This window comes from Bacillus rossius, chromosome 1 (assembly GCF_032445375.1).
Source record: "Bacillus rossius redtenbacheri isolate Brsri chromosome 1, Brsri_v3, whole genome shotgun sequence".
Lineage (NCBI taxonomy): Eukaryota > Metazoa > Arthropoda > Insecta > Phasmatodea > Bacillidae > Bacillus > Bacillus rossius.
This window is the reverse complement of record NC_086330.1, coordinates 164,097,525-164,241,703: the sequence shown is the minus strand read 5'-3', so window position 1 is coordinate 164,241,703 and position 144,179 is coordinate 164,097,525. Positions and strand designations below refer to the sequence as shown.

At 36.3% G+C, this 144,179-nt stretch overlaps 3 protein-coding genes across 7 annotated transcripts; 1 reads left to right on the top strand and 2 right to left on the bottom strand.

Moving 5' to 3' along the window:
- Positions 1–21,274: 21,274 nt before the first annotated feature.
- LOC134527084 (uncharacterized) lies at positions 21,275–48,344 on the bottom strand. 3 transcript variants are annotated; one of them, XM_063359430.1, is made up of 7 exons: positions 48,109–48,344; positions 44,072–44,149; positions 40,889–41,026; positions 32,771–32,923; positions 32,221–32,298; positions 28,481–28,615; positions 21,275–26,464 (listed from the first exon to the last, which is right to left on the bottom strand). In XM_063359430.1, the coding sequence occupies exons 1-7, from the start codon at positions 48,121–48,123 to the stop codon at positions 22,460–22,462; spliced, it is 4,602 nt and encodes a 1,533-aa protein (XP_063215500.1). In that variant the 5' UTR covers positions 48,124–48,344; the 3' UTR covers positions 21,275–22,459. The 3 variants fall into 3 exon arrangements, with proteins under 3 accessions (XP_063215500.1, XP_063215501.1, XP_063215502.1); XM_063359431.1 differs by lacking the exon at positions 44,072–44,149; XM_063359432.1 differs by lacking the exons at positions 40,889–41,026; positions 44,072–44,149.
- A 10,600-nt stretch (positions 48,345–58,944) lies between these two features.
- LOC134538742 (LIM homeobox transcription factor 1-beta) lies at positions 58,945–100,997 on the top strand. Its single transcript, XM_063380253.1, has 8 exons — positions 58,945–58,957; positions 62,952–63,150; positions 78,457–78,677; positions 81,423–81,425; positions 83,486–83,619; positions 84,762–84,960; positions 99,249–99,347; positions 100,701–100,997. Exons 1-8 carry the CDS (start codon positions 58,945–58,947, stop codon positions 100,931–100,933), a joined length of 1,101 nt encoding a protein of 366 aa, XP_063236323.1. The 3' UTR covers positions 100,934–100,997.
- A 14,235-nt stretch (positions 100,998–115,232) lies between these two features.
- On the bottom strand, positions 115,233–134,552 carry LOC134527082 (U6 snRNA-associated Sm-like protein LSm2). 3 transcript variants are annotated; one of them, XM_063359427.1, is made up of 4 exons: positions 134,447–134,552; positions 133,787–133,854; positions 123,874–123,964; positions 115,233–115,576 (listed from the first exon to the last, which is right to left on the bottom strand). In XM_063359427.1, the coding sequence occupies exons 1-4, from the start codon at positions 134,447–134,449 to the stop codon at positions 115,451–115,453; spliced, it is 288 nt and encodes a 95-aa protein (XP_063215497.1). In that variant the 5' UTR covers positions 134,450–134,552; the 3' UTR covers positions 115,233–115,450. The 3 variants fall into 3 exon arrangements, with proteins under 3 accessions (XP_063215497.1, XP_063215499.1, XP_063215498.1); XM_063359429.1 differs by lacking the exons at positions 133,787–133,854; positions 134,447–134,552 and adding exons at positions 132,727–132,836; positions 133,496–133,512; XM_063359428.1 differs by lacking the exons at positions 133,787–133,854; positions 134,447–134,552 and adding exons at positions 132,727–132,836; positions 133,220–133,416.
- Positions 134,553–144,179: the final 9,627 nt, after the last annotated feature.

Below are 144,179 nucleotides of genomic sequence, written 5' to 3'. Positions count from 1 at the left end.
AGAGGTCGGAAACCTCATTTGATCGCAGCCAGCCCTCGTCAGCCCTCGATACCTCCTCCGCAGAGAGACGTTCTTCTCCAGATAAGGTATGTGTTCTGTCAGTTCTGACTGACAACACGAGATGGAGTACATTCGTTTCGTTAAAACACGTTCGCGCACTGTGTTTACAGTTCTTATTTAACAATATGTCCACTATTTTAAATAAATAAACATGTTAAAACGGTCGAATTAAGCAATAACTAAATCCATGTATTTATATTACTTAAATTGTGTATTATCACGGAAAAATAACTAAACTCTATTTTTTTTTTTGTTGCGATTATATCACTTTGAATATTATTCCTGTTTTCGCTTATTTATTAATGATTGAGAATCAACTTGTTTTCATAATTATTTTTACAACGGGATGCGTGTATTTAATATTTCTTTAATACATCTTTCATTCTGTTACTGAACGCTATGCGCGATTTATAAAAACAACAACCATTCGGAGCTCGTTCTTTGCTTGCAAACAGTTAAATAAATTTTGTCAAACTTTAAACAATATTAAGCGTGATATGAAGTTGATATACATTTGTTTTCAATACAGTATGTTCCATGTAAATAATAATTCTCTACATTCTCAGAATATACCGACATATAATTAATTTCTTGCACATTGTTTACATGTCTTAAACATTTTATATTTCTACATTATTTACAACTTGAAATACTTCACAAATAAATATTACAAGAAGTTTTCTCATGACATACAATTATTTCATATTTACACTTATTTTTTCAATACAAATTTTTACACATATTATGGAAAATAATAAGTGCTGATACAGCTGTTGGTTTCAGTATATTAGAGCAAGCATCTTTTATTTATTTTTCAGGTTCTAACTTGTTGAGCGTATCCTTCTTTATTTTTTTTAAATTCCTTTTATAATAATGTCTTCTCCATACTCTAATAAGCGTGCTAGATTTGAGGAAAGCGAGCCTTCGATGTCTGAGCTCGATGAATCATCTATTGATTCATTGATTTCATCTTCATCATCATTTGAGTCAGTGATTTTATCGTCGGCTGATGATTCATCCAACCTAGAGATCGAAGACACGCCACCTCCCTCTTTGCCTAGCCTGAAGCCCGTCGCTTTAGATTCCGCATTCCAGGGTCGACTTGTTGATTCCAGAATCGCGAATGATATTCCCCAGCCCGACCCCAACATTAATAGATTTCTCTCCAGGTGCAGGGAACCCTTTCTGGACGTAGTGGGTGGCGTTCTCCGCCCATTCAAAATTTATCTTACATTGGCCGCGGTATTTATTAAGGAGGATCCTGGGCAGGGGCCCATCAGTGAAAGCTTCCACTTCGCCTCCAAAAGTATCCCTGTTTTGTTAAGTGAGGACCTAGCAGAAATTTTCAGTTTCACATTAGTTTCTGTGCTTATGGAGCATGTAAGTGAGTTTGCTTTGCGCGGGTCTGGATGGATGTTGAGTCATGTAAAACATCTCGACATGCATGTCTCTGCATACCGACCATTCACGGTGGGGGCCGCGCATACAAAGTTGCCTGCATTTTTGTCTAACCGCAAAGCTTGTGTAAACATCGAGACTGACCGTGAGATGTGCTTTCTGTATGCCGTTATGGCAGGTGTGACGCCGGCGGCTGGGATGGTTACTCGTACTGGATCGTATCCTAATCCTCTCGAGGTTTTTGATACGACCGGTATGACGTTCCCCATGACACTGCATCAGGTTAAGATCTTTGAGAGTCTCAATAATATTTCCGTGAACATTTATTCTTGCGTGAGTGATCAGGGAACGATTATTGACGAGGATTTTAACAAACCCACTGATGCAAGTATCCAGCCGATTTGCATTACCTCTATGCGATGTGATCGCCATGTGAATATTTTGGCTATTCGTGCGTCTGGTGCTCCCGCTCATCTCCATTTCGTGACTATTAAGAATTTGTCCCGCTTGCTTTCTTCTCAACTCTCGCGTGATCAACATACAAAGTGGGTTTGCGACCGCTGTCTTCAGTATTTCCATACTGCGGACAAGTTGAACTCCCACACTGATTTGTGCAGCCAACACACGGCCGTTCGGTCAGTATTCCCGACTGAGGAGACCAAATGGCTCGAGTTCACAAATGTATCCAAGAAGGAACGTATGGGCTTTGTCGCTTATTGCGATACAGAGACCTACTTGAAACCGATGTCCACCTGTTTACCGGAGACCGATGCCTCCAGCACCACGACGGTGAACGAGCACGTGCCTTATGCATGTAGCATTTTATTAGTTTGTTCGTACGATGCTTCGCTTACCAGATATGCGCACTTTGAAGGGGAGAATTGTGTTGCCGACATGGTCTCTACCTTGATTGATATGACTAAGTGGGTGTGCGCGATTTATGCTAAGACCGTTCCCATGAAAGCCCAGACTCCTGCTGTTGCTGCGCGGTTGGCGAGTCAGACACATTGCCATATATGTAATAAGACACTAGGTGACAAGTCAGTGTTGGACCATGACCACCTGACCGGTGAGATTCGTGGCTATGCGCATTCTAAGTGTAATATTGCATTTAGACTGCAGAAGAACCAACTGGTGGCTATTTTCCACAATCTTCAGAATTATGATGCCCACTTTTTGATGAGACCATTAGTCTCACGTCATATTGCACAACCTGACGGTTCCTCCATTTTGGAGAACCCCGGGGAGGTCAGGGTTATAGGCACGTCTCTTGAAAGTTACAAGAGCATAACAAAGTACATACCGATTACCGGTAATGATGCGAGAGGAGGTACTCGAACAGTGCGTTTAAGATTCATTGACTCCCTTAACTTCCTAACTTCATCTCTGGATACTCTGGCAGGTAATCTCTCGCCTGCTCAGCTGAGCCTCACTCGTGTCCAGTTTCCAGAAGACGCACAGTTTGATCTAGCTCGTAGGAAAGGGGTGATCCCATACGATTTCGTCACTAGTATGGCAGAACTGCAGACGACCTCACTACCCCCTAGGGAAGCATTTCATAATGCTCTTAGTGGGACTGACGTGAGTGACGGGGACTATGCTCACGCTAGATCTGCGTGGAATGTTTTCCGCTGTAAGACTTTGAACGATTACGCGTTGCAGTATTTGAAGGTGGATACGTGTTTGTTGGCTGACGTGTTCGAGAATTTCCGTTCAGTTTGTTGCCAGTCCTATGGCTTAGATCCGGCGCACTACATTACGGCCCCATCACTTGCGTGGGACGGTTTGTTGAGCAAGTCTGAGGTGTGTCTGGAATTAGTCACCGATCCAGATATCTATCTTTTCTTGGAGAATGCTGTTCGGGGTGGGATCACCAACGTTAGTCGGCGCTATGCGAAGGCTAACAATGTTTACATGAGCGATTATGACTCCAGCCTGCCATCTTCCTACATCTGTTATTTCGATGTAAATTCTCTCTATGGTCATACGATGCTTGGTAAGCTTCCGGTGGGCAACTTCCAGTGGGTGCAGGAACTCGAATATGCAAACTGGAACTTTAGCACCATGGACACCGATGGTGACTGCTCATGTTTTATAGAGGTGGATCTATCCTTTCCGCGTGAATGTCATGACCGGCTATCAGACCTGCCGCTTGCACCCGTGAATGGCGTACCGGTGAACGGCAATATGTCAAAGCTCTTATTGACACTTGAACCGCGAAAGAACTATGTTTTACATGCAAAAACACTGCAGCACTACCTTACGTACGGGGCCGTTCTTGAAAATGTTCATCGTGTTTTGCGCTTTGAACAAAAATCCTGGATGGCGTCGTACGTACGGTACAATCTGAATTGCCGTGCTCAGGCAGCGAACCCCTTTGAGAAATCCTTCTATAAATTAATGAATAATTCCGTTTTTGGCAAATCTTTGCAGTCGCCGCATAGGGAGCGTGACATACGTGTGGTTTCGCGGTACGATACCATATATGGTGCGGCAGAGTTGATAGGTCGTCCGTCATTTAAGGCAAGGCGGATCGTCGATGAGAATCTGGTCCTCATTGAGTTAGCCAAAGGTTCGGTAACCTTCAACAAACCCCTTTACACTGGTGTGGCCATCTTAGATTTATCCAAATTGCATCTCTATGATTTCCACTATAACTATATGCAGGTTAAGTTTCCCTTTCCATCTCTGCACCTGCTTTACTCAGATACCGATTCTCTTCTGTACCACATCGAGTGTCGCGATGTGTATTCTTCGATTCTCCCCGATTTGGCTTCTCGATTCGACACTTCGAATTATGCTCCAGATAATGCTCAAAGTTTTCCATCAGTCAACCACAGCATGACTGGTGTCATGAAGGATGAAGCCGCTGGACGCATCATTACTGAGTATGTTGGTCTTCGCCCCAAACTTTATGCATACAAGATGGACGATGGTGCTTTTACGCTTAAAGCCAAGGGTGTGAAGGCCAGTGTACTCAGCTCGCTACTTTTTGAGCAATATCTGGATTGCTTGCAAACAAATTCACGGGTTTGGGGGACTCAATATCATTTTCGTTCACGAAATCACATTGTTTGTACTGAACGCGTGACTAAGGTGGCTTTGTCATCAGGTGACGACAAGCGGAGCATTTCCGATGATGGAATTAGCACGCTTCCATGGGGACATTACCGTCTAGATCCCTGAACCTGAGTTCCCCCACATAATAAGAGATTCTAACTTTTTTTTTTATTTTATAATTTTCCAGTTTATTTTTTTTTGTACTATCCTCATACCTTGGTACGCTCAATAAGCATTGCTGCTCCGAGTCGAGTTGTAGGAAAACAACAGCACTCCAAACTCCTCCTCCGCTCGGAGTGGTCAACTGGGTAGATGGCAACCAACTTCGATTCATTGCCTCCCCCTTCAGCCATAAAACATTAAGAATGTTGGACAGAACTCATGCACTACTGTACTGCGCATGTGGAGATAAAACTATCGGTATGTTTAACATGTAGAGATTGCACTCATCTTATTTACACAGTTCAGATGGTGAATCTGATAGTTTTCTTTAAATGCTAGTCTGTTTAATAATTTAAAGTAAATTTGAGTCTATCCTGATTTTAAATGCTAATGTGGTTAAACTTTGTTGCATGTCATCTTTCCGTCAAGACCAGGTCAACTATAGTCTTCATTCTGTCTCTGACAATTCCATAATGAACATGGCTGCTTTTGAGGAAATGCGCGATTGCATTGAATATGCGCTTCATGCTTGCATCGGCATGAATATAGATGCGATAGTACACCATCTAGAGGTCTCCGCGATCAATTTGTTCGCTGCATTTCCAGAGGAATACGAGTTTCTAACATACCTTTACAACGGTATTATAGCATGCTTTGAAGCTGTAATGGAGGCTCAAGAGCAAGTGGAGCCAGATGATGGAGTGGACAGCGGCTTCGGAGAGAGTGACGGTGAAGCATAATGCTTGCGCCCTTGTTAAACATGGAAAATAGGCCTCTCGGGGAAACTCGCCATGTATAAAAAAAAGGAGTTAACGCATCTAATGCTGTACCTCCTGAGACATAGTCTCTAAGGTGATGTGGAAAGCAGCATACCACTATAAATTCAAACACAAGTTTTTTTATTTTTTTTTTTTCAGCTTACACTCCAGAGAATCTTCCGCCACGTCGAGACGAAGAGAATGAGAATACACATCATAGTTATAAATTCACTATCACTAAATAATAATAATGAGCTTACACTATTATTAAATGCATTACAGGAAAGCTAACACTAAAGTGTGCCTATAAGAAAAAATTTCTTATGCCTGCTTCTGATGCATATAAAGGAACACATATCATGATCATTCAATATGGTGCACTCTGTGCATGTAAGGGAACAATCTTTTCGGTGCACTCTGTGCATGTATTGGAACGAGTCCTTGGGTGTATCATGTGCTTCCAAGATGGTGGGGCTGTTGAATCCAATATGGCGGAGAATTGTTTAAAGGTTGTAATATTTTTTTAAATTTAAATATCGCGCCCTCTGGTAGCAACACTTGTTACTAAATATATCGATTAGCATTCGACCTATCGAATGGTGCTGCGCCCTGGCAGCTGAAATATGAAATAAAAGTAAATATATCGATTAGCATTCGACCTATCGAATGGTGCTGCGCCCTGGCAGCTGAAATATTAAATAAAAGTAAATATATCGATTAGCATTCGATCTATCGAATGGTGCTGTGCCCTGGCAGCTGAAATATGAAATAAAGATGGCGATGGTGGCACACTCTGGTAGCCAACTTGAGAATCAAGATGGCGGCGCCTCTGGCAACTAATTTTTGAATTTGCCGCGCGATACTAGCGACATCTACCAGCCAACTTGAGAACCAAGATGGCGGCGCCTCTGACAACTAATTTTTGAATTTGGCGCGCGATACTAGCGACATCTACCAGCCAACTTGAGAACCAAGATGGCGGCGCCTCTGGCAACTAATTTTTGAATTTGGCGCCATCTGGTAGTCTGTGCTGGAATTAAAGATGGCGGCTGTATAATGATTTTTAATTTCAAATGTGGCACCTTAGGTATGCATTAAGGAAGGCAAAAATACCCTCCCCCCATTTATCATAAACTTGACATCAGTACATAGCATATATAGATTATTTATTCCACCATATTCCAATTAGTCTCGTGGTCTAGTGGTCAAGGCGTCCGCCTCGTAACCACGACATCCTGGACGTTTTCACGTCCCATGGATCGAATCCCAGCCTCGGCACTGAAAATATTTTAGTTAAAATAAAATAATACCTGCTGCTACCTGGTGGCGACCAACAGAACTATATGACGTCACACAAGATGGCGGCCTCCAGCAGCCGAAACAAGATGGCGACCAGGAAAAATCAAGATGGCGGCCTCCAGCAGACGAAACAAGATGGCGGCCAGAAGAAATCAAGATGGCGGCATCCAGCAGACGACACAGAATCATGACGTCACAATTCGAAGTTGGTGGAAATTTCTAGAAATACAAAATGGCGGATTTGCGGATTTGCGAATTTGCGATTTGCGGATTTGCGGATTTGCGAATTTGAGATTTGCGGATTTGCGAATTTGAGATTTGCGGGTTTGCGAATTTGCGGATTTGCGGATTAGCCACTGGATTAGCAGATTAGCCACTGGATTAGCGCATAAAAAACTGGATTTGCACATAAAAAACCATAAAAAATGCGTAAAAAACCATAAAAAATGGGGATAATCCCGGATTACCCCGCTCCCCCCTCGCCTATGTTCCAGAGTCGGCACGCTCTCCCTACTACCATGCCAATCAAAAGGTCCCAAAAATGTCATCCATCCACCCATCAAAATCTTCCAGAGCTTTGACTTACGACGGACGTACGGGTGATATTAAAACCTATAACACATATAAAATGTTAATGAGTTATTGCCGGCAACATTTACTACCTTAAAAGATATTTAACTCTGTTTATTTGTTTAATTGCTTCCACGTTTCAACACATTTTAAAGTGTTATGTTTGATAAAAAAAATTGAGCGATTACCACCTCTTCGGACACATTGAACAGTGTCTTGCGTCGTACAGCTTCGACGATGACAATGCGCTTCCTGATGCTGTTACAGATTGGCTTCCTTCTCAGACAGCAGATTTTTTTAAAAAGAAGGTTTTTCCAAACGTGTTAAAGTTTAAGAAAAGAAACTCAAATTGTGTGACTATTAAGTTGAAAAGTAAAGAACAGTTGTAGTTTTCTGTTGTTAACAGGTGTCGCATAACTCAATGTCAAACCTAGAACAGTTAATAAGACAATTAATAACGGTACTGAATAAAAAAACCAAAATTCAAAACGTCTCTTATTTTTTTTAGTTATAGGCATGTTTTCAAACCTTTTTAACTCCCCACCCTACACCAAATAATAGACATGAAAATTTTTTTATTATTTTAACAATTCAAAATAAAATGAAACATCGGGGGGGAAATTTATTTGCGTAACTGATGCAGCAACAGTTTTCAATAGAGTAACTTTGAATATTCACGCTGTAAAAAATTTACTTTGCTACCATATCAAGTTTATGGTTTTAATAAGTCGTTTTTTTTTTAATACTTGATAAGTTTGCAAGATATTTTTTTACAGAAGGACTAGTCAAATTTACCCGATTAAACTTTTTTTTACCTTATAACTCGTGCAAAGAATGTTTCCCCTTAAAAGTATTGAATTTTTTATTTTTTAGATTTTTTTTAATTGTAAAGGCTATTAGTGATTGCGTAGCAAAAGTTTTGAGTTGCACTATCTAATAATTTGATTCACGGTGGGGATTTAAAAACTGTCGAAAAAATTACTCTAACTCGAAAAATACGAAACGTTGCAAATTTTGATTTTTTAAATTCAGAACCGTAATTTACTGGCCTATAAACTGATTTTGGCTTTACTTTTAGTTATATGAAACTCCTTAATAAGATTTCTGTAAGTACGGGTGTTTGTCATTGATCACCAACAGAGTTTTTCTTCTTCGAATAAACCTCGTAATTGCAGAACATTAATTCATTTATTTTAAACGAAATTTATAAATGATTTCATATTCACTTGCCATTTATGTAGGGAAAGGCGTTCAATCTGCTTACTGGAGGCTGGTAGATGAGTAATTTAAGCTTCTTTTAGAACTTTCCACCATATTTATTGAAAATAATATTTTTTACAAAAAAATTCATATTTTTTTTTGCGTCGATCAAGTATCGAATCAAGGTCAGGAACTAATCGAATTAATCAGTACATTAATTGTAGATATTTTGATTTTTTTTTAATTCTTTCATAATTCTAGGTAAAAAATTAGATACTTATTGCCAAGATTGCTGCCAAATGTCAAGATGGCATGTGCCAAAGTAATCATTTGATGATAACTACAATTTAACGGGTAAAAATTGAACTAACGTGGTGGTAGCGCATTCTAGCAGGCGAAAACAAGATGTAGCCTCCAGCATACGTAAACAATATGGCGGACATGACATCATTCTAGCTGGTTTTATATATAAATACGTTGGAATTAGTGGTGGGAGGCCAGTCTGTCAGTGGCTTCTGTGGAAGAAGGATCGGTCGATATTTTTTTATTTCGCTCTCATCGGATTTGAACCGAAAAATCAATGTGTGTTTAAAAAAATTTTTTACAAATTTTAATTTAATTTATGAAATTTTTATATATTTTTAAAACTTTTCCCTTTAAAATTTGATAATAATTACGGGGTTTCAAGATAGTCACCATGTTGTCATAATCCTTGATGGCGAAGTGTTTTTTTTTAATGGTTTACTATATTTTTTATAATTTTTTAAATTTTTTCCCGAATTTCTATCATAAAAAAATGGGTGCGTGTAATTATGTACGCGCCTGAGAAGTTATAATTCTTTGGCATAATTAAAAAATAGTTTTTAATTACATGCAAATAATTAATTACAATCCTACTAATATTATAAACGCGAAAGTTTGTAAGTATGGATGGATGTTTGTTACTCTTTCACGTAAAAACTACTGAATGGATTTGAATGAAATTTGGCCTACAGCTATCTTATAACCTGGATTAACACATAGACCCCATATAAATATGAAATTCCATCCCTAAGGGAGTGAAAAAGTGATAGTTTCATTTTATAACAGAAAAATCATAGGTCATAGACATACAAATAGTGAGTGAGTGTCATTTCTCTATGTCTGACACACGATCATACAAATAGTAAGGTGTGACAAATTAATATTTTTCTCCTTGGTGAGACCAGTCCGCTTAGTGGAGCTCGCAGCGGCTAGCAAAATAAAGGCGCTAATAACAGTTTTGTTCTTAACTTCGTCAATAGATAGAGTTGCCTTGAATTTTAAACGCACCATCGTTTGATGCTTTTGTCATGTCTTTAATTTTCGTTTGTTTGTGCCGTATGCGTTCTTATAGTACCATTTATCCGATTGCGATGAAATTTTGGTGATTTGTTATGCGCATGCCCATGAAGGTTACTGAGACGGTATAACTATTTTTCAATAGTTGGAGCACGTATCGTGTCAAAAAATGTGTTTATTTCATTTTATATAGCGGCACTTCGTCTGTTTTTGTTGTATAAGTGCGCACGCATGACACAATTTATTTAAATATAAAAGAGACAGAGATAGAGTGATATATATATATATATATATATATATATATATATATAGTGAGATAGAGACGAAGAGATAAGTTGAGGTAGAGCGAGGTATTGAGAATAAAATGGGTTAGATAAAGAGATATACCTATAGATGTATAGAGCTATATAGAGACTTATATATTGAAGATATAGAGATAGTGGGAAGTTTATATGTAGATATAAAGAGATAAATAGAGATAGAGAGATACATAGATGTATATAGATGTAGATAGAGATAAATATATAGGTATAGAGAGGTGGATAGATGATTTGTGTATGTGGAACTACTTCAATCATATTACAAAACAAAACTCAATGAGGCATTGCAATGCAGGCCGAGCATTAGCTAAATAATGAAATCTTTTCAATATTAGTAATCTCTTTTTTTCAGCTTTTTTTTCTATATTGTTTTATAAAGTCTAAATTACATACAGACCAGGTAAATATCTTTAAACTGGCAGAACAACGTCTGTCGGGATCTGAAAGTGATATAAATTAATTTTCATACTTGACATTCAAATTAAAAAGACAATTACTAACTACATCTGATTTCGAAAAAGGTCCCCTTCACCCTGTGTTCAGCCCGGGCAACGCCGGGTATTGCAGCTAGTAAAATAATAAAAGGGCTGGAAAAAGATAGTCAACACAGTCAATAAACTTCAGTTTAAATTTGAAAAATTAAGTTAATAAAATTTAGAGAATAATGTAAATATGACATAATTTGTACTAATTATTATAATATTCTTGATTTTAAATATTTATTATTGATTATATAATATTTTAAAAGAAAATAAATAATAATATATTCACAAATTTAATATAAGTTTATTCATATTGAAATATTTATTTCCTTCATTTAATATTCACTTTTAATATTTATCAAAAAGTTTTCATTAAATTTTTTCATTTATTTTTATAAATATTTATTATTTATTCAATTCAATAATAAATATAAAAATTTATATTTTATTTTGATGTTCGTTTTTAATTTTTGTAACAAATAATTTATCAAATGTTTTATTAATTTTTTTCTGTATTTTGTAAATATGAAGTAACTAATTACAAATATTTAACATTAATAATTTAATAATATTTAGTATTAATTATATTAAATAATATTTTAATTTATATCAATAAATAATACATACGGATAGTTAACCTCAATTATATTGGAGCACTTGAAAAAGTATAAAGGCACAATTTTTTTTACAAATATTTACGAATAGTAAATAATATTAATCGAAATAATCAATTTAAATCACTACTTAATATAATTTATTAGCACATATATACTTCGCACTTGTATGAAACTAAAACTCGTGTTGTGAATGTAGAAACTAGAAACATGTGGAAAAATATTATAAATATGAAAACAGTGGTCAGAGACGACGAGCGTGCCAACATGCGCGACTAATAGAGGTTCTATTTCTATTTTGTTGGTAGCTTTTTTTCGAGACTTAATGAGCGGTTTAGCGGACAGCTTCAACCTGTTAATTTTGTGTTACAGTGATGCGCGCGCATCTTAACATTTCACTCTCATCATTTTTTTCAAAACGCGTTTAAAAAAGTATAAATTCAAAAATATGGAATTTCAAGATGGCGGCGGTTACGAAAATTGCAACATTAGGGAGTGGGGAATCCGATTCCTAAATGTCTGAAAGTTCTAGAAAACATAATGGCGGGAAGTTCTAGAAAACAAAATTGTATATTCATGATTGTGGATTCGAGATGGCGAATTTAAGATGGCCGTCAGTGTCAAGGTCAAGGTCAAAGTTCAAGTTTATCTAAAAGAGCCGTCGTGTCTTTACAAACCACGGCTCTTGACACCACAGCCTGAAGCCTGGCGCCGGATTCCCATTTATATGCTAATTGTGCACGTGACTTCGTATGTGGACTGTCTTTTACGTTTCACCACAAACATTGCCGTGATTTTCTCAGCACGGAGATTTATTATAATCTATGTATTTGATGGCCATAGTTTTATTTTTAGGATAAAAACGTAATATATAAATACGTGATCAGTTTTCACAAGAAGAAAGTAAAGCCATTGTATTTATTTCAGCCTACACACCATTGTCGTTATTTCATTAATGGTAATATTTTGAAGCATACACTGTTATAAATTTCCACCTTAAATAAACGAAACACAATGGTTAAAAAATGTTCAAGGAGCTTCGTAAATTTACGGATTACTTATGAAGTTTACTTTCTTTAAATTTGAACGCAGAAGAATCATCTTAGAGTTTTAACAAAACATTCAAAAGCGTTTTCCAGTAATCACCAAAATAAAAAAAATTAATGGCTTTCTTTCACGAGCATTTTTAGCTACATTGTTTACAACATAACGTTGAACACGTAAGACTTAGACTGTAAACATTGTTTGTACTTTTTCCAAGGAAAATTCTTGGAAACTTAGTTGCCAACTTTATCACTTGTAAAATTCCAAGGAAGAGTTTTGAAAAATTGCAAATGGTACAAAATTCTGCTTTGCAATATTATACAGGTGATAATGTTGGCAAATAAGTTTCCAAGGACAATCCTTGTAAAAAGACAAAAATATACAGTGTAATCTTGCGTAGTTACTACATAGAACATTACGTTTATGTGAAGTGTATTCTTAGTTTTAAAGTCTGTAAATTTACTGCAATTTATATTCTAGCGTGATGAAATTTGTTTTTAAAAAATATTATTTTTTGAGTATAAGGATAAGTGAAACATGGGTGTCAACTTAACTTCCTCCCGTATGCTAATAGCAGCCCTTATTTGCCAGGGACTGACTGTCTCATGTGGGGTCACAACCACGGGAAAACCGCGCTAGAAAAACAATGTGTGATCGACAGGCGGGTGATTGATTTCCGGCGCTTATCGTTTATCGAACTTTTTAGGAAAAAGGAGGGGGGCGAGCTCTTGTAGTTCCGAGTACGCCCGCTTCACGGAGATAGAGCTGAGCGTGCAGGTCAGCTGGAGAAGGAATAAATACGGTTATCGGTTCTAATGGTTTTATTTTTATGTTTTTACGTTAGTACGGTCACTAAAATAGGTGAAAAAATTTTAATTAAGTGACTACAAGGATATCTGCTGGCTGGCGTAATCGTCTGACACGTTTCCCAACTACGAAAATACGGGAAACAACCCCAGCTCGACTTCATTCACGTATTTCTCGCTAATGGCTTTCCTCTGGGTGATCCCGTTTCCCCACCCATCCATACAGTCACTGCTCCATACAAGATACCTGTCCGACTAAATGTATATGTTGTCGCTGTGCCTACCATGGAAAACTATTTTTTTTTTTCGATGCATGTAATACTTTCCTACCAGTTCATATACAATGCTATGCATATAGGCCGAGTGTTTTTGGACCACGAGGCAGTTCATGTACAATGTCAGGCGTATAGACCTTACATCTTCAAACCACGAAGCCAGATATGTCCTGAGTACAGACTTATTGATGCTCATTCTCGTGAGGTATCGGTGTCCGCCATCTTGGATAGTGACATCACAGCGGCCATCTTGTATGATCTTTAAAATTGACTTTGACCTTGGATCCACCATCTTGGTTCCGCCATATTTAAATCGAGTGCCCAGCTCACTAATGCGGCAAATTTCGTTATGCATGCCATCTTGGATGTGTATGACGTCATTGTTACACTTTACCTTATGGCTGCCATCTTAGATTATAGAATGTTGCAATTTTCGTTATGGTCGCCATATTCAATTCGAATAACATATCCACCATCTTGGATCTGATTACACATACATTATTTTTCTATTCTACAATCATGTCTGCCATTTCGTTTTCGTCTACTGGAGGCCACCATCTTGGATAACAGCGTCTTTGCTTCTGCTGTTTGTTCCTAGAAAGCGCCAGCGTCACTCAGTCTCATCACATAAGGTCGATGTTTCGTTACCTACCAGAGATGTTATGGTCATTATCAACGGATTAAATTATTTTTTTATACAAAATACATTGGAAGCGCCGTGATTCGATCCATCGCAGCACTGACCACCACGTTGGAAAACACACCTTTAACTACACATCCATTGAGACATTACCAAACTGAGAATTAAATAAGGTATATAAAAATAAGACACATATTCGGACTTGTAATATATTTTTTTTAATTCGAAGGAATAATAGCATCGTAAGTTCCAAAACAGAACCGCCATATTATTTTCAGTAATCGCTACCAGTAGCGCTAGTTGACACACATCGCCTGCTAGAAAACGTCGCCGTTGTCTTGTTTTCAATACTTGTTACTAGGAGCCCTAGTGTCACTTAGTACAAAACATCGGCCAGAGTGTGCTACCATCATGTTAGTTTATTTTTTACCCACACGAGTGCAGTAATAAATTATTATTAATTAGACGCCCACCATCTTGAGATTTTGATAACGTTTTGGAAATCCGTAATAATTAACCCAAAAATTCGAGAAAATAACCTAAATTCTTTAACAAATTCTGCAATTAAAATACTGATTGAATCGATCGATTCCTTACTTGGTTCTATACTTGATCGATGCAAAAAAAAAAACTAATTTTATGTATGTAAACATTTCTCTTATTCAATAAAATATGGTGAAAAGTCCTATAACCAGCTTAGTTTCCTAGCCAAACAGCCAGTAGTAAATCGATATGACTGCCTTCTTAAAAATTTTTATTTTTAGCTATAAATTCAGAAAATATCCCAAATTCATAAAAAATTACTTATTAAAATAATAATTGACGCGATAGATTTCCGTTTTTTGTTTAATTCTCGACCAGTGATAAGAAAAACTTAATATGAAAATAAATTTTAATTTATGTTTCCATTGGAGTTTATTAATCATTCACTCTACGAAAAACATCACTAGACAAGATAGGCCTACATGTCCGACTAAATAAATACGTTGTCATGCTGCCTAAGTTTAATTTTCGATACTTACATAGAATACCTTCCAAACCGTTCATGTACGAGCCTCTTCGGACCACGAGACCAGGTCATTAACAATGTCAAATGTATAGACCAGATGTCTCTGAACTACAAAAACTTCATCGTCGATAGCTAAAATAACATATTTCAAGTAGTCAAAACAAAGTCTTCGAACTGTCGGACTAAAGGTATCGTTAAAATCAATTAAAAGCATTTAGACCAACAGAACATGTTTTACGGTTACAAAAGGACCAAGAATCCCGGAAATATTGTTTTTTCAAGACCAAGACGTTTTGAACCAGTAAATATTCAGATTGGCTACAGATTTTACTATGCACACACAGATTATACACAGGACACGCAATGAACATATAGTACACACACGCAATGGGCGTAACTAAACTGCAACGATGATGTCACACACGCCCAAGATGGTGTGCATAACGAAACGTGCAACGTTTCCTAGAATCCAATATGGTGACAGTAACAAAATGTGCAACGGTGTTTTTTTTAATAATACTTTGTTCAAATTTGATTACTTGATTTATTCATAAATTTAAAAAAATTTCCCATATTTCTAGCATAAAAACTTCGGATTTTCAAAATGGCGGCCATAACGAAAATTGCAACATTAGGGAGTGTGCCGGAAATTAGGTATTTCGGCACTTTTTTTAATTGTTATTATAATTTTAAATTATTTTTGGAAATTTTATTTTCTGTATAATTTGGTTACAATTGGGTGATTTACACTTTGTTAGGCTGGTGCACTCTACGTAGTTAAACTTTTCTGCAGTAGCCTGAGGCACCGTTTCTCAGGGGCCAATCTTATATTTTGCTAGTCTAATGAAGACGTTAGCAGTCCGGTTGACATTTCTCCCGCTTACAGTCACGTCTGGGGCCTGTAACATTATTTCCCTGCATGACTAAATCTGCATACAGCAGCTCTGGATGAGTTGTCACCATTTCTCAGAGACGAGCTTACCATAGCTTTTCCCGTCACGCATACGTCTTAGGTTCTCTCTTCGAAAGTCATATTACGATGCTCGTTCCCAGCCTCGTTGCACCCCCACCCCTCCCAGCTCCCTCCGGTTCTCAGAATTTAGCCCAGGATCATTGCCCTGATGTGAAACACGCCAGGCGTTGGCCGACTTCAAGGACGATTTGCCATAGAAAAAAATATGTGCAACGATGTACCACACACGACATCTAGCGGCCGAAATAGTAAGTTCTTCTCTTGTTGCCAGCTCGTGGAGCTGACGCCCGCGACATCTGGTGGCGACCTTGCTAACCTCCCAACTACCTTCCCCTGTAGGCCGCCAGAGAGCAGTACCGACTGCGCCATTAGCCCCAGGCTGTAGCAAACGTCTCGGGCGAGTCGATCCATTTTTTTTTTCAGACACCCCTCAACAGGTAGCACTAAAATCGGCCAGTGCTACCAACTTCGAGATATCGAAGTCAGAGTTTTTTGTGATTACCACTCGGGGAACTTCGGAACCTTTCGGTCAGGGAGGCCCTAGCTCCTCCTCCTCCCCCCCCCCCCCCCACAACTTTGGTTTGAGCATTACCTTTTAATTACGAGACTCGGCTCCTCCGCGGACACTTCGCGTCGCAATTCCAGGCGGACTGTTTGAGATTATCGGCTGATCGACTAAACGCACTACAAGACTTCCATCCGGCCGCAACCGACGATGTAGTCGATTAGACAAGGGGTGCTATCCTTGTAAATTTCTTTAAGTAGTTTATTCCGTCTGTACAGTACAAAGAATAGTAGTTATTTCTTTTAAATAATTTATTTTTGAAATAATGGAAACGTTCGAGCCTCCCGCGTTTTCGCAAGCTCCAGATCCGGATTGGCGACGCATCAGAAACTAGAAGCCAACTTCCCTGTCTTGTGAGTTGCTATCAGTGTTATTTTCCAACCTCCCCTTATCTGTTGCGGGCATTTTCTGCCCAGTTTGCTAACTGTCTGTGTACTAGTTCTAATCATGTTTGATTCGGACTGTTCACAGACAGGGTCCAAGAGCCGGATCCACAATTAACATTTTCACGCTCTTCCTCTTCAACAAACAGGCGCCCTGGCACCATGTTAAATACTGAACTCCGGGCAGCGAACCACCGACCCCCGGTGCTACTGTATTTAAAAACCTTTTTTGGAAAATTCTTTAAATTTCTACGTTCGAAGAAATTTATCATATAAAACATCCGTTTTGGACTTTAAGAATATAAACTAGGATAGTTTTAACATATTTGCATTTTTTTATTGGTTTATGTATTTTTAATGAAACCTTTTATAATCTAATTTAGGGCCGGCCCATATTTTTTTAAATATATATGAGAGCTCTTTAACTATGTAATTGAAATTGTATTGTAACACTTTTAATATCTGTTTTAAGTATCCTTTAATAAATATGGAGTAATTATATTCAGACGGAATAACGCCTTTTTTCTGTTCATTCCTCATATCCTTGTGAAACTTAAAGATCCACCGTTACAGCAGAGTATATGTAAACACTATTATTTATATACTTAATCTTATTTAACTGAACTGCCTCAAAGTAACAAAAATGGTAATTAATGAACCAAGCTGTAACAAAAAATGGTAGCATTTAGTGTGGTTAATTCTCTATCTGCTTTGGTTAAGATTAATGAAAAATGCTGTAACAGGAGTGAGGCATTCGATTCTTAGATGGCGAAAAGTTCTAGAAAACAAAATGGATGATCCAAGATGACCACTGAGTTCAAGGTCAAGGTCATCCAAGATGGCCGCCGTGACGTCACAATCCAAGATGGCGGACATCGGCACCTGCTCCTCAAGCCGAAGCTAGGCGCAGGAGTAACTATTATACACTCCTTTTTTATTTAATCAATAGTAGGGTTGGTTACAATTCATAGCAAAAAATTTTAGAAATAGTATCTAATAATTTGGTGCAGGGTGAATATTAAAGATTTCTGAAAAATTGTCTATAACTCAAAACCTACGATACTTTTTTTGGTTGTTTTTTTATTAAAAACCATTATTAATTCGTTGTTCTTTAAATGACGTTGAGATATGGAACATCCTATGTATAGTGCACTTCAGCTTTAGTGTGTAATAATGAAAAATAGGGTGTTTTGTGTCCATTGTTTGTGGAGAAAGTAAGGCCTACAGCAATGAAATTTAGTACATAAATTCTGCAAGAACAGGGGAAGGTGCAACTTAAAGCAAATGCTTTTCAAAATTGGATTTAAGTTTTTTTTTTTTTTTTTTTTTTTTTGCATTTTTAAAATTTTCGCTATTATGTGTGAATGGCGTGTACACTCTGCCTAACGAATACAGTAGTAACTCTAAAATTCTTTGCAGTTTTTTGTCGACATGTTTTTTACGAGTGTCGAAATTTATTTGCAGCATATTTTACTTTTACATTTCATTCCTTTTTTTAATGCAGTCGTTTGAGATGGTTAACATTTCAGTTTCGAATAAAGTTCAGAATAAATTTATTCATATTTTATTACTTTCTCTGTGTTATGTTTGGGTTAATAATAATACAAGATAAAGTTTTACTGACTGTATAATGAGAAGTGCGAAAGTGTTATGCCTGTAGACTTCCATAGAGTAGTGTGGGTACGGTATTACATAAGTTATTTCATTATATAACATGAACGTAATTTATAACAATTTTAATAAGAATATCAAATTTTCTAAAAACAAATTAGAAAAACGATCGTCGAAATTTAAGTTCAAGCTTGGTTTTAAAAAAATGTATTTAAAGACTTTTTTTTTCTCGAATTTTTAGAGTTTTGTGCTACCAAACTCCTTTTTATCTTAGGGCGATTCTATATGCCTCAGACTTCCCAGTATGACCACTTTCCCAAATATCATAGCCCCGCAAAAGTAAATGTCCCACGGCCTGCCACTGCTCCCTAGATCTGTACACAATCCAGAACATATCAGTTGGTCATTGGCTACGTTGTCGGTTACAGGTTGCGTTTAGGTTGAAGTCGAAATTTCTTCATCCAGCAGCTACAAAAGTGTCGTTCATTGACTCGGAGTTATGTAGGATGTGTCAAACTATAAAATTTCCAATAACACAAAAGAAAGAAACGTACGGTAGTTTTAAATCCTGCTAAACGTCAAATACAGTATTTCCATAAAAGAATGTCCCAGTTGTAACTTTTAGTAGTATCAACCATAAGCGTTGTAGACTGTTGGTTCAGTGTCACAATTAAAGAGTAACTCAAACTGTTTTAAATAAGCACATTCGCGAGTACTGCTTTTTTTTTGTTTTGTAATTTTCGCTTGAAGCGACACCTGTGCAAAATGGCGACTCCTGAATGGCTCTTTCCCCATTTAGTAGTGGGTGAACTAGTAAATTTTATTTTGCAACATCGTGAATCCCCTTCTCATTGGAATCGCTTAGAATGAGAGTGATTGAACATCGAAGTCCTTGACCATTAGATTGGTCGTAATGGTCGAGATGACAGAGCTCTTTTTCGCTGGCCTCCGCGTTCACCTGACAAAACGCCTTGCGTTTTTTGTTTCCTTTGGAGCTTTATAAAAGAGCGTGTCTACGTTCCTCCGCTACCTAATTACTTTTCTGAGTTGAGATAACTGAAGTTAACCAAAGTGTGGGAAGAATTGGACTTTAGGTTGGATATGTGCCATACAGGGACGTCGGAACAGGGGGGGGGGACAGGGGGGGGGGGGGGAACAGGGGCGAGTCGCCCCCATGCTGTTATGCATGGGGTGGCGAGAGTAGCATTTCGCCCCCCTCCTTTTCCCAGAATAAATCTTTGGTCCTAGTAGAATTTTCTCAACCAGTAGTTACTAACGTTGCATTGGTGATCACATTGATTAGAAAATCACATTTATGATTGTCAATATACTATAAATTGATTGCAAATTCCCAGATGGTATTTTATTTAAGTGTACTACATCTAATGTCAGAGTAGTATTTAATACATACTACGTCATCAAATTCTTGGAATGGTATATTTAATATTTTGGTTCGGAAACTCATTAAATAGCACAATTTTGCATCTAAAATTCCAAATTTTTCCGGGGGATGGCCCCCCGACCCCCCACTCTATGACCGAGGTAAGTGTGATACATCTTTTTGCCCCCCACCCATGAAAACGTTCCGACGTCCCTGTTGCCATATAACTAAAAGTGTACTACATCTAATGTCAGAGTAGTATTTAATACACACTACGTCATCAAATTCTTGGAATGGTATATTTAATATTTTGGTTCTGAAACTCATTAAATAGCACAATTTTGCATCTAAAATTCCAAATTTTTCCGGGGGATGGCCCCCCGACCCCCCACTCTATGACCGAGGTAAGTGTGATACATCTTTTTGCCCCCCCCCCCCCCCCACCCATGAAAACGTTCCGACGTCCCTGTTGCCATATAACTAAAAGTGTACATATTTAACATTTGTAAGAAAAACTAGGTTTGTTGACCTTTTTATCTGATTTATGATTTGTTGTAAATATCTACATTCAATTTTTGTAATATACAATTGAATCTTGAATATTTTTACAGACATTCTGTATAACGTTAAATATAACTCTAAATGTGAGTTCTCAGTGCTCGTGATAGTTATCTAAAGAGTTGTGGTCATGGGTTGAGAGTCGTGGGTTCAATTCCAAATGAAATTTATGATAACTAAGTCGGCACCCAAATAATTCTTACTCCAGCTATATACTTAGATGTCCCGTCTCTTTACGCTTCTGTGTACAACTGATGTGAAACAATGCTTATAACACAATTCCATATTTTAAAACATTTATGTCTTCTCAGGTACCTAAATAGGTAAATGAACTTGGAAAATATTTTTAACGAATCTACAAAATACCAACGTTTTCCAGATGGAAATATTATAATTTTCAAAATGGCTGTAAATTCACGAACATTGCTGGTATTAATCATTTTGAAACGTAAAGTTTATTCTTGACTACATAGAAAACAGCATTTGGGAATATACATAAAATATTATCAGAAAGATATTATACCAGTTTCCGTTCAGAACTAATTAGTATGCGTGCGTTTCTGTTGAGCGATAATAACTCTTGAGGTGTAAAATTAAAGTGTTACTAACGTGCTTCAAGATTCGGTACCATATTTTCCTTACAAAATAAAATGATTTAAAACATCCATTTCAACCAACACTTTCAAACTAAAAAATTGCATATTTAACATTTGATTTGCGAGAACGAAACTACCATCCAGCTTCAACATTATCAAAAACGCTTTTTGTGAACAGATACCACTCAGATATTTTGAAGAGATTTTTATTCCTTGAGTTCTGTCCAACATCTTGTCATCAATTTACAGCCAACAGTTTCGTTGGCTAAGGAATTCTAAAGTAAGCACTTAAGTAACTGTTGCCATCACACGCTTAAAATGTGCATGAAAAACCACTGGAAAAAAATCACCTGCAGAGTAGGCATGGCAGTCGGTTAAAGCGGCATATAGCTGCTTCTTTTGTGTATAACTACCGAGTAATTTCTACCTGTGAACAATTTGTTGATTCTATGGTCCAACTACGGGTGTCAGGGGAAGGGTACTTTTTATGGGGCCCTCGGTTTTAACTCATTCCGGATCGAACACCGACATGTTACATATTGACCAACCATGCTCGGTTGCATGTGCAAATAAATTTTTTTGAAAATAATTTTCCCCCGTCAATTAGAATGAAATTTTTCATTAAATATAACAGAAACATATTTTTTCAAGAGCACATAAATGAGACATCGTGTTTACTATATTTTTTTAACTGCCCAAACTCTACATAAACATAAAAAAATTACGCACTTTTTTACAACATAGGTACTTGCATTCAATTTACAATCATAGCATAAATAAGTTCTTATTCACACATAAACACCTTAACGATATTAAACAAAATAAGTTTTTATTCACACACAAACGCTTTGAATATATTCAACAACGCCTGGCCCTATGAAAGATTTCGTTGCTGGGTTATTGGATCGTTGAATGGCGCACTGAAGCGCTATTAAGCCTGAATTGTTCACAGTGCTTGGGTTGATTTTGCATTTTTTTTTATTATCCATTTCACATACTTTACTTGCACCACCGAATTACAGTAAATAATTTAATTATGAAGTGCCGTGTTTCCTTCTGCATTACAGTCATGAATGTTATTACATTTATTTCGTAATAACTTGCATGTATCGAGGGGAGAATGTATTAAAGCCCACATAAACAAAGTACTGACTGCATAGTTAGAGATATCAAGGGAAAGTTTGTGTTGCTTGACAATTTCTTTTACCTTCTCAACTTTGAAAAATTTAATCATCCAATGTAACAGACATAACCCCTTGTCATCTATCACCATTGAATCGATTTCACCCTTATCAATTAAATATTTTACGGTGTTGAAGTTGCCTCTTTTGCACGCGATATGAGTTGGCCAACAAAAATAATCTTCACATGTTCTTTAATTTAAGTCACATTTTTCTACCAAGTACTTCACCATTCTGCTTTGATCACCGTTGCTTGCGGCAGCCAGACACAGAGCCGACTGCCCAAACGTGGTCTTCACTCGAGGATCGCTGTTGTGGGTGTCTATGAGATATTTAATGATTTTCCAATGTCCACCCCTAGCAGCTGCAAGAAGTGGTGTGTGATTCGTTTTGTTCTTAATGTCTGTAAGTATTCCGCAGTTGTTAATCAGGTACTTCACAATAGAAATGTGGCCTTTCAGACATGCCCAGTGCAATGGAGAATCGTCATTGTTGTTCCTGAGATCTGGCTTTGCATTATGTTCTGTATGTAGGAACTCTAGTATGTCATATTTCCCATGAGTTGCTGCGATTATTAGTGCAGTATCTCCCATCTCATTAACATGGTCATTAACATCAACACCACTTTTTATAAGAAAAGAAACAAGCTTTCTGTTGCCGAAACTAACACCATGAGCCAATCCAGATAATGCATCTAATTTCTGGGTTCTTACCCTTCCAATAAGCTCCTTCTTATCAAAGTTCGTGATACCATTTTTGTCCATCATTACAGCGACAATACCCCAAGGAACTGTTCTTATGTTACTGTATCGGAATGGGCTCCATTCAAGAATGTCGTCGAGTAAGAGTGGATTTGCTCCAAGACGTAACAAGTTACCAATCACTTCTCTTTTGGTTTTTAGAAAGAGCATCTCGCTATTTTCCAGGTTAGTATTCCACAGAGACAAAGCCAAATGCAGTGCTGTTCTGCCAGCTTCATCCCTATAGTTAATTTCGCGTACCTTCTTTTTCTTCAGTATTTTAGGTAAAGTTGAATTCCAGTTGATCTGTAGGATAGCAGTGTGAAATTCCAAATCTTTTGATGTCATCAAGTTGAAAAGTTGAATCACGAACGAAAATCTTGGGTCAAATATTATACGTTTTAAAATCATCTTAGCTGCATTTTTATGGGTTCCATGCCAGTTATCCATTATCCATAATGCTAAAAAATAGTCAACATACATGCCGTGTTCAAATTGAGGTATTCCATTACGAACAGTGTTTATTATGCCAGTTACCCCCGAACCTGTTTGAACTGCATCCACGAAATCTTTTAGCCGTCGTTTTGTAGCCGATTTTTTGAAGATATCTGTGGATTTAACAATGTTAGGTGATGATATATGTAACAATGCTGACCACTGGTGGTTTTCTATAAATCTTTCCTTCATTTCAGATATTTCATGCATCTGATAGTTTTCTGAAAAAAGAAGTTGTATTTTTTTTAAATACATTTCAAACTTTGATTCGACTATAGCTTTCAGAATGGTTAAATAACTGATGACTGAATCCCTGCCAAGAAGTTTCTCTCGTATACCTGTTTTACTTTTTGCTACTTCCGCAAGCATTTTACAGTTCAGTGGATTTTCCAGGAGTTGACACAATCTTGGATCAGTCGTAATTGGAACTTTACCGAGTACATCATGGTCTACATTGTCTATACAATGGTGTATCAAGTCGCAACTTTCTGAAATGGTCAGTGGTTGTAGCTCAAAAGCCATGGTTCTTGTTATACTCTCCAGTCTTGAGGACATGTACTGTCGTGAAGTAATCCACATTTTCAATATGCGCAATTTCATCAAGCTCTTAATTAAATTAACAATCATGCATTCATTTTCAGGATACACTTCGTCGAACCCATCTACTAGTACTACCGCTCTTTTTCTGTGTGTAAGGATGTACTTAAAAAACCTACTGGCTGAACTTTGAATATTTTCTTCCAAAGACATTGAATTTCTTATAAGAAACTCACATGCTTCACCTGGTGTTATTGTCAAATTAAGATTTTCTAAGTCAGTTTTACAATCTCTTAGATTTATACGAATGATACATGATTCGGGTCTATCTTTTTTTGAATTCAGTGCTATTTTACTCAACAGTGTTGACTTTCCAGACCCTGATACTCCTGTTACTACGACAATTCTATTTGGAATATCCCATACATTGGTGACATGGAAACTTTCTGTCTGAGTACAAATATTATGCTTTATGACATTCCAACTACCTTTAGATTTTTTCCATCTTAAATTCCCATCCTCGAACTCAAGCCAATGAACATTTTTGTATTTATACTTTTTGTAGAGCTTCACAAACTCTTCATTACTTTGGATTGTGTGAAAACGTTTTTGTTTAAGAACAGTAGTCATGTTAGTTTCACTATTAATTTGTAATTGAGAATTTTCGATTTTTTCTAAATAATCATTTTCATTTTTTCGTTTGAATATGTTGCTTAAAAAAAGATTATCAGCTGTTACTGTGCTGTCAATAGCTGCGCCATCATAATACCATGAATCCATTATTTCAAATCCAAACATATCTTTTTTATTGGGGAAGTTTTTGGATTCTGGCACAAAAGCCTTGTTTTCCAATTTCTCACTATTTCCTGCATTCTCTAAAATCGTTTGTATTTGTTCGTCAGTCGCACCACTGACTGCAAATATATTTCGTGAGTTACTCAAAAGTACACTTTTCTTAAGAAAAGAATTACATTTTAACACTCGATTGATGTAAAAAGATGGTTTCTCTTCTTGTATGCTGCCCAATTGAACAGTTTTATCACCATAGGTAAGAAGACACAATAAATTTTCATCGATTGCATGCTGATAGCTGTTTCCCAAAACTGACTGAATTGTGACATTTGAACCCTGAAAGGTGATTAAGCTTTGTGAAACTCGTTCCTGGTATTCTTTTGTTAAGTTTTGTATTTCGCACTTTATGAATACTTCTCCATTAGAAGATTTCAGACGATTTGGAAACAAAATATTTTTCAATACTCCTTGATTTGATATTAGAAATATTTTAATACTTTCCTCCTGATCAAGTGCTCTCAAAATTTGTGCAGAAATTGCACTGATATTTTTTTGAAGAACTGGCATATCAATTTCGTAATTTATCACAAGAATTGGACACATTTTGCTTGGCCAAACAAACAAAATCTTTTCATATGAACTTTCTATATCTTCCAAAGTCATTGAAAGATATTTAACTGAAGTTTCCGTAATTGCCTGTGTCAATTTATCAATGGAAGGGCCACATTTGTCAGTATTAACCACACAGTTTATTACTTTTAAATCAGTTGAAATAATTTTTTTTATACTTGAAAGCGCTTCAGGCTTAAATTCGATTTTCGGTGAGCCTACACTCAACTCTTGTAATATCTCCAGGCCAGATTCTAGCTTGAATTCACCTCCGTTCAGTTGGCGTGTACATGTTTTGTCTCCCCACCAGTCTTTTATATATTCAACCAAAGAGGCCTTGAATTTGTTTGCACCATATTCCGAAATACCACATTTTTCTTTTATTTCATCTTGGAGTTTTTTGTCCAAACATTTCTCTGGTATTTGGTCGCTGTAAATGAAGAACTGATCAAAGAACTCTTTGAGAAGACCGTCATCAGCATCACTAGCGTGTTTTAGCTTGAATTCTTGTATGAGATTTTGGTTGCGCGCGAAGTTGAAGACCTTCCCGTTCATGTTCAGGATGTCGTCGCTCGGAGTCGTCAAGTCGTCGTCGGTGAAACAGCCTTCCGTCGGCACGGCGGCCGCGTCGGTGCACACGACGAACTCGATGTCCGCGAACCGCGAGTGGCGGCTCAGGACGGTGTTGCCGTCGAAGCCCTCCCTGAGGCTGCAGAAGGACTTGAAGTACTTGAGCAGGCTGAAGCCGTGCCTCCTGCCCTCGTCGGCCAGCAGCTGCGCCTTGGAGAGGGGGCGGGTGTCCTTGTGCTTGAGCTGCACCAGCATCTGCCTCGGCCCGCGCACGAGCCGCACGTCGTCGAACTTGCCGGCCGCCTCGACGCTGGCGCCCAGGAGGAAGTCCTCGTCGCCGTGGGAGGCGCGCAGGTACAGCAGCGCCAGGACCTTCACCTCGTACATGGGCCCGGCGGCGCTGCACTGGCTGCGGGTGCGCGGGCACTCCTGGGGCGCGCCGTCGGGGCTCGGGTCCTGGAACACCCGCGACGGCGATGTCCTCTGGGTGACACTGCGGCGGGGAAAGCCACCATGCCACCTGGCATGGTGACACCCATAGAGCGAAGTAGCACAGTGGATACACATGGCCTCACGTTAGGGAGGACCCAGGAGTGTCCTGGTACAACCTTCCACCAAACGTATTTCTTTACACTTTATTTCCCGAAAACACTCTAGGCATATGCTAGGAATGTCCATCACTATATGCAATCGCTCATTCCTTCCCCAATATCCCTGGTTTGTGTAGTTGTGATACCGTCTCCGGTGACTTCGCTTCCAAAGAGAATAAGAACAAAATAAATAAATTAGTTACGCAGTGATGGAAATAATATGAAAATTAAAATTTTATTTTAAAAATCTCTAGGTCATTCAGAATTTTAACCTGGGCTAGCTGAGAGATTAATCATTTATTCTGGTCAATTGACCAATTATCTTTCCGTTAATATTGTGTACTAAAAATTTACATTATTGCTTGAAAAATTAAATATCCTTACTTAAAACAGGAGAATTCACGCAGAAATAATAGATTTCAATTAATAAAGAAAAAATGTTAAACTAGTCATTCTTACAAGGAAACAAAATTTAAACAAAACCGTAATTCAAATTGAAAGAAATATTTTTTTTTTAAATTGATTAAGTTTTAAATTGTTTAAAATGTTAATACTGTTTGTTTTGAAAAAAAATTTAAGTTCCTGACCTGGAAAAGGTGTTTCTTCAACTGAAAAATAACTAACACTGAATATAATTTGTATAAGACCTTGCTGAAAGTTTCAGAGCTCCCCAACTCTTAAATAAGTGATAAAATGAGTTCCTCATTAGGTTTTCAAACACTAATAGAAACTTGCAGAACTTATTTAAAAGGCCTACAGCAACTGCCAGAACAGTCATAAAAATACGCTTTATGGTTTTCGTCAGAGAAAAATGTATACCTTAAAGAGATTACGAAATAGGTACTCTTTCAAATTTATGAATGTTGTCCTTAAATTAAAATACACTTTTTTATTAAAACCAACTTGTTTTGTTATAGTAAGTTAGGTCTGATTCTATTTATAATATTTTACGTATTACGTCGCACAAAATCATAATGTGACTTCGTGGAGATTGGAAAACATAATATATTCATAAAATTGTATTATAATATAAAAAACTGATATTTTCTGTTAAAAATTATTTGATGGTAATTTATTTTTATATTGCTATGACTTTTGAAATGAAATGTTCAGTTGTAAAATATAGTCTTATTTACAGCATTTTAATTCTTTAAGAACAGACATAGGATTACTGTTTATTCACTTCGTTAATTAGATATAAATAATATCCTAAAATATTAAAATACTGAACTACTAATCTCTTCTAAAGGCTACTTAAAAACTATTTTGTATTGTGTTAATTTAGCTGAACATTTAAAAAATACTGTTAAAATCTGAATGTAATCATTTAAAAACATATTTTTTTATTTACAATGGCATTTGTTAAAGTATTATTAAATCAATTCTGTACTCTGTATTTCTGGTTCCATTTATACGAAGAATTCTGTTACCCTTTTACGTGTAGGAAAAAAACATATTGTTCTTGTGTGATCTTTTTAGAAATACCTGTATTATTACATATACATATTTAGACTAATTACAACCGTGTGAGAGGTAATCCATATTAGCTAATTTATGTACATTGTTATGCTCTATTAAAAACGATACTAAATTTTGAAACTTATGTGCGTCATAGTGTATTTTAAATGTATTAAAACAGTAAATACTTAGATTGCTACCCTCATAAATAAATTACAAGTTAAGAGCAAACTTCTATGCATTCTATGGTATTCCAGTGCGTAAGTACGATTCACAAAATGATGATTTTGTCGTTGTTCAAATGCTGAGTAGTCGGACAACTGAGCCGTTATTTGAGTGGAATGAGCCAGTGTCAACTTTCAGGTTCAGCTCTGCGGTTTTATTGGTCGTGTAATTTAAGTGCATTATAGCTGTATGTACTCACATTGAAGCCAAAGTTTGGTGTCAAGGGAATCCTGGCCCTTTTTTCAGCCTTCTTCTTCTGCTTGCTTTCAAATCGTAGGTTTCTTTTATCTTCGTCGTATGATGCGACCTCCCCTTCCTCTTCGTTAAAATCCAACTGCGAACAAACAGTGCTCTCATTTTAGTAAGTTAGCAAAACAAACTAATACCTCAGGCGTAAAAAAAATTATAGCCATTAAATTTATTTGAACTGTGACATCAATGAATTAAATGTTCAGTTCATTAGTGAGAACAATTTTCTTTTGTACTTTTGTGAATGAAACATTTGAAATATTTACACGTCTTTAAGATCAAAACTTGGTACGAAATATTTATTATCTAGAGGGTTGTTACTATCTACACCCAAAGAGTTCAAATATTGCCATGGTTAATATATAGAGATCTGCCAAATTAGTATGTATTCTTATTTTAAGGCCAGCTTTATTTATTTCCTATAAACACCTGTACCATAGGTACTTTTGACACGCTCCGAAGGACAAGCAACCAATAACAACATTCAATCCGGCAGTACGGTGAAATGTGGAAGTAATCAATTGCTTATAGACACGACTTATTTGTGTAAAAGTTTATGCAGTTCATCCTGAGGGCAGAAAAAGTGTAAATAAGAAATTTGCTTTCAAAGGATTGCCACTCTAATCACTAATTCCATTCAACCTAAAATTCTTCTCGCTGGTTCCCACGTCTCGGGGCATGGGAGCATGCTAGCAATAAAGGTGATACTGGCACACACTTTAGGTGAATTTTTGCCTCTTTGTACAAGAAATTAACTACCGGTAACTTACGTGTTGCAATTGTGCAGAGTGAAAATAGGAAACATTTGAGAAAATAGTCCATAGTTTAAATTCGTGTCAATTAAACATTAGTGTCACGTTTGCAAACAGAACTCAGAGTTAATTTTCAGTAGTTTTAAATCAAAGACATTTTGTAAAGCTGTACAAATATATTCGTGCCGTACTCATGAATAAACGTGGTTAATATATGTCTTAATGTCTGAAAAAGAGTAAATTTGATAAAAATAAAAGAAAATTTTACCGACATTTGTGATGTTTTATTTATATGATTTAATGTGTAACGTTTTTCCCATTGCACTAGGAAAAATTATGCGCGTCACTAAAAAGTGCATTGTAATTTGTTCAGTGTAAAATAACAATAGTCTCCATGATTTCTATGTTAAATTTTCGCAAACTCAAAATCAGCTTTTCGTAGTTATTTTACTAGCAAATGAAAGTGAAAAATATAAGGATTAGTTGTATGTACACTATCTTACTGTATATATATTTAACGAGATTATAGAATGAAACGCTACTTTTTTGCATCAAATCTATGACAAAATAAATTCTAATAAATATTGTATTTATTTTTTGTTTATCTGTGTTATCTTTCAAAGATTATAGAAACTACTAAGTATGGAAAGCATGCATTTCAGCAATTTTTTTTCTCTTCAAAATGTTAATTTTCATACAAAAAAAGTAGGTATTGATTAAGTTGGCTATTGTTTCTTTCCGAGTTGAAATTTGTTTTTATTTATCTACTTTCTGACCCAGTTGTTAGTGGCAGCTTTTAACAAAATAAAATGTATTTTTTTATTATATATCAACTATATGAACTTAGATGAAAACATTACAACACACGAAGTAGACAGACATAAATATATAATTACATATATAATACCCTACATTAAATTTTTTTTGCTCCTAGGCAAATAAATCATTCATAACACAATTTTTATGTCTAAATAGTTTCATACAGACATCAGTTTTGATTTTTCCTTTGCGTCATTTTTTCTGTGGCGATGATAAGTCTATAACATAAATAGTTTACCAAAAGCTAGAGCATGGTGATAAATTTACATCTACTGTCTACACTTTTTATAGGTACTTAGATATCGCGAAAAATACCTCGGCCGAAATATTTATCCTTCTAGGAATATCTCAGACAAATAAAAAAATTAATGAAGTTATTTCTTGTTTAATGTGACATACTTTAGATAAAACATGCTTCCAATTAACGACCACCGATGTGCTTACTATAAAGAAAACATAACTTACAAGTACAATATGTAAATTAAATAACAACAGTCACATGATTTATTCAATTTCCATTGTCATCTTAATTAATAGTTACAAACATAGTAGCTACAAAAATACTCTCTGTTGTGCAAACGGATGTAAATAATTGTTAATCCTCTCTACATACTTATTATTTTTATAATAAACACTCTCCTTTATTGAGGCTATCGCAGTTTTGAATATTTATGTAAGTCATGCGAAACATATAATTTTTAAAGGCAAGTATTTATAAATAAATTTGTATATTTATGTAGAGATATCAACAACTTTAAACGCGAGAATTTTACACATTTGGTTTGTTCAACTAAACAAATTATAACACACATCTTCTTCTGCACTAAGTCATCTAACCATAGTGACAACAAAACATCTTAAGAAAATTACTTCTGAGCCCCATTTACGTTTAATTAACTAATTATTTTGTTTTAAATAATTTAACACCAAGCATTTTGTTAAACGTTCAGTAAAAGTACAACTACACAGGTAAATGTGTACAGATAAGAAGTTGCGTCAGTTTCGTATTCTTTGTCTAAATATGGTGATGATTCTCCTGCATTCTCAAAGAAACATTTTAAATGTAATAAAACGTTATTTTATAGATTGTTGAAAAATCGAAGGGTGTCACATTCAAACTTATTTGAAACTATTTCTTGAAAAATAAGTTTAGTGTAGCAAAACGTTGTAAATATCACTTTATGTCTGCTCTCCTGTAAGAGTTGTAAAATAATATTAAAAATCCTTTGCTGTGGTACCCTTCAAGGATCAAATTATTTGGGATTTATTTTATATTTTTTAACTGTTTTTTCAACTGTCGTTTTCAAATTTGTTGTGTGTAACCAATTTTAATGCGTATGCCAGGAAGATTTTTATTCGTACAAAGTTGGTCTCAGCAGTTAGTCAAAATTATATTATTTAATAATATTCTCCTAGAACACAATCAATCTGAAAATTGGTTTCCTAAAAAAAAAAAAGACAGAACAACGAACACATTTGATTTTATACCCCACCTTAATGTGAAAGTACACTAATTGTGTATACTCCTCAGTTATCCATTACAGCACGTGTCAGTGCTCTCAAAAACTTTTATAAAGGAGTAAAAATAACTAGTATCATTTCACGAGGCTTCGTGTCAAGCAGTTTATCTTGTATTTAACTCTCTTTGCTGCCGACTGTTTGACCCCCATTACCAACCTGCACCTGGATGATAAGTGAATAGGGAAGGAATGTGCATATTTTACAGCTGCCAAATCATTCACCTAGAATTGTTCTAGAATTTTTTTTATTCCCGAGAAAACATTACTCCAGTTAAGCCGTCTGGGATCGAACCCATGTGTCCCAGAATTAAAATCGCGCAAAGACAGGCGGGTTGATCATACTTCTTCAGCTTACTATTATTTTTGTATAATGATTTTTAAGCGGTATTTGTAAAGAATTTCCAGAATTAAAAACGAAACTACAAATGATAAGAAGCAAGATCTTGTGGCTAAACTTGGTTCCTTTACAACTTCTGACTCAGCCCTTCCAAAATAATAAATAATTTAGGACATTATATTACTATAGGAACCATTGACTTGAATTAAGGTTAATATATCTCTAAACCTGCTTAACCACTTAAATAGTTGCGTTCACTTACGCAGGGTAATGTCGTCATACGTAAACGATCGTCAGTTCCAGCTTCTTTGTTCAACGGCAGGGGTGACAGCATTGCGCTCTGAAAAGAAAAAAATGTGTGTGTATACGTGCGAAGCATTCTGAACATTATTCTTGCAAATGTATTTTCTCTTAAAAAGTAGTTTTACATTGTAAGAAAATTTCTCTCATTTGCTTGACTCTTTTGATTCTTATATTTAGGGTGGAAATATATATTAGGTTAAGTTTGGTTTAGCTGTTTTCATTCTAATTATAAACTTTTATTTACTAATTATTTACTTTTGAGGCATCGCGGCATTTGTCATAAAATCAAATTTCATCAAACGAGAAATCTTATCATATTACTGTAAATATCAAAGTTGGCAATAAACATTTTCAGCTTTTAAGAATTAGAATGAAAATGAATTCCTTGTGACCAATTTGCTATGAAGTATTTTCCCTGCCAAATTAATATACAATAAATATATTTCAACACATCTGGAATGCACTTAAGTCGATAAAAAACTGTTTCAAATGAAACAATATTATCTTACCTCGTCAGGAACATTTTTTTCACATTTAGCGATTTCGCACTCATTCTTTTCCCGTTTCTTTTTCAACTTCTCCTCGAGACGTTTAATTTCATTTTCTAATCTTTTCTTTCTCGTTAGAATCTCTTCTTCCCCGCAGCTATCATCACTGTCAGACTGTGAAAACAGAGAACTGGGATTGTTTGGTACAGTCATAGCATACAGTCTAGTAGAATTTCCTTTTTTATTTCTATGTTGATATGAATTCAAAAATAAAATTATCACATCTGTGTCCATGATGATGATTGTTATAAATAAAAGAGAATTTTGAACACAATCATACTTGAACATTACTATTAAGAATTAATTTTTTGGAACAAAATTATATTTAAAATTTAAAGCTTAGTATAAAAATTAACAACAAGAAATAAATACAATTATAATATTCTGAAAGCCCGAAATTTAATTTTGACTTATAAATATATATATTTAACTAGCTGCAGTACCCAGCGTTGCCCGGGCTGAACACAGGGTGAATGGGAACTGTTTAGAGATCAGATGTAGTTAGTAAATGTCTTCTTAATTTGAATGTCATGTGTGCAAAATAATTTATATCACTTTCAGATCCCGACAGACGTTGTTCTGCCAGTTTATAGTTATTTACCTGGTCTGTATGTAATCTAGACTCTATAAAGCAATATAGGAAAAAACTGAAAAATAAGGGATTAGCGGATTACTAATATTGAAAAGATTCCATTATCTAGCTAATGCTCGGCATGCATTGCAATGCCTCATTCAGTTTTGTTTTGTAATATGTTTGAAGTAGTTACACACATACAAATAATCTATCCATGTCTCTAAATATATATTTATCTCTATCTACATCTATAGTCCTATATATCTATGTATCTCTCTATCTGTATTTATCTCTTTATATCTACATATATACCTCACACTATCTCTATGTATTCTATATGAGGGTACTGATTGCTTCGTTGTTAATATCACACGGGTGTTTTTTACTTGTATGGGAAAATTAAGAATGATAAGGCATCTAGTGTGTGGCAACAATGTTAATAGGCAATAGGAAATAAACTTCTAGCACCTGCGCGGCATTGTCAACACACACTTCGTACGTGTACTGCATGTTGTATCTAACCCCCTCCAACGCATTTGATTCTAAATTGGACTTTTAGTAAGGATCCCTAATGGTTTTGATAATATAATATAGCCTATGGCCCTCCTCGATAAATGTACTATCCAACACTGAAAGAATCTTTCAAATCGGACCAGTGGTTCCTGAGATTAGCGCGTTCAAACAAACAAACAAACTCTTCAGCTTTATAATATTAGTATAGATGTTATATAGATTGAGGCAGATAATGTTATTTACTGAAGTTTTCTTTCTATTGTATGTGCTCTCCAACCGATGTATTTAAAAACAGTTTACTAGGTGGTGCCTGTGGTGCCGACCGACCTCTGACATCACGACCATCTCTGACGTCAAGGTGGCCATCTTGGATGGCATTGACCTAGACCTTTGACTTTACCCTTGACCTAGGCGGCCATCTTGGATCCGTCATCTTGGATCACCCAATATGTTTTTGAACTTTCCGCCATTTTGGATTCCCACATTTTGTTTTTATAGAACTTTCCTCTATTTTGAATTATGATGCTACCGTTGTAATTTTCGTTACAGCCGACATCTTGAAAATCAGTAAATTTAATGCTAGAAATTTGAACAAAAAAATTAAAATTTATAAAAGAATGTAATTAATCAAAATATTATTAAATATTATTTGAAACACGCACTTACGTCCTGGGTTCGAACCTGGTGAGTACAAAAATAAAAAACGACAACAGATACTACCTCCACAGAAGCCGCGGGTAGACTGACCTCCCACCACTAATGTCAGGGTATATATACCTACACCGCCAGCTAGTATGAGGACACGTCCGCCATCTTGATTTCGTCTGCTGGAGTCCACAATCTTGTTTTCGCATGATAGAATCCGCTACCATCATGTTAGTTTAATTTTTACCTCCTAGTGTGCAGTAGTAATTTATTATTACTGTGGCGCCTACCATCTTGAAATTTTGATGCCATCTTGGAAACATGAATATTATTTAGCTATAATTTCGGGAAAAATTCCAAAATTCATTAAATAAATTTGCAATTATATACAGATAAATTATATTAGTTCCTGTTCTTTGTTCGATCCTTGACCGAAACAAATATTTTTATTTGATGTAAAAAATACTTGTTTAATAAATCATGTTCAAAATCCTTAAAGTAACCTAAGTTCCACATAAACCAGCCTCCAGTAAGCCGTTATATCCGCCATCATGGAAATATGTAATTATGTAGCTTTAAATTTGGGAAAAATTCCAAAAATCATCAAATAAATCACACGATAATATATTTATAGATTCGTTCTATTCCTGTCCTTGGTTCGAACCTTGGTCACAGCAAAAATGTTCATTTTATGTAAAAAAAAACACACACACACACATATGTGACAGGTTCGATAGATAAAACACAAGATCTTTACAAACATTAAAATATTTACATAAATTCTACAAATAAAAGCAAGTAAATTACGTATTCGACAGTCCGGTACGTCCAGTAGGTGGAAAGGCACATCCAGTCAGTGGCCAGGCACGTATATTCAATGGTCAGGAAAGCACATCTAGGAGGTGAAAAGACGTATCCAGCTGCTGGAAGTTAAGCCTTTCTATTCAGTAGCCAGGCATGTATTCGGTGGTCATACACGTCCAGTAGGTGTCAATACGCACCCAGTCGGTAGCCAGGAATGTATATTCAGCGTTCAGTAACATACGACCATTAGGTAGCAAGTCATATCTAGTTGGTAGCCAGGCGCATCCAGTAGGTGGTCAAACACATCCAGTCATCAGCCAAAAGATATTTTTCGATGATACTATGTGAACATTTTAATCAGTTCACGCAGAAAACCAAACACACAGAACAAGCGTCTCCGAACCAAGAGGTTTCATTCACCGAAATGCGACCATCATTTTTAACAGGTTATGTTCAATGTTACGCCAATATAACAGTCGTCTCCCAACCATAAGGCCAATAATGCCCTGAGTACACATTTATCTATACCTATTCATCCACAAAATGGAAGCAGTTTCTGAAAAGAGCACATTAGTAAAAAAGGAAGTACATTAAAAAAGAAGCACAGTAAAAAAGGACGCACATATGGACGGAAATTCGATGTGCTGTGATAGAATATCGCCACCGGAATACGATCTCGCCGCAGGAATACGTTCTCGCCAATATACGGTAGGTTCCAACTGCACCAATGCTACAAGTGCTCCCAGAGACACAATTCTCCAAGATCTCCAAATCTCTAATTACTCCAACAGCTCTACGTACTAAGTACTCCAATGATCCAATTGATCCAATTGGCCAACAGCTCCAAGTGCTCCAAGGCTCCAACTGCTCCAATTGCCTCACAAGCTCCAAATGCTCCAATCGTTCCATCAGCTCCAAGTTCTCCAATTTTCCAACTGCTCCAATTGGTCCAAGTGCTCCAATTGCTCTAATTTGCAATTGACGCGGATGTGCACGCAATGTACACGCAATACTCGCAATGACCACGCAATGTACGCACTCGACGCGTAATGAACACGTAATGTACGCACTGTGCACGTAATGTACATGCAATGACCACGCTCACGCAATGCACGCACTGGACACGCATTGAACACACAATGGGATCCGGGATGCTCACTAACGATCGCAAAAGAAGGAGGGCTTCGCTAGACACCAAGGAAAAGGAATTTCGTCTGTTCGTCTTGCATGCTAGTGCTTCTCAGCTGTATCAAGGCATATTATTTGACTGAGTAATGGATGTGTCTTGTTTGAAATCCACCTGATAAAAATATAAATGTAACACAAAATAAATTTGCGTGACTTATTAAGTAAAAATTTTCTTGCAGAGGTCGAATTATAAGAAATAGCAAGACACATGTGGAGAAACTACAGGAATAACCAGAAGCACTTTGAGAATCCACAGGAATTATCAGGAGCACATGGAAAATCCATCAAAATATTGTCAGAAATAACCAGGAGCACACGGAGCAAACTAACGCACGTTTTCCATAATATCAGAAAATCACAAAGAAAAAAAGAATGAAAAATTTCAAAAACAGACTCTTCCCGCTTGTGAATTTCTCCGTTCTTGAGCAAGGATAAAGTTCTAGTACGAGCCAGAATTTTTCTTTAAATGTGCTTCCTTTTTGTATAATTTCCGTCCAAATGTCCATCCTTTTCGTTAAATGTGCTTCCTTTTTGACAAATTTTTGCCACGTCTTACGACTGATCGTATCTTATTGGTGGAATCATATCTAACTAAAGATAATGTAGTTCAAATGTATGTTCTGTTCGTATATTGTGATTATTGCATTGAATATTTTTGACCTGCATATTAATATTAATGGTTCTTGTATTGATTCGCATATAATTCGGGCGACCATTGGTATATAATTGAGGAATGAACGATGCAACCCTCATTTTGTTACTGGTTACGACGGTGTAGGGATTATCAATTTTGACCCGTCTGATCATATTCTTCAGAACTCGGTGGCATCTTTACTATCTTTATCGACGAACTCGATAGAAGTTGTATTATCGACGTCAGGGACTCTGATGACAGCGACGCCGACAGCGACGCAGATCCCGTTGGCATCGTCAACGACAACTATGCAGAACTTGGTGGAACGTGCACCATCGTCGCCGAAGAGGAAACTTAAAAATCCATGGTTCCACCGAGAGAATAGACTTTATTGATGAGGTGCTAGCTGCAGAGGGAACTTCGATAAATGAAGTTTCGCCAGTGAAGGGGAGGTCTTGGTTGGTGATTTGCCAACAACTATCGAGCATCGATGTTGTTAAAGTAAGAAGGTTTTTTCGAACAACTGTAATGCTTGCCGACATGATAAGATATAACGTGCTAATAATCTTTCTCGCAAAATTATTAGCTGTAAAAAGTGTTGCAAGCAATCTACAAGAAATGATAATTTGAAAAGAATTTTGACTACATGCAAAGATCATGCTGCACGGCAGAAAGTAAGGTTTTCGCTACAAACCGATTGATTGATTCCTTAAGTGTAAACCGGGAACTGGTACTACAGCAGATAATCAGCGTCTGTTTCGAGCTTTAAAGTTTCGACTTAATTAGTTAGGTATTATTGCCGCTACTGCAATAAGTCGTTCACATTTTCTTATGATGCATGAAGACACGAGAGTAGTAATTGTACTAAGAATTCTTCTTGTATGAGGTGTCGCTGCGATGAGTTCCATGTTTTATTTACACTTATTTATAATTTGTGACGACGTGTGAAAAACTGTAAAGGTGAAGTCCGTGTACCTGCTGTTAAACTACCTGCCAACATTTCACCCCTCGCTTTAGATTGGAGACTCGTATGCGTACAAAAACAAAAACAGATGTTCAGCTACTGATTGAGATAATGCCTGGACATTAATATAAAACTAAGACTGTGCTTAGAGCATTACGGGAAAATGATAACAGATTTGACTTGGCAAAATTCTCATTTTGTGAGACGCTGAAAGAATACAATTATCTCAATACATTTAGTGAGTGAAAATACATTTGTGCTTTTTTTTATGATATCAATCAGAAAATAATCAATCAGTTTAAATGAAGTAACAACGCACGGATCTTTAAAATATAACTTTTTGTCAGACTGTGTACATGGCAATAATATATGATCGAGGACAAATTAAAGAAGTGTGCATTTAAGACAGTGAACACACCCATTTTTAATTCCAACGAAGTGAAGCAGTCTGTTTAACACAATATTGAGAATCTCTTTCGGGAAGTAAAATATTATGTAGGTAAAGGATTTGGCTGTTCATTGTCTTCAGTGAACCGATTTGAGCTAAGAATTAGTTAGTTCAAGCCAATGCAGAACTATTTTTTTTTAGATTGTTAACTTTAGCAAGTGTTCCTGAAGTATTTTAGGAATAAAGTAATAAAAATTTTGCTTGTAAATTTGTTGTTTTATTTCATGAACCTGTCGCTTTTATGGTAAATTGAAGTGATAATTAATTAAATTTCCTTTTTTTTCCCAAGGATCGAAGCGAAGATACGAAATGATTTAATCAATCATTAAATCAACGTGTGATAATTTTGATGATTTTTGTTTTCGTATCCGAATTTCTAGGTTAATAATTAAATGAATTCAATATGATAGTCAATATGTCATCATAGGCTTTCTAGACGCTGGTAGTAACAGAATTTAGCCTCTTTTAGGATTTTTTACCCTATTTAGTGAAATTAATATTTTTTGTATCAATCAAGTATCATACCAAAGACAGGAATCGATCTAATCAATCAGTAAATTTATAAGTGATTTTTTTATTAATTTTGTATTTTTTCTTAATTTCTTCTAAAATAAATACAGACTTTTAAGATGGCGCCAAAACAGCCGACAAGATGGCAGATGCCATGATGGTCTGGTGATTGGCACTCTAGTGGATAAAAATTAAACTAATATAGTGGCAGCACTCTCTAGCAGACGACGATGTGTATACTATGTGACACTATCGCTCCTGGTAACAAGTATTTAAAACAAGATGGTGGCAGCAGTCTCTAGCATACGATGTGTCTTTTTATGTGACGCTAGCGCTCCTAGTAATAAGAACTGAAAATAAAGTTGGCTGTCTATAGCAGACGAAAACTATACGGCGGATATGATGTAATAATCCAAGATGGTGGCCTCCAGCAGAAGAAAATATGACAGCGGCTGTGATGTCATAATCCAAGATGGTGGCCTCTAGCAGACAAAAAAAAGATTATGACTATGGTGTCGGAATCCAGGAGGACTTCTTTCAATAGACGAAAACAAGATGGCGGACCCAAGAAGGTGACCTCCAACAGATGAAAACATGCTGACTGCTGTGATGTCATAATCCAAGATGGCGGCCTCCAGTAGAAGGAAACAAGATGGCAGACGTGACATAATAATAGCTGCCATAATTTATACATTTGTGTTAGTGATGGGAGTTCACTCTGTCGGTGGCTTCCGTCGAGGGAGGATCCGTCGGCATTTTTATTTTGTCTTATCCGGGTTTGAACCGAAGACTCTATAACTTAAGTATGTATTTTTATTTAAAATTATAAAATTATTTTTAAAAACATTTTATTTCATTAAAGTTTATCATAATTTTTTTGGATAATAACTACTGAATTTCAGGATGGCGGATGTGTCCACACAATTTCGAAATGGCGGAGTGTTTTAATTACAATTTTAATATTATTTTTTTATTTTATTTTTTTTCCTATTATAATTACGGATTTTCAAAATGGTGATAGTAACGATAATTGCATCAGTGGCATCATAATCCGAAATGGCAGCCAAGGTGTCCTTTTGATCTAGGTTAAATGTCCTCACAGGTTTGTTGGTGGTTTTTAGATGAGGAATTTAAGCCTTTTTGAGAACATATCAAGCCTCTGACATTTTTGAGGTATAAAACGTGAAATTTTCCCTCAAAACTGAAATAGTTTGCTCGAAATATTTTACCTATTTTTCTAATTCTTTAAATTTTGCGGCGGATTTTTTCTAAAAACTGGAAATTTTAGCGAATTTTGGGGATTTTTGGCAAATTTTTAAGTTCAATGTCCAAGTTCAAAGTCAAGGTCATTCAAGATGGCCAGTGTGGCATCACAATTTAAGATGGCGTACACCGACACCGACACCACACTCTTACTCCTGTAGCCGGATGCTCTATTATATACCCTGTATGTCTGGTGCCATACCTTCGAGGAATAAAACGAACTATATTGTCATGTGTGATATTTTTAGAAATACCTATATTATTACATATACAATTTTAGATTAATTACAGCAGTGTAAGAGGTCGTCCATGTTAGCTACTTTATATATATTTTTTATGCTCTATTAAAAATCAATAATAAGCTATTGGAAATTATGCGTAAGTACGATTCACAAAAGAGAGTATTCTGTCGTTCAAATGCTGAGTAGTCGAACAACTGAGCCGTTACTTGAGTGGAATGAGGTAGTGTCAACTTTCAGGTTCAGCTCTGCGGTTTCATTTATCATGTAACTTAAGTGCATTACAGCTATACTCACATTGGAGCCAAAGTTTGGTGTCAAGGGAATTCTGGCATTTATTTTATCCTTCTTCTTTTGCTTGCTTTCAAAGCGCATGCTTCTCCTATCTTCGTCGTATGATGCGACCTCCTCCCCTTCATCTTCGTTAAAATCAAACTATGAACAAACAGTGATTTCATTTTACTATGTTGGCGAGGGAAATAAAGAATTAATGTGTAAAAATAATGATAAACATCAATATTCTTATGAATTGTGGCCTCAATGGATTTGGTGTTCAGCTAATTCCACAGAAGAAAAAAATTTCTGTACACATTACAAAAGATTCCTTTGGAATCCAAGTGCCACGAAATAGTTGGTAATTCTATGAGAAAGAAATTTTAAATTTGTAAAACACAGAGCTAAGGTTATTTTTGCATTTACGAAATAATTTTTCAAGTTAATACTGAGTATATCCTACGAAAATTGACACATAATATTATATTTTAATTTATGTTTCATTCAAACATATTTTAAACCTTCGTAAAGATCATCGAATATTCGATAAAAGTACATTATGTCATCATGCTTACTAATGTGCACCGTTAATTCTGGAAAGTTAATCAGCGAACGGTTTACAAATAACTTTTAACTATTGGGGATATCTGTTACAAAACAAAACACAAATGGCCGGGTAAGGATCTGAACCCAGTATTACTGCTAACACTATTTTGTTTTCAACTAAATGTACAAATTTAAAAATAGCTGTAATTTAACTTGAATATTATTTTCCAGTTACAAAAAAAATACAGTACCGTGAAAACAATTTTTTTATAAATCTTTGTTCCTTTTAGGTTGTTCAATGAAAACATAGATAATTTACGCATCACACGATCAACACTTCAAACGGTAACTTAATTCATTTTGATGGTTATCATTGACACCCGAAGTCTTCTAACGTTGGTTGGTATTTAGAGACCTACAAAATTCGTATTATTATTTGTAGGGTGGTTTTCTTTACGCCCTTACAACACTTGGACCATAGGGATTTGTGAAAGGGCCCAAAGGACAATAAACCAGTAACAACATTACAATAATACAATGACCCAATCACACTGAATCAGTCCAGAAGGTAAAATATAGGCGCAGTCAGTGGACAACAGAAGACTTATTTGTGTACAAGAGAGTGGAGTTCATTCTGGTACCAGATAATTTGTGAAATAAAACTCTGCTTTCAAATGATGGCAACGCTGATCACTAATCTAAATAATTGTAAAAAAAAAGTTATAAAGTACACTTTGTAGAGAAGGTGCTGCATAGACGGTTCCACTCAACTTGAAATTCTGCCCATCTGAATCTTTTCCGTGCGTCTTGAACCTTCAGGGCAAGAAAGCTATACAAAGATGATAATTCCCGAAACTTTAAGTGCTTTTTACTACTACACGTTTTAGGTACATTTTGACCTTTTTACGCAAGTAATGAACTAAATCGCATTTCGCAGTTGTGCGATACACTGAAAATGTTCATCTTTTTAAAATGCTTGTCAATAAAAAAAACTCGCGTTACGCTTATTAAATTATGTTTGCATACTGGATTTAAAACGGAATTTAAAGAAGTTTTCAAACAAAGGACATAGTTGTAAAGTTGTAGAAGTATTTTCAAGCCATGCGCAGAGAAAGGCACTTCTAAATATTGGTTTGGAATGTTAATATATAGAAAATTTTGTTAGTTAAAGTGACAATATTTATGCTTAGAATTTAATAATAATTAAATACTTTTTATTCATATTCATGGTGTACTATTATTTATTTGCTTGGATACGTCACATGTCTCGCATAGCACTAGGAAACAGATACGCGGCGTCACTTAAAACTGCTAAGTTATTTTTTCAATGTGAACATTACATATATTAGCCATTTTCGCAAAATCAAAATCAGGGTATAAGAATGTTTCGTAGTTATTTTACTAGCAAAGTTAATTTAAAAGTACTAACCTTATTTACACTATCTTATTATTAATATTTAGGTGATTATAGGAAGAAATATGAAGAGCTGTCTTTTCAACCAAATCTATAACAGAATAGAACAGGATCGTATTTATTTTATTTATTTATTTGATTTTTCTGAGTTATACGTTAAATGTCTATATAATTTACTAAGTATTTAAAAGGCATGCATTTGAGTTGTGTTCTTAATGTTTTAATTTTCATTCAATAAACATTGATTAATTAATTTGTCTTGTTTCTCCTCGGGTTGAAACTTGCGTAACTTTTATCTTCTTTTTGACCCAGTTGTCAGCAGAAACTCATAACCAACATAATGCATCTAGAATTATATATCAAAAATGTGATTGTTGACTAATACCTTACAAAGCACAAAGGTAATAATACATAAATTAATAATTATATAGTAATTCAATTTTTTTTCATTTCCTAGCCGAATAAATCATTAACTGTTAATTTTTTTCTTATAAATATTTTCATATAGCCTTCAGATTAGATTCTTGAATTAAATATTTGAAAGAAATATAGGGCATTGTAAAAAATTTTTATCAACAGTCCATAGTTTTGTTGTTTATATATTGCCAAAAAATAACTGGGAACCGTTCAGACAAATTATAAAATCGAATTAAGTTAATTCTTGGTTCAGGTGACATTCTTCAGATAAAACATGTTCTCAATTCACGACTGACTATGTGCTTATTCTGATGAAAACATAGCTTACAGATATGTGGTAAATAAAGAAAGTATTCTGATTTATTCAATTTATATTGCTAAATTTACTACTGAAAATATAGTGATAATGCTTGTTGCTACAGAATACTCGATGTTTTGCAACCGTAACTTAGGACTAAAGAAAATTTAGTCCTGTATACACAAATGCTTTGTAATCAACACTCTAATTTTATGCTATTAAGGTTTTGAACAGTTCTGTAAGTTACAATCAACATATCATTTAAATACTAGTATTTACGTGTGTGTTTATATATATTTATGTATAGAGCAGCAAAGAATTCAATGAGAGAATGAAAAAGTTTATTTGGATTCTTTAACATAGCATATTATAACACGAATATTTTTCGTCTCCACTAGGCCATATTTCACAGTGACTAAAAACATACTAAGCAAATAATATCCCTGAGCCCCATTTAATTTTATCTAACTTTTTTGTTTTAAAGAATTCATCTCTAAGCTTATCTCTTAGGTTTACTGTAAAGTACACTTACACAAGTAAAATTGCTCAGAAAAGAAGTGTCTTCAGTTTCTTCTTCTTTGTCGGTAAGTGGTGGCAATTCTTCTACATTCTGAAAGCAATATATTCAAACTAACAAAACTTTATTTTATAGATTGTTGGATAATAGAAGGGTTTCACATCCAAACAATGTTAAGTGCTATTCCTTGACACAAAGTTAAGTGTATCAAAAAGGTGTAAATACCACAGTGTGTATGCTCTCCTGTAAAATTGTAAAACTATACTAAAATAAAAATCATTTGCTGTGGTGCTCTTCAATATTAAATCTATTTGGAATTGATTTTATATTTTTTAACTTGTTTTCCAAGTTCCATTTTGATATTTTTTGCATGTAATAAATGTTATTGCGTATGTCACAGCTGTACTAATAAATTTTATATTAACAAATTGTTTTTAGGAATAAATATATATTATTATCTCCTTGAAAACGATCAAAAGGATATGTCCACGAATAATTTAATTTATTATCTTATTATCTTTTAAAAATATATTATTTTTAAATAAGCTTGAATATTATAAAGCTTCATAACTTATCACACAGCTTGACCATAATAAATAAAATTATTTAGTAGCATCGTGGTCAATGCTTTGTTAAATAAAACTTAGGTTATGTGGATACATCGTAATTTTCAAAAATATTTGAATAAAACAATCAAAACTTCATATTATCAATTTTTACGTGATGGTAAAAAATAATTATTTTTTACTACCAAAATTTATGATAGAACAAACAACACTATCATCATTTTATTTAACAGCTCACCTTGAATAAAAAGTAAATAAGTTATGTTATCCATTAAAAAACGTTCTAGTGCTTTCAGCCTCCCGTCATAGCCGCAGTTCTAACAGGTTTCCCGATTGTGTATGTAGCGTATTCCATATCCACGCCCGTGGGGACCCCGGGACGGAAATGCCGTATGGCTAAGAGAGCCGGGTTTAAAAAGAAATACTAGGGGGGGTAACCCCTATGATATATTTTACTTGTGAATTTGATTATACAAAATTAGACGAAAGTAGTATGTAAATGTTCCTCCTGAAACAGGATGCAGGATGTGGAGCCGGGAGCCGAACCACCCCCTTGGATTGTGACGTCACGGTGGCCATCTTGAATGGGTGTAACCTTGACTTTGACCTTTAACCTTAAAATTAGCCAAAATTAGCCACAAATTTGCCAAAATTTGCCCAAAATTCCTCAAAATTCACCAAAATTTCCATTTTTTGAAGAAAAAAACAGCCACAAAATCTCAAAAAATTCCACAATTCAAAAATTAGGATTTCGATATCCTCAAAAGTCTTTTTGCCTTACTCAGTAATTAACTTTGCACCTCAGTAATAACAAATGATAACTGCACTGTAGCACATTAGAATAAAACTAGCCTGCTGGTAAGACGAGTGCACACACAAGATGGTGTCCTCCAGCAGACGGAACCAAGATGGTGGTAATAACCACTAACTAGCAGGCGGTAGCTCCTGGTAGCATGTACTGAAAATAAAATGTCGGATCCATGTTGGTCGTCAAGATCAAAGTCAAATTTCAAGGTAAATGTCAAATTTCAAGGTCAAAGTTCAAGGTCAAGGTCAAAGGTCAAGGTCAATGTCAAAGTTCAGTGCCTACAGTCGAGGTTAAAGGTATGGTGAACAGAAAATTATACTAGCATGTCGACAGCACACTCTAGTAGATGAAAACAAGATGGTGGTCTCCAGCGGACGAAGAAAAGATGGTGGACATGACGTCATACCAGCTGATGGTATATACCTTGTTATTGGTGGTAGGTCAGTCTGTAGGTGGCTTCTGTGGAAGGATCTGTTGTTGTTTTTTTTTTGTTCTCACTGGTTTCGAACCAATGACGGGAATCGATCTAATCAATCAGTATTCTAATAAGTAAATTTTTTCATGCATTTTGAACTCTTTTTCATTAAAATCGGATAATAAATAAAGATTTTCAAGATGGCGTCCAAATTTCAAGATGGCGGACATGACGTCATACTACCTGATGATATATATGCTATGAAACAAGTGGCGGGGGTCAGTCGTCCAGCAGCCACAGTGAGGGAAGGATTGGTCGCCATTTTAATTTTTTGCCCTCACCGAGTTCGAACCGAGGACTCCGAGCTCCGTGCCGTAAATGTATGTTTTTTAAATATTTTTATTATTTTTTTTTAATTTTAATTTTTTATAAATTTTTTTATTTTTTTCATTAAAATCGAATAATAATAAAGATTTTCAAGTTAGTGACCGTAACGCAATTTGCAACGGTGACGTCATAATCCAAGATGGTGGTCATGATATCCTTATTCCTAAAAATTGCTTATCGAAGGCTGTAGACATGGATGCTTAAGCCGTTTTTAGGAATTTTCGTGGTTTCTAAGGCAAAACGACTTTTGAGGTTTTTCGAAATCCTAATTTTTGAATTGTGAATTTTTTTTGAGATTTTTTGACAGTTTTTTTTTTTTCAAAAAAATTGAAATTTTGGCGATTTTTGAGGAATTTTGGGCAAATTTTGGCTAATTCGAAGGTTAAAGGTCAAGGTCAAATGTCAAGGTCACACCCATCAAAGATGGCCGCCGTGACGTCACAATCCAAGATGGTGGCTCGGCTCCCGGCTCCACATCCTTCATCCTGTTTCAGGAGGAACATTTACATACTACTGACGAAGCTTAAAGATATTCCACATTCCTGTGGGATAGGCCCTAAAACCTTTTACATTCGGAAAATTTTAACAAGGTTTACAAATAAAATTAAATATGCACTTGTGTAAATTGAAGTATATCGATTAATGAACAAAATAGCATTAACAACAACATATTATGTTTAAATCAAACATTCATTTTATTTGGGACAGCGAAATTTTACTTAAAACTAAATATTTTCATTAATAATTTTGAGACTTTTGTGCTATTTAAATAAATATACCTAATGCAAAAAAAATCTAATTTAATGAGAAATATGCTTCTAGTCAATAAAGGTTAGGTAAACTATTAATACGTTAAGAACAACAGATTTAGTTAAAGATTAATTTATGAATTTTCAAGAAATATTGTTTATTTTTTTTCATTTAGGGTTAAACAAGTTCACAGAGTTGTTTCAGTTAGAGGTTTGCCGGTAAATAAAATTTTGCTCAGCTAATAGAAGAAATATTAGTTAAATTTAATATTTTCTATAAAATTTATTTTTCTGTTGGTGTAATTTTGTCAAAAAGATTTTAGTCCGAGATTAGTAATAATTGTTTTGCCATAAACAAGTAACAATTGTTAGTGTTTTTTAACGGTGACACTTATGCACTTACTAATAATATTAAACAACTGAGTGCTTGTAGGTGAAGAAGCTCTGCGCGTTTTGCTGCTTTACCTCAAGCTACAAAGGATCAGTCTCATAAGGAAAGCTCAAATTTATTTCATTTTTATACCATTACACTGCTTTAAGAGCTACTTACGTCAATTTTAACAATTTTATAGAAATATCTCTCAACTAATAATTATGAGGTTAAATTAAAAAATAACAATGTCTTATTGTAAGTCCGACAGAACAACAGTAAAGACAACAGAACCTTAAGTATATAGTGGGTTCTGAACCACATAAAAATCTATTCGATCAATGCTTCACATGCAAGAAATGGCACAGAAAAACAAAAGAACAAATATTATAATAGGTTCACAAGGCAGCAGTGATCAAACTTCTGAACCAGAAACAGATCTTAAGATATGAATTATTTTCTTAACCGCAGCTTATTACAGTTCTGTGTGTTGAAGACACACATGTAACATCCTACAAAGGCTGTGGGAACAGATATTTTGTCCTTGCAGCTACATTTTTCCCCTCAGTGTTGAAAACATTTTGTGGCTATGGAAAACGTTATATTAGTAACGGTGGCCATCCTATGTCAGCCAAGCCATTCAGTGTGAATACTATTATAACATGACATACATTAAAGCAGTTGGGAAGACACGGAGAGGCACAATATTTTTCTACGTTTGAAAATTTTCGCTCATCCAGATTTTAAAAAAACTCACCGTTGTAGTGTCCATTTGGGCTTGGGTTGTAACCGAATCTGATAGAAGCGCCGAAACCCAGGTTTACAAACCTGGCAGACTGAAAAGCGTCGCCATGTCTTGGATCGCAGCCTCTCTCGAGCTGCGGCTGTCGGTTTCTGGGCAAGGGGCGCGGTCAGAGTGCTGACCTTCCCTCTCCCTGGCCGCTCTGCACGTCGTCCCGAGTGATTCTGCACTCGCCCTTATCAGCGACGAGTTGCTTCTCGCGCGCTGTTATCTGTCCGGTGATAGCGCTGTCGTCGGCGAGGCACTTCCCCGTCGAACGATCCTAGTTCTGCAGAAAATATATGTGTTTATAATCTTCAAACCACACAGGAAAAAAATGTGTACTTTTACAAAATATTCTTTTGGATATATTCCAAGATATATTTCGTAATACACCAAGAAAGATATTGTAATTTTGCACAACACATGTCTATGGTTATTTCCGCATATATTAAATACGTTTTTTCCAGATAATACTGACTATTTATTACTAAAATCGGTGCATTGTTTTATTTTGTTGATTAATTTTTCATTCCAAAATATTTTTTAAACTATAGGAAAGATAAATGAATATTCAATAATTGGACTTTATTTTGTTTTACTGTGCTTATTATGGTGCACAGATAATACTGGAAAACTATTCAGAAAACAGATTATAAATAATTGGCGTAGGAGTAGAAGTGCAGGGAGTGGAGCGGGTTAGTGACCGACCGACCTCTGACGTCCAACCATCGTCGACTCAAAATTCCTCAAAATTCCTCAAAAAATGACTCAAAGTTCCGAACGATCCGAATATTGTCCTTACTTCAAAGGAAATATTCCCGTTTTTAGGAAATACTTCCTGTGTTTATTCCAGAAAAATTCAAAAAAAAAATGTCCCCATTGAGGCTTAAATTAACCATTGGAAAGCCTCAAATAAGCCTAGAGTGGGGAGCTTTGACCTTGACTTCGACCTCCACTGTGGCACCTCTCGTTACGGCCGCCAAATTGAAAATCCGTGAATATTACCCGATTTTAACTCAAAAAATTCTAAAATTGATAAAATAATAAATTAAAAGGAAAATAAAAACTATTCCGCCATATTGGATTACGACATCATGCCCGCCATCTTCGATTCTATAATGTTACACCTTTCGTTACGCCCGCCATCTTAGATTATGGAAAAGCAGTTTTTGTCTCGGACGCCATTTGTATGTGAATAATGTCATCGTTGAAATTTTCGTTATGGACGCCCTCTTAAAAATCCGTAATTATGAATCTATTTTAATAAGAATGTTTTTAATAAAATTTTATTTTATAAATCAGCCACTTTCAAAACTGGCCGCCATCTTAAAAATCCCAAATTATTGTCTGATTTTAACATGGAAAAATTCTAAATTAATAAAAAATTAATTTCATTAAAGTTTAATAAAAACGTTCATGCATCATTGAGTACTCGGTTCGTACCGAGCGAGGGCGGTAGATTAAAAATGATGACAATTCCTTTTTCAAAGCAAGCCACCAGCAGACTGACTTGCGACCACTAATGCCTAGGTAGATATTATGCCAAACATAATGACGTCATGACAGCCATCTTGTTTTCGCCTGCTAGAGGCCGCCAACTTGGATCCGAGATATTGTTTTCGTGTACTATAGTGCACTACCGACATATTAGTTTAATTTTTTACCCGCTAGAGTGCATGAATAATTTATTGCCATGATACCAGCCATCTTGTCCTTTGGGCACCATCATGAAATTCTCCAATTATTAAGCTATAAATTTGGAAAAAATACCAAAAATAATTTTAAAAAATAACTTGTTAATTTACTGACTTATTTGATCGATATCCATCCTTGGTTCTATCCTTACTCGACGCACAAAAAGATAATTAATTAAAAATTAATAATAAAATGACAGGTTCAAGAAAAAAACATAAAGAAAAAAATTTATTATAGAAATTCTAAAAGTACAAAAAAAAAGGAAATTATAACCGTTTCTCGATGTCTACAGTCTTTTTAGAAGGCGAAGCGAGTCCTTTGCATGATATGACATGTGTTTCAGGACATCTCCACATGACAGTCGATTAACCAGCTACGTCTATTCGGTATCCATGCACATCAGTCGTTTGGCCAGACACGCATGCCCAGTCGGTTGGTCAGGCCAACAGGCCATGTTGATGGCAAGGTACGCCCAGTCGGTAGCACAACACGTATATTCAGTGGCCAGAAGCGCATGTCCAGTAGGTGGCCAGCCACATCTAATTGGTAGCCAGACGCATCCAGGAGGTGGTCAAACACATCCAGTCATTATCCAGGAGGTATTTCTCTTCGATGATCCGAGAAAATTTTAAACAGTTCATGTACAAACCATGCTCACAGGCAAAGCGTCTCCGAACCACGAGGTTAGGTCATCACCTTCTAAATGTGAAACAGGTTTAATTCTACAAAAACCAAACACGCTCATTTCGTAATGGTGAACGTCAAAGTAATGATAGTTATTATGCATTATATTTCAATGTGACTCAAGTTCAGTGATGCTTCTGGGAAAAGCTGACAGACTCAAAGATAAGATAAATTATAGATTACCAGCAATCTTGAAGCTTGCAATAAAATTCGCGGAAAATTGCAAGGCAACTTATTTATCTTAAACCGTGTTATCAAATAGTACCTGCAGCTAAGCTCACACAAGCACGTAGCACAATAATTTTTGTTTACATCAAACAAAATAGTTTTTGAAGTTAAAAAATACATTGATGAATAACAAATAAGGAAGTTTAAATAATGTTTAACAAGTACCAGTAAAAACTGTATCTAACACAAGGCATTTTCACTTCTATATCAAAAAACATTTTTCTTCTCTTTCAATTGTAATTTCCTTTATAACAAAGGAACAATAATGTCAATTACTAAAATATTTTTTTTAAATGGCCAAAATTTATTAATATTAAAAATTATTTGAACAAACGGCGGTTTTATATATTCAATTAAACAATAGGAATTAAGAATGTTAATATTTAAAATATTTAAATATTCTCAAAAAAATATAGCAGAAATATAATACTGTAAAACTGAAGATTACTAATAAATTAATGGGAAGGTAAACAATAAAAATACTTGATCATAAGTTTCACCTATTTTTTTAATCAAATTATTATTATACAGCATATTATGTGTTGATTTACTTACACAATGCATTGAGAGTTTAAAACGCCTCTAATACGGATAAAATACTTCTGTCAATTTGTTGATTTCCGAACTCTTTTGATAAAACAGATGTACTACAATTTTTGTGACGACCACACTCAAAAGTTCACAATTGTTTCCATGAATAATAGAAAATCAAATAACGTAAACTTACTACCTTTGTTTCGTTACACACTTTATAAAGAACTTGTTTATAAAAAAACTCACACCAATGCAATCCATTAAGCTTTGTTGTACAGAAGTTTTATTGTAGTAGGTTCTCCTTTGTCCTAACTGTTGTTTAAGTGGTTGAGTTGTCTCTCGAACTCCATACCGCAGAAGTCAGTGGTAAACCTTTGCAGAATCACCTTGGTGTACCGCGGTTTTCCGCACTGCGGCGTTGTCTGGAGTTACCATTGCACGGAAATGTATATCAAGGACCCATTATCACCATCATTATCATCCCTTGACTAGTATGTAAACAGTTTAAATATCCTCTAGTGAGGGCAAGACAGCATATTTCAATGACTACATTGGTTAGGCTATTTCTGCTACCTGTCTAGTTAAAAAAACAATTGCAGGAGAAACCACCAACACAATTTAATAATTGGCTATTTCATTTGCCAATAAGCAAAAATAGCTACATACGTGAAAATATATAAATGAGATACGGTCACATCTGCCGTGCAAAACCGTATAAGTTATTATAACTGCATTAAGAAATAGGTGGTTATCGCTTGCTGAAAGGTGATACCCTAATCTTCCGTCATCTTCCAAGGAAAAGTATGAAACCACGCACAAAAATTATAAACCATGAAATGAATATAATAAATTAGGGTTACCCGAAAAACCCCGAAGAAACTCATATGCTGAATGTGGACTAAGTTTCTCTCGTGATAAAATTGGGACTTGCAATGAGAAAAGAGTATGGTTTTAGGAACCAAACTTAGGTACCCATAACGCAAATAGACTGTTACCATATGAACAACATTCTTGGTTGTTGGTAACATACGCTAATATACCGTGGATTTTGGGGGGGGGGGGGGGGGTAAATGGTCTCCAATTAAGTAAATTGCCTTTACATTTTTTTTCCTGGATAAGTATCAGTTTGATTAGTTTGCTGCTTCCCGATGTTATAGTAACATTTTATAACTGAACGTTTAACTCATTGGTTTTGATTTGTATTAAACACTTTTCAGTTTGTGTACTTTCCAAACAGTGCGATTTTCATGAGTTGAAAAAATTCTAATTTTTTTTAACTCAATAGTTTTTGTGTTATTCTCACCATAACAGGTCATTTTCTTGTAGCTTTAATGATACAAAAAACTAAATTAGTGAAACTGAAACATTAACGAAGAAAATTCATCACCGCTATATTAGGATACCTCTGAAACTTAATTTTAATTCTAAGTCATACCATTAGTAAAACTTTTGACATCATAAATTTTATTTAATGCCTTTTAATAATAAGTAAAACTAAATTTCGGAGCACAATGTTACAGTCCCTTAAGAAGTTTAAGTGTTATTATGTTTGCTGTTAAAAACAACTTAATTGTGATGGCAACAGCTTGATAAATTCTACGCAGGTTAGAAAAGTGTTTTATTTCGAAAATAATATATCAAATGAAAATGTTAAAGTTTAATATAATTAAAAAGTATCTGCGTTCAAAGTATCTTACGACATTAAAGTAATATAATCCGTTTGGCCAATCAGCTCAAAAGATCGTCTTTTGAACATCCCAATTATTTGAGATTGTTGAAAAACGATTTTTGATGTGTAACATCTTAGCTCTCGCTGTACGGCATTTGATAGGAGTAATTTCGTGAATGGAATGGAATTCACATAGAACGAAAATATGTAACCACATCTGTGGCGTATCTCGCGAACCAAAGTTCACAAAGTCAAAGAAAAACTTTAAAGTATTAACTGTTTAATGAATTTTAGCAAGATGGACAGTATTTCAGTGAAATGCCTCGTCGAAAATCAGGCCCAAATCTGGGGTTTATTAATTTTTCAGGTGTTTTTTTGCTTTAATCGGAGCAGTTTCGTTATATAGTTTAAAATTTCGCTCTACAAATCGAATGATTCAATAGTCAACGTAGCCACTCCGGCAATGAATTCTAGCAGCAGGCGCGGAAACTACGTGTGAATCGCGTCAAGCAATGTAGTTGAAAACACAATTGACGCATGCTTGTCTTTGCAACATTATAACACATGAATTTGCTCGTCACCGAGGCTATATGTTACACATTCCTTGTCATCACTGAAAAACTTGCTCACGTTGTGTATGATTGTAGTTTTTTCTCTGTTAAACTATGACAAGTGCCTTAGTTAACGTTAATCATTAAACGAATACGTTTAATTATTCTTGGAAGACTTATGATGAAAGACTGAAGCTGTGTTATTAGAACCTTTACCAAGCTTGTTTACGTTTGTTATCACGAATGTTTAAGTATTCTAATGATCTGCGTGCAGCTGTGTAAGAAAGCAGATGCCACCATCTAAAAATATATTTATGTTTACTCTCGTATTAAAGTTTGGTTATTTTATTCATGATAATCTTGAGAGTGATAAGCTTTCAGATTTTAGGGCTGCTTTTCTAAAGTATTTATTTACTTTTTTAAGTAAAAGGTACCCTAATTATATTTACGATATATTAGTAATTGCCTTTTTTCTGTTTGAAGGTCAGGGAGAGACATAAATAGTACTTTTTTGTTTCTTTTGAGTCAGAAATTTGGCTTGTTTACGTGATAGAATTTAATTAAAATCAGGTACGCAGGCAGAGGCGACAGGTGACATGGTTTGTCTCCTAGCAAGGTGGTTTTTGTAAGTACCACGCATTTTGGAAATACTGTAATTGGGAAAACCAAGCATGTTTGTGCGTGACTGCGCAGCAGTGTGGAAGAAAGTAATATGCATGCAGTAAAGTATTTCCATTACCAATCAGCAAAACTATACATTTTGTTTAGAATTTCACTACCAAACATCATGGAACATCTCGTGTATGTGTATAAGCAGAACCATTTTACTGTAGCTCTCTTGCGATATTGTAATGGAGTAAAGAAGATTTTTCATTAATGTGTGTCTGAAACTTTCCGAAACACTAAGAAATGGACCAAGAATAGTGTTATATGTCATGTATTACACCTGTTACAAACACGCTAAAAGAATTCTCATACTTTCACAAACTCATTTCCAGTAGTCCATTGTCTTCATTAGCACTAGGTTTCTGAGTTAGTCTCGTAGTTGTAAAAATTTTGCTTGAGTTAACGTGCGAACAACTGACAATATTTTATAGTTCTGGTTTTACAATGAAGCGATGGACAGTTTTTTCATTTAGTAATATTATCAAGTGATATTGCATTAACGTACGCAGCACGATTTACTTGAGCAACAGAATATTTTTGCTGTTCTACAACAATTAAATGTTTGTATTAACTGATAAAGTATTATTTTTTACAACAAAACCACCATTATGTGATTTTATAAATACAAGGTTCGTTGCTATAAAATGCGGAGCAAAAATTTATAATGTAGCACTAAAGCACTGAAGCACTAAAGCACCAAATCACTAAAGCACTAAAGAAAGCTTGTGTGTGATCGCTAAAAATCGTTTTACGAGTATATTTTGTAACTTTAAAAAGATTATATAGTTTAGAATATTTTTTCCTAAAGTATATGTAAACTGCTAAGATAAAAAATAAATATGTTTCTTTGGAAATGTTACGTGCTTAAAGCATTTAGATAGACGATGCCAGACATAACATCCGTTCGAAATATTATCCTAGCTATGAACCTAATTAGTTTTACGTCTACTTTCAGTAGCCTACTTATTATTACAGGCCATTAATAACTGAAAAATCTTGCCTTCAAATATGTATTTATGTTTTTAAAATTTCATTGAATGAAAATGTTGAATTATAATTATAAAATTTAAATATTCACTTTATTGTAAAATTATAATAAACAGATATCGAAAATAAAACCGTGTATCAGCTATTGCAACAATCAAAATACAATATGTAGGAAGAAGATAGCAAAAAAAAAAAAAGAAGCAGAAGATATACTAGAAATCTACCACGGTTAGAACTAAAAAAACCTATCAGTAACTAACTTTTAGTTACTTGTTATTCTTTAATTTTTTATTTAATAATATAATATTTTCTGTCAATCTAAATTTCTTTCAGAATTGCATTGTTACTGATTTTAATTTTTTTTTTTTACATATGCCATTGCTGGTTATCTCTCAAAATGACAAAAAAATATGAACACGCAAACACATACTACAAAACAAACCAAATTAAACCGATGTCAAAAGTTAAATGCATAAAACACACATAGAATTCCGTATAAGGAATTAGTCATAAAATAATATCGCAGCACAGACGAACACAGTGGACTGACGAGACAGCAATGGCGCTTGTCTAAAATAATGTTTTTAAAATAAATCTTTCCCCAGTGCAAGAATCGTTGAAATAACGTGTCATTGTTATTGTTACAAATGTGTGGAGGAAATGAAAGAAGCTAAGTATGTAAGTGAAGTTCTTTGGGACGGACGAAAGTGCCGACGCCCTTTGTGTCTTGTTCGTCTCGCCACGCCCTCTGGGGTATTCGCCTCACGTCGCGCAGTTGCCAAGGGGCGCCTTCGATCCGCGGCGCGACATGAAAGACGCCCCCGCCCCCTCCCCGCACCCCCACCAAGCTCAGCTCCGACGCGCGCGCCATCTTGGCGTGTCGGAGCTGCGGGACGGCGGTCGCTCGTCCGGGCGCACGATCTCTGAAAGCGCGGGGGCGCTAAGGGCGACACAGACTCGCTCATTGCCCGTCTCTTCGCCTCTACGCGCCAAGCACCGAACTAGGGCGTAGTCTTCGCGTCGATGACGTGCCTACATGTGACTTCAAGCGGTGACCCTGCAACTTTATGCTGGAATATTACACTACCGTGTAACAATTGTTGCATACCCAAAAACAAAACAAAAAACGTTTTTAGCCTTTTTCTCTGTCAAAAAAATTACATGTTAAAGACAGACGAAAGCATGGAACGGAACTTATACACACTAGTGCAATGGCTTTTAAATGCTATTCGAAATTGGGCACACTTAAAAAATTATTGCGCGGTTTGTAAAAGGCGCGTTAGGCGAGCCAGCCAGGCGGCCACTTTAAGGAAGACGAGGACCAAAATTGTATTGCCTCGTCGCCCTTGTAGATATTGGAAGTGACCTGCAAAATTCGCGATGATAATTGGAGAAAAACTGAAATGCATTCCTTATTATGTGTCCATCCAAAAGTTTAAGACCTAATTTAAGGCCTAATTTAATAAGTATAGTAATTTTTGTCTCTAACCTTATGGTTGCAATTACTTATTGATTTTCCCATTATAGAAATTGATTATATATATAACACAAAATGTAGAGTCGAAAAAAATTTTGTTATGTTATAATGTTTCGAGAAAAATATAATAAATATTGATACGGATTATAAAATAATAAATAATAATCGTCGTGGGAAAACTATTGGGTTCGTAAATGGATAGCCCAATTAAATATTTTACTACACAGTTTTATTGATTGCCAATATTTACATCACTAACAAATAATCTTCTAAAAATGCCTAATAATCAATTACACTTAAAAATGTTTATTCTCCAGTCACTCGGTTCTTACACACCGCACACCTCGCTGGGCCGCACCTCTGGCGCAACTCTCGCCGCAGCACCCCTCGTGGACCTCCGTCGCGGGACTCCGTCGCCGCACTCCGCCGTCGCCGTCGCACTTCCCTTCGCCGAGGAACAACTAGACGCTTCGCTCGGAACTTCGCTCGGGACTCTCGCTGCACCCGCGGCACTCTCACCACCCAACTTTCGCCGAGAAACCCGCTCGCCGAGGAACTCCCCGCAACCGCGGCACTATCGCCCGGAAAACTCTCTCCCAGAGGCCGGCGTCCTGGGTTTATGTAGGCCCAGGCGCCACTTCTAGAAGTGACGAGCGCGGCTGGGGCCAGTCGCGTCATCCCGCGCCAACCCGACGCCAGATTTATCGAGAAAGGCGTCAGGAGCTCACGCGACCGCAGGCGGAATTCCCACAGCTGCCAGGTGTCAGGTTACTGTCGCCGAAGCAGAGCGTTGCGCGTGGAGCGGAGGGGAGGAGGGAGGGGAAGCGGCGACCCTTGTAATCTACCAGGCGCGCGCACCACGTCTCACATTGCGGCGGCCACGTGACGTCAGTGGCCGTGCGGGGCCGCCATCCAGCTCGCACCGCGGCCCTGCTCAAGTTAGTAATAATATGTATTACCTTTTCCAAGAATGTAGTGTTTTTTACATCCTCAATTTGTAAAGAGAAATGTGCAAACAAATATAAGTTCCAACGTATAATTTATCACTTTATTTTAGTATAAAATTGTCTTACTAAGCATTAAATGTCATTACAAAGTATTTGTTCAAAACTTTAACTTGGTTCTAGTAGATTAGCTACAAACGTCACAAAGTGGTTACACACTGTGCAGGTATTCTACAATAGACAAATCACAAAGTAATTTATAACAGACGCCTAGAACCAAAATATTTTTATCTGGAATTTACTAATGGCCTGAAACTTTTGGTGGAACCTGCACACTTTAACAGCGTTCTCATTGGACCACAGGCAGTTTACAGGCCTAGAAGAACACGAAACTAACAACATTAGGTACACCATTCAAATGATCCAATTAAATGCAATCAGCAGGAAGGTAAAATGTGGCAGTATCAAATCTAAAATAGACACGACTTATTTGTATACTTGTGTGTGTAGTTAATCCTGTTGCTTGTGTGTTCCACCAGACATAACAAGTAACACAGAATATGACTTACAAATTCCTGCACTACAGCTAATCTACTGATGGCTACATCCTAAACCAATCACACCGTGTGTCCCGTAAGTCTTTATTGGCACACAACACACACACACACACAAACACACAGTTATGCAAAACTCAATTTCACACCACTTACACTTTGACTTCAGAGAGCTTAGCTTGGAAAATGGCATAAATATATTATTTCAATGTAACAGTGACTTTTTAAAAACCGATATGTCCATGTCAGATCTAAGTCTAGTTTCGCGAACATCAAGCATTCAGGGCAAGTAAAATACATTTAATCATTCACAAAGAGATATTATTTGAGGTTATGTTTGTATTCTTCAAACACGTCGCTTACTTGTTGGTTAAAAAGGCATATTTACATGTTTAAGATACACACAGTTAATTTTTGTTTCTAAAACGTTCCCTGGTGGGCTAAACAAATATTCACATAGGATTTTAGCTGGTGACAGATAATTTACAAAATTTTCTTTAATAACTTCTGACGTGGTAAATAATGTAGTGATTATCAACTCTACACAGGTCACAGTATTTAAATGTCTGAATTTACTTTCCTCAAATATATTTTTTTTCCTTTCGAATGCTATATTTCCAATAAGGATTAAATATCTGATTTCGTTTGAAGTTTATAGAATTTGATTGTCCAATCAATAATTTTAAATTTCATGGAACATTAGCCTCTTTTTAAACATTTTCACACTTGTACTGTTAGTCCAGTCATCAACGACTAAAGCGCTGGAGCGGCAAGTAACTGGAGTCAACGCGATACCATCCAGCGATTTTGTCCGCAAGAGATGGAGCTCACAGGCGAGCAGCTGGTTAAACTCGCTCGAGTGAACTAATGCCTCGCGCGCAATATCAGAAGCAGTGCCGAGAGCGATCATGCTGTGGCACGACACTGGACTAATATCTAACATTCCAGAGGACACGGTTTTGAATTCTTTTCAGCCATATTGATTTCCGTCCCCATTGGTTTCCCGAAATCACTCCAGGAATTGGCTGGGATGGTTCCATATCATTCGAGGTCTGATCAAAAAATACGGTTAGTGTTTATAGCGATAACTGCTAACGCTACATATATTTGAAGTTAAAGGCCCGATAGCCTGATCCGTTGAGATAGTCAGTGTCACGTTTGAACAAGTTGTGACTTGTCAGTCGGCTTTCAGAGCAGGAAGAGTGAGGTCGTGTTTACCGTGTCTGTCGCGCGTCATGGATAGAGACTCAGAAATTTCGAAGTTTCGTTTGGCCTCAGGGTAGAATTCAAAGTCATACGCGTGCTCAACCCATGCTAGCTTTCCCATTGCTTGATTTCTTAGAAAGAACATTTTTAGCCTTGTTATTTGGCACTGTCTGATTCGCTTACTTCTCTCCTAGCAGGGCATTGTTGGCTCACGGTCGTAGAGGGGCGTGTCCAAGTAACTGCGGTCCATTCACGAACACAGTGCGAGAGTGTGAAGGTTTTCATTCTAGCTCTAGACTAAATGAAAGCGCTAAATTTCCTTATCTCTAATCATGGATTTCAATGCGTTATAAAAATTTTTTTTTTTTTTTTTTTTTTTTTTTTTTGCGAAACGGAGCCCGTAAAAAGGATTGTGCCATAGCCTAAGGAAAACTTTTTGACACCGTTCCCGGCATTGAGAGGGCGACGACCGAGTAGCTGGAGGCCCTTCCGAAAGAAGCCTTCCAGAAATTCGTCAAGTTATAGAATCAACACTTGGACACGTGCGCATTGCTAGCCAAGGAGAGTATTTTCAAATAGATTTGTTCAAATTGTATGTAAGCCTATTACTTTGTTCGTAATAAAAACTATTCACCGTATTTTTATCACACCTCGCACAGTCCATCTCTTATGACCTCGTTATCAGTGAGACGTAAGGTTGACAAACACGTGCAGGGTTTACGCTCGATTGTCTGTAAACTCTTGCAGTACACAGTTTACAATCGTTGAGTCGGAGAATACTGGACTGACATCATCATGATCAGAATCAAGGCGACAGCTTCATACGGGACTTGCAGTCAAATGCAGAACCTTTGCGCCCGAATTTATTTTGCATTATCCACGAAGAAACATTTTCTTGGGTACTCTGAGGCCACGCAAAATTTTTAGATATGGTCCTGCAAATTTTCCGTTACCATGGAAGACTCCAAATTCATGTGCAAGGTCACGGAGGCATGGTTTGTTGATAAATGCATTACTGTCGCATTGTAACCCCTGCCCTGGTTCCACATGACTTTTCATAAGATGGTTTGAATATTTGGCACAAGCCCCTAGTCGTTACAGTTGGTATTAAAATGTGTGACACTTTGTATTTTGGTCTGTTGTCAATGGAAATTTTGCATGTTACTGCTATTAAGGCGTTTCACTAACGTATAACTCCGACTTGGTTCATAAAATGTAAGACCTCTTTTTAGATAAAACTAATTCAGTGGCTCGGGATGACACTACTGTAAGGGCCGTATTCCAAGACACAAAAATAAGGGTTTAGGTGTTGAATATGCAATACCTGTATCCTAATTATATTCCAAGTGCATGATAGGACACGGCCAGTCCCTTATTTTTAAGGCACTGATTTTTGGTGTCCTATCTGTTGCCGATTTAATCCATAACTGTATATATTTTTTTTCCTTTTTAATGAACTTTAACGGAACTTTTACGATTACATTTCCCCCCCCCCTAATATCTTAAAAAACAGCAAACATAAATACGGCCAAAAATTCATTGTTTATTCTTGTACAACCAAAATTAAATATTTTATTTCACATAATTCCATAGTTTTAAAAAATAAGCTAAAATTACGATGGATTCCACGAAATACAACTGTTTATAGCCTCGCACAAGTCCTCGTTTATTAAAACGGCTGCCGATCTGATACCTTTCAGGGGTTCAGTTAGGACACGTTTTGGAATATGACCCGAGAGTTAGGGTACGGCAGTTGCCCAACAAGGCAGTGCATATTCGCTACATTACTGAAACGCCTTGGAATACCGCCCTAAGAGCCCAAACATCTTGATGGATAAAAAACTTAATTTTACCTTTCAATTGAACAAAGAAATGTACTGGCAAGACAGAGGACTCTCAATCTGAAGGTATCGGGTTCTAATCCGGATCGAGATATCTGAATTTGGTTCGACATGGTTCTCCATATCTGGCAAATTACGGGGTAGTTCCTTACATTAGGACGTTATATATCCTCTCCTTAGCTTTTCTGAGCTGTAACATAGCGTGTGTGTCCGCCTGCACATCTTATTTGTCCAAATTTCCAGTGGCCTAGGGCAAACTACAGTGTATGGGCTCGTTTTCGTTTTAAGTTATGACTAGGGGCAGATATTTTTCGCGAAAAGTTCTGAACACCTATTAGACTACAAAAACTTACGCCCACGCCAGCGGTTTCTTCTCTGTAATTGGCGGACGTCTGCAAGAGAAGCTGATGACATATTTGTCTCGGGCCATTCAGAACGCGTTTGCTTCCGCACTGAATTACTGTGATTGGTATTGTAACAAACGACATGTACCTGACAGAAACTCACCCAATCACGAAACGCAGACGATGCTGCAGTGTTTTAACATTTTGCTAGTCTCAGAATCTTTTCGCGAAATAAGCATGCCCCTACATATTTATCCCACGTCTTCAAGTCGTCCGAATTATTGTATCTTTGCGAAGGACAGTCTGCTAGTCTGTTACTAGCCGACTAACTATTTTACAGGCCCCAACCGTTGATTCCATCTTATTTTTTTGTGAGTGTTGTTGCTTTGATAACATACAAGAAGTTTGTAAGAGCTGCGAGTAACTATACGTATAGGTCCATGTAATTTTCGCAAAGCGATTTCTAGACCATCTGCATGTTAAAACATAGTAGCATTTTCTGTGATTCGTGGTTGGCTGGGTTTATTTCAGGTGCATGTCTACTGTCAGTACACCAATCATAGCCCCCAAGACGAGAAGCAAACGCGTCCTGAATGGCCCGGCCAAACAGGATAATGGCTTCTCTTGCAGACTGCCGCCAATCACAAGGAAACAATTGCTAGTGGGGCTTATCTTATTGCAGATTAATGCTCGATCAGATTATTTCGCGAAAAAATGCATACCCCTAACTACACGTATATTCATGAGGTGTCTGTTTCCTCTGGGGCCTGGGGCGTGAAGAGCTGTAAATATGAAATTAATTGTTCCAGCCGCAAGCATTACGGCCGGAAGGAGCCGGTGGAGCACAAATGACTTGTATGTGTGCAAGTGAGTGGGTTCATCCTGGTACCAGAGTGTTGCAGGTGTCTAATGATTTCACGTTGTCTAAAACTGACCACAGGTTTGCGACACGCCTTTCAACTCTGTGACTGTAACAGATTCAACTAAAGAAACATGTAAATAAGGATCGCAGGCTTTCGGGGCAATTGTGTCTGAGATTGCTTGGATTGTAGATTCTAGCCGCGTCGAAGGCGAAAATTTCACCAACGTTTCGGTCGATTTTCCAGTCGTCATCTCCACGGTAGTACCCACCCTACCAACATTTCGTTCGACATTGGAGTCGCCTCCTTCAGGGTAGTAGTTATCTACCGACGTTTCGGGGTCACATTGGAGTTGTCATCTTCAGAGAAGCAGTTACCCTCCTACGTTTCGGTCGACATTGCAGTTGCCATCGTCATGGAAGCAGTTACCTACCAATATTTTTGTCGACATTGCAGACGCTATATTCAGGTAGCATTACCTAATGTCGACCGAAACGTAGGTGAAATGTTGTCCAACCCGGGTTCCAGAGGCCCCACGCCAAGAGACTTCAAAGAGAGAGTTGTGGCGTGTTGCAGAGCCGGCGGCCGTCAAGTGCGAGAAGGGCTGCGAGGTGTGCGAGGGCTGCGGTCAGAAGATCCAGGACCGCTTCCTCATGCGCATGGCCGACGCCAGCTGGCACGAGCACTGCCTGGCGTGCTGCGAGTGCGGCCTGCTGCTCAGCCACTCTTGCTACTGCCGCAACTCCAAGCTCTACTGCAAGACGGACTACGATAGGTGAGGGCCCACCCTTCCGTCACGGGTAGTGCACTCACTTTGCACTAAGGCCCGCTCTGCAACGGCGAGGGAACAGAGACGGGTCTGCTGCTGCCACAGTGCGCGGAATTGTAACAAATCGCAACCAATGAGATTGCAGTTCAAGATTACGAAATATCAATTTATTATAAAATATATATGAACGGGCATAATTCCCATCCGTAAAAATAAAATAAACACTGTTTTAATAAATCACTGGATATTCTTGCACTTGAAACCATTTTTAGTGTATTTACAACATAAACAAACATGGCTACCACCGCAGCCAGTACTCTGCTTCTATTGGTCACACGGAGTAACGTAAACGGAAGAGCTCAGCATTGCCGAGCTAATCCGTACGGGTCCGTCTCCGTCTGCGTGCCATTGCAGAGACTCTGTTCCGGGAGGTACGTCCCCGTTTACGTGTGACTTTATATAACTGGACCTAAGAGCTGTGTGTTAAAACCTTGTAGCATTGACTGAGTTTTGTGGTTGGCTGGAATTATTTCAGGTATATGTCAGCACACCCATCATAGCCATCCTGAATGGCCTGGCAAAATAAGGCAATGGCTTCTCTTGCAGACGGCCGCCAATTTCAAGGGAACAATCGCTAGTGCAGTCATACCTTATTGCAGTCGAATGTGCAAACAGATTATTTTGCGAAAAATACGTTTCTCCTAGGTATGGGTGTCAAAATGCATAGTCTAAACTCGTCACAAATATATTTTGCATTCAATAACAATGTCAAATTGAAACTAAATTAATGTCGATAAAAAAATCCATAAATAGGTTGTGTGGGTTCGTATATGTCATGAAAATTACCAACGAGCCATAAAGATAAGTACAAAAAATTGGTTGTCTGTAAAGTCGGTTTACGGACGATAGTTTAACGTGACAACGTCATAACAAAACATTAATGAAATGATTTATCCAGAAGAAAAGGAAATATCATATTCGGCCTGAGACTGAGCCGTAATAGGTTTTTGCATCCAAACCACTTAGGCATTAAAAATATTATATTCTTTGAGGAATAATTTTTTTTTAATTTTTCTATCTTTTGTATGATAAAATATACCTTGTATACTTTTATGAATAAAATTAAATCATTTTTATTGAATTATCACTATTTTGTATGGATACAAAGGAGTGAAATGAAATGTATAATTTAATAAATAAATTTACTTTTATTTGCATTCATTATTCAAATATATTTATTACTTTTGTAATGTTACGTGCGCCGTATTTATTTTTACAAGTTAAAAAAAAAATTCGCACATGCCGGGATTCGAACCGACAACTTTACAATTAGAAGCTAGTGCTGCTGACCGCTCAGCCACGAGAACACAGTTCATTATTGGAAGTTTCAGATATTATATATAAGTTTATAAAAATTTTGTTCACGGTAGGGGAATAATATTATTTCGTTTTAATAACTCGATTTTATAACAAATACGCATCCAAAGACACCAAACTTATTTATAAGGTGTTACAATATTTTTTAAAACATTGTGCAAAAGATCCCGGTTGTAATTTGAATTATTATGTGTAACTGTAAAACACCATTGTTGGTTCAAAACATATTTGAATATGCAACATTACTTTTAAATAACCGTACCGATTGTGCTGAAAATCGGTGGACGATCGTTAAATTACATAATATTAATAATTCAAACGACGAAAATATGATTGAAAAGTCAAATCGATGGTCGTTCCAATCGAGTGGAAGAGAGATGCCACGCATGCGTACAATGAGCAAACAGGAACATCCGTAGTGGGACATCCGTAGTGGGACACTTTTTCTTGCGTGCAGCCGGCGTTCGTCGATTTATTAGACGTTGTCACGTCAAAAAAATTGTCACAGCAAGGCTATCCATATTCGATTTCCAGACAGTTTTCTCGAGGTACTCCGGTAGCACTCCCTCATTCTGTCATCAAACAATTCCTTCAAGTCCAATGCTCCATCACCAACTAATCACATTTCATCGTCTCTAATGGAGTCAATGTGGAAGAGACGCTAAGATTACCTCGAAGGAAAAAAAAATTGCTTGTTGAACTTCATGTTCAACTTTGAATCTAAACTCGTGTTTAGTACGTTCCCATGTTTTGCGGGCCAGAGAAGCTATTTCCTAAAGTGACAAGGCCAACGAGGGTGCATTTGCCGTAGCTGCTATTGAATGCTCGTGTCTTGCTTGGAGATAACTACGAGCTGGTAAAAACTGTTCTACTAGTAGTATAGGAATGGCAGTCCGGAAACAGAGTTCATGGTATGAAGCCTAAGCCTAATTCCACCATATTGTATGACGCCACTGTTGCACTTTTCGTTACGGTCGCCATATTGAATTCTGATGCCACGGTGGTCATCAGAGATGACCTTGACATTTGACCTTGACATTTGACCTTGAACTTAAACTCAGTGGCCATATTTTATCAATCATTTTGTTTTTCCACCATCTTAGTTTCTAGAAAATTCCCCCCCCCCCCTAATTTAATTATGACATCACCATTGCAATTAATTTTCAAAATTGCAGAATGTTTTTATTGCAATTTTTTCATTAATTTTTTTTAATGATTTTAATATTTTTATCATCAAAAGTAGATAATAATTTTGATTTTTCAATATGATGGCCGTTACGAAAATTGGACATTGACGACATAATTGAAAATTTGCATTAATGGCATTAATGACATCAGTGAGTTGGGGTGGCTTTTAGATGCCTATTTTAATCCGCTTTTCAGACTTTTTAGCCTCTGGCATTTTTGAGGAATAAACACGGGAAATTTCCCCTCAAAAAGGTAATTTTTCCCTCGAAACAAATAAAAAAAAATTCTGAAATTTGGAAATTATTTTTGGGGAATATTTTTTTCCTTGACAACTGAAAAATTTTGCGAATTTTAGCCAAATTTGGGCTTATTTTAAATAATTTTTGGTAAATTTGGAAGGTCAAGATCATCCAACATGGCCGCCAGGACGTAATAATCCAAGATGGTGGCGAAAATCCTTAAAAAAAAAATTTTATCCCTGCGCTCGGAGCACCTTTTATATACTACTGACAAGTAGTATACGAATGGGGCTCCGGCACCAGGGTCCAGGGTCCGGTGCCGGGTGCCGAGCCACATCTCTGATTATGACGTCACGACGGCCATCTTGGATGAGCGTAACGGGACACAGCGTAACGGGACAAAGCGTAACGGGACACATCGTAACGGGACAAGTAGATCACGGCGGCCATTTAGATTCCGCCATCTTGGATCCGCCATTTTGGATGACATCATTTTGTTTTCTCCAACATTCCGGCGTTGTGTTTTCCGCCATATTGGATGATGACGTCACCATTGCAATTTTTGTTACGGTCGCCATCTTGAAAATCTTTATTTATTATCCGATTTTCATGAAAAAAAATTTAAAATATATAAAAAAATTCATTCAATAAATTTTAATAAAAATATTAATAAAAAAATGTTCTTTTACTACACGGAGTTCGAAGTCCTCGTTTCGAACCCGGTGATGGCAAAAAAATAAAAATCTCGACCGATCCTTCCCTCGTGGTGGCTGCTGGCAGACTGACTCCCACCACTTTGTTAATAGCATACATATCGCCAGTGAGCATGACGTCATGTCCGCCATCTAAAAAATTTGGACACCATCTTGAAAATCTTTATTTATTATCCGATTTTAATGAAAATAATTCCAAAATTCATCAAAAAATTAACTTATTTGAATTATGTTTGATTAGATCGATGTACGTCCTTGGTTCGATTCCCGGCGAGAGTAAACAGTCGAACCTCCTCCATGAAAGCTACCTAGACTAATCTACCACCAACAATACCAATGTACATATATCATCAGCTGGTATGACGTCATGTCCGCCATATTGTATTCGTCCACTGGAGGCCGCCATCTTGTTTTCGTCTGCTAGAGTGTGCTGGCGACATGTTAGTATGATGTTCTGTTCACCATAACTTTAACCTCGTCTATTGGCATTTAACTTTGCCATTGACCTTGAACTTTGACCTTGAACTTTACCTTGACCTTGAAATTTGACCTTGACCTTGAAGTTTGGCCTTGACCTTGAAATTTGACTTTGTCCTTGATCTTTTACTTTGACCTTGATGCCCATCATGGATCCAACATTTTATGTTCAGTACATGCTACCAGGAGCTACCACATGCTAGTGGTCATTGCCAACATCATGTTTTCGTCTGCTGGAGGACACCATATTGTGTGTACTTGTCTTTCCATCATGCTAGTTCTATTCTAACATGCTACAGTACAGTAATCATTTATTATTACTGATGTGCCCGCCATCCTGAAATTTGACCGCCATATTGAAATCATGTAATTATTTAGCTAGAAATGCGAGAAATATTCCAAAAGCCTCCTAAAAAATCAATTATTAATTTACAAATTGAATCTATGGATTCCTGACCACGGTTAGATTCTTGACCAGAGACAGTTGTAACTAATTATTAAATAAATTTTAGATTCTGTTTTCCATTACCTTTCGCGGAGTTTATTAATCATTCACTCTACGAAAAACAACTCAAGTCAATATACCTGACCAACGAATTAATACAGTGCCGATTAACCTATTATGAAAGTCTAATTTTTCAATAATCTGAATAACACATAAGCCGTTCATGTACAAAGCCACACATATAGAACAATTGTCTTCAGTCCATGAGACCGAGTCATGTCATTATCAGACTTATAGGCTAGTCATTTCAGGACCGCAAGATCTTCGTCATTAGCTAATTATATTCAATTAATCCATCGTGACATTTTTATACATTCTAAAGGACCAAGTAACCTTGAAAAATATTTTAGTAACACCAAGAGGTTTTAAACTAGTAAATATTCAATCATTACATTTTGTACTACGCGCAATCAACAAAAAGGAAGCACCAACAACGAAAAGGCAGCACCGTCAACGAAAAGGCATCACATTTGGAAGCACCGACAACGAAAAGGCAGCACCACCTTCGAAAAGGCAGCACATTTGGAAGCACCGACAACGAAAAGGCAGCACAGTCAACAAAAAGGCAGCTCAATTGGAAGCACCGACAACGTAAAGGCAGCACCGCCAACGAAAAGGCAGCACATTTGGAAGTGCCGACAACGAAAAGGCAGCACCGCCAACAAAAAGGAAGCACATTTGGAAGCACCAACAACGAAAAAGCAGCACCGCCAACAAAAAGAAAGATCATTTGGAAGCACCGACAACGTAAAGGCAGCACCACCAACGAAAAGGCAGCACATTTGGAAGCACCGCCATCGAAATGGCGACACATTTGGAAGCATCGACATCGAAAAGGCAGCACCATCATCGAAAAGGCAGCACATTTGTCATTGATTCCAATATTCATTGGTTCCAATATTCATTGGCTCCAATATTCATTGGCTCCATGCAGTGGTGGATCCAGGATTTTGATTTGGGAGGGGCTTGACCCAGCTGAGGCTAGGCTTTATCAAGGCAAACACTAAAACAATAGTGGACCCAGATGCTTTTTGGGGGGGGCTTGAGCCCCTTAGCCCCCCCTCTGGATCCGCTACTGGCTCCATGAATTCGCACGCTCCTATATTCATTGGCTCCAATATTCATTGACTCCAATATTCATTGACTCCAATATTCATTGTATCCAATATTCATCAGCTCCAATATTCATGGGCTCCAATCGAAATTGGCTCCAATTGCTCCAAATGCTCCAATATTCATTGGCTCCAATATTCATTGGCTCCAATATTCATTGACTACAATATTCATTGTCTCCAATACTCATCAGCTCCAATATTCATTGGCTCCAATATTCATGGGCTCCAATATCAATTGGCTCCAATATTCATTGGCTCCAATATAAATTAGCTCCAATTGCTCCAAATACTCCAACAGGCTCCAAAAGAATCCATCAGTCTTTTGACTCCAACAGTCTTTTGGCTCCTATAATCATTAGCTCCAATATTAATTGACTCCAATATTCATTGGCTCCAATATTCATTGGCTACAATATTCATTGGCACCATGTCAGTCATTGACACCAACAGTCTTTTGGTTCCAAAAGTCTTTTAACTCCAAATATATTTGGCTAGAATTCTTCGAGTCTAAGTGACTATGTGGCTGCATGGCTACGAGTCTAAAATGATCTAGCTGGTTACAAGTTATACATGGCTTGCGAGGCTACAGAGCTACGAAGCTTCTAGTACACAAGTTTAATTGACTGCGAGGATACAGGACTACAAGTCTGCATGAGTACTTGACTACGAAGCTATTCGTCTACAAGGCTCCAATTGGCGAATCTGTCTTCGTCGGAATTTTCTCTTTTACTCCAACTGCACCACCAGCATTATGTTATAAGATTACAAGGTTGCTTGCTTACGTAGCTTCAAGTCTACGAGGCTCCATAGCATCATGACTACGAAGCTTCCAGAACGCATGGTTACAAGACTGCGAGGCTACAATTCAACGAGGTCCCAAGACATCTTGTCTACGCGACTACGAGCCATGAGTTTACGAGACTACGTAACTACGAATCTTCAAGTTTACGAGACTGCGATGCTACGGAGCTACGAAGTCTCTATAAAACGAGTTTACGTGACTGCGAGGATAGAGGTCTACAAGTCTGCATGAGTACTTGACTACGAAGCTACTCGTCTACAAGGCTAATTGTCACATCTGTCTTCGACGGAATTTTCTCTTTTGATACATCTGTACCATCAACATTATGTTATAAGATTACAAGGCTACTTGCTTACGTAGCTTCAAGTCTACGAGGCTCCAATGCACCATGACTACGAGTCTACGAACCATGAGGTTACGAGACTATGCGATTGCTAGTCTTCAAGGTTACGCGAACGCGAGGCTATAGGACTACGAAGCTTCCAGAACGCATGCTTACGAGACTGCATGGCTAAAAGGCCGCATGGCTACGAAACTAAATGACTCTAACTGACTACAATAGCACCATTCAGTGGTGAGAGTTAATTTATCTAATGCAAAATAACCTGTTTAAAGTAGTGTCGATTATTGTCATCAGATGACACCACGTGTTGCTTACAGGTAAATATTATTTATTTCTTTTATTCAGGATGCGGGATACTCACTAACGATCGCAATAGAACGATGGCTTCGCTAGACTCCAAGGAAAAAGTATGTTCTTTCTTCCAGTCAGTGTTTCACAGATTTCTCAAAGCATATTATTAATTTGACTGAGTAATGATATTTTTTTTTTTAATTCCACCTGATAAAAATATTGCAAGTTTTGATTTAGTAGCAGAAATTATCTAATTAAATGTAACATCAAATAAGATGTCATGACTCATTAGACAAAAAAATCCATGCAGAGAGTGGTTTCTCAGAATAGTGAGAAGCACTTGAAGAAACCACAGGATTGATAATAAGAACACGGGAAAAACCATCAAAATATTGACAAGAATAATCAGGAGCTCACGGAGAAAACCACCATAATATTGACCATATTAAACAGAAGCACTCGGAGAAATCCGCCACACGTTTTCTTTGATATCATAAAATTAAAAAAAAAGTAAAAATAAAAATAAATTAATAAAAAATTTAAAACCAAAAAAAATATACGCAAAATACATAAATAGATTCTGCTAGCTTGTAAACTTATCATTGTTGAGCAAAGATAGAGTTTTTTTAACAGCCAGAATTTTATGTATTTTTTGTAAATTTTTTTTTGGTTTTAAATTTTTTATTAATTTATTTTTATTTTTACGTTTTTTTAATTTTATGATATCAAAGAAAACGTGTGGCGGATTTCTCCGAGTGCTTCTGTTTAATATGGTCAATATTATGGTGGTTTTCTCCGTGAGCTCCTGATTATTCTTGTCAATATTTTGATGGTTTTTCCCGTGTTCTTATTATAAATCCTGTGGTTTCTTCAAGTGCTTCTCACTATTCTGAGAAACCACTCTCTGCATGGATTTTTTTGTCTAATGAGTCATGACATCTTATTTGATGTTACATTTAATTAGATAATTTCTGCTACTAAATCAAAACTTGCAATATTTTTATCAGGTGGAATTTAAAAAAAATATCATTACTCAGTCAAATTAATAATATGCTTTGAGAAATCTGTGAAACACTGACTGGAAGAAAGAACATACTTTTTCCTTGGAGTCTAGCGAAGGCATCGTTCTATTGCGATCGTTAGTGAGTATCCCGCATCCTGAATAAAAGAAATAAATAATATTTACCTGTAAGCAACACGTGGTGTCATCTGATGACAATAATCGACACTACTTTAAACAGGTTATTTTGCATTAGATAAATTAACTCTCACCACTGAATGGTGCTATTGTAGTCAGTTAGAGTCATTTAGTTTCGTAGCCATGCGGCCTTTTAGCCATGCAGTCTCGTAAGCATGCGTTCTGGAAGCTTCGTAGTCCTATAGCCTCGCGATCGCGTAACCTTGAAGACTAGCAATCGCATAGTCTCGTAACCTCATGGTTCGTAGACTCGTAGTCATGGTGCATTGGAGCCTCGTAGACTTGAAGCTACGTAAGCAAGTAGCCTTGTAATCTTATAACATAATGTTGATGGTACAGATGTATCAAAAGAGAAAATTCCGTCGAAGACAGATGTGACAATTAGCCTTGTAGACAAGTAGCTTCGTAGTCAAGAACTCATGCATACTTATATTCCTGTATCCACGCAGTCACGTAAACTCGTGTACTAGAAGCTTCGTAGCTCTGTAGCCTCGCAGTCTCGTAAACATGAAGATTCGTAGTCATGTATTCTCGTAACCACATGGCTCGTAGTTGCGTAGACAAGATGTCTTGGGACCTCGTTGAATTGTAGCCTCGCAGTCTCGTAACCATGCGTTCTGGAAGCTACGTAGTCATGATGCTTTGAAGCCACGTAGACTTGAAGCTAAGTAAGCAAGCAACCTTGTAATCTTATAACATAATGCTGGTGGTGCAGTTGGAGCAAAAGAGAAAATTCCGACGAAGACAGATTCGCCAATTGGAGCCTTGTAGACGAGTAGCTTCGTAGTCAAGTACTCATGCAGACTTGTAGACCTCTATCCTCGCAGTCACGTAAACTCGTTTTATAGAGACTTCGTAGCTCCGTAGCATCGCAGTCTCGTAAACTTGAAGATTCGTAGTTACGTAGTCTCGTAAACTCATGGCTCGTAGTCGCGTAGACAAGCTGTCTTGGGACCTCGTTGAATTGTAGCCTCGCAGTCTTGTAACCATGCGTTCTGGAAGCTTCGTAGTCATGATGCTATGGAGCCTCGTAGACTTGAAGCTACGTAAGCAAGCAACCTTGTAATCTTATAACATAATGCTGGTGGTGCAGTTGGAGTAAAAGAGAAAATTCCGACGAAGACAGATTCGCCAATTGGAGCCTTGTAGACGAATAGCTTCGTAGTCAAGTACTCATGCAGACTTGTAGTCCTGTATCCTCGCAGTCAATTAAACTTGTGTACTAGAAGCTTCGTAGCTCTGTAGCCTCGCAAGCCATGTATAACTTGTAACCAGCTAGATCATTTTAGACTCGTAGCCATGCAGCCACATAGTCACTTAGACTCGAAGAATTCTAGCCAAATATATTTGGAGTTAAAAGACTTTTGGAACCAAAAGACTGTTGGTGTCAATGACTGACATGGTGCCAATGAATATTGTAGCCAATGAATATTGGAGCCAATGAATATTGGAGTCAATTACTATTGGAGCTAATGATTATAGGAACCAAAAGACTGTTGGAGTCAAAAGAATGATGGATTCTTTTGGAGCCTGTTGAAGCATTTGGAGCAATTGGAGCTAATTTATATTGGAGCCAATGAATATTGGAGCCAATTGATATTGGAGCCCATGAATATTGGAGCTGATGAGTATTGCAGACAATGAATATTGTAGTCAATGAATATTGGAGCCAATGAATATTGCAGCATTTGGAGCAATTGGAGCCAATTGATATTGGAGCCCATGAATATTGGAGCTGATGAATATTGGAGACAATGAATATTGGAGTCAATGAATATTGGAGTCAATGAATATTGGAGCCAATGAATATAGGAGCGAGCGAATTCATGGAGCCAATGAATATTGGAGCCAATGAATATTGGAATCAATGAGAAATGTGCTGCCTTTTCGATGATGGTGCTGTCTTTTCGATGTCGATGCTTCCAAATGTGTCGTCTTTTCGATGGCGGTGCTTCCAAATGTGCTGCCTTTTCGTTGGTGGTGCTGCCATTACGTTGTCGGTGCTTCCAATTGAGCTGCCTTTTTGTTGACTGTGCTGCCTTTTCGTTGTCGATGCTTCCAAATGTGCTGCCTTTTCGTTGTCGGTGCTTCCAAATGTGCTGCCTTTTCGAAAGTGGTGCTGCTGCCTTTTCGTTGTCGGTGCTTCCAAATGTGCTGCCTTTTCGTTGACGGTGCTGCCTTTTCGTTGTTGGTGCTTCCTTTTTGTTGATTGCGCGTAGTACAAAATGTAATGATTGAATATTTACTAGTTTAAAACCTCTTGGTGTTACTAAAATATTTTTCAAGGTTACTTGGTCCTTTAGAATGTATAAAAATGTCACGATGGATTAATTGAATATAATTAGCTAATGACGAAGATCTTGCGGTCCTGAAATGACTAGCCTATAAGTCTTATAATGACATGACTCGGTCTCATGGACTGAAGACAATTGTTCTATATGTGTGGCTTTGTACATGAACGGCTTATGTGTTATTCAGATTATTGAAAAATTAGACTTTCATAATAGGTTAATCGGCACTGTATTAATTCGTTGGTCAGGTATATTGACTTGAGTTGTTTTTCGTAGAGTGAATGATTAATAAACTCCGCGAAAGGTAATGGAAAACAGAATCTAAAATTTATTTAATAATTAGTTACAACTGTCTCTGGTCAAGAATCTAACCGTGGTCAGGAATCCATCGATTCAATTTGTAAATTAATAATTGATTTTTTAGGAGGCTTTTGGATAATTTCTCTCATTTCTAGCTAAATAATTACATGATTTCAATATGGCGGTCAAATTTCAGGATGGCGGGCACCTCAGTAATAATAAATGATTACTGTACTGTAGCATGTTAGAATAGAACTAGCATGATGGAAAGACAAGTACACACAATATGGTGTCCTCCAGCAGACGAAAACATGATGTTGGCAATGACCACTAGCATGTGGTAGCTCCTGGTAGCATGTACTGAACATAAAATGTTGGATCCATGATGGGCATCAAGGTCAAAGTAAAAGATCAAGGACAAAGTCAAATTTCAAGGTCAAGGCCAAACTTCAAGGTCAAGGTCAAATTTCAAGGTCAAGGTAAAGTTCAAGGTCAAAGTTCAAGGTCAATGGCAAAGTTAAATGCCAATAGACGAGGTTAAAGTTATGGTGAACAGAACATCATACTAACATGTCGCCAGCACACTCTAGCAGACGAAAACAAGATGGCGGCCTCCAGTGGACGAATACAATATGGCGGACATGACGTCATACCAGCTGATGATATATGTACATTGGTATTGTTGGTGGTAGATTAGTCTAGGTAGCTTTCATGGAGGAGGTTCGACTGTTTACTCTCGCCGGGAATCGAACCAAGGACGTACATCGATCTAATCAAACATAATTCAAATAAGTTAATTTTTTGATGAATTTTGGAATTATTTTCATTAAAATCGGATAATAAATAAAGATTTTCAAGATGGTGTCCAAATTTTTTAGATGGCGGACATGACGTCATGCTCACTGGCGATATGTATGCTATTAACAAAGTGGTGGGAGTCAGTCTGCCAGCAGCCACCACGAGGGAAGGATCGGTCGAGATTTTTATTTTTTTGCCATCACCGGGTTCGAAACGAGGACTTCGAACTCCGTGTAGTAAAAGAACATTTTTTTATTAATATTTTTATTAAAATTTATTGAATGAATTTTTTTATATATTTTAAATTTTTTTTCATGAAAATCGGATAATAAATAAAGATTTTCAAGATGGCGACCGTAACAAAAATTGCAATGGTGACGTCATCATCCAATATGGCGGAAAACACAACGCCGGAATGTTGGAGAAAACAAAATGACATCATCCAAAATGGCGGATCCAAGATGGCGGAATCTAAATGGCCGCCGTGATCTACTTGTCCTGTTACGTTGTGTCATGTTACACTGTGTCCCGTTACGCTGTGTCCCGTTACGCTCATCCAAGATGGCCGTCGTGACGTCAGAATCAGAGATGTGGCTCGGCACCCGGCACCGGACCCTGGACCCTGGCGCCGGAGCCCCATTCGTATACTACTCTGACATTCACAGGCAATATGTTTACTGCTCGCGTAGATTGGTACGTTTTTCCTGCATCGTAAATATTTGGTTCAAATCCGAGCATCGTGACTATGGTCCCAGGTTTCGAAAAAGTTCTACATTTTCACTCCATGTTAGATTGATTTTTTGGGTGTTTGGGTTTCCACGTAGTTGAAAGTGTACATTCTGTGGTAACTTTTCTTTGATGTAATTTGCAATGTCGTTCAATTTCGTAAGATCCCACAATTAACTGTATTTCTTGAGCGGCCCCATCGCTTTTCAGGAAGCAAATCTTGTAGTTATCTTCGTTGATATTCGGTATGGCATTATACGTTTGAAAATCTGCAAGTCCCATTCATAATAATTCACGTTCCAACTCCAGAGGCGGGAAATGGGCCGCCGGTAGCTCTGAACTAATTACCTGTCAACGTTAGTGTTATCGACATGATTTACTTATTTACATGACTGCTCAATTATTGTATAAGAAAAAAATTATTGGTTCAATTTTTTTTATTTAAAAATCGAAGGCACAAGATTCCGCAGTTTATTCGGTTAGGCAACTGTTCGGTTTCGTAATTGTAGCACAGTGGTGTCCCACACAGGTACCGTCTAAGTTCTGGCGGAGGTATTATATTACCAAGACTGTCGTAGTACTCGGCCTTTTTTCCAGATTTTACATATGCTACCCAGTGCGCGCCATGACCCCATGACATATAGATGCATCTAAATTAATAATGGCACACTCACGAGTCTTTGGCTTTACAGGTAAATTGTCTCGCATAAATACACTTCGGAAATTACGCATTTTCAGTTTTCGAGCATACTTAATTAAATATATATTGGTGAGCGGCTGTTTCGGCAGAGAAATTAGGATTTTTTCAGTTGTTTCTTTCTCATCCCTCGACGTAATTTGTGGGGTCGTAAGTAGAGTCCTGCGCCGTTTTATTTACCCATTACAATGGCCATACTTGAGACATTTAATGAGTCGTAATAATGACAAGACATATGGAGTGTACAGAAAACATAATAGGTGGTTCCTCGATGCTAAATAAATATACCTAATGCAGATGCAAATGTGCTTCAAGTCTTATTTGCAAAAAATGAATCCGCGAAGTCAGTGCATCTTTAATTAGTTTTCAAAAGTAGCCCAATACCAAGTTCTCAAATGTCACTTCTAAAACCAGATATATTGTTTGGTTACGAAATCTGACGATTACATGTAAAGGTGTTTACAAACAGAGAAGACAAAAAATACATAGATCATTCTAACTACTTTTAAGAATCGTGAAAACTCTACAAAATAAGTTACATGCAGCCGATTATACCAAATCGAGAGATTCACTTCGACGCAAGGAATACCAAACGAAAACATAAAGTTAAGCGTTTTGTACACTGCTATAAATTAATGTAGTAAATTTACGGAGTTTTCAAAGAAGAAATTACCTCAAATAAACGTAGATCACTTTATAATTTCGAAATACAGTGTAAACTCTTTATAACGACACCTAACGGACTGGGCATTTTTCGGCGTTATAGAGAGTGGTCGTTAAATGGAGAGAAATAAAAGATATCATTTTACTATTCCATAATAATATGTTTTTACTAATATAGTTAACATTTTACTCACGAACATTAATATTCATACAAATAAAAACACTTATTGCGTATAGTCTGTTATTTTTTCTTTGTTTTTCCATATCGTTTTTCCAACATCACTGATCTTTTCTCCCGCCTCTATTGAGCGTATTAATAAAACTTTTTCATCAATAAACAAAGATTTTCGTTTACTCGCCATGTTTACAGTTCGAAAGTCTGTAAGCAACTGCGATAACGATAAAGTGTAACAACTTGACAAAAGTTTAGTGACCGAGGTAAACATGTGCAAGTTCATCATACAAAAACAAAAGACAACATTTCTTAGAATCTCCGGTACGTCAGTCTAAGTAAACACGTACTACATAATACAACAACAAAACAGCTAACAAAAGAACATATCCTACACAGCTTCAGTTCTTATCAACTTCGACAACTTAGAAAGTACTGCTTAAAGATTTATAATGCCGTATTGTTGTTGAATAGAGTGAGCGTGACGCTATACAGAGTGTATTATTGTATAGAAAACTAGGTAAACAAACCAAAGTCAAGCAATTTCGACGTTTTAAGGAGTTTGTCGTTAAATTGAGTGACTTATAAAACGTTTACACTGTAACTGGATCTTCGTATAAACTACACTGGATTCCAACTTAAGAATCGTGTTCTAGCACTTGGTTCGTCTGTGCGTCGCTGTATTCAAGCTGTTCTTTGTTTGTTTTTACTGTTTTCTTGTAACTGTCTCATAGTTGTCAGAGCACTGCGCTATGATATTGTTCTAATTATCTATTATGTTTATGCATTTAGCATTATGTAGTTTGGCTTGTTTTCTGTGTGTTTGTGTAATCATCTTTATTTTTTTATGTGTAACATCTTAGCTCGTGGTATATGGCATTTGGTGGAAGTAATTTCTTGAATGTGCTTCCGTCTGTGCCGGGTGGCGCCAAACAAAATTTACAAAGAAAAAGGGGAACTTCATAGTAGCCTACTAACTGTTAAGTGAATTTTAACCAGATGGGCAGTATTTTATTATAATTCCTTGTCGTAAATCATTTTCAAACCCGAAACTTGCTTCTTTTTTTCTTTTTTTCAAGTCATTTTTGCTTTTATCGGAGCCGTTTCATAGTAGGTATAGTTTAAAATTTCGGTCTGCTAATCAAATAATCCAATCGTGGCGTAGCTGCTCCGGCAGCGAATTCTAGCGGCGGGTGCGGAAACTACGTGCGATTCGCTTCGAGAAATGTGGTTCATCACGCTCGAAGTCATTTTAGAGAATTCTACGTTCGATTTCGTGTCCACGTCAGTGCGCTCGTTACCGAGTTTAGATGTTACACATCTCTGGCGAGTACTGAAAGACTCGCTCACATATTTATTGTCTTGAGGTTTTCTCTGAGACATACAGTGTCCAGAGCAATGTGACGTGTGCGCGCAGGAAGTTCGGCGTGAAGTGCTCGCGCTGCGGGGACCGCCTCCTGCCGCACGAGATGGTGATGCGCGCGCAGGCGCACGTGTTCCACCTGCAGTGCTTCGCGTGCGCCGCGTGCTGCCAGCCGCTGCAGAAGGGCGAGCAGTTCGTGCTGCGCGCGGGCCAGCTCTTCTGCCGCCACGACTTCGAGAAGGAGATGTACCTGCTGCAGCAGGCCAGCCCGTCGGGTGAGCGAGACAAACACCCGGGCCCCCAGTTTTTTAAAGGTCCACTTTTTTTAGGTGCAGCATCATGCAACAAAAATTGACAGGACAAAAAAAGGCTACATACAAATAAAAATTATATATGTGCTTTTAAATCATATTCTTTACTGATATTGAATACTGGTCCATAAAACTAAAAAAAAAAAAATTAATGTGAATAAACGTTTTCAAGGGTATTTATATAAGAGAGTTTATGTTCTGATGTGTAATTTATTTGCATTATAAATTATTAAGTTATTATTTTTAAATATTTAAAATTAACTTATAAGAATAAACATTCAGCATATTTATTGACTTTCATTATTAATTAAAATTGATCTAGATTATTTTACTAAATTAAATAATTAATTTTATACACATAACTATTTAAATTAAATTTTTAATTTGGTAGTATTTATACTTTAACAATCATATTTTTAACTTACTTTATTTCTATGAATTATTTACATGCAAATTTAAAGTTAGATTTTTATTAATGATATGTCAAGTAAGTATAATTTCTAACGTGCGCACATAAGTACATGCACCCATTTCTTAAACTCTTTCAGCCTATTTATCCACTAAAGTGTACAATATATATCTCAATAAAACATGGAGTTTAAAAAAACCTTGAATGTGTAGGTTAAGGTGTAACTAAATTCTAGTGTACATGATACTTTATGGCTATGTAATAAATTTTATTTTACTTTTAATAATTACTGTAAAGTAACTATACACTAATATATTAATAACACAAGATTATTACCAAAAAAAGTCAATAAAAATTAAAATTAGATATTCCTTAGTAATCGTCAAAGTCAGTTTGCAAGTGTTAATGCTTGGGTTCACTGCAGGGACGTATCTAGGCTTTCCTTCGCTCGAGGCAGAAATTGTGATTGGCACTCCCGCTCCCCTCCCTCCTAACAATGAATAACCTGCCACGATACACTGTCCACCCACTTTATTGAGAACTGTTGGAAAGTGTACTTATATGAACAACCTCTTTGGATATATTGATTGAGGTCAATACCTTTATTCACTTCAATATTTTGTTTCTCTTTTGTTTAAGTATGTTGGCCATTGTTCGTGTTCTCATATTTCAGATTACATGCGTTTATCTTAAGTATATAATGGTTTTTTCTTTTTCCACTGTTGCCCTAAATTTCCATCAAGAACTAGATTATTGATAAATGAGTAAAATTGAAATATTACTATATACCTAAAATACCATTATTTTTTCTATTCATCTTTTATTTCAAATTTTAGTAATTACTCTAGAAAAAAATTGGTCCTACACTCCCTCTAACCCAGCTACCCTGAGGCAAGTTGCATCACCTACCCCTCTTCCCTAGAACCATCCCTGCTTTACTCTAATAGGACAACAAATACATAGGAAACCCTACAAGTAATGCAATACGTACAGATCACGTACAACAGTTATGGCCACAGTGATGTTTATAGTCCTCACAACTTTTTTTAACTGTGAGGTTTCTAAAGTTATATATACAATAATAGGAAGCTCGAAAAAGAATTTTTTGCCCCTCGATGACCCTGCGCATGCACCACATGTTACCTGCTTCTTGCCAACAAAGTTCACCCACTTCATGGATGATGAAGAACCGTTCAACTAACTACTCATCTGCTTCCGTTTCCTTTACCAAACTTTTTTTAATTTGAAAACTAATTTATCAGGAATGATTTCTGAATGTTGACACATTTTTCTTCCTTTAACCCCACATACTTCTCGTTACCACTCCACTGAATTAATTTTTGTAATTCTATCCACTGAAAAATTTGGAACTGATTAAATTTCTTCATCCATATATCTAAATATTCCAGGCAACTTATATATTATATATTTATACACACACACATACACACATATATAGCTATATAATAGGATGTTGGTATGTATGACATTGATAAAACTCAACACCGTTTGACTAATCATCATGAAAATTGGCACATCAAGTGTTTTTTAATGGAGAAGGTTATTATACTGTCCATTCTTTCTAACTTTCCCCTAGATGGCGCTGCAACGCATCAACTTCTAAAACGTTTAACCAATCACCATGAAAATTGGTATATTGTGATATTTACTGTCCTTAATCCTAAATAATCACAAATAGTGATTGTGACTCTCATTAGTAATTGGTGGGTGAATTTAAAATGAAATACCATTCAAACACTTTAAAGATTCTAGATTACATACAAAATATACATCTGGCAGGACATCTGCCGGGTTCTGCTAGCATCAAATTTTTGCAATTAGGTACATTTTTTATAATGGTACCTACACACTTATTCTCACCTTTCTAACTCTTTTTCATAACTTCATTCACTTTCATGACAATAATTCAGGAAATTCTATTTATTAGTCATTTTCCAAGTGAAAAAAAAATTGAGGTGAAACATTAAATAAATGTATAAAAAAGGAATACAAAATAGTAGACAATTTAGATACGAGAGAGTACAAAATGAAGGTACCCATCAAAATAGAAGATGTAATCTTAAGAGTACACCCAGGAACACACTCAAAACATTTGTGTATGTATGGCTGATCAGTAATTGGCAAGGGAAGCCTTCATTTCACAGACGAGAGAGCCACACCCGAAGTTCATGCTCGCTTTTTGTTTCCGTTCTATCTCATTGTATAAACCGGTGTGGCATTAAATTTTGCGGTCGATTAGGATAGGTTAGCTACATTATAAATACTTTAAAACATTGTAGATGGTTGGTTATATTAGGTAAGTATAGCTACATTAAAAATACTGTAAAATCATTTTATGGTTGCTTAGCAAATAACTTTTTAATATGTAGATATCCAGGGCTAGGAAACTGTTTACATGATTTCACAGTATCTTTAATTTATCTATCCTAACCAAATCAACCGTCCACAATGTTTTAAAGTATTTATAATGTAGCTAACTTAACCTAATTGACCATTAGTTATCATGAGTTACAATGAACAAAAAAAAACTGGAAGATGCACGATCGGGCGTTTGGCTCTCTCGTCTGTGAAAAGAAGGCTTCCCAATTGGCAATGCTATTATTAACATTTTTTTGCAAAGAGCAATGAAATAGCCACCATAAACTTCCTTCGATACAATGTAAACCATTTATAAAAAATACTAATCTCAAAAGTTGGCATCATGTGCAGCAACATTTTTATTTTGTGCTCCGGTATACATGCAGTTCATAGCAGCGATTGCTCGAAACCAGAATGAAGTAGGCTGTGCACTGATGCATCTCATCCTCATCACAAAAGCATTACCTACCTAGGATATAATCCACGAATCTCAAATACTACTTTACCCAGTTTAACTTAACACCCCTACAGGCACCAATTGCAATACTATCACATACAGGATTCAAAAAAACTAAACATTTCATGCATGTTTCCTTTTGCATGTTTTTAGATCAAATAGTTATGCACAGAGGCTTAAGGTGAAGGATCGGTCAAGTTTATAATCTGTTCCAAACTACTAGGGTACCAGCTCACTGCTCAATAGTTTGAGTCATGTCAGGGTGTTGAGATTAGAGGGCATGCCTAGTCAGGGGTGTATCCGTGTTAATGAGGTAGAATAAGTGCGACGCTTGCTGGTGCTTCCAGCACGGTGTCGTCTAGGAACTGGCACACAGTCTTCTCGTCGTGCATAGGGCAACTTTGAGATTTGTGAGGTAACTATTACATCATTTGGCAGAGAAATGGAGATACAGTTGTAATGCAAGTCCCTTGAGTTATTTCAAGAATCTCTTAATGAGTGTTTCATATCTAAAAATTACTATGAAAACACATGTTTTAGTCATTTTCATTCTTCTAAAAGTAGAGTTTAAACAATATATACGAGAACAAAACTACTCTTCCACCCTCAGAGTATTCGTAAATATTTTTCTTAAAATGACAGTAGTTTATTATTTTCAGCAGTTTTCTAATTGCATGGATTTTCCCTAAGCTCTGCACACTGTATGTGTGCGAGGTACCCGAGCACATTATCCTGCAATCCTCACCACGTGGGTAAGATACATCAAGAACAAATGTCAAAGAGGACTCAACATTTCCAGATGCACACAAGTGGGTTTTATGTTTTGATGATTTCAGTGTTTAATTCTATGAGTGATTTTCCTAGGAAGTTTCAGCTGTAATATACAATTTGATTAATTTTCATAAAAAAATTTTAAAAAGTTTATTTTGAACAACTTATACCAATTAGAACAGCATTTACCAAATTTTTAGAATCAATGCATCCCAACCATAAATTTCTAAAATGTGCAGTAGACTAGGTACTTATAGTTTTACAAACCTATATTATATTTTTTCTTCTGGATTTAAAATTTTAAGAACTCTTTTTAATATAAATAAACCAGTTGTATTCTACTGTAGTATTCAATAATGTTTATGTTAAAAATTTATACCAAATACATGAATATATAATTATTATTTACTAAAATCTTGCAGTGTAGCCAGGATATATTTCAGGGATTATACTTTGTGTGAACTTCACTTTTTAGTGCTCAGTATTTGAGTTGTGGACTACAAAGGTAAAGGAATTTCAAGGAGACTTAAATTCTGATATCTTCCTCTGCTTGACTTGAGGCATCCAAAATTGTCACTTCGCTGTAATAAAGGTAGATAAATTGTTTACATACCTATGTGAACTGAACAGTAAAAATTAATTATTCAGATAGTGCTAGTGAGTATTTTACTAAATATGTGTTAAAATATGAAGTCATGTAATTTCTTATTACAAAAATGCAAAATGTTTCATTCGCATGGTGCTATTTGCCGGCAGATGATCTGCTGGATGAAAACAGTCGACCCCGAGATGGGAGAAGGGGCCCGAAGAGACCAAGGACCATCTTGACATCAGCACAAAGAAGACAGTTCAAAGCATCCTTCGAAATAAGCCCAAAGCCATGTAGGAAGGTACGTTACCATAACAGTTTACAATTATGTTTTATTTTTGAAGTTAACCAGTGACTATTTTTTTTTTGTATCCAGGATTTAGTAAAATTTAAGTATTCAAAAAACATTTACAAAAATTAATTTATTAAAAATTTCAAAAAGGGAAGATTGCATTAAAAAATTAATATTTTCACATGGCAATATGACGAAAAATTTTAAAAAACACGGGCTACCTACCAAAGCAAACATCGAAATTAATTATTAGTAAAACTTTGATCAATCTTGTAGCAGTTTTGTTAAGAGTACACCTTTTTTTTTATATATTTTGCAATAAAAAAATAGTGAACAATTTCAGCCTCCAGTAGACATAATTAATTTAAGAACTATCTGAACATCACTCATTTAATTGGTTTCATCAAACTATTATATCGTCTAGTAGACCCAACCTAGTGGGATTACAATTTAAGGGTAAGTTTATGTTCATGTGCATTACATGTGATTTTACAATTATAGAGTTTTGCCGACTTTCAATAGTAAATAAAAAAAATTAGAACAAGAACTAACATACATGCCAAAATTAAAACTACAACCTCTAGTAAATCACTTTAAAAAGCACATGTCTCAGAAACAACGTACTGTTTTTACTTATTAATTATACTTATTAACTTAATTAGCTTAGTAAATAAATTTAGTATTATTACTTCCTTTAAATGACTCTGTCTGATGGCATAAGAGGAACAATTTGTAATTTTGTAAATTTTTTGTCATTTTTTTAATAAAGCCCTTTTTATTTACTTTAAGATAAGTACTAATTTTATAAAAAAAATTTTTTTTCAAATATACAAAAACTTAAATCTCTAATCAAAGAATTTCATTGAAATTGGTAAGGAATGAGCAAAGTTAACAGTATCTTTACAAAATTGGGACATCATAAAAGTTTAAATTTTTGTATTGTACTTAATACTGAAAGAACTGTATGACAAACATATAGTAAATATACACCTACTACTAATTTGAAGGAAAAATTATACATGATTCAAAAAATCAAAATTAGACATGAATTTCCTACTTTGGGATGAGGATTCAGTGGGAAGTGTGAGATTAAAACTAAGTTAGGCCTACAGCTAATGCTTGTTTATTATTAAATGTTTTATTTTTTTTAGGTGAGAGAAGCTTTAGCCAAAGAGACGGGTTTAAGTGTCCGAGTAGTACAAGTTTGGTTCCAGAATCAAAGAGCTAAAATGAAGAAGTTGCAGCGCAAAGCGAAACAGGAAGCTGACAACAAGACATCTTCAAGTGACAAAGATAAGGACAGTAAAGATGACAAAGTCATCAAACAAGAGCCTTTATCTAGCGATCACAGTGAGTTCCATTCTCATTCATAACTAGGGGCAGGCATTTTTTGAAAATACAGTAAGTCCTCGGTTTACGTCGGGGTTACGTTCCTGAAAACCGCGACGTAAATAGAAAAGACGCAAAATGAGCCATGTTTCATGCCACCGGCCGGCCACGGCCCAAGGTCGGCCGGAAGGGGTAGGAGAAAATGCTGTGTCGTTGCAGGAAGTAGATAACACTTCTACGTGCGAGATACGTGGGTGGCCGAGCGGGCAGGCTGGTAGTATTGCATCACCGCACGGAGAGCAGCGGAGAGCAGGAAGCGTCCCTCATGATGTATGATAAGATAAGGCGGTAAACGTGTAGCTTACGCTACATAGCATAAATTAACTACCAAAGGAAACAAAGAATTATAAACGAATTATATACGGTGTTTTGGTTAAAATAAAGATTTACGGTCATTGTAAACTACGTTATTGTGAATCGGCGACAACTTAAATTGAAACATGAGTACTCAAACATTAGCGACGTTAATCCGAAACGACGTAAATCGGTACGACGTAAATAGAGGACTTACTGTAAATCTGAATGCCCATTAGACTGCACATAGGTTTCTTCCATGAATATTGCAGTCATCTGCGAGAGAAGCCATCCATTGCCTTATTTGACTGAGCCACTCAGGACGCATTTACTTCAGCACAGAATAGCTGTGATTGGTGTTGTAACAATAAACATATACCTGAAAAGAACTCACCCAATTACGAAACACAGACGAAGCTACTGTTAAAACTTTCAGCTAGTCTTGAAATATTTTTGTGAAAAATGCATGCCCCTATTCATAACCTATTTTAGATGACACCACCAATCAGGCTCAAATCATTAAGTAAGTTCTATCTAGGTACAGTATTTTAGTATATGGTAAATTAGTTGCAGGCCACACCATACCACAAAATTTATGAACATTGACCAAAGATGAATTCTCTCTAATTTAGCATTATATTGGCTTGTAAAGTATTAAATAATAATAGGTACAAAAGAACACTGTAATATGTTTATAATTGTGCTTACAACATATCCTGTTTGTAAAACCTTTATTTTACACTACCAGCATTTTCTTTACATGAAAAAGGCATACATTATGCATGTAACATTTATTGTTTTAATATCACCTGCTTATAGCATCATGAAATAGGCTCTAAAATTGTAAAATTATTCGTTATTTTTGCATGGTGATTGTCATCAAGCCAAGTAATCACATACTGATTTGACAGTAAATTAATTCAAGGAAGGATTTGTAAAAAAAAAATACTTTATTTTACATGAATACCATGAAAAAAATTCTACAGTGTAAGTTCACATCTTTAAGCAGGACTTAATATATACCAAGTTTTTGCACATGATAGCTATTGGAAATTGAGTAAGAGAGTCTAAATGGTTCCAGAAAATCCGAATTAATGTCTTGAAAATTCATTCTCACTAATGATAAGTGAAAATTTATACGGGTGTTTCAACACTAAGCAGGAGCACATTACAAAGTAAGCTCGAGTTTTTTTAACGATTTCTCACTGAAATTAAGTTTCAAGACCATACAGTGCAGCTAACAATACTATCATAAGAATTAATAGTTGATTCCACACAAGAGGTGTGTTTCACGGTGCATAGAAAAATTAATAATGTTGCACATACAGCATTGAACTCTGTAGCGTTTCCCGGGGGAAAGCCCACGAGATTACATTATCATTCCCGTTTCACAGTTACGACTATGCAAGTGTAAGCAGACCCTCCACAGCAAGAGGCTTTTTAATTCCAAGGGTGGGCCCTTCCCTACCCCTTCCCTCGATATTTAAGCCCATTGTCATGAATATGCATTAATACTGGGATTTTTACTTGTTTGTTGTGGTGGTTCCTTTCTTGCAAGCATATTATAAAAAACTTTAAGCCCCAAGTTTTCTGTTGAATAAAATGGTATTGATAAAATAGACAAGTTATTTAAAGATGACTTATATCCAAGAATTTCCAGAAAATATAACACTCAAACTACATAACAAAAAATTTTTACTATTCAGTACCCATAAATAACCACCTACTAAAAAAATTAATAAATAAATAAATAAATAAAGTTCTCCATTGGTAATTGTAGCTGTACTGCTATACCCAAAATTTTAAAACTGTTAAATTTTCATGGGTGCAATAAATTGTATTGCTACAATACAAAACAACTTAAAGTGGCCACCAAGCTGGGCTGCTAACATTAACAAATTATTCCAGATTTATTAAAAGTATCAGTGGTTACGAAAAGGAAGAGCCACTGCACTTTCCTATCTTAGTTTTGTTCCATGTATTATGCCATTTATTATTTGAACAGTAAAAAAAAACTAAAATGTGTGTTTTCACTTTTTTTTAGCTATAAAAAATTTGGTACACAGTTATGTTAGTAGGACAGCTACGTGCAGGAAAAACTCCACCTTATAATTACAGTAAAGTCTCGCTGAACCAGACCCCACTCGTCCAGACATCCGTGTAATCCGAACTGAAAAGATTTTAAGTTTTGGCTTTGTTGATCCTAACACTTCTTCGGTTAAAAACTTAGGTCCACATATACGGTAGCATCTCTACATATTATTATAATACTGTAACAGAAGTGTGTCTGTCTCTTTGTTCGAGCATCGCACAATAACTACTGGACAAATTTTGATGAAATAATTTGTGTTTAAAAGCTTATGATCAGACTTAAAAACTGGTATACATTTTATCTTTCTACAATAATGGGAGCCGGAGATATAACAGTAAAACCACATTTTTTTCACAACCAAGTGCAGCCAATATAAGATGAGTTCCCATTTCCAGTATATTCATTTTAAGGGGGGTCATAATACCTGTAATCTACATTTCAAATAAAAACATGATTACATATATTAAAAATAACGTAGGTAATTGTAAAAAGGTTTAATTATTTTAAGCATAGCTATAACCAAAGTAAATTAAAGTGTAAGTATAAACTATGGCATAAGCTTTAAAACTAAATAGGTGCATGTTTTTCATTTTTTAAAATTGGCTGTCTCTTAAAATAAGGTGTGATTTCATTAAGATAAAATATATCCTTGAAAATATTAAATTGGAAAATAATATCAGATCCTTAATTTACACTAAAAATTTAAAAAGCTAACATAAAACTACTTTACAAAATATCAATCTTAAACATTTTGTTATGAATCAAATCATTTATATGCCTGACAATTTATTTTATCTGTTTCTATAGAAAAAATGTTTGGAATCAAACACCTACTTTTTTTCAATGGTAAGACATCAGCATTCCTGACATTGCACGAGCAAAGCCACAGGTTATTACCTAGTTAAAACTGAAATTGAGCTGCAGGAAAAATTTTAAATATTTAAAAAAAAATAGATTTTTATAGTTTTATTCATCTAAAACATTTATAATGTGCATTTTAAGGGAAATTCCATTTGATCAAGTCATTATGTGGTACAGACAGGGTCCATTCCCAACTAATCCGGATTAGCGGGACTCTACAGTATGTAGACACTGCTTAAAGTGTCTCACAGAGGCACATTACTGATGCAAAGATTGCGTGCCAGTTCTGTGCCTCGTGCGCACGGGCAAAGAGGCGTGGGATGCATGAGCAAGTATTACCCTTAGCAACCCCGCGCTTTTAGAGCTCGCATGTAAACATTGAATTTAAGTGATAACTAGAGTTCCGTAAAAATGGTTTTATTTTTTACCACATTTCGTTTTAAAGGTTAAGCATTTCGGTTTTATTTCGCTGTTATGATTTTTTATGTGGTTTTAAGTCTAAAATATTTGTAACAGTTTTTTGAAACGTATAAATAAGTTAATTGAACAGATTAAATTAATTTTAGTCACACAGTGCACACTTACAATAAAAGAAAGCTATATTAAATTCTCAATAAAAATGTTTTTTTAACATTCACATGCAACTTTACATATTAAAATTAAAAACAGGTGTAATAAGATGCCAAAAAAAAATATATTAAGTTGGCCTCATTGAAAACAAAATTAAGAGATACAATATCTGAAGAAAAACAAAAGCAAAGTCACTTAGTCTTTGTTGTAAGAAACCATTGTGTATATTTCTGCATTTTCTGGTGTAAGTCGTCTTCTCCGGTCACTAACAATACAAGAATACGTTGAGAAAGACCTCTCAGAATCAGCATTGGATGCAGGCAGCCACAGCAATTTGAGTGCAAACGTTGAAAATTGAGGATAATCTGCTCTGAGAGAACAGAGAATTTCACAGAGATCAACATACTCGATATTTGGATCTTGCAGCTGTTCTGCAGTTATTCGCTTCAGGACCCTTAAACCTTCAATTACAGATGATGGTTCCAATCTACATTCCTTGAAAGTTGGCAGTTTATGCAATAGTGTTGTAATGTCTTTTTCATTCGACTGGCCTACGAGATGTCTTGGATGTAGCATTCCACTGCAAGCATGAAAAATGCTTCTGGCAGGATCCGAAGACATCAACGCTTTCAGTTTAGTTTCACTTTGTTGAGCATCTGTTTTCAGTTTATTTACAACCTCAGCTTGCTTCATAGTTCGAAGAATAGACAGTTTCTGTTTAGTAGCATGTGAGAAAATTCCATCTTTGAGTAACTCAAGCTTAGTACAAATGTCTTCCAACTTGCACTGAAGTAAGTGTGATGTCGGGAATGAAGTCCCGACTATTAACTTGGTTAATTTTGTACAATTCTCAGCAACAAAACAAGCTTGAACTCTGACTTCCTGAAGTTCATGTTGAGTCATGTCATTTATGTCTTTCACCCTGAATTGTTGCAATCAATCATTTCATTCATGAATGCAATTACATCGTCAAAATGTTTGTCAATGTACACCACTGCCTTAAACCAAGAATTCCAACTTGTTGGTACTGGCAGAGGAAACAATTTCACTGCTTGTGGGTCTTCTTTATATCTTTCACTTTAAAAGGTCAGGTACGCATGTCTCCTTTTTCTAGTGTTCAAGAATGCACTTTTAACATTTATGACAAATTTGTTCAACTCCTTAAGTGTATGCTGCCATATGTTGCCTACATGATTTATTTTATGTGCCCAACATTGTATATGGATCAAATGTTCACCAATAACACCAAGAAGAGTAGTAGCACACTTATTCATATATGGAGCTGAATCTGTCACAATCGCAATACAGTTTTCAAACTTGACATCATATTTGTTCAGAATTTTTTTTTTTTTTATTTTATTTCCAAAATTCGTTCAACAGATTCTTAAAAGAATATAGAACATGTCAATAAAGTCAACAAAAATGAACAATACAAACAATCAAATTAATTAAATCATAATATCACATCAAATTAGTACTAATTAAAACAAAAATATTAAATACATCAATATACAAAGAAATCATCATAAGTTATTCTAAACATTATTATAATATTCATTTAATGTATAAAATGAATTTTCTAATAAATAGTTTTTGAGTAGAACTTTAAATAGTCTTGGGTTGCAATGGGAGATTGCTTTTAGTTTATGAGGGAGTGCATTGAAAAGTTTTATGCCAGAGTACAGTGCACCTGTATCGCCTGAGTGCATGTGCATACCTGCCAACCTTACAGAAAAGAAATTAGTACAATTTACAAAAGAAAATAGTACAATTATAGTACAATCATTGAAAGGCAATTTATATATGTAATAGAGGCACGGCAAAAATTATTTTGTTTTGCACATATAATGTTCACGAAAAAACTGTAAAAAACAATATAGTAATAATTTGGTTTTGGAAACATACCTTTTTTTTTATGATTCTAAGTGCATGTCACTGGATACGTACATATAATGGTGCTTGAATACGTTATTTATTTTTTCTGCAGCAGGGATACATGTGTGGCAGATTTAGCTTTCTTGAGAAAAGTTTCATCGAAGTCTTGTTCATAACAAATGCTGTTAGTACGTTTTGCCAACAATATACTGTTTAAAACCTTGTCTGACATTGAAGCTCTGAAAGTGGTCCTATTTATTTTAATGCTGCTAAAAACCCTCTCACACTCAGCATTGCTATGTGGAATAACCAACACTGATAGCATTGCATGAGCAACTCTGTCATACTTAAGACCACCAACACCACTACCTATTTTCCCTATGTAAGACCACAACTTGTCTATTCTCTCCACTGAATCCAGTGGGATGTCATTGTCCACCTGCAAAGAACAAAACTGTTGTTGAAGAATGTCTAGTGCCTCTTCACGTGTCTCCCCATCCTTGATAAGTAGAACAGCAGGAAACATGTCCACAAAATACTTCACTGAAGAAAATGATGAGCTCTCAATATTTTTCACATTAACCACTTCAGCATGCTTTAAAATTTCATTTTTCAAGGGAAATTTCAAAATAATGTAATCACATGAGAGTTTAAATTAATTCCGAACTGATGTGTAAAACTTAGATTTGTCAGACTGTGTCAATGCAGCCACTACTTTTGATGCATTGCAACCCACAACTATGTCTTCATCGGACTTCTGGTTTGTAGCACTATTGTACAGAACATCAAGAACTGGTGTTGTCTTGATGACATGAGGTTTTACAAATTTCACAAGCAATTCTTTTAACACGTCTGTCAACAATCCCCTAAGAAGATGTATGTGAGGTGTTTGAGATTGCAGGATAACATGTCTTATCAAAAACAGAAATAACATGCCACAAAAAATAACAAACTGCTTTATTTAGGTCATCAGTGAGAAACATGAAAACTCTCTCTTGACGTGACAAAATTGGAATGGTTTTTTGCTCTTCTGGTTCACATGACTGCTTGATCTTCTTGCCATAACAAAAGTTATCTGAAGTTGAAGTTCTTTTTAAGGAACTTTCACCTGAACGCAAGCCTGCATTTCTGTTTTCATCTGAAACTCTGCAAGAACTTTCTTCGACTTTACCTGGCAACTTCTTAGGGATTTTGTACAAATGTAAAGAACCTTTTGGACATTCAAGCTTACTATCTACTTCTTCTTTATAAAACCAAATTAAGGGTTGCCACAAATCTATTAACCTACCGATACACTCTCCCAGGGATAGCCACCTAGTGGAGACATGTTTCAAGAATTTCTTTGATTTTTTGTCACAGAAGATTTGCAAATTCTTGAGCTGCTCTTTACGTTTAGCACTTTTATGCAAATAGTAGTAAATATCAACAAGGATTTCATCTACACGAACATGAAGCTCTGTGGAACCCTTTTCTGCTGCTAAGTGCAGTAAATGGCATGCACATCCCAAAACAATAATATTTTCATGGTGTTGCTGAAGTTCTGCGGCTACACCATTTTTGTGGCCAATCATGACCGATGCATTATCGGAACCTAGGGCAATGCAATTTCTAACAGGAATGGAATGCTTTTCTAAACTGTTGAGCAACATTATCCCGATGTTTTTCCCAATTGCAGCATCCTCTAACGGTACAATTTCAAGCAAATCCATTTCGATTGAGAATCTTTCTTACTAAAATAGGTCACTACAACTGGGTAAAGCTTAGAATCATCATTGCTACCATCTGTAGCAATTGAAAATGGAACTTTTTTCAACATACCTGCTGTAACATTTTGATGCTCACTTGCCATTTCTGCAATTATTGCAGTGGTTTTGGTGCGTCCACAACTGTATTTCTTAGATTCTTCGCTCCAGGGGAAACATTTTTCTCAACAAAGGTCCAGCATGATCTGCTACTGACACCGGCAGGTTATGTTCCAGAATAAATGATGTGAAATAACATTCTGCTCGAATAACACTAAAATCGTCACTTTGAACACTAAAAAAATTACTAATGTTGGTTGAACTTCCAAGTGAAGCATTCCTTGTGTGTTTCACTGTTCCTTCATGAACTTTCAAGTCATTTCTACCCCCGTGCGAAATATTTATTTCACACGAGCAATAAGCACAGAAAGCATAATTGACGCTAGTTTTTGAACGCCTAACCCACGGAATTTCTTTACTATAACAATCTAAAAATACTTGGTTATAAGATTTCTTTTTCTGTTTACTCGCCATTTTTACCGCGAATTTCCGCGCATGCTTGAAAACAAACAATTCCCGTACGCGTAGGTGTAGCTTCTGCCTGTAGCAAACACGGAAATTTTCCACTGCCAATGGCGTTCAAGGTTACGTTCGTACAATGAGTGAATATTACGGTACGCTGTAGTGAAAATATGGCATAACTACTACAAATGGAGTATGCTAGTTCCGAAAATATAGTATTACGAGCTTTCTTTATTATCTACTAAACGTCTTCTGTTGTGTACGATCTTGATACCGCATGTTCCATACCGTAATTGTATGACATCAGTATAGATTTACTGTTACAAATCACCCAAATGAGACAAAAATTGAAAAAAGCTTGGAAATCGTACTATAATTTACACCAATAGTACAATCGTACATTAGGGCGCAAAATCATACATTGTACGGGAAAATCGTACAAGTTGGCAGCTATGCATGTGGTTGAATTGGCCGTATCCAAAACAACTGAGGAGGCCAAATACACATCTTGAGCTGATGAAGGTTTCAGTGTTTCAAAAAGGATATTAAACACACAGTTTCCATTTTTGTCCATGGTTTCATCACACAATATTACCAAGTCTTTATTGCTGATGTTTTCCTTGATTCCCTCCATCATTTTCTGACCAATCAAAGGGACATATTTCCTTTGCAATGTGTCGGCACAAGGCAAATCTCCACCTCCAGTTACGTTACCAGCTAGCCAGTTCCGTAAGCTGGGATGATCAAGTTTTTCTAGAAGGATTCCAGCAGCAATGAAGGCCTCCGTGGTGTTCTTCACAAAATATTCTTTCTCAGTTTTTGCCTTCTTAGAAATTTCTTGCGCCTCTTGAAGTGATACTTGTCTCTTGCATACACTGCCAAGTTTTTGTTTCTTGTGATGATCACTTTCCAAAGGTTTTTTTTAAGTATCCATTCGTTCACGTTCTAACCGACAATTACAGAACTTGCACATGAGAATATTGTCCGTAACATAAAACCCGTCACACTTGAACTGCGTGGCCCTGACCTGAGGGGTTACTTTAGGCTTAGGCATATTTAGAAATAATTTCCTCAGCTTGACATAAAAATGCCGTTGTATAATAACTTCACATACTTCGTTAAATGATAAAAAAAACCTGTCACTTAACGAACAACTACGAAAATATTACATGTGCACGTGGCTTTAAAACAAAGATGGCACAGTAAAATCATAGATGTATGTTAGTAGAATACTACATGTAATACTTGGTAAAATCGATGGATACGATCCGAAATCATAATTACCCAGCGCACGTGTATCTGTGGAGTTTACATCTATGGTGGAAGCAGATATCGATTGTTTTTGAAAGCTTAGGGAAGCAGTGTTGCCAACCGTAGCATAATTATGCTACATGTAGCAGAATTTGTTGTTGCTGTAGCATGTAGCGTATGAAGCCAGTTATGCTACGCAAAAGTAGCATAATTTCTTTATTTCAGAAAAAAATGAACTGTAAAGAATTGAGTTCAAAAGCTACAAATTTAACTAAATACTGTATAACACAGTTTCGGTGCTACATGCACAGACTGGGATCTCTGATTACACAGCCACACACACTGCTATCTTTCAGCGACGTCTTGAAAGCGGTATCGTTTGTAGGGAAATTATTATTACTTCCACGATCAATGGAACACTTCTAGCAAGACAAACAGTGAAGATGTCTGGATGCTGTACAGGCTTCACTCCAACCTAAAGCATGGTTGGCCGTATGACAAATACATCTTTGTATCCCAGGACCAGTACTTTGACTTCTGCGAATGTGCTAAATTCTGCTGACGACAGCAGTACAGAGCATGAAGCTCTTCCTTAGCTGTATTTTGCTATTAATATGTGTGTGTGTGTGTGTGTGTGTGTAAAGAAAAACAGCTTGGACTAAAAAGCAAATGGATATTAATTTATAATAATGCATATTATAATAATTTATGTGCAATATTAAGTTTTAGCAAATTTTTACAGCTTTATTATTGTGCATCGTAAAAGCAATGTTTTTCTACCTCAATAAATAACTTAAAAGAAAATTGGTTAAATGTAGCATAATTTTTCTCAAAATAGCATATTTTTTTCTGAGTTGTAGCATAAATATGTTTCAAAAGGTTGGCAACACTGTAGGGAAGTTGGCAGCTATAATTTATTTAGCAGTTGGTAGACTAGGTTTCAGATCGAAAATATCGTGAATACTGGGCCTAAGTTCTAAGGCCGTGATTTTAACTAAAATGAACAGTCTTCTTGATTAAAAGGTTATTTAATACTTTGTATAAACTGGATGTTCAAATAATTATATTTAATCAGAAAAAAAAATTTTCTCAGTAATAAACATATGCGATGGTGCATCTTCAACTATTGCAGCGAAAACATGGCAAACAATACACGAGAGACACACGGGTTTTAAGTTAATTTCGTTTTTATTTCGCGGAAAACAACTATTTCGCGGTTTTTTCGCTAATTGAGGTTCATTTCCGTGTTATTTCGCGATATCGCAATTCGCGAAATTTACGTGCCACTAGTAATAACCATTAGGACTGTGGATCAGACACATCACACGGCTGCTGTGAACTTCCCACCATGGCACGGTTTATGAGAGTACCATTAAGTACAGTGTTTTCTCGTATAATCGTCGCACATTTTATTCTAAAATCAAGTTTGAAAAGTAGGGGTGCGATGATTATGTCGGGAAAAAAATTTTTGTTAGGTAAAGTTATTCATAAAAACAAAACCTGTTCATGGAAAGTACGTTTATTTAAAAAAAAGGTGGAGTATACAAGAGCACGCCAAACAATCTATATTAATAATTCCTTAAACAAAAACCTTTCTTCAACTTTAAATAGAAAAACCAAAACTCTAATGCGAACGCAAGCCACTTGAATCTGACGTGAACTAACGTGTCGTAGTACACACTTGCCACGAAAGAATGCGGGCTATCGAATTTAGTCAACTCAGCACCTGACAGAGAGCGCGCGTTGCATCCAATCGGCGAGATATCGATATTCGACTACGTGTTCGCGCTCTATACGGGAAGCAACATAACCAAACATGAATGATGCGCTGGCTACATTTTTATAAGCGGTACGCCGCGGTAACGCAGACAATCAGATAAAGGAAATACCGTTTAAAAAGTCTTTAAAAGAAAATTTACACGTCAGACAACTTTGTATTTCCGTTAATTAAATAAATAAGTGGTACTGACCGAAATTAAATTTTAGATTATACCTACATCGCGGCGACGCAGACGATCACATAAAGGAAATAACGTTTAAAAACGTCTTTATAAGAAAATTTACACGTCAAACAACTTCATAATTTCCGTTAATTTATTAAGTAAGTGATAAGGACCAAATAAATATTAGATTTCTACTTACTTTCTACACAAAGAGCTCGGCATCTACTAGCGGGACCAAAAACATCATGCGACGTTTACGCGAGAAGTTTTTTTATCCCAATTTTGACAGCCTAAAATATGGTTGTGACGATTACGCGCGTGCGACGATTATGCGATAAAACACGGTAAGCCGTTGGAAGAAAAGAGCTCATTATATATATATATATATATATATATATATATATATATATATATATATATATATATAGAATGTTGGTATGTATAACGTTGATAAACTACGACACCATTTGACCGATCACCATTAGAATTGGTATACATCAATATTTCAACACTGAGAATATTTTCACGATATGTATCCATTTTGCTATAACTCGCTACTAGATGGCACTGCAGCCCACCAACTTCTAAACATTTCAACCTATCACCATGGGCAAATTGAAAATCATAAGGTATAGACATACAAACAGCAATTGTTGTCATTTCTCTATGTCCACCACACTGTCATACAGAGCTAACCATTTTGCTTTACCTAGAGGATAATATATCGCCCTGTGTTCAGCCTGGGCAACACTGGGTACTGCAGCTAGAAAGACAAACTAACACTACATTATATTTTCAAAATTTGCAAATGTCACTGAAGAATATACGTATACACACACACATACATACACACACACACACACTAATAAAAATGGATTTTCAGATTTTCGTATGTATGACAAACTCTGATCCAGTTTAACAGATCTCCATGAAAGTTGGCACCTCTGATTTTTTTTTCATGGAGAAGGTTTCTATGCCATCCATTTTGCTATAACTTGACACTAGATAGAACTGTTACGCATCAACTTCTAAATCATTTGCATAACAGAAAATCAAAGGTCATAGACATACAAACAGTAATTGTGTCATTTCTCTATATCCACCACACTCTTATATAGCGCTATCGAATTTGCTTTAACTCGCAGACAAAATGATAATCAAAGCTTTTGCTCTGCATATTTATAATGCATAAGTTCCTAAACCCTTGTGGGCCGGCATGTACTCCCCAGTGGGGCTGATCCGACGGAACAAGACACGGCCTCGTATGATGAGGGAAACTAATACACCGTTTCATCATGGCTCAAGGCGTCGGAGAGGCCAGGGCTACCCATCCCAGCATCTGCACCACCCGCATCCTAGCCTATTCAGCGATCTGGTGCATTGAAGGGCTATGTCAAGAGGCTGAGGAACCCATCCCAGCATCAGCACCACCCCGCAACACCAACAAACCAGGGGCATCCTCACTGACATGCCACTTTACAAGTTACAATCTGGCGCCTATCTGAGCCTATCACATTCTGCAAACCCCCACCGGATATACTTATCGGTGCCTGCAGATAGCCCGTGATCCAACTGAGGCACCTATCCAAGCCTCTACTAGCTATCCAGGCTAGTACCGGAGCAGATCAAAACGATGCTCACACATCCATCCGTTTCGGTTAGTGGATTCCTAGGGTGTGCTCGTAAAGCTCAGAGCGACCACTTAACTTCACCAGACTGCCAGCTGGAGCTGACCAATCTAGATCAGAATGCCAGTGCGAATCCAACGCCACACGCCCTATAACAACCAGAGCATATGGATGGGGGTTATCAATTGGCCGTCCCAACCTACTGCCTAGATTTTTCATGGCACTTGGGGCTTCTTCAGCATAACCAGGGCGACTGTCCCGGTTCTGCTCATAACAGGAGGTACTTTGGGAACTCGAGACCTGCAGAACCAGGCCTTCGGATGTCCCACCGAACCCGGCTCCCGGAGTTTACAGTTTTTACGGCCCAGTTGTGGGACTCGATCAAGCATGAAACCACCTCCCAGTCCAGCCTCTACATTGCACCTTGCACATCACACATTGATAAGCAGGCCTTGGGGACCCACGGCTTGAGGGCCCAGCAGTGCTGTCCCCCCGATGAAGTTTCCGTCCCGTCTGCTGTTGCCTCAGTTAGGGGTTTTAACCTAACCAGATACCTCTTTGAGTGTCAGGACGAGGACTCCTGGGCAGAGGTCACTTTTGTCGAGACCACTGGTACCACGTGGAGGTAGTGAGTTGGCTTAGGTGCGGAGAGGATGTGTATTTGCATCCATGCGCCCATTCCGTGTTCCTATTGGATCACGTCTCAGATACTAGCACTGGCAACAGCTCCGACATCTCAAGCGGCAATCACCATCTCCAGGCAAAGTTTCACACTCCCAGCAGGAGAAAGGAACACACTCAGTAATTTTGTGTAATTTCTCTATATCCACCACACTGTCAAATAGCGCTATCTGATTTGCTTTAACTCGCTGACAATATATTGCCCTGTGTTCAGCCCGGACAAAGCCGGATACTGCAGCTGGTACGTTATAAAAGTGCTGTGCGACAAAAGTCATGAAATTTACAGCAGTATTCTTAGGTCATACAAACACGAAAGTTTTTTAATCCGGCACCTTCGGGACCTCCGCCATGCCGGATTATCAAACATGAATGTAGTTATAACGAAAATACCAAACAAAATTAGTATACAGTACAATGGTAATTGAAACCAGTTGTAATAAGCTACTATGGTAAGAAAAAATACACATAAACCATGAGCGAAATAAAAACGTGAGTAGTGTAATGGTGTGCCTGGCTCATGATCAAGTAAAGCCAGAATCTCCCCTAGAAAAAACAGAATATGAGCGAACTCAATCTGTGCCATATTACAGAATATGCCAAATCACAGAATGCCGGATAAAATAATTTTCACTGCATTAGGTGCAATTAAATCCTCTATTTTTAACACTTATTTGATTTCCTAGCTTACAAGATACGTAGTTAATTTTGTCTGTACTAATAAGCTGGAGTATTATTTACAGTGAATGAATTTTCTAAAATATGTTAATAACTGTATTAAACTTGTTTACAGATCATTACTTAAGCCTGAATGGACTTGGCTCTGGGGATGGGAGTTACACACCTTCAAGCAGCCAACCTTTAAACCCCAACATACCTTTCTCACCAGATGGTACGTATTGTGATCTGTAATATTTCCATTCCCACACATTACTTTGTAAAACTCGAATCTCCACAAAAATTCAACAATCTAAATTCTTGACTATTTCTAAACTAAATAGAAAAAATTTCCAATTTTGCATCATAACTTCCCAGAGCTAAGAGTTTTCTACAATTATTTTCTCACACATACTAACTTCCAGTACAAAAGACAGGGGGCAGTACTTCAAGACAAATTTCTGATTTAAGAAACATGCATAATTACATATGATATATACAAATAAATTCCCAACTGTTGTGGCCAGTTTACTGACAAAAATTCACAAAAATGTTATTTACAAGTTCAAAATCGAACAAGAGAAGCAAGGTCTCTGTAACAACTAAAGTGATTTGCATTTGTATGTATGCATGTATGAATGTATGTGATACTACCATTGATTAGATTGTCATAAAAAATATTAGGTAGACAGGTATGGGCTATGGAATTTTTTATTTTATGTATCAGAAAAATTGGTCGAGAGTTTTTGACATATTTAATACATGCACATGTAGTTTTCAAAGCATTACTTTAATTTCTATCTTGGGATCCGAAAAGGATGGTGTCCATAGAGATCAGGGTAATGCATGCTTTAAAGTGAACTAAAAATGTAACAAGCAATTAAATGTAACCGAATTATATCCACTACTTCTATAAGAATTATTTGTTGCATTAACTTTTAAAAATTTATAAAATTATTTACATTTTCATTATTTAGTTTTTATGTTGTCGCTTACATAGCAAATATTAGTTATCAGTAGAGACAAGATTTTAAGGTTTTATTTTTAGCCCAATTTTGTTTTTTTAATAGGAGATTTCAAAGTTATAGTTTTTTATCTTTTATGGAACCTGTTTATTTACAAAGATAGCAAATTATTGATCAAACAGTACACTTAAATGTTTCATAATACTAAATGATGCACTTCTACAATAAAATAATTTGTAATAATATCTAGGATAGAACTACTTAGAACAAAAAAAAATATATTGACATGTATTTATGTTTAAAAAATGTACCAACATCTAAATGTAAAAATGAGTCACTGATAACAGTTTCAAAATCAAAAAAAAATTTGAAATTTTTTTTTCCAAATCTTTTTAGTACATATTTGGTACAAACATTATTTTATTTATATTTCGTTGCTTTATGGTGTATTAACTTGCATTTCGGTGTTACACGGTGTATTGTCATACTTCTTGGTGTTCTTTCGGCTTTATTGCAATTCACCATATAATCTTGTCCCTGGATATTAGATATTTGAAAAAGGGAACATTGCAAGGTGTCAGTTGGGGGCGAACTACTAGTTCAGACCGGTTCTGCCCTGGCAGACGCGTACCCGACCCACTCCGGCGAGAGCTTCTGCAGCTCCGACATCTCCCTGGACGACAGCACCAACTACGAGCAGCTGGACGAGGGCGGCTCCGACACGCTGTCACTCCAGAACCTCGACCTGCCCCCCCACCCCTCGCAGTCGGACGGCCTGCTGCCGGGCATGGTGCAGGTCAACCCCATCGACAAGCTGTACCTCATGCAGAACTCCTACTTCAGCACGGAGCAGTGAGCCAGCGCCGTGCCTCTTCCAGACACAACCGTGCTGTTCAAGAACATGTCATGTGAACACTCCAGTGAAGACAAGAAACATATTACTGTTTTAACACGCGCGGAAGTGATCGACAAAACATGATCCAAGTGCCCAAATGCCCAACACTGTTCGTCTTTTGAGGCTGACCAAAGACACTGCTGAGGACTGCGTTGTTGCATCACTATTTAAGTCTAAGATGTGCTTAGTCAGTTCTAGCACGGACCAAAGGGTGGTATGCATTTAACATTTTAAGATACTAAATAATTAATTTGATTAGTTAAACAAGCAAGAATTTAACTAAATTGAAACTCATAATTGTTTCACTTGAATTTTAATCATATGACAAGTAAACCTCCTAGCATAGAAAATACTAATGCATTAATGATATATTTTCATATCAACAGGAGGTATAAAAAACTAATTATATTTTATATATACTAAGTAAAAAATATGTTACAACATAAAATTACATTACTTTTTGTACTACATTATTGTTCTTAAAAAAATTATATGTTCTCAAAAAATTATGCTAAAATAATTAAATAAAAAATAATATTAAAAAAAATTTTTTTAATAAACTTAAAAATATAAAAAAAATTCTCCTAGCCACGTAAAGATTTATAAACTAATACAGACTGTCCTAAAAATTTGTGATTGTTGATTTTTAACACCTATGAATTAACTTGTAAGATTTAAAATGAAAAACATGGAGCATATGCGATCAAATATAGTAAGAGTGTAAGGAGTAGCTGTCAAGAAAACTCACACAACTGTTCATATAATTTGCAGTGCACTACAATTGTTAGTGAACTATTCATGCATTAATTATCCATTTCAGTTCATATAATTTGCAGTGCAATAAAATTGTTAGTGAACTATTGTATATAGCATACACCCGACGTTTTTAATTTTAAATCTTAAAAGTTAGTTTATAGGTGTTAAAAATTAACAATCACTCATTTTATAACAATCTGTATGGGGTTAGGAATCTATATTGGTTTATAAATCTTATTGGGCTAGAAGAAATTATTTTATATTTTTTAGTCTATTTTCAAATGTTTTTTTTATTAATTATTATTTTCTGCTTTTTAGTCTTGTGTGTGTGAAATTTTGCAATTTATTTTATTTAATTTTTAGTACAGATTAAGTATCTGATTTTATTCCTAGCCCCATACAGTTTATAATGAAAATTTTGGTTGTTAATTTTAAATACCTATAAAACTACTTGTAAGGTTTAAAACTAAAAATGAGGGATGCTTGCAATAGATATTAGTAAGGCGAAGGACACACCCAACGACAGTGCGTGTCAAATTCAATGCAACGCCATGAATTGACAATGTTCTAAACTAAACTGTTATCACCACCTTCAGTTCGCTTGATGCCATGAGCTTTGCTAAGTGGACAGGTCTCACCAAGGAGAAGGATAGGAAGTTGCCAGGCCTTACTAAATGACAGTGAGGCGGACATATTTCCTAGATCTGTATGCATGATATAGGCACCGCATGCTAGTTCTGCATTATGCATCCCACAACACTGTACTGTTCTGCTCGTAGCCTAATGCCACAAACCCAGGGGCTTTGCTAAACAAAACCAAACAAATTTGTAACAAACATACAAACCGAAAAGAAAGCAAGCTAATATTGCACTGTCATCCAGTTCTGAGCTATGTTCACAGTTTCAAGTCTCTAGCTCATTGGGAAGTTCGATCAAAATCAATTGCAAAATTTGTACAGAACAGACAAACAAACAAACGGACAAGACAGCAAGTTAATAAAATTGTTTTAAAATAGAGGCCACTAACTAAGACTACCGTACACAATGATTTAAATATTGCAAATGTAATTTTACTTTACAAAATTTACTAAATAAATATTAAATACATGTAATGGTTTAATATTCATAAAAAATTTTGAAGACATACATGAACTGCCTAATAATCATGAAATACATCAATATACAAAAATAATAGTTTTGAATTCTGAATAAACTAACCATTTTTAATTTTTAATGCCTAACATTTAGATAAATTTCAAACCAGCAGTGTTTCTCTGAATGGTAATGAGATACAGTACAAAAGTTGAGGGGTATTCGGCCTTGCCATTTTGAAATTTCAAATTTTTTGATACCTCATGCAATAAAGCTTTCATGCTAAATTTTTTGGGTCGACATGGCATAGAACTTAACTTTTACTACATGTTGAAGTCAACACTTGTGCATTGGTGTGATTATCATGATAGTTGTAGTCGCACGCATGAAATATTAAGTTACTTCCTTGGGTAACTTAAACTAAAGCCTGGGAAATATGATTTATACCTTCACATGCCAACAAATTGAGATAAATATTCAAAATTATTATTAGAGCAAAAAGATGGAAAAAACCGAGATGGCAGGGCCTAATCCCCTTTAACATGTAATTTGATTTAGATTATTGCATTTTAGTTTAATAAGAATAAACATTTTCATAAATCAGTGTACGTTTTATCTGCAAATTTACAATGTATACTAAATGTCATAGCTAAGAAATTATATTGTTCAGTTGTCATTTAAGTATAAGTAACTGCTTTATGACCTAGATAATTTTGGTTTAAATGTACATTTAAGCACTGATTCGAACAAGTGCGAATCCAACAGCAAAAGGTAACACACACCGCAAAATTATGGAACGCTATTCAAATAATAATAAAGGCAACTGCTGAAAAAAAAATTTAAACATGATAACTGCTATACTTTAACTGAACTGCTAAAATTTCCTATAAAGATATACATAAAAATTGCATACCATTCTTTGGTGGTTATGAAGATACATTTGTACAAAATACTAGTCTGTTCTTGTCAAAATACATCTTATTGTATAATGGAAGATAAATATATATATTTCTGAAAAAATTGTCAATATTTTTTTTTTTTTTTTTGGTTAATTCATACTTATACAGAAACAAGTACTATTAAACATGTTTTACTGAGTTAAAAGTTTTACCTCTAAGTTTCAAAGTAAAATTCTCACAGTGAAGGTAAGAGTTTTATCAAAGTTTTCCAATTTCTTAGCCTAACTACATTCCACCAATAGTTCAACCCCCTCCACTTAATCTATTCAAGTAGACAAGAGATTAACATTTCATTCATTCCCACAGGTAAGACATCCAATTGCATCTAATGCCAACCACTTATAATCCATACTGACCCTTGCAAACATTCATTTAGTCCACATTTACCATTTTTAACATCAATTCAACCATAACTTAGTTTTCTAACATCTATTTAACCAATAATGAAATTTCTAATATCTTTTTAACTCACACTGACCCTTTCTGACATTAATGAATCCAAAACTGACCCTTTTTAACTTTAATGTATCCAACATTGATCCTTTCAGCCATCTTTTATCCAGAATGACCCTTATTAACATTCATTTAACCCACGTAGACCATTTTTAATATGAGAACAATGAGGGTCATTCCATGTCAAGTGGTCTAAACATTTTTTTGTGACCTTCTTCAATCTTGATGAAATTTGGGGTAAGTCAATACCAATACTTAGGAGGATCTTACACAAAATTTCAGTTTGATTGGCAGTATAGTCTGGGTTCTAGAGGCTCCTGCACAAATATGGTCGTTGCAACACCAGCGTGCGCCTGAATAAAATGGCAAGTTTGAAATGCTATTGTGGCACAACTACAGCAGCTAGCATCCTGAAAATTGGTAACCTAGGAGAACTTTTTGTGCTCTACACAATGGTAAGAGTATCACTTATTCAAAAGGCTTACATTTATTGCTAGCACCTCCCAAAGTTGGCAAAAATATTCATTACCTTAAATTTAGAGCTGACTTTTGCTGTCCATAACTTTACAACAGTGTTGCCGGAATGCCTGTGCTTCTGCTAGCTAATCAAGACCATAGCTGCTGTCAGTTTGCCAAAAGAGCAGCTTCTAAGCTTATTAAATTTTGCAGATATTTGCCTCTAAACTAGGGATTTTTGTTCTACCCACTGAATTTTACCCTTTTTTAAACTGACATAGCACAAAACTATCTTCTCTGATTGAGTTCTTTCTGGCATGGTTAGAAAGAGCAGCCTTTTTGCTTTAAGAATCATCTTGTTTCATCTTTGTGTCTCAATGTTTAAGATAAGAAAATTTACTTTAAAAATTGCCCTTTTTTAGCTACCTGACATAGAACGCTGCGAGAAAATCAGCATCAAAGATAATGAATTTCCAACCATTTAAATTATTTGTACTCCTTAAAATGGTGAGGTATTAATATACAAGCAAATTTTAATATAAAAGCATAAGGAAAATATTTTTTATTATTGATCATGTAATAATTGACTAGACGTGAAGGGAAATTGTTTATACTATAAACATTAAATCCTTGTGTTGGTCCATGGTGGCTGAGCCACTACCAGTTCATTCTCTAAAAGATATGCTTCTCTCAATGAAAGCATGAATTGATATCCCCATCACCTAGGGGTCACGCCCGATAACCAGGCAAGGCCAGCCACGGGTGAGTCTCTTTAGCGTGGGCTCCCAAGCCCACCAGGGGTTTCTTGCCATGGATCCCAAGCCAGTGGTGGGTTCATGGTTGCCAAGCCAGAGTGATGCACTGTTCAAGTAAACAATAATGAAATGACCAATGGGAAAACGCGGACGTAATTATTGTTTTACAATTGATTGGAATTTATCTTCAATGCTTGACGGCATCATTTCTGTTATAAAGTGTACTGCCTTCCCATTGCTGTAGCATTAGGAGCTGGAATGTTGGCAATAATATGCTGTTCTGGTATCCAGCAGGTGTCTCTTCTAGGAGGCCAGTAAAATGATCTTGCAATTCCATAAGGATGCATGAAGTCTATATGAACATCATGGTCTTCAAATGAAATTTCACAAATGTTGCCAATCCACTATTTGTTTTCATAAATACAGGCAAGATATTGGCCAGGCTGAAGACTTGCAATTGATAGGGTTGGTGGGTTGACTACAGCAGATGGGTTCAAATGGGCTAAAAATGATGAAGAGGAATAATTTGAAACTCTGCTAACATGAATTGTAGCTTCATTAATGGGTACAAAGTGATGGTTTTCCCTGGTTCGTGCTACTGTACGGCCATCTTTAAACCTATGTTCTTGTTGTAAGGAAACTGCTTCAATTTCTTCTTTGGAAATAAAAAAGCACTTGATCCCTTTGATCTGCTGCACACAATAGCTAAAATGATCTTGTGGTGTCAAAATTTGGTTGACAGGATGGTGAACGCTGGCACGTGCTGCTGATCGCTTAATAGTTCCACCAATGCCATCACAAGGTGACTTCCCATGGCTTGTGCCAAAAAAGTTCCACTCGGCAGTACAATTAAAATCGTTTTCATGATGGCACAAATTCATAAAATTCTTGTAATTCTTGTATTGTGCAGCAGAGCCATCACTGAAGTAGTATATATGCACTATTTCACCAACTTTGTTCTTTAGATACTCTATTAGCTTGCATAAAAAGACATGCCACAGCGATTGTGTCATGCTGCAGGTGATCACTGATAATAGAAAAACTGATGCTTTGCAATTGGTTGGCATTCTTGTAGTACACTACAAAGGGATGCAATGTAGCTTGGCTGTTTTCCCAATGAAAACCTTGAACTGCATCTTGTACAATAAAGGAATAATTTTCGGCAAAATCCATCAATCTAACTAATTCACCAGGTTTCAAATTTTCTTTTGTGGCTTTAAGGTGGTGACTTTGAAATTTAGCAATGTAGTGATGGGAAGAAAGTTTCAAAATTTTGCTGACTAAGGCTTCAATGAAATCTTCAATAGTGTCCTGTTTGGATTCCAATGTATCCCTATCAGTGTGCACCCACTGCATGTATAGAATTGTGTCTTCACGGTCGTTGTCTTCAAAATACTTTTGCAAACATTTTACCAATTCTTCAGTCTGTGGACATTCTTCACAATGATGAAGCATGCAATCTTTTGAATCCAAGCTGCAAACTGTCTTACTGATGAGGTACTTGTAGTCGTCTTTAATGGGAGTGGCTTGCAGCATTAGCTTCACATTTTGATGAATGGTACATACACAATCTGAGTGTGTCCCGGATGCACTAACAATAATGCACGATTTTGGCCTTAGCTCACAAAATTTAAAAAATCCTATTTCAGATCCATATCGGGTTCGGTATTCTGCATACAATTCCTTCAAGTTACAAAGGATCAGTCACTTTTGCACTTGAACTTTAGTATCTTCTGAGAGCCTTACTGAAACATAGTCCTTATTTCCAGGGCACAATAGAGTAAATTCATCATCTTTGTAAAATGCAAGTACTCTTTGTTTTATTTCATCCAATAGCTTCTTTCCCTGTTTTTTTCCCAGACATTGCCAACAGACCACCTTCTTCTTTCAGCTTCCTTGCTTTCTTCACCATTCTTTCAGAAACATAATTTAAGTGGTTGGCAATTCACTATCTTTGATGCTGATTTTCTCGCAGCGTTCTATGTCAGGTAGCTAAAAAAGGGCAACTTTTAAAGTAAATTTTCTTACCTTAAACATTGAGACACAAAGATGAAACAAGATGATTCTTAAAGCAAAAAGGCTGCTCTTTCTAACCATGCCAGAAAGAACTCAATCAGAGAAGATAGTTTTGTGCTATGTCAGTTTAAAAAAGGGTAAAATTCAGTGGGTAGAACAAAAATCCCTAGTTTAGAGGCAAATATCTGCAAAATTTAATAAGCTTAGAAGCTGCTCTTTTGGCAAACTGACAGCAGCTATGGTATTGACTAGCTAGCAGAAGCACAGGCATTCCGGCAACACTGTTGTAAAGTTATGGACAGCAAAAGTCAGCTCTAAATTTAAGGTAATGAATATTTTTGCCAACTTTGGGAGGTGCTAGCAATAAATGTAAGCCTTTTGAATAAGTGATACTCTTACCATTGTGTAGAGCACAAAAAGTTCTCCTAGGTTACCAATTTTCAGGATGCTAGCTGCTGTAGTTGTGCCACAATAGCATTTCAAACTTGCCATTTTATTCAGGCGCACGCTGGTGTTGCAACGACCATCTTTGTGCAGGAGCCTCTAGAACCCAGACTATACTGCCAATCAAACTGAAATTTTGTGTAAGATCCTCCTAAGTATTGGTATTGACTTACCCCAAATTTCATCAAGATTGAAGATGGTCACAAAAAATTTTTTCTCAAATTTAGACCACTTGACATGGAATGACCCATGAGTCAATTTTCATTTTGAAAGTATATTTCTTCACTGTTTTTGTTTTAGAAAAATATATGTTGATGGTTGCAAAGATTTTAAAAAAATTTGTAAAGTGGTATTTTTTCACACAGCCCCAAGTTAAAGTGATTATTTAAGAGGCAGAATGATCCATAGTTTGAGTTAACATTATTTATCATTTAATGATGTAATACTAACGTTTAATTTTGATTAACGCCATAAAGTCCATTGTAAACTATTTTCATGAATCCTGGAATGCAGAGTTTATTTTAACTAATCGTTGATTTCTCTAAATACATCTTAAACTGACATCCCAGATGGATCAATTGATTATAAAATTCACTCCTTCTCACATAACCTTGCATAATGCTCAAATCATGATTAAATCAAAAGATGCGTAAAGAAAATTTCATTTATTTTCGTTATGACAAAATCAACTTTTGCTTAAATTCCACCACATTCGCAAACAGATAAGATAAGCAAAAACTGTTGTGTACTTTCTTTGGTAATTATGAAAGTAAATTTGTACACACACTAGTCTGAATTGGGAAACTAAACAATTAACATGGCAAATGGCCAGTTTCACCATTCTGCTCTTCGATCAGCGATACAATGATCTTAGCCCAAGAATGATCCAGAAATCATTCCTCTAAACGTTGCACAAACACACACTGGGGCAACACTATCTTCATTTGCATGACCTGAAGTTCATACATTTCCAATCTGCGGCAACCAGCAACAATACAGTGCCCAAGAAAAGTTAGGTGAATTTATTGGTGGGCTGGAACAATATAAAGTCATACCATCGATTGTGATATGGTGAGCAAATAGTTGATGCAGTTGCCACAGGCTCAGGCTCATCTCTGTTGATTTTTAATAATGATTGAAAACACAAACTGGTATTTTAATTGTCATTGCAAAACAAAGCAGTTTTAAAATTGTGTAAGTTTTGTAAAAAAAAAAAATGTTTCCATTTAATATATGGATGATAATTTAAATAAAATGAAAAATCTTATTTAAGAATTAAACTAAATAACGATACCACTTTCATGAACCGACACGACTGTCAGTTGATCTCAAAATTCCTGTGATCTTAGTTCTAAGTTCAAAACACAATGATGCAACAGAAAATGTGGTCGAACCATGATCAAAACAGTTTATGAAATGAGATCACGCTTAAACTCTAAATGGTGCAACTGGTGATAACCGTGATCCCCAATACTTTCATTTAATACTAGGAATAATTCTTTCAAACGTGAACATTAATAGTGCATTCTCGTTAAATTCAGAGTTTTAGCTCAATCCAACAAACTCAAAAATGTTCAAGAAGCGATGCAAGATATATCTAAATAAGGTTATGTTGATCTATGGAAAAAAAAAAACTTCAAAACTACAAGTGCTCATCATTCGCAAATGGTTTAAGGCATAAATGTTTTCTGTGAATAAGTAGCACTGGTTCTTATTATTTTGATATTTTTAATAGTACAAAACTCATTTTGTCGAGACAGATATTGTATTGTAAAAAAAAAGTTCCTAAATAAACAATAAAGGTCTTAGAAAAGCATTACATTTTAACAAGACAGCTTCACATTCACATTGACAAACATTTAGTGGAAAACATACAACCTTGTTTATACAATATCTGAACATAGGAAATTTTTTCCAAATGCTTTTCTTATGAAATAAACTTATTCAGTTGTACAAGTAAAATAAGTGCACTGATAAACATGGAACTACACAATAATATAAATGATTACAGTAGAATCCTGTAATAATGTTCCTACATATAATCTTTTCCTGCTTATAATGTCATATTTTTAAAGTCCCAATATTTCCACCATAAGGACAATGTATTTATTTCCTGCATATAGCGTTCATAAATAGTGTAATTTCCTGCTTATAATGTTTGCTTTCTCATTCAATAAATGGGGAAAAAATGTTTTAAAACCAAATTATTCCAACACTTATGATAAAAAGTTTCCTTTATGTATGTTTATGTTTACAATCACTGCCATACAATACATGAAGCTCTTTAAAATACAATTTTATGCAATATAGTGAAGGTACACAATGTTCATAGTTACGTGTCAGTTGGCACCCTTAGTCAACTCTTCTCTTCCTTGCCATTCCAGTGGGTATTCAGATGCACGTACATAGTCCTACAATATTTAAGTTGCCAACCATTGATCGAGGGCATAACTAAAAGTGTTTTCTATTGCTTACAAATAATTTTTTTTTTTTTTTCATTCATACGTAGGAATCCCAAAATTAAACATTTTCAGGTGGTGAAGGAGTAGATGTTCTCACTCTTAATGTTGTCATCATGAATCGTGAGACAATTTTACAAAAAATGTGGCAGTGTATCTTTAAAGACAAACAAAATTTAACCAGGGAACAAGACGAAGTTGAAAAATTGTTGGCTTGTTTCAGAAAATTCATGTATCAAGTATACTATCTTTGGTTTTAAACATTAAAGTTGTTTACATAAGTTGTGAGTCCACTGGTACAAAGCTCGAACATTGTTAAGTGCTAAATTGAGATTTCCTGCTTATAACATTTTTTTCTTGTGCTCCCTTGAAAAACATTATAACAGGGTTCTACTGTAAATACCTAATATTGTAAATACCTAGGTTGCTAGATTTATCACACTTATTTTCTCACATTTAAATAGAAAGGATTTTCCCATAGATTTATGTAGTTACTTCCAAGCTAGGCTTACTCCCCAATCTCTTGGGCAGTGTCATGGCTCGGTTCTGCTACCTGCTGTATCAGCATATTGCATATTGCCACATATTAAATACACACAGGCTTCACCAAAATGCATGGAAGTATGGTAACAAACTTTGGGAGAATATTTCATGTAGAGTGAATGCGGTTTCCTATTTCTCTTTATTTAAATGTCCAGATTCAGTAAAGCTAACTAACAATGAACTATTAGAAACACATTCACCTGGTTGATACACAATACTGTCGCAATATTGTCTACTCCAGTTTCTTTAATTAAAATTCAGGTGTTTAATTAACATCACTAATTTCCCATGATTTCAAGATTTACATGGTGCTAAATAAATAATATTATCAGAATATTTCCTTGATACGTGTGTTGGGATGTAAAATTTATAGTGTGAATTGCTATAGACATGTCTCTATATAATGTACATAATCTAATAAAAGAGTACTATTTTGAAACGGTTACTTACTACAGTCAAACCTCTATCTATCGAACTCGCATGTATAGATTGTCCGTGTCTATCGTATACTTTCTACGGTCCCGCCAAAATTGCCATACAACTAAGGTTAAAAAAGTCCGCTTGTACCGATGTTCGAATTATCGTTTTGTCCGCATTGATCGTACACAATATGTGGTCCCGTCACTATAAATTATAATAAATGATCGTTTAACCATAAATATTTTGCAGAAATAACCATTTCTTAAACAGAAACCGTCATAAAAACAGTAACGATTGTATAAGTAAAAATCACCTTAAATCTGCAGCCGAGTAATGGAGCACGTAAACATGAAGAAAAGACAAATGAACAACAACTTACGAAGAAATATGGATGATGTACCATAACTACAGTACAAACCCAATTGTTATCTTACGATAATTACCATAAAAAGAACTACAGATTCTTTGTTGATACCATAATACTACAGAAGCACGATAGCTACCACATTTGCACTATAGTTACCGTAACAACCGAGATGTATATTTACCGTGATGGTAATGTACGTATTTATTTAAGACATATGAAAATTAAAGAACATTACTGAAAAAAAAAAGCATGTTAAATTTTTATATGTACGGTTAGCACATGTTGCGCAGAAATAATGCGATCTGAAAGAATGCAGTACTACTACGAAAAGTGAAAAGGGTACTCATGGATTTTTAGGTTATGGCAGTCTCTCACGTTTTTTCAGTAATATCGGCCGAAAATTAACAAGCGTATCAGAAGTAGGCAGAAATGCCGATTCAACTAAATATTGGCAAAATCGGCTTCTTCAGTACACATCTATATTTGATGGCATGAGTAAACATTTCAGACTTCAGGATATTGAAAAAGACTTTAATTTCCATGTAGGTTTATTGTGCGTATGTTTTTTTTTTTTGCAAGTGTAAATTGAATTAAGTAAAATGCTTCCATTTTTATTTTTTTTCAAATGATTAAACTTTAATGACAAGTAACTGATATATTTCTGACACTAATTTTGAGGTTGAAATATTTTTTTCAAAATCTAAGAGTGAAGTCCACATCTATTGAATGTCCGCATCTACTGAATTTTTTTGTTGGTCCCCTGAAAAACAATAGATAGAGGTTTGACTGTATAGGGCAATAAAAAGGTTTGATTGTGATTTTTTCCATTCTTTCAAGTCTACAGGCAACAAAAATAATATAGTTATGGTAAAGCAGTTAGCGTATGAACACTGGCAGAATATTAAGAGGTTTCTGATGTTTTATAGAATATAACTGTAACTGAACTATTAAACATTGAAAATAAAATAATTAAAAACAGGCAACACATTTCACATGGCTAATAATACTGCCATATTAAAAACTACATTCTTCTACAGTTTTTGAAAGCATCTATTAGGACTATTTGATATTATTTAATAATTATTACCAATTTTGGCATCCTATGTATTGGGTCCAATATATGACTACTGTGACTGCCCAAAAAACATGTTTGTCCTTTAAATTCTCTACCAACCTCAGTGTAGTGTTCAGTGCCAAGCTATCTTAGTTACGTCACTGTAAAGGTGCTGGGAGAGTTATGACTATTGGATCCGTGCTCACATTTTCACACGACCATCATGACACGGCCGTCATACTCAAGACATGTAGTCACTACGGCACAGGTTGGTAAGACATTCAAATTTATGACACTCATAATGCAAGATTTTTATCATGGTATTGCTATTACCTCATACACACACAATGTTTTATTGCATAATTGTCGCACATTTTATACCAAAATCAAGTTTGAAAAGTAGGGGTACGATGATTATGTGAAAAAAGCATTTTTTGTTAGGTAAAGTTATTCATAAAAACAAAATCTATTCAAGGAAAGTAAGTTCATTTAAAAAGTAGAGTATACAAAAGCACGCCAAACAATTTAAATTAATAAATCATGCACAAAAAATTTTGTTCAACTTTAAATAGAAAAACCAAAACTGTGATGCGAACATGAGTCGGAGCGCATAACTATCGTAGTTCACACCACGAGAAAGCGTGGGCTATCAAATGTAGTTAGCTCGGCACCAGACAGAGCGCAAGCAGTGCATGCAATTGATGACATATCTGTATTGATATTCGAATACGTGCGCACGCTCTATACGAGGAATCAACACAACCAAACATGAATGATGCCAACTAGTGCTGGCTACATTTTTATAAGCGGTAAACAGCGGCGAAGAAGACGAAAAGATAAAGTTTATAACGTTTGAAAATGTCTTTCAAAGAAAATTTACTTATCAGACAACTTTGTATTTCTGTTAATTAAATAAGTAAGCGGTAACATCCGAATGGATATTAGATTTCAACTTTAAAATACATTGTTTTATACAGGAAAACTACCTACACAAAGCGCTTGGAATCTAAAAACATCATGCGACGTTTATGTGAGACATATTTTTTCTCCAAATTTTGATGTCTTAAAATAACGGTGCATCGATTATGCATGTGCGACGATTATGCGATAAAACACGGTACAATCTACCTATGATTCAGCCCCATATCAACCATTACGTAGGCTAACTGAAATCTACAGTTCAGTTCATGATTGAGTATAGCAGATATTTGCCAGTGATGCTTGGATGATGTACAAAACCAACAGAGTATTTTTCATTTTTTAACCAAGTTATTTAATGATACATTCCTGCATGATATCTAAACTAATGAAATTTTCTCAATTGCACTACCCTTAGTTCAAAGCTAAAAACAAAGTCGCAACAAAAAGAAATCAAACCATTTTTTTAAAAAAAATCTCCCATTTTAACTATAATTATGCAGACATGCATTATATTTTTAAAAACGTATTGCTTCTTTTCATCCAATTCAATGTCTTTACCCAGTATAATAATGACTGCAGAAAAACCACAATTAAAAATTGTTATGAATTTATAGATAATTTTATATTAGAAAGCAAAAATAATATCCTTTTAAGAAAAAAATAGTAAACACAAAGAAATTGATAAATTAAAAACAACAATTACTCAAACTTAAAATACTTCTTTTACATTCTAATTTAAAGGTTGTATTGGAAAAAAAATTGTTTCTAATTTACGTACTCTATTACCAGTGTGTCTACAGAATACATGGCAAACTAACTTAAAAACATTTTTTAAAAATTTTCTAACAGCTTTTTTTATATCATGAGATAATTTATTTTATAAATAATAAGCAAAATCATACATAATACAAAATAACCTCCTATTCACAGAATGTAATTTCTATGTTAGAAATCTAAAACCTTTCAAAAAATTATTTTCACATTATTTAAGTAGCCAACCTCCAAATGTTCATATTTAATGTGAGGCTATACAATTTAGCGATATGTCAAAAAATTAAATGCAAGTAAGCAAAGGACTGATGTAAATTTAAGTCTGGTGACTTTTAGTATCATAACTGTTTAATCCAGTACTCTTTCATGACCAATCCAGTTTTATTAATTAATTTCAAACCTGTTTCAGACCTTGATGATTTAACAATTAATTTACTCACAGCAAAATCCACAGAAAAATCTAGAACACACCTGCAGTGCAACTTGTACCAACCGCAAGTGTTTTATGCCATCTCCAAAATAAAGTACATGAATTTTCCTCAAAATAGGAATACTTTCTCACCTTGGGTTGTTCAAAGAGAATATTGTCAGCATAGTATAAAAATCTCTACTTCTCAAAATACAATTATTTATTTCAGTTGTGTTACTGTTTATTTGGCAACAATATGCTAGTTTAAAATTATAAACACTGTGTAATCATAATTAAATATAAAAAATACCCAGATATATAAATAGTCAATGAATCCTTTGAATTATAATATTTTTCACAAAAATAGTAATAAAAAACATAGCAATTCATTTAGTAAAAAATATATTTTACACAATCAGGTTTTCAAAATACTTTACATACTTCAAAAATAAAAATCACGCTTCACTATTAATCAAAAGATAATGAACACTAGTTTTCCCATCAGTGTGTGGAAACTAACAAAATGTTCAACATGAAACTGTACGCACAGTCAGTTCTGATGGCAGCAGAAACAAACATCTTAAAGCTAGTGACTTGTTGGAGCTATCGCGCCTGAGCCGCTGCCTCTTTCCTCGCGGCGTCTTGCAGGAGCTGAGTGTCGACCTCATCGGCAGGCAGCTGGACGTACCGCACTACGGAGCCTCGGATGAAGCAATTCTTCACCGACAGCTGCAAGGAACCACGAGACCAGATTAACAGAGGCGTGCATTCCAAGCCGGCTCCACAGTGGGGGTGATAGACCCTCCTGAGCCCAAATTGTATTATTTTGTTTTATTTTTGAGGGTGTATTAATTTTGACTTAAAAATTAAGTTTTTTTTTTTTTCATTTAAAAGTTGTATGGAACTATAAGTTCATTATTTGAGACCATAAACTCGTTAATATCCCAAAGCCAATGCATCTTTTCTTTGTATGATAGCCCCTCCTGAATGTCTTCCTATAGCCGCCCTTGGTGCATCCACCCATAATCTGCAAAAAAATGGATCACCGTTGACCTTACAACTATTTGAAGTACAATTTGATAGCAAATCAACTTAATGTTGGTAACAAAAAAAGTAAGATAAAAGACCATTTTGAGTTTTATTCAATGCTAATTACAGTAACATCAGAATTATCTAAATCTGTTTACTGTTAACAAGAAATTAAATCATTTTAAAACCACAATTTGTGAATGTAAATTCTTCACTTTTTGATTTTGCAAAGCTTTTTTTTTCATTAGCTTTATAGTATTACTTGCTATTTTCTAAAAGCCCACACGGTGGAACCAAACGTTCAGTATTTTGATACAGTACACCCATAAATATTGAGGACCCTGCCTACCTTGACACACATACGGTGTGCAGAGCTTCAGAAAAAACGTGATTTAACAACTGATCAAAATTTTCATGTGGTGTCTGTTTACAAAACGCTTTTAAGAATTCACTGAGGGCAGATGAGATTTTATGTTTCTGTATTTTGTTTTTTTTTAACTGTATTATAAGGAGAATTACAAGGGCTAAAACACATGTTTTCAGAGTAAGTTTTAGACATGAAATGCTCAATACATATTCTTGAACGTACTCAAAGACCTAGCATTACACCTTTATTTTCATTTCTCCAACATATAATTTTATGGTTACTGCTCAAACCTCATAGTTGTTCTATGCCTGACAAGAAGACTGTGCACCTTTTCATAGCCTTGAGCTTAGAGGAGATACTGTGCTGGAAGCACCAGCGAGCATAACACTTTTCATCCTGCCTCACTAGCACAGACACACCCTCCAACTAGGTGGGTTCCTTAACAAAATAGTGTGAAGACGAGTGTTGCTGCATTCTAGGAGGGGAACTAAATAAATCACTAGATTAGGTTCCCTCATTAATCCACTACAAAAACTTTCAATAATTAATACTCATAAAACTTCACCAAATATAAGAACTGAATATATTGAAATTGTAGTTCAGTACAACCCTAAGAGCAAACAAACAATAGAAATATTACAATCAATATCTCAAAATTCAGTATTTTACTCTAACATGTGACAGAATAAGACATACATAACATAAATATTTTTTTTTGTCAAACAATGGGGGTTTCAACATGTAAACAGCTCGACAAGCAGGACCTGATGTTTCTCGTAACAGATGTAAGCTTGATGGAAATAGATGTTTCTTTGTCACAGACGAGCTGCTAAACCAAGTCTGTGTTTTGCAATTGGTTCAGATGTAATCTAGGATGTCATTTAGTAATAATGCAAATTTTTTACGTCTCTACTTATCACTGTTCGCTTCACAAAACAGTACAACGTTAACTAGGTCTATACACACCATTGCAGTAACTGATGGGCACTTAAAAGATCCCACAGCTGTAATACAGTATTTTTTTCTAATGAATTTAGTATCCCATTTCACAGACCTTCCCAAGATTCCTCTTACAAGATCCGATTAGATAGAGACGTACTTATTTCAGGGTGTAATGATAGGTGCAAGTCTTACTCGTGCTTCTAGCATGGTATTTATTGCCTCTAAGCACAAGGTTCTACACTGGTGTGCAGTAATTCCACCATGCATAGAAGAACTATGAGATTTGGGCAGTGGCCATATATTTTAGCTTAAAAATAAAGATTAAAGTGTTATGCAAGTATCTGTGTTGCTTTCAAAAATCTGTACCAAGAGTTTCATACTTAAAAATTATCCTAAAAACAATTATTTTGGCCAGTTTCACGTTCCAAAAAACACAGTTTAAAATAATCTGACAACAGCACTACCAGGAGCGTAAACAGGATATTATTTGTTTCTGGAAAAAAAAAAGGGGATAAGTGGCCGTTCATTAATTATGTGAGGGAGGGGGTTAAAAATAGCTAAATGACCTTATCTCGTGGAATTGAGGGAGGGCCAAAAGTCATTCTTATGTAATATTTTAAAACGAGTCGAAATCCGCTCGCAGTGCATTGCAGCCAAAATAGCGAAGCGCGGCAAGGAAGGGTTGTGCCATACGATCCATCCTCTGACCGGCGGAGAAGACACAGAGTGGCTCAAGGAAGGCAAGTTGATAGACAAAGTACCAGCTGTTGCTGTCTCTAACTGGACAGTATGTCTGGCCAACCACTTCAGCCCAGACGAAGATTGATAATCTAAACTGAACCGGCTTTTATTCTTTCACTATTTCCTTTAACATTGTTTCATATTTAGTCATTCATTATGTTACGCAAAGTATTCCTCGTATGTAGTTTTAGGTAGATTTCAAAGAAAGACTACCTTTTTGTTACCATGTTGCAAATTCCCGAAATTTTTTTATATATTTTTTTGTTTCATGGTCCATAGACCCCAAAATCATTGTCAACTCAAAAGTTTATATATATATATATATATATCATAATTTTATGGACACAATGATTGCTGTAATTTTGCACAAATCACTACCAAACTAATACATAAAATAAGGTTTTTGAAAAACAGAAAAATCTCTATAACTCCCATAATAATACAAATATAGCATCCATTCGAACATATTATAACTTGTAGGAGTATTACCAAAACTTTTGTCTAAATACAATTTTGATACAACAAACCATTATAGCAAGAAGTGGAAAAAAACCAGGGTTGGAGGTCAAAAAATTCACAAATCCCCTAATAGTCCTAGCATCAAATCCATTCAAATTATTTGCAAATGATATAATTTTTATCTAAAACTTTTGTCTGAAACAATTTTTTATAAAACAAACCATTGCGGAAAATGGATGAGAAAAATTTGGATAGAATTTAAAAAATAATTAATAATTTCCATACCATATTCACTATAAAATCCATTCTTATTTATTTTAAACCTTAAAATATTATCTACAACTTTTGTTCAGAATAATTTTTATACTATCAACCATTATTTCAAGAAGTGGAAATGACAAGGGTTGAAAGACAAAAAAAATTATAACTGTTTTATTAGGTATACTATCAAAACCACTATATTTTAATGTTAAAAGCCTAAACATTGCCTTAAACTAATGGCTGAAACAATTTTTGATGAAACTATTGCAGTAAAAACATGGGAGTTGTAATATATAACATATTTAAACTTCATTACTATCAAATATGTTCAAATTTATTTTAAACCGTTTTAATATTATCTAAGCTTTGGTTCAAAGTAAATTTTTATACGCCCACGTTTTAGTGCCAGAGATACAAAATAGCGTTTGAAAATCAAAAAAATTTACTTCTACCTCATTACGCATAATATTAAATCATTCAAAATATTTTCACTGCATGGAAAAAGAAAAAAATTATCTAAGTTTTCAAAATATTCAAGAAGTTTATGAATGTTTCCAGTACATTTCCAAAATAAGTAGGTACTTAGAAATTTACAGATGCCTGTAGGCTATGCAAAACAGGATTTTTTGACTGATTTGTTTCCTTACTTTACGATTTTGTTTCAAAACTTACCTTTAATTACAATACATATCTTCCAAAGACTAAATAATTATTTTTTAAAAAAATAAAAAGCTTTTATTTATGTCAAAAAAATAACTTTTTTAGTGTAACTGAACCTTTTTGAAAGGCATGTAACTATTTAACATTGTTTAGGGAAACTCTAGGTCAAATGTAAGAAGGGGGAAGGGTGGTCCGAGAAATCTTATATGTCCTTAAATCATGAGGGAGGGGAGGGGGTCATAAAAGGCCAAAATTGTCCTTAAATAATTAATGAATGCCTCCTAAAACTCTTTCTTGCTGTTTGCTTTTCGAATTATTTCCTTTTGTTGGTGAGAATTATAGATTTTATAGGATTTGGAGAAGGGGGGGGGGGGGGGGGGGGAATTTATATCCCTGCCCAGCATATGCCCCCGAGTACTACAATTCCAACTTCAAGATTCATCATTTTCTTACTGTCATGCTTTTTGAAACAAATGCCACTTAGATATCTTGAATAGTTTTTAAATTGTAGGAGTTTTACTGAAGCTCTTACCGTTATGTGCGTCCAGCACATATTTTACCTCCCACCAACTACACAATAATTAGACTTGGTAAAAAAAAAATATTTATGACGGAGACATCATTTACTAAGAACACATTTTACTATTGAGTTTTCAACTTAGATTTGCCCATAACATTGTTTGACACTGTATAATCTCAGGATACCATGATTTTATTGTAGTAGTGAACATTAAGGGTGGTATTTATATTCACGTCTTGAGCAATTCCTTCGTCAAGAAATTCTTATATGCATTCTTATTTAACATTTGTGTGCCATAGAGGTTGCTTGAGATGATCTCAAGTGATCGCAAACAAGACAATCTTGATGAAGACCATCTTATGATAGTCACATATTTCTTATTTATGAGAGGGCATTCTCCTGTCTCATAGTCGTTGCTTGAGAATACCATCGTAGAAGCATGTTTCATAGTCGCTGAGACCGTGCTTAAGAACACGAATAAGATCGTCTTTGCCAAGACCACTGCAGGCATGTCTCAAGCAATTGCTTGTTCTGATCGCAATGTATAAAATGGCGGATTCTCGTGAACCTCATATTTTTAAACTTAAATAAATCCTGTATGAAGTGCTGAAGCAATTTTATATGTATTTTAAATGAGTTTAGTGTTTGTTTGTGACCAGTGGTTACATTTTCAAGTGCTAAACAGACACGTTTATTTATGTATCGATCACAGAACGAGTACAATGGATGTGGAAAACGATGCGTTTAATGATGGTTGATGGTACATATCACAATCAGAAAATTTAATTCTACATTCGTGACACCCAAAATTCATTAAAAATAATTTAAGAAAAAGTGGCATTACACTATTGATATACCATAATTTTCCACAAAAACTCGTAAGAGGTTTCGTAGTGTAATGGTTAGGGAGATGGGTTTCAAAATCTGTAGATTGAGCAAACAATGCAAATTTGGTTCAAATCCTGGCACTGACAAAATATTTTTTTTTATAGTTACAGTAAATGAAAAATGCAAATATAGCTTTAAGAGAAATTTTATTAGATTAATTTTTTTTAAATCTATTTGTTATAATATATTTAAATACATAGCTCAATTTAATAATTTGGTTATTTCATACGCAGTAGGCTTTGAGACATACTGTAGTCTATATATTTTACTTATAATACGATTAAATTATAGAATCACAAGTAACTTGAACAAGAAAAATTAACCTATTATATGAGGAAATTAATGTCTTATATTATTGATGAACAAACACTTTATAAAGGGGTTTACAAAATTTTAAGTTCCTTACTATGTACCCTTATCAGATTCGTTCAAACTTATTGTTATAATTCTAAACATACATTTTTCTTACTTAAATTAAAAATTTTCTTTTACTGTGTAGTTAAATCTGATATTTTTATTAAACTAACATTTACTGTACCTTATCCTGAAGCTGAAGCAGAGTGACATTTTCTCAAAATAAAGTTTTTCACTACCTGAAATATTTTTTGATAATTCTGTAAAGACAGGTAGCTTTTAAACAAGTAGTAATTCAGTATTAATAGTTCTGAAGATGCTAACTTAATATTATTATTTTTTAAAAGGGTATTATTAAATCGTTAGATACGTAATTTCTTAATGTTAAACTTGCACAGGAAAGACAAAAGTCTATAGAGTTCTTAATTTCATTCATCTCAAGTGACAAGCTGAGATGTACTAGAAGGTATGCATATTTGTGGTCGCAAAACATCAATTTTTCCATGTGTGATTCAAGAGTATTAAAACAATAAACCAATTCCTCACATCAACGTACAAACGCACTTCGAATGTAGTGATATATATACTCACTAAATCTTGTTACTATAAATAGCCTCAAATTCTGGGGTTTCAGTGCTTGGTGTGAATAGTACCAGAATATTTAACGAAAACAGTTCGATCGCCAAAGTTCGTGTATGCTCGTGTCTTTTCGGCTGTCTCAAGTAAGTGCTTCGTCAAGCCATAAGTACGGCAAACAAGCTCTTGCTTGAGCATGCAGTCTTCATGAAGCTCGTCTTGTTCGCGGACTATGAAACATGGAGATTGAAATCGCTGCCTTGAGAAACAAGACCGTCTTCGTCAAGACAGTCTCAAGACATTGCTCAAGATGCGACTATAAATACCAGCCTAAATAGCCCTATTATAGGAAGATAATCATCAGAAAATAAGAAAGCATTGTAAAACGCACTGTCATAAACACATTTAGAAATATATTGGGACATGGAGAAAACAAATGCCTTTCTTGTAGGTGGTGCAACACAGTTTTAAACCAGTTGCCACAAACAGGTTGTACAATTACAGATAATGTTGGAACGGCATATGAAGCCATTGAAAATAATTTTCTAGTTAATGTGAACAGAGTGGCAGTGTTGTCAATATAAGTAAGTTATCAGATTATTTTCAAAATATATTTTAACTTTTATATACTTTATCATCAAAAAAAATTTTTTTAATATTTTCTGACTAAAGTTTAGCTTTTAAGAAGCATAAATATGAATAAAGCAATTTTTTTTATTCATTTTTCTTATAAATTAAAATGGTTAAAGACACAACTGAAAGCCAAAGTCCCTAATTTTGAATGAGCACATGAACTTACAATGGTAAATGTTGATGGTGACAAAAGTCTCACGCACTGTGTGCTTTAAGAACATAGACGAGGACTTAGCAAGTGTAGATAGTGTTTATGTGTCTGGGAAACATTACATATGTCTGTGAACATATAATTTATAGAGGCTTGATTCATTCTGCACTTCCAGTAAATGTACATCAGATGCTTTTAAGTTTTAAATCTGCTGTCTTTCAATGACAAAACAATGCCATTCCTTACCAGAGGTCATTTAAGTGTTGAAGTGCAGCTCCTTACTTTGTAATATGGTGGCCTCGCAATGTCCCCAGACTGTCATCTGTTGTCTGTCAAGTGCCAGCTCAAAAAACACAACTCTAACTTTTAGGAATTAGACAGCACACTGGTAGCAACACTGGACTACAATGATTCGGGTCCTTGAGCCCATTCTGACTAAGAATTTCCGTGGTCTCCCATAATTACTCCAGACAAATGCTGGGATGGTTCCAGTGGTGGTATTACACTTCATGGGTCCCTGAACCACTTAATTTTCCGGGACCCTAATATTTTAAAGAGGGCCTTAACCGTTGTGGATAAAACAAAGGGGGGGAGTGAAATAGCCCAATGGATAATTAATAAGACATTTTTATATTCTTTGCTCAAAAAAATTGACTCCAGTATGATTGCTTTATAATGACACCTTATTTTTTTTTTAATTTCTTTTAGAATGAAGTAATGAAAAATCAATTGAAAACTAAATGTCTTTACCAGCACTAAAATCTGCATACAGTAGACTCTGGTAATCACTGGTAAGGAGTCGACAGCTATCCGAAAAACATGGTTAAATCTATCAAACAAAACTGTTCCGTTAAAATTTTTGTATCCCAAATATCTAGACCATCACTGGTAGGTATGAAGTTTATGTAATAGACAATAAAGTGTTAGATGTAATCAACAGAAAAAGTTACAGTACATATCACTAAACATAACCATATTTTACGTCTAGCTGGTCGATAATTGTTAATTTTTGTTGAATGTCAAGTACCATTCATTTGTATTTATTACTGGACATTCTGTCTAAATATTACAACAGCAGCTAAAACTAAAATACTATTTATCAGTCATTATTTACTATTCTAATTTATACCTATTTAAATTCCTTTAATTTTTAACTAGTTAGTAAAAATTTTTTAGCCCCTTTGACATTTACTCACTCAAGAATAGTTAAATAAACAAGGTGCCGAATTATTCAGTAAAGATTTTAAAAAGATATACTATCTTTTCATAAATTGGATCATATAAAAATACCATGCTCTATAACACAAACTCATAATAAAAAAAAAATTTAGTTCATAAATAAATACATAATGTCATCGCTTGAGGAATAACTATTGGAAGAAATATGTATGTATTGTAATAGTAAACTACTTTTAGTTAATTATAGTATTATGAACTATACTTGCCATGTGCGGGTACTTGTCTGGATCTGTCACACTGATATCAGTCAACTTAATGTTCAGATACTGATCTACTGAATGCAGCGTTCCACAAATGCTGAAATGATATCACCCACATATGAGGTACAGTCAAAAGATGGCTTAAGACTAGGTTACTCCCTGCTAGGCATTGATCACTAAAATAAGGTTGACAAACATACAAATACATACTAGACAACTATTAAATCTATAAACAAAAACTTAGAACTTAAAAGATAAGTAAACATTCACTTGTGTTATGTGTGGGGTGTAAACATTTACTTGTGTTAATATGTAGGGTACTGTAATTTATAAACATAGAAATATTGAAGCTAATAATTCTGAAATTGTGAAAAATCCAACAGAAAATATATTTTCATATTTCATAACTTCTTGGTGGCCAACAAAAATATGTATTTTCATATTTCAAAGCTTCTTGGTGCCAGGTGTGTGAATGGAATTTAAAATAACTTATAGACAACCAAATATCCTAACAAGTTTGTACATTATAATTTGTCACATAATGCAACAAAGTAATACCTAATATATATTTACAAATGCAAAAACAATGACATAAATTTTATTCATAATTAATAGAAAGAAAAAAAAAGAGAATAAGTACAGTAAACTTCTCATAACCCGGCATGTTACGTACTAAGCAGGTGCCAGATTACAGAAAATGCTTCATCAGATGGTAACATGAATAGTATTACCAAAGTCATTCTAAACCAGAGCGACTGCATTTCATAAAATAATTAATTTTTCTTACATACAGGGGCGAATAAACTAAGGGTAGTGACAGAACAACCCAGCTAATTAATTGTTAGATAACAAAACAATGTACAAATAATTTTCAGACTATTTTTTTCCAATTTTGATGGGATTTTGAATGGCTAAATCTCATCAAAACATCTGAACGTGAGCAGCTCGGTTGGTGCTGGAATACAGAATGTGCCAAATCATAAAATGCCAGATTAGTGTCCACCGTATAATGTTCTTTCATAAAATTTTGGCATAAATTGAGAGAAATGAGGTTACGAGGTTTTTATGTTTAAAAGACTATAAGCATGCCTACAAAATACCTCCCGTTGTTGTTCCTCTTGGGGGGCCCACAAGAAAAACAGTGCCACTCTGCTGTAGAGCAAGTGTGTGAGGCGCAGTAATTACACATGTTCACTTGTGCTAATCTGAAATTAAGTGTAATGCTATTACTAATAATTTTGAGTGTTAGATTGTTGGCCAACTAAATTTTGGAAATTTTTAACTCACCCTAATTTAAAGGTTAGTCAATCTTCACAGTTATTTGCAGTAGGACTTTGCAGTAGGACCGCGCACAGGTGAAAAATCATACTGGTGGCAATGTGTATAGTGTTTCACTTCCTAACTACTTGCAGGACTGACGGGACCCACCTCTCTCCGGGACACGGAGTACCTACACTGACAAATTCTTACTCTAATTAAGTTCATACAGAAATTACATGTGGTTTCCTAGTGATTTAATATATAATAATTAGTGAGAATGAATTATTGGCAGGAAAAAATATGTATATCAGTGGTCGTGTGAATTATGTCAAGGAAGTAAATTGCCTGTATTAAAAGCAGAAGTCATTTGGCAATCATTTGTTTCTCTTCCACCCTGCCAAGTAACTCATTAATTCTCTCCATGTGTTTATATACTTCACTTTATTTATTTAGTTTTATTATTTATTTATACATTATTTTGTTTTGTAAATTGACGGCAGAAGAAATAGTATAAATAGAAAATGTCCTTGCCTGGCAGAACTTGGAAACTGCTGTAAACACGTTACTGCAGTTTTTCACTACGTTAACACTGAATATATTATTTCGAAAATTGACATTCCACAAACATGCGGAAATCCATGTTTGACTAGGGCTGTAAAAGAAAAGTATTCTAAAGGAAAGTGAATAAGTGACATATTCCTCAAGACATCTAAAAATATCATGTACCCGCTTCTACATTAGAATTAAATGCCATTGTTAATATTCCATGTCTTTTGCATTAATTATTAAAAGCAAGAAATCAGAGCAGGACTGTAATGCAACTTAGAAGCATAATTAGTGTTTTATTAGAATCTGTGGAAATGCAGTACTGATAGACGAGTGCAGAAATATAACTACAGAAATCTTACAAAATTGGAGTAACTGTTTGACTACTAAATTAGCTTTCAGACCATCGAATGCTAGGAACAGACATTACGAAAACTAGGTGTATTAGCAATGCGTAGGCACTTAACATTTATTTAAAAATATGTGACCAGGCAATGGTTCCATGAAACAAAACTCTGCATCGTAGTGAAAAGAGAAAATTTTCACTTGTTAACAAATTCTTTTTTTTTTTTTTTTTTTTTGCAAAATTTCATTAAATTCTAGTTTGTATAGCCGCACAAAATGTTAAATATGGAAATATATGGAATATGAATTCATAACCAACAACAAAGAAAATATAAATCAATAGGTGTTTATTGAGGACTAATAATAGTTCATGGCTTTATGGAAGCTCAGACGGTATTGTATAGTTAGTGGAGGCAGGGCTAAAAGATTATTAGAAGTTAAGTGTCCATTTTCATGCTGGTATAAGTGCATAATAAAAGCAGTAATAAATGTTAGTTTTAAATATTTATTTCTAAACAAAAGGGAAAATGTTCAATTAAAAGATTTAGCCTATTTTAGGTATTATACCCAGTGTTAGATACTATTTTTATTGTAGAAAAAAACATGTATGAACAACATTAGAAAATAACTTAACGTACACTGAGAATTTCATTGATAAAATAGAAACCTTTTACTATTTACATAAACTTGGTTCAGTAATAAAAATATAATAATAAAAAAACACATTATTATAACAAATGCCATTCATCGCAGATTGTACGTCACCTGTTTTTCTCTGTTTTCACCTAGATTTGTTTTCTCTTTTCATCTAACTTATCTTTACCAATATACATAATATACATGTTTATTTAATAAATGTATTACATTAGCATGTTTAAGTTATTGAAAACTGCTTTTATGTACTACAGTAGAGCACCCCTCAACCGGAATCATTGGGGGGAGGTCTATTCCGGCTATGGGAAAATTCCGGGTAAGGGGAGTTGCGGTAGGGCCGGCCTCCGGGCCGGTTGAATGACCTTCATTTAAGCAAGCTGGCAGGCACGTGTTTCTTATCTCTGTGGGTGGGTGGGTGCGTGCGTGAGCGAAGAGGGCAAGGAGAGAGTTCGGTGGAGGTAGTAGGACTACAGCTGCAGTGTTGTGTTACTTCTGTGTTGACGTGCTAGTGATTCACACTTCCGGATAGTGTATAGTCACTGCCACGCACAGTTTACATTTCACATACACAAGAATAACACTTCAAGCATCTCGTTTAAAAACACAGAGATAGAGAAATACAGGTAAATGTGGACTGTTTAACCATATATTAACGTATAAATATGTACATAATACATATTTGTACACTAAATTATTGTCTACAAACTGAAAGCAACACACGTTGGAAATAAATGTTACTCGCTATCACGTGTGTCAGCGTGTGTAGTGGGAGTCGGTGTACATACTCTCGGGCCGGCTGGAATTTTCAGTTTACTTGACATAGTGAAACAATAAAAATACTTATAGCATAAACATATATATAGTAATTCACGTCCGACGCGAAAACCAACGGTGTATTTAAGCAAGGCGCGGGAAAGACTGGCTATAATTAGCTCTCTGACAGTGTACAGTCAGGCAAAAGCAAAAACGCCTCGTTCCAGTGCGGAAATGTTTTGGAGATGTTTTGTAATGTTTTAATATTTTTTTGGAAAATTAGTTCCGAATATCGGGAGTTCCGTTTGTGGGAATTACGGTTGAGGGGTGCTCTACTGTACCACTGTAGCATTTAGTTTTGAATGTACCATTCCACATGGTAAAAGGAATTTTATTGTGTAAGTACCCTTGTAATGAAGGTATAGAAACACTTTTTGATCAACATTCGGTGGCTGTTCAACTTTAATTTCCATACAATCAATTATTGCTCTGCATTAAGGGTACTTTCTTTTGAACACCGCATGCATTGTTTACACAATACTTTCCCTGCTGGGCAAAAAAAATAATTACCCATTGTAGATGCTAGCAGCATTAGAGTAGTAGTGAAGATGTGTGTTACAGTTGTACGTTGAACCCCGAACATCACCCTCATAGCAAAACAGGACAAGAAACAATTTTCTTCACTAATATTTCTGTAATATTGTGTTCCAATAAGTAGCTAATTTAATAATAGGTTGAAAACTGCAAATGTCACACCCACACCCATGAAGTCTCCCAGTTCTGTCTTATCATTTATTTAGGGGTATCCTTGAAACTTTGGTATTTCATTAAACACACCACTCGTTCCTGAACTATTTTAAAATTTCTTTAAAAAATTCAGGTAAGCATGTAATGGAACAGATTGTAATGACACAGATAACAGCCTTCCCCATGCAATCCAGTAAGAATATTTTTTTTATAAATTGTTTCATATTTCAGGTTAGATATAAAGTTTTTCCTTTTAGAAGTTTTTGTGAAAGTAATTCTCCGGGTTTGTTGTTTTTATTTTTATAATTCATAAGTTTATTTTTCGAGGTTTTTATTTTCTTCTTCTTTCCCCTGGCTTCATTGTGTGGGAAGGATTGCTGACGTAATTCTCCTTCGTTATTTCCACGACCGAGGCTTTGTTTCACATGCTAGACGTTTGAGTCACTGTCACTGGAGTGTGAGAGAGACAAAATTGCTGCTTCGTGGGAACAAAAGTAAGCATTTCGTGGAAGTTTCTGTTTCCATGCACCGTGATTGGCTGAGAATTACGTCAGTGAGCCCAGGACACTGCCCGCACAAAGGGAAGAAGGCTGTAAAGTTAGTCATTGTCCGAGCACCGTGCCGGGCAGTTGTTGTTCGAACACCAAGCCAAGTAGGCTGTGGTCGGGCGATGGCTCCGTGTTTTATATTTTCTCAAGGTACATTTACATTTCTTTTGTGTTCTGTTGTGCGGAAGATATTTTGATTTTAAGTAAATAAAAAACAAAAGATAATACATCAAACATTGTATATGAATTTCTTCGTGACCTGCTACCAAACTGTATGTTCACTCATCACCTAATTTTGAGCTAGCCGGAGGTGGTGAGTGGTAACAAGATGTTTGGTAGACATTCACTCTCATTAACTGTGCAAGAAAAAACAAAATCACAAACAATGGTTTCATTTACATCTGTTTATAATACAACTTTGTTTATCTCAATAACACTATTTTGGAAATTACATAAACCATAAAACTTACTTATGTCATTACTATTTCTTAATCTTTTTGTAGCTCTTTCATACCTCTCAGGCACATGCAATGAGGCAGCCTTTCTTTTATATTTTTTTTGGATATATAATGGAGACCAATGCAGGATTTTGGGTTGTCCAACCTTTTGTTTCCAATGAAATTAACACAACACATTTTTGACAGTTAATGGTTACCAAAATGAAATGTAAAGGCTGAAAATAAAATAAACAGTAAACTTTAGGTATCTAACATTATACATCAATAAAACATTTATAAATAGTAATTTTGTAAAGTTAATATCAAAATATAAGTGCATTTCATAATGAGAAAATATTCTATTGAAATGACTTAATAGTGATGAATGATGGCAAAAATTATGTCTCTAAATTCACAGACCATGCTTAAAACATGTATAACAAGATGTGACATCCTTACAAGTTAATATCTGTTGTATTGTTTCATAGTTAGTTTTGTTTATTTAGTGCCAGTAACATACTCTCCACATAATTTGTGCATAAATTAATGGACTCCCTAATAGTATATGCCTACTTACTTTTGCCTGTGTACACCTACACTTAAATCCACAAATTTCATCATTCCTCTACAGTTTTTCACTTTGGGTATGAATTAAACACAATATCTGATTAGGTACGTATTTCTGTAAGCATTACTGCACCTAACCACAGAGCAATTTGTGTTACCTTTCCACTTTTTATAACCATCCACACAGCTAGTCGTTTTGACCATTTCCCTGAAGGCTGGTGATGTGCAGTGTCTAGATTCCTGCCGTCCTGCAGTAAGTTACCACAATCGCTGCAAAAGTGGTGCACACGGTGCCTATGTACTAGTCAAATATTTACTGATAGACATTACCCATGTAGTAATCTATAAAAAATATATGTCAACATCATGCTGCTTTTTTTAATATTATAATACTAGTAAGATGCCTAAAACACATTAATGTGTAATTATCATCATATCAGTACAAAGTCACACTATTTCAGCATGTTATCATGTGGCAATCCCAATGTTTTAAGTTAATAATTACAATGCTTGCCTTTAAAGCAAGAACAACATAACTGTAAAGCTTCAAGCAATTTAATTAACGGTAAATATGTAGAGTAGCGGGGTAAATATGTAGTGTACGGATTAGCGTCAAAAAATTTTTTTAAAAATCTGAAATAACTTTCATTATATGCTCTTTTACGTCCTCTTTTCATTACAGCCTGCGGAGATAAGAAATTCCAAATACTTTAGGAAATATCGAATTTTTTAATTTTCATATTTGAGCGATATTTGTTAAAAAAAAATTTAAATTCCGAAAATACTTTTATTCTGTGCTCTTTAACTTCCTCTTTTCATTAAACCCGGCGGAGATGAGAAATTCCAAATACTTTAGGAGATATCGAATTTTTTAATTTTCATCCTGTGCACTCATGCGGCGTTCAACATTGTTGCTTGTTTACAAGCAGTGGCGTCTCGTCAGGGCAAGCAAGGCAAGCAGTGCTTGCCCAGGCAGTTTCCAGACATTGTATTTTGTAAATAAATATTTTATTCAGAATGAGAATAGTATTTTACTTTGGCTCGTGCCGTTAGGTGTATGTATTTTTTACACTATCTTCTTGGGACCCAGTACTGTGCGCTGTGCGCTATAAGAAAAGAACTCGTTGACACACAAAACATGCTGTTTTAGAAGCGTTGCTAGGTTTAGAAGCGCTGGTAGGACCGCTTTCAGCAGGAAGGCTGCCGCAGTAGTTTCCTTTTGGAAGGGGGGGTGGCATGGTACAAAGGTTCAGGGAGGGGATTGGCTGTAAAAACACGTGGTAGAAGCTACGAAGGTAGCGCTTTCTTGCCGAACTAAAGCGAACATGGCTGAAGCAGACGGTGGAATTCTACCGCCGACTGCTTCGGCTATGTCCGCCACAGTTCAGCAGGGCAGGTGGCGAGGTCGCGTTTCAGTCGGCGGTCGTCTCTCGGGACGCGCGCATCTCTCCCGCGGGCTGTTGGCTGGCAGTGCGTGGGGGATTTGTGGGCGTACGCGTCCCACGGTTGGCGGATACGGGATCCCAGCTCGAGAGTTGCAATCTCACTGGGGTGACTGTGAATAACCAATAGCAGTCCGCGGACCAATGGCCGGCCTGTGGAGTCGTTATTACGGCTATCGGGGTGAAAGGTAGCCTGAATGCAGCTCGACGCATGGCAGGAAGCAGCTTTGTCGGCGAAGGCACCGCAGGGGAGCTCGATGTGCCCTAGATGCGAAGTGTAGACGAACTGCGGGCTGGAAATTGCGGAGCTGTGAACTGCCGCGCGCGCAACGGAACTGAACAGCATCGTAACTCTGAAGGAAGAGATAGCGGCGCCTTTAAGTTGGGGCCCTGTTGGAGCCAGTGGTAGCCTGGGCGGCGCGACCTTCAACCGTCCCGGGATTTTGGAGGACAAGACGGTCCGACTCGCAAGATACTTAATTCGCCTGAACGACTTACCCCCACCCTGGCTTGAAAGGTTGTTGGCTGTTGACTGGAAGAAGGAAGATGAAGATGGCGCAATGTCAGGCTGCCTTTCGCCCCGTACGCCTGCAGTTCGAGCCGGTTTACTGGCTCGTCTGCCCATATCTGGTTTAACTGTGGCTGCCTGGGCAGCTGGGCTGGGCTGACGAGTGAAATCGCCCGCCCCTGGGGGCGCATGCGCCCCTGGTTAATAATAACCCAGGCGTACCCAACATTTAAATGCGGGCCGCAAGGCCCAAGCACCCAACTCCAGCATGGTTGATTTTTCAGCACCTCCAACTCTTTTTACCTGGACCCTTCTTCCCTCTTGTCCAGTAGTTACCTGCTTGCTTAATGCATGTTAATTGATCCCCGCATGACCCGGCCCATGGTTTTCCCTGTGTCTATGCAGGTTTTACCTGGGTCACATTAGCTATCTTTTAAGCTAGACGACCAATGGGGCGTCAGTCATGGCGCCAATCGCAGCCATGGCTGGCCAGTATACCCCAATAAGCACACGATGCACGCGCCCTTGTCCCGCATGGTTAAAAACCCGCATGGTAGAGTGTATAGGCTTCAGCCTGAGACACACTTAGGTCCTCCCCTAACCTGGACCCTCCCCTTACACACTTAGAATAATTTAGGCTAGGAAAAAAAATCTTGGCGTCTCAGGAATGATTGACGTGCCAGTTTTTTGGTACACATGTCAGTTAACCGAGTTTCTGATCACGTATGAAGATTATTTCTTTTGTGTTGGTACGAAAAATACCAAGATTTAATTTTTACTATTCTAGTACATTTTTATGAGGTTCTTCTCTTTATTTTAAGTACTTACTTTGCCATGTGTTGTCTGTTTATATATTTTGTACCAGATATCGATGATACTATACTCCCACTTAGTATATAAGTAATGTAGAGTAGGTATTTTACTATCAGAATCATTTAAGTCAAACATTATTTTTTAAAAATAATTTATTTAAAAAAAAAATGTCAATTTTTCTACCTGTGGAATAGTCAATGTTCAGTTAAGAAAACTACTTAAATAGCACACTTTTGTACCTTGAAATCCATATTTTCCCGGGGGAGGGCCGCCGGACCATCCCCCCCCCCTCTAGTTTTGATGTGAACGGAGTTGTTGCTTCCCCTCATATAAACCTCACGCCTCGCCACTGTTTACAAGTATGATTTTTTTTTGCGACGTAGGTGAACGGGGAAACCTAAGATGCGCATAAAGTTCTGCCATTCCCGATTACACCCGAACAATTCACCTTCGGCCAACCTCGGGTTTATTTATTAATATTTATATTTCTCTGTTTATTTTAATGTAGCTATACTAACCTAACTAACCATCAATAGTGTTTTAATGTAGCTAACCTAACCGACCACTTTTAAGATTTGAATTCATTTTACCTGCGCAAAATAAAACAAATCCCGAAGTTGGCTCAAGGTTAATTGTTCGGGTGTAATGGGGAATGGCAGAACTTTATGTGCATCTTAGGTCTCCCACGTGAACGACTAAATCATGCAAAAAGAAAATTACGTGAGTTCCTACTGTTCATCCTTTGTCCCGGTTTGTTAGGTCAGGTCAACTACATTATAAATACTTTAAAACTAAACAACCATTAAAATTAATTTTATTACTTTTAATTTCAGTTCAGTTTCAAAGTATTTATAATGTAGCTGACCTGACCTAATCTACCTTTGTCCCGTTTTGTTAGGTCAGGTCAGTTACATTATACATACTTAAAACTATACAACAAGTAAAATTAATTGATATTATTTTTAATTTCCGTTTATTTTGAAGTATTTATAATGTATCTAACCTTACCTAATGGAAAATTTCTGTTATTTAGGCATTCACGCGCACACGGCAAAATATAAAATGGCGACGGTCGAATGATTACATAGGTCTTGTATTGCAAAATAAGAACGGCGATATCTCCAAAAGTAATTGGAATTCCTTATCGCCGCAGGCTGTAATCAAAAGAGGACGTAAAAGAGCATATAATGAAAGTTATTTCAGATTTTTAAATTTTTTTTTTGACGCTAATCCGTACACTACATATTTAGCAAAAAAAAAAAATGGAATACCAACAAACATATCAAAAAATAAACTTACCTAACATCATTTTTTAACTCCACCACAACGTCTTTACCAACCAAAGACTTGAAGAATGAATAAAACAACTGCAACACAAAAGTATAATAAAGAGAATCTTATCTAACCACTGTTTTTGGATAAAAGTAACAAGTTTAACACTTCAGTTTCTACGATTAATTTTCAAGCATGTAAACTCTTTTACTGTCAGATGGGTGATTTCTAAGCAAAGGTGCACTTCTGAAAAAATAAAATAAAATTCCAAAAATGGTGTTTTGAATAGGTACAACCTATTCCGAAAGTTAAATATTTTAATTACGCTAACATTACATTAACTTTAAATCATTTACACCATTTAACATTATTTTAAATATAGCTAACCTAAAAGTTCACACGATTTAACAGAATCTGAAAAGTAAATATATAAAACGTAACTAGCCATTTAAACAATTCTATAGTACTTCAAATGTAGCTAACCTGCTCATAACGGTGAACTACCTTTACCTACTTAAAATATCGTAATACTATTATTTAACAGAATCATTCATTTGCAGAGACTAAAGAAATATTTATATATACCATTGTCAGAATTTTATTTTTTTTAAGCAGTTACACAAAATAAAAACAACAAAAAAATATTAAGGATGATCTAAGTTTCTTCACATTCATAAAAATTATTACCATTATTACTCAAGATCTTGAAACCTTTCCTTCAAATTGGCGATTTAAAAAACCTCTTCCAAACGTAAACAAACTTTGATAGTTCAACTGTTCAAATACCCAAGGCTGCAAACCTGGAACATTAAACTCTTTCACTGTACTCACATAGTGAATATTGGCTTACGTTGCCGTTGTAGCCATAAGCAATTATAGTACTATGTATTCCTTAGCGTTAGAGATCAAAGACCTATTCTCGGGAGTAGTACAGATGCGCTGATCTACGCAGACAAGGGATGCTGCAAGAATGTTACAGATGCTGAAGTGTTCACGATTATGTCATAAACGAGATGCGTAATTAGTAATCAATTATCCTATGTGACAGAATCGTGATGAGCATAATATTTATCCTGAAGTAGACATAACACATAGATCAATATTTCAAGAAAATCGAATTATGTAGCGAATTAGAACTACATCGTTTTGATACAACTGTAACTAAATCGCAGGCCGTATTTCAGAACAAGTCCAAACCCAAACCCTGCTAGGTAACGAAAAAGCAACCATTTTAATAAATGATGTTTTATATATAGGCTATAAACTTTTTTCAATGCATTTTAGCAAATGTTAAGCAACCATCACTACACTTGTTACACCAAAAATCATACAGATAACAGACTATCGCGCGAATTAAATGGTGTAATTTTAATTATCTCAATGATTTTTAATTTTGCGAATATTTGTTGTTATGACCATTAAATTGTACAAATTTATTCCAGGTTAGTTTTGTTATCTTAATATTTAATTTGGCACACCAACACGCTTGGTATATCCCCTGATGTTCATAAAAATTATCAATAATGGCATCAGTTGCAGTTCAGCTATCTCGACGAAATCAACAAAAAAGTGAGCTTCACGTATGTGCAGAATTTGGGCTTCAAAACAGTAAACGGATAGGACATCAAAATCCCTTGCCTAAAAGTAAGTGACTGGCTGTGTCCTAATGAGCACTAGAAATATGTTCAGGGTAAAGATGTAGCATATTCAACACCGAAACCCTTATTTTAGTGTCTTGAAATACAGCCATAGACATCAGGGACAGCTCTAGCGGGTAGGCTGGGTAGGCCCGGGCCAACTCATAATTTTCAAAATTAAAAATTGGAAAAAAAACTTTTTATAAAATCACACAATACATACTAAAAGTTTGGTTTATTTTAAAAATTATAAGAAAATTAAGCTATTAATAAATGGCCATAATATTTTTTTATGAATATAAATTTTGATGCCGCCCCTGCTGCCTGTTTTAAAATTAATGAATTTAAGTTGTGAAAACTAGGATTTTGACTCGAGGGCAGGGTTCTTTGCCTCATGGCTGCAGGCAGGGACGCGTCGACAAGGACTCCCCGGGCTGTTTAGGCCACCCAGGATGCCGTAACGATTAAAAGAACACGTAAATATTGACATCGTATGGCCGAAGGCCACCCTAAAGCCCGACCTGCAACCGCCAGTATTCGATCCCGCTAACGGAACGCGCCCCTAGCCATGACCCACCCGAGTCAGGCGAGCCACCAGCAACCAAGGTAGAACCCCCCCCCCCCCACCCAAATAAACAGACCGTCATCGCACCCAGTCACAATATAAAAACAAGCAAAGATTATTAAACAGTATTATGTATACATTTACAGTCAATTAACAAAAGTGCGACGTGGGAGTGCCCGGACACTCACGTGTGTTAATACGTCAAGACATGTGTGAGTGGCCCCCTGGCGGCCTTCTGCCCAAATTAATCAATTAGATCATGTGACATAATTATTCCCTTGTATTACGTTTTTTACCCCCACCAGAGCAATCCGGCAAGAAACTAACAGTCGCTGGTTTGACGTAGCATTTAAATGAATTAATTCCTAAAAACAATAACTGCAATTTGTAGAAGGGACAAATGACACTAGTTCAACTTTAATAATTAATGTAAGAATTTAACGTCATTAAATTCTAATAGTTAACATGTCACATAGAAAATAACGTAATGAGGTCAACCCTGGCGCGAGGGCCACCGAGCCTCGGCCGGGCGCCATGACATGACGCCAGTACAGCGTAACTCGTGGACCGGGGCGGACGCACGTCCCACGGAGAGGCATCATCCTTTGTCCACACCGAGTTCACTTCTGGTAAATATAGTCACTTCTTAAAACCTCTTTTCTACTAACCTCTCCGTGCGTACCCGGTCCAGTTTTCGGTCCAGGACCTAATCCGGCCGCATAAATTTAAACCCCCCCCCCCTTCACCACACTTGGTCCACGGGGTAGGTTCAGCATCCGGCACGGGCCGTCTCCCGAGGAACAGAACTTTCGTTAATCAGTCGCTCCGGCGCTGACACCACCCGCAAGGAGAACTTTTGAACGAATTTAGCTGCGGTCCGCGCTCCATTACCGTGGACGCGAGCACCGCCTTAATACGTAGACTTACGGGATTGGCCGCCTCCAATCACCCTCACCCATCGTGTGAGTAACCAGGCCAAGAAACGCCTAGTGCCACGCACCCTCGTGTAACAATTCTTTTGTAAACTTGTGCAACGCACCCTCGTGTAACATTTCCTTTGTAAACTTGTGCAACGCACCCTCGTGTAACATTTCTTTCGCAAAACTGTGTAACGCACCCTCGTGTAACATTTCTTTTGTAAACTTGTGCAACGTTTTATTAAGTAACTTTCAGACTCGTTTCTGTGTAATTGTGTAATTTTGTATCTTGTGACGTCACCTGTTGTACGACGTGGCGTGTAACCAACGGCGCTACACCCGAACCACAGTCGCCTGAATAAATGACGCACGTCATCTATTGCCTCATTTCAGCGTACGATTACTTGACCCTACGATTCCCAACCACCGCCGAGTAGGGAATTCCTTACACCCACGCAACATCGCCGACGGTCCTAGTGGGCCACGCAGGGCAACCGACCCCACGACCAACCTATTGGTTAGACACCGAGCTAGCCTGGCGCCCACCCGGACAAACTACCTTCGCCACAGCCATCCCCACTAGGATCCACACCGGGACTCTAACCCGAGACCCCCGGACGACGGCAATATAACTAGATTTATTAACACGTCACATGGTACATTATGTCACCTGTTACAGTACGCTGCCACGTAACTGGCCGTATCATCGTCTACCTTCTCATCTCCGCACAAACAGCCCTCGAATGGCGGTACTGATTCACTGTTTATGGAATTCCCTGGAAATACCCCACCGAGTATTGCAGGCTACCCTGAGATCATGAGTAGAAGCGATGAAGGCGCGTGACGCGTCTGGATGTTGCGGATAATGATACTCCGGACGGTGAAACAAAGGAATACTTCAATTAATTAATTATTAAATGACATAGGTGAAACACTGTAATTACACAACTATATGTGGCTGGTGGCTGAAACTAATGCTAACATTGATACCGGGGAATAGAGTCTGACATGGAAACGTCCCGTAGGTCGGAATGAATCTGATACAGGTACACTGCTCAGATTAAATTAACATAATTACCGAGAGTCCATCCTCGTAGTGGCGTGGGGATACGTAAAGTTGGGCGCGGGCGCGGCGGTACCGGGGCACATAAACCTACTCGCGACCATGGCACGTCCCAGGAACTGAATCGTTAGTAAGTCACTGTTCACGCTTGGCACAACGCCACCCTGCGTGGACAAAGTTAAATTCTCATGACCGAGGGATTATGGCGTGAAGCGCGGGCACATCGGCGTGCTGCCCAAAATGACAAGAATTACTTCTTAAGAGAAACGGCTCATGACTGAACCACACACACTTAGTTACGGACCGCGCGACACTTCGCACGGTCGATTTAGGGCCGGCCATGGAGCGGATGAAAACGGATGTATATTTTTACCTATGGAAGCTACATGCTGGTATTGGCGCGAGAAGTGGAGGCTTCACGTGTACGGGGCTGCCGGCCCTGGTGAGTGCTGGATGGCGACAAACTTCTCTCCCTGGCAACCCGGCCCAGGAGGGCTCGATTTCCCGCGGAAAGTTACGGAGCGCGGAAAGATGGTGACGGCCAGTTTTGTGATTCAAAGCATTTACATCAATATGGATCAATTATTTAAGAATATTAAATATATAAAAAGTTTTAGTTAATTCTCTTAATTATAATTACATGTGCACTATGTTAAGCTTGCGCATTGCCACACCCGGCCGGCCCTCGCACAACACAGCCGGCCGTGACTAGCATCACGCCGTTCGATGCACTGCCCTAATTCACTCTCCCCCTGCCACGCGCAGGCGTGTTCATTACATTTGTCTTGATCAGGTGTTGAGGACACATAATGGCCTGTGCTCTCAGAGGGAGCACCGACAGGCGGCATCAATTTGTATATTTTAAACAAACCAAGCAAAATAGCACATAGTGTATTATAGTGCAACAAGTTCGTAGTTATGTGTAATTATAAACTGACGCGGCGTGGTGTGGTGACACTGAGAGTGGATCTAACTGGCAGTGGCATTACTGTAAAATCAAAAGATCGTTTATTCCCCCTGGCATAGTTCTATTTTGTGATCTTTCGAAGGTGCAGTGCAGAGATCTATCGTAAGATTATTTTTGTAATTGAAACATTTTTAATTGAGTTAAAACCGTATTCTAATAATTGTAAGGAGAACACTGGATGCTCCAGAGCCGGATTAAGGGGGGGGGGGGAGAAAGATGGCCCCGTGGAACGCTTTGTAACATTCATGGCAAACAAAGGCCATGGTGCTCAAGACATGTTCAATGGCTTAGTGCAATTTTTGAAGAGACATGACCTAGACCTGGGAAACTGCCGCGGTCAAAGTTATGACAATGCCTCTGCAATGAGTGGAAAGTACAATGGTTTACAAGCCAAAGTGAGAGAAAAGAACAATCTTGCATCCTGGATTCCTTGTATGGCACATTCTCTAAATCTGGTTGCTAAAAATGCTGTAGAAAGCTGCTCGAGTGCTATAACATTTTTCTACTTCCTTGAAAAGCTGTTCGTCTTCTTCACAGTTTCAACGCATCGGCATCAGCTTCTGACTGAGGCTTTGAAAAATAATGACTCAGCATTGACGCTCAAACATGTCACAACAATACGTTGGTCCTGCAGAGCTGACGCAACTAAGGCACTTAAGCTTGACTATCAGCAGATTAAGAATGTACTTAAACAGATTGTGGATGACTTAGAAGAAAAAGGCTGTGTACGGTGTGAAACAGAAGGACTGTTAACACAGATGAATCAGCTTGAAATTGGTATTTACACCACCTTCTGGAATGATATCCTGCAAAGAACAGATGCTACTAGTAAAAATCTACAACAAGCGAAACTCGATCTAAATACAGCTGTGGCATCACTGACCAGCTTGAAAAACTATGTCGCATCAAAGCATGACTCCTTCGAAATTTATGAGAAGCAAGGCATAGAACTATCTGGTTCAACAGAGTATATTCAGATGAAAACTCGACATAAGCGCCAAAATGTGCGTCTTAACCAGTGGCGTCTCGTCAGGGCAAGCAAGGCAAGCAGTGCTTGCCCAGGCAGTTTGCAGACAGTGTATTTTTTAAATAAATATTTTATTCAGAATAGTATTTTACTTTGGCTCGTGCAGTTAGGTGTATGTATTTTTTACATTATCTTCTTGGGACCCAATACTGTGCGCTGTGCGCTATAAGAAAAGAAATCGTCGACACACAAAACATGCTGTTTTAGAAGCGTTGCTAGGTTTAGAAGCGCTGGTAGGACCGCTTTCAGCAGGAAGGCTGCCGCAGTAGTTTCCTTTGGGAAGGGGGGTGGCATGGTACAAAGGTTCGAGGAGGGGATTGGCTGTAAAAACACGTGGTAGAAGCTACGAAGGTAGCGCTTTCTTGCCGAACTCAAACGAACATGGCCGAAGCAGACGGTGGAATTCTTCCGCCGACTGCTTCGGCTATGTCCGCTAAAGTTCGGCAGGGCAGGTGGCGAGGTGGCGTTTCAGTCGGCGGTCGTCTCTCGGGGAGCGCGCATCTCTCTCGCGGGCTGTTGGCTGGGAGTTCCCTGCGCCCTATTGGGTAACCAAAGGCTGGCAGTGCGTGGGGGATTTGTAGGCGTACGGGAGGCGGCCTAGCAGTGCCAACTGCTACCGACCGCGTCCCGCGGGTGGCGGATACGGGATCCCAGCTCGAGAGTTGCAATCTCGCTGGAGTGACTGTGAATAACCACGTACAAGTTAACAGAGTTTATGATCACGTATGAAGATAGTTAATTTTGCGTTGGTACGAAAAATACCAAGATTTAATTTTTACTATTCTAGTACATTTTTATGAGGTTCTTCTCTTTATTTTAAGTACTTACTTTGCCATGTGTTGTCTGTTTATATATTTTGTACCAGATATCGATGATACCACACTCCCACTTAGTATATAAATAATGTAGAGTAGGTATTTTATTATCAGAATAATGTATGCCAAACATTATTATTTTTCAAAAATAGTTTATAATTAAAAAAAATGTCAATTTTTCTACCTGTGGAATAGTCAATGTTCAGTTAAGAAAACTACTTAAATAGCACCCTTTTGTACCTTTAAATCCATATTTTCCCGGGGGAGGGCCCCCGGACCCCCCCCCCCCCCTCCACCGTGTTTTTGGGGTGAACGGAGTTGTTGCTTTCCCTCATGTAAACCTCACGCCTCGCCACTGGTCTTAACCCATTGGATTATGGCCATATGGAAGAAGTACAACTCAGCCCTTCTGAAAAATACAGAACAGAAACTTTCTTGCATGTTATTGATCAGTTTATCACTTCTCTTGACCAACATCTTCAGCATATAAATATTTAGCAAGCCAATTTAGCTTTTTTAGCCATATGAAAGAACTGTCTTCAGATGAGCTTAAGGCCGCAGTAGAGCAGCTCGTCAGGTCTTATTCAGATGACTTGGACATTACATTTATTGATGAACTGTGTCAGTTTGTAACATTTGCCAACATATTCACTGACGAAGAGCCAAACGATATCAGCACTAAACTTTTCATGTACAAGCTTATCATGAAAAAGGGTGTACAGGACACTTTCCCACTTTGAGATAGCTTTAAGGATATATCTAATTTTGATGGTAACAAACTGCAGTGGCGAGCACTCCTTCTCAAAACTAAAATTTATTGAAAACCGATTAAGGACATCAATGAAGCAGGAACGACTTGTTAATTTGGCTATCATGAGCATCGAGTCAGATATACTGTGTGAATTGGACTTTGGTGACGACATAAGCGATTTTGCAGCACGAAAATCAAGGAAAGTGCCAGGATTGTAATGGTTTTATAATGCTATTCATTTGCTGATTTGTAATATATTTATGTGTTATTTATAAGTTATGTTATACTATACTTTTTAATGAAAAAAATCAAATAATTCTAACTGAATTATTTGCGTGAATAAATTTAGTAAATAAACTTGTGTTCGTTTTATTTTGTGATTTTGCATTACATATTGCAACACCTTGAATCAACGAGCCTCCCACCCAAGTGGGCCCCGGGCCACCCACATCTTAAATCCGGCCCTGGGATGCTCAAAGGAATGGATAATGATTAGTTTACTAATGTTAATGATTCTAACAATTAGGAAATACATACTGCGAAAATACTAAAAGTAAACGAACCTTCTATGATAATGCTTTGAAAGATCATTAATTTGATCTTAGCGTATGTGCTAATTACGGGCCAAAAACCCAAGCTAAATTTTCCTAGGCGAAATAATGGAGGTAAGCAACAATCCTTCCAGTATACCTAATAAATATTTTTGGATAGAATATTCAGTTATCAATGAAGCTGTATTTTTTCTTTTGCCGACACTTTGCTGGTACAGGCACGGATGCCCTTACTAGTGATGGATATAATGACTGGAAAAACGTAAGTAAGATGGCACACAAGAACGAAAATTCCAATCTCACAATTTGACTTATCCAAATACAAGGTATGGTTGAATATAAAACAAAACTGGCGCTGTTTCGAATAAAATCAACGAACATGAAGCACAAACAACACAAAATAATACGGATACATTAAAGTCACTTTGACGCCGTCCCCTCTACCTCCTTTGATTTGTACGTGATTTTTATATGGTTCGTGATCTCAGGGAAGGTCGGCCTCGTGGCTAGAGGTAGGGTTTAACGCAGCAGCCCCCCCCCCCCCCCCCCGAGCTGTTATGGCCACTCGGGACGCCTGAAGAAGAACACAAAGTTACTGGTTGATGCCTGATGAATTTATTACGGCACAGCCCTATACATAGTGCTGCCCTTTCTGGCCGTAACGGTTTCCCGAATCGAATAGTCACACACGCAGCCCACTTCCTCAGTGGCGGCTCACGATTTCACTACGCGTGAATGACGTACTCTTGCACACGATGCGGTGGTTACAAAATAAACTCTAACATGACAAATTATACCTTGACGACAAAAAACACTCCACTACTACATATTACGTATTACACTGGGCTAATGACACGTAGGCCCGTAACTCCGGTGACTCTACATGACTCTTAGACTTGTCCCAGATATTGAATCGTTAATAAGTTTGGTGGCACGTGTCGCCTACTGGCTGCCCCGTGCGGGCTGAAACTATTTAGCCGGTAAGCTAGGTTGTTGCGGGAAGCGCCGACGTAACGTCTCGTAGACTCCCCACAGTACTTACGTAATATGCTGAACACTCATCTTAGAGCACTGATTTATTTAAGTGAAATATCTCATGGTAAATTGAGGCCGACCACGGAACTGTACGTAAAAGATTAGGAAAAGATTATTACTATTGAAACTACATGTCGGTGAAAGCAAGAGTTGATGGTTCCGCGTTGCGCGAAGGCTGCCGGCCTATCCGAGCCTTAGAAGGACACTCCCGCTATCACCGCGCGCGACCCCCCTCGCCCGCCAGCCCTCCCGCGGAAACGTGTGATTTTCGCGGGAAACTGAACCGGCCAGGTTCGGGACAAGGCGCACAGTGAAACATAATTTTGAAAGGACTGAAATATTAAATGATGAAAATAATGTCTAATATAAATCTGTGGAAAATATACTTAATTACATTTGTTGTAGTTCGGCGGAGGGATATGCCACACCCAGCCGGATCCTTCCGCCGACGTAGCACTTGTTGCCTGGCGTTCGCCTCGTTGCACGCTCTACACTTTGGTGCGTGCACGAGAGCGTTCGGTGCACACGCCTTTGTGAGACTTTGATGAGGCATAGCGGTCTATGCGACATAGAGGAGCATTGGCGGTCGGCGTCAAATTGTAATAAGCGCGTTACATTGAGCACAATATAACAATGCTTAGATAGTACACAGGGAGGTTAAAATTAACAACATGGAAGAAAATTTTTGGGATAGTGATGATTGAAATGATGAAGAGAAGAGAAAAATTCAGTTTCCAGAAAGTAATTCTGGGAATTTTCAAACATTGGTCAAGTTACAGAGTTTAGAAATTGAACATTTTAATACTTATCATAAAAATATGATTGCATTTTACAAGTGTACATCTAAAGATATGTAAAAAGACAATTTAGATGCACCTTAAATTTAAATTTACTAAATGAAATAAAAACTAGTAATACTTACAGCATTATCTTTGATGAAGCCCGAGATGAAGGACACACAGAACAGATGAGTATCTGTTGCCATTACATGCATGAAACAAAGATAAAATAAAAGTTTCTGGGGTTTGTTGAACTATAAGAACTCATCGCTGAATCTTTAGCTACACGATTAAACAAATTTTGGGATCTAAT

Excerpts from the sequence above, each read along its gene's own strand:
- LOC134527084 (XM_063359430.1), bottom strand. Across the intron at positions 28,616-32,220 it reads GTATGACGACATTACCCTGC|TTGGATTTTAACGAAGAGGA; the intron begins GTAAGTGAACGC and ends GTTTGTTCGCAG. Across the intron at positions 26,465-28,480 it reads CACCAAACTTTGGCTTCAAT|GACCCGAGCCCCGACGGCGC; the intron begins GTGAGTACATAC and ends CGGGTGTTCCAG.
- LOC134527082 (XM_063359427.1), bottom strand. Across the intron at positions 123,965-133,786 it reads GAGTTAAAAAATGATGTTAG|CATTTGTGGAACGCTGCATT; the intron begins GTAAGTTTATTT and ends ATATCATTTCAG. Across the intron at positions 115,577-123,873 it reads CAGACAAGTACCCGCACATG|CTGTCGGTGAAGAATTGCTT; the intron begins GCAAGTATAGTT and ends GGTTCCTTGCAG.
- LOC134538742 (XM_063380253.1), top strand. Across the intron at positions 83,620-84,761 it reads GCCCAAAGCCATGTAGGAAG|GTGAGAGAAGCTTTAGCCAA; the intron begins GTACGTTACCAT and ends TATTTTTTTTAG. Across the intron at positions 99,348-100,700 it reads CATACCTTTCTCACCAGATG|ACGCGTACCCGACCCACTCC; the intron begins GTACGTATTGTG and ends CTGCCCTGGCAG.